The sequence below is a fragment of the Ursus arctos genome, chromosome X, assembly GCF_023065955.2.
Source record: "Ursus arctos isolate Adak ecotype North America chromosome X, UrsArc2.0, whole genome shotgun sequence".
Lineage (NCBI taxonomy): Eukaryota > Metazoa > Chordata > Mammalia > Carnivora > Ursidae > Ursus > Ursus arctos.
The window spans coordinates 12,864,435-12,999,379 of record NC_079873.1 but is presented as its reverse complement, the minus strand read 5'-3'; the positions used below and the strand labels follow the sequence as shown (position 1 = coordinate 12,999,379).

General features: G+C 41.0%; 2 protein-coding genes across 3 annotated transcripts; one reads left to right on the top strand and one right to left on the bottom strand.

The window, feature by feature from the left end:
• The first annotated feature begins 50,523 nt into the window (after positions 1 to 50,523).
• Positions 50,524 to 72,665, top strand: RBBP7 (RB binding protein 7, chromatin remodeling factor). 2 transcript variants are annotated; one of them, XM_026480264.3, is made up of 12 exons: positions 50,524 to 50,897; positions 51,732 to 51,876; positions 56,666 to 56,811; positions 60,067 to 60,240; positions 61,311 to 61,426; positions 65,189 to 65,349; positions 66,104 to 66,230; positions 66,353 to 66,430; positions 67,017 to 67,093; positions 68,826 to 68,883; positions 71,415 to 71,525; positions 72,210 to 72,665. In XM_026480264.3, the coding sequence occupies exons 1-12, from the start codon at positions 50,882 to 50,884 to the stop codon at positions 72,276 to 72,278; spliced, it is 1,278 nt and encodes a 425-aa protein (XP_026336049.1). In that variant the 5' UTR covers positions 50,524 to 50,881; the 3' UTR covers positions 72,279 to 72,665. The 2 variants fall into 2 exon arrangements, with proteins under 2 accessions (XP_026336049.1, XP_026336050.1); XM_026480265.4 differs by having other exon boundaries at positions 50,577 to 50,897; positions 60,094 to 60,240.
• Positions 72,666 to 73,455: 790 nt separating this feature from the next.
• Positions 73,456 to 126,052, bottom strand: TXLNG (taxilin gamma). The gene is made up of 10 exons (XM_026480262.4): positions 125,874 to 126,052; positions 99,107 to 99,410; positions 95,842 to 95,933; positions 90,287 to 90,457; positions 88,806 to 89,000; positions 86,064 to 86,183; positions 84,452 to 84,526; positions 79,719 to 79,811; positions 77,397 to 77,492; positions 73,456 to 76,427 (listed from the first exon to the last, which is right to left on the bottom strand). Exons 1-10 carry the CDS (start codon positions 125,973 to 125,975, stop codon positions 76,107 to 76,109), a joined length of 1,569 nt encoding a protein of 522 aa, XP_026336047.1. The 5' UTR covers positions 125,976 to 126,052; the 3' UTR covers positions 73,456 to 76,106.
• Positions 126,053 to 134,945: the final 8,893 nt, after the last annotated feature.

Sequence of the window (134,945 nt, the reverse complement as noted above, 5' to 3'; positions counted from 1 at the left end):
AAGTTTGTGCCTTCACCATAAACACTGAATCAACCAGCTAACATTCATTTGCCAGGCTGCACTTGATCTCAGCTAATGTATTTTTATGTCATTTGCATATCATTACTCACATTTGTCCAATTTGCATTTTTTGCTGTAACCGCAGTGCTTCATCATATTCCCAATTTGTAAAAATGAATCAGCGATCCATTGAAGCGTGAAAGCAGTTAAGAAAAAGTTATTGAAATGCCACAGTGCAGAATAACTTCATAAATGCAAACAGTGCCTAGAAAGTCAGTATGAATATAGAGCTGACTGCATTGCTGGGGCAAGAGAATTTGTAAGTGTGACGGGCAAACAAAGAAGAATAGGAAAAAGAAATACAATCATTATATGAAAATCAGATTTTGTCTCTAGATCCCTGTGCTTTTGCCTGTTATGAAACTGTCAAATAGTGGCAGGAAGCCACGAAAGCCTTGAATACTTTTCATAAACAAAGCACAATGACCTCTCTGGTAAACCAGCTGAGATTTTCCAGAATAAGCTAAAAATTGTGCTTTCCAGGATGCTAAAGGTTCAAGTTGTACGACTGCCAAGAAGTTTGTAAAACGACTCACAAAGTTAATGGAAATGTTATGCTGGGAAGGAAAATGGAACGGCCTGTTGGCAAAATTCTCTGATCAAATGATGCTGTTGTACAAGCCCTAATATCAATGGCATTCTGTACGAACAAGCACTTACTATGGTGTTTATGCAAGCAGACATTTCACATTACAGCTCCAGGAAATTTGCTCTTGGCATATGTAATGAGCATACATGAGTGAGAAGTGCTCAGTGTTTTTTGTGTTGTTGTTTATCTCTGAACACCCAAGCTACAAAAGTGATTTTTCATTAAGGTAAAAAACATGGTGGAAGCCAGAGCTGGGGTAGCACCAGCTAGCCAAGCAGCAATGGGGGCTTTGCTCGGTTGAGTCAGATTGGTGGTAAGTGACAGAAAAATAGTCAAAATTGCCTCAAGACATAGAGCATGTATTTGGCTCACACCACTTACTTCAGGCAATATCATCCATCACAAGCAGTTTTGCCTCCTCCCTCCTTTCGGCCTTCTGCTCTGTTAGCTTCATTTCCAGGGTCCACAGTGTCTCCCAGCTGCCCCCATTGCACATGATCTCAGGTTGAAGTTCAGCTGGACACTCTTTCAACAGCCCCAACTAACATCTGCTTGAATCTCATTGGCTAAGTCTAACCAGGTCACACACCCATTCATGAATCATTGTCTTTGGCCAAGGGAGTGAAATGCTTTGACCGGCCACACTTGAGTTACCATCCATTCCTGGAACTAGGGATAAACAACAACAACTCCTCCTCCTCCTTCCCCTCCTCCTCTTCCTCCTCCTGTCACCAAAGCACAGAGCCTGAGATGCAAGTAAGGCTGGTCTTTCAAAAGAAAATCAGGGAATTATACCAAGCAAAGGTTGAATGGAGGATGGGGGGTGATAATAGATGCCAACTATAGTATGTGAATAACATGCCAGTTTTCTTATGCTCCTTATTCATTCAGGACAGCCGAATGTCAGCAATACGTGTCTTAATTTAGGGTGGAACTAATCTAACTAAACTGTCACCCCCAGTACATGTGTTTTCAGTATGCTGGGAAACATAATAGATAGTGTGTATGAGATAGCTCTTCCATACTGGAGTGCGTTAAATTTCAAGAAAAAGATGTCCATATAAACATGACACTCATAAACCTACTAAAGACCATTTCTGCATATTCAGTGCTTGCTGCTTTCTGAGGTGCGATTCAGTGACGAATTTCACACCCTTAGTCTGAAGTTAACCCTCAAGATCCAAAATACTATGATTTCTAAGGTTTAGCATAAAGTATTGGAATTTTTTATTATTTATTTATTTATTTGAGAGATAAAGCGAGCATGCGTGAGGGGAGGAATACAGGGGGAGGGAGAGAGAGAATTCCAAGCAGACTCCGTGCCAAGCGAGGAGCCCAACATGGGGCCTGATCCCACGACCCTGAGATCACGACCTGAGCCACAACCAAGGATCAGAGGCTCAGCCAACTGAGCCACTCAGGAGCCCCTAAAATATTGGACTTTTAAAAATCAGCCTCAATCACCAAGGCTTTCACTCTCTCTCAACCTTTCATGAGTTTCTTCATTTGATGGAAAAAGAAATCACTGCTGTATTTGGGGGTACATTTTAGAATCATATGCATTTCTAGTTAAATAAGGCAGATTGACCTCATACATATATCTTGGGTCCCTCTTGAATCTCCACTAGAAAGACTGAAAGGAATTTTTTCTTAAGTAGACTCCACACCCAGGGTGGAGCCAAACGTGGGGCTTGAACTCGTGACCCTGAGATCAAGACCTGAGCTGAGATGAAGAGTCGGATGGTTAACCACCTGAACCACCCAGGTGCCCTGAAAGGAAATTTTTTAAGATACAAACTCACAAGGAAACAGAAAGCCATAGAGACGATAACAACAGAAAAGATATGACAAAAATTTTAGAACATTTATTGTTGAAGTATAGCTGATTTTTAAAAACATTTTTATTATTGAAGTATAGTTGACATGACAACAAAATTTTGAAAGCTGTAAGGTGGATGGCCAAATGGCACATGATATAATGAAGCAGAAAAGGCTAAGTGCCACAAAGTGGGAAACCAATACCAAGTAAGCTGATGCATGTCACAGAATCCACAGAAAAGCTTAGGAACTAGAAGAAGAAGAAGGCCCTGGGGCACCTGGGTGGCACAGCAGTTAAGTGTCTGCCTTCGGCTCAGGGCGTGATCCTGGTGTTATGGGATCGAGCCCCACATCAGGCTCCTCCGCTGGGAGCCTGCTTCTTCCTCTCCCACTCCCCCTGCTTGTGTTCCCTCTCTCGCTGGCTGTCTCTATCTCTGTCGAATAAATAAATAAAATTTAAAAAAGAAGAAGAAGAAGAAGAAGGCCCTGGGAGGGTGGGATGTGGGGTAAAGCCAAAAACAGAGTGAGTGAAAATTGTTTTAAAGGAACAGCTAGATCCCAGATCTTCATTCTACCCCTGCATATTCCCAAATATAGAATAAATGTGTGCATATGTGGAATTTAAGAAACAAAACAAATGAGCAAAGGGAAAAAAAGAGAGAGACAAACCAAGAAACAGTCTCTTAACTACTGAACAAACTGAGAACAAACTGCTGGTTACCAGAGGGGAGGTGGGTGGCAGATGGGTGAAATAGGTGATGGGGATTAAGGAGTGCATGTGGAGAAAGGGGACCCCTCCTACACTGTTGGTGGGAATGCAAGTTGGTGCAGCCACTTTGGAAAACAGGATGCAGGTTCCTCAAAAAGTTATAAATACAGCTACCTTATGACCCAGCAATTGCACTACTGGGTATTTACCCCAAAGATACAGATGTAGTGAAAAGAAGGGGCACAGCACCCCAATGTTTATAGCAGCAACGTCCACAATAGCCAAGCTGTGGAAGGAGCCCAGATGCCCTTCAACGGATGAATGGATAAAGAAGATGTGGTCCATATATACAACGCAGTATTACTCAGCCATCAGAAAGAATGATTACCCAACATTTGCATCGACATGGATGGAACCGGAGGGTATTATGCTAAGTGAAATAAGTCAAGCAGAGAAAGACAATTATCATACGGTTTCACTCATATGTGGAACATAAGAAATAGCACGGAGGACGTTAGGGGAAGGAAGGGAAAACTGAAGGGAGGGATGTCAGAGGGGAGATGAACCATGAGAGACTATGGACTCTGGGAAACAATATGAGGATTTCAGAGGGGAGGGGGGTTAGGGGATGGGGTAGCCTGGTGATGGGTATTAAGGAGGGCACGCATTGCATGGAGCATTGGGTGTTATGTGCAAACAATGAATCATGGAACACTACATCAAAAACTAATGATGTACTGTATGGTGACTAACAGCATAATTAAAAAAATAGGAGTGCACCTGTTGTGATGGGCACTGGGTGATGTATGGAAGTTTGGAATCACTGTATTATACACCTGAAACTATTACACTGTCTGTTAACTAACAGGAATTAAAATAAAAACTTAGAAAAAGAAAGAATGAGTGTGTGTAAATAATTTACTTAATTTATAATGAAGAAACCTATGGCATAGCAAAGTTGGTTCAAAGATCATTTGAGAAATTGAATATATATACTCAAGCAGGAAAAGCATGCTGAAATAAGTTTATTTAGCAACAAAACTGCTTATTACCTATAGGACATTAAAATCATAACGTTTGGAGTTGTCACTTCTGCTAGGATCTCTATTGAACAAAAAATCTACAAGCTTATACGTAAGTTTACAGAGTATGAACCCTAATTAATAGAAATTACTATGGCAAACAAAGGTACATACTCCTGGAGAATACAATTATCCTTGGGCAGATGGGTTGGACAGTGTTGCCATATGACATTGAAAATACATTCGAGGGCGTCTGGGTGGCTCAGTCAGTTAAGCGTCTGATTTTAGCTCAGGTCATGATCTCGGGGTCCTGGGATGGTCCCTGGTTGGGGTCTGAGCTCAGCAGGGAGTCTGCTTCTCCCTCTTCCTATCTCTCTTCCCTTCCCCCTGCTCTGGCGCTCTCTCTTGCTCTTTCTCTCTCTCAAATAAATAAATGAGATGTTAAAAAAGAAAAAAGAAAATACATTCAGTCTTCCTTTTGCCTTGTTTATATGTTTTGAAGAATCTTTCTTAAACATCATTTTTTAAAAGATTTTATTTATTTATTTGTCAGAGAGAGAGAAAGAGCACAAGCAGCAGACAGAGGGAGAGGGAGAAGCAGACTCCCCACTGAGCAGGGAGCCCGATGCGGGGTTCGATTCCAGGACCCTGAGATCATGACCTGAGCCGAAGGCAGGCGCTTAACAGACTGAGTCGCCCAGGCGTCCCTTGGATAATTCTTCTTGATAAGAGAAATAAACATCTCTTTGAAAAGCCACAATTTGAATAATTATAAGCATTCTCCATATTACAACAGTAAAAATAATAGTAAGATAATTCTCTCATGCTCTTTCTCTCTCTCTCAAATAAATAAATAAAATCTTTTTTAAAAAAACCCACAAAACCCCCAAACAAAAGCAGTAACAGTCTCCAAGTTTGAAATAGAGATCCACAATCACTGCTGCTACTCGCCTTCCTCTGTCCCTTCAATCTGTTTTCTGCCTCCTCCCCTGCACTGCTTCTGCTAAAATGAGGGATGACGTCATAACTACTAACTCAAGGGTCATTTCTTATTCCTTATCTTGTTTGCTTGATCTCCCAGTCAAGAATTGAGAAGAAGTTATCAGAGAGGATGAAAGATGACCCAGAAAGCACAGTATCGTGGAAGTCCACAGAAGAATTTTAAGGAAGAATTGATCAACATTGTCAAATACTGCAGAGAGATGGGACCAAAAACGTCATCCTGTGTTTTTTGGCAGGTAGGGAGTGATCTGTTGGGAGAGAGACTGTGGCCACTTGGGATTTAACACTTCCCCGGTGTTCTCCTTCTCCAGCAGTTTCCATGGGTCCACTGAGGTTTGTCTGCAAAGGTGAGCAGGGGCCTATTCTCCTCAAATCAAGGAAGAAGGATACTCCTGTTGATTGAGTCCTAATTCCAAGAAATCTGTACTAATAGAACCCTGCTTCAAATTGTATTTGGAGACGTTCTTGTTTTGTCCTTTTCTCCCACTCCTCATTTTTTGTACAGCAATATAAAGTGCATAGATTTTGTCAAAGCTCCCACCAAGACTGCCAGAGCCATCCCTTGATCACATAAAATGGGTTTTTTTAAACTTGTTGAGTAAGGGAGAGCCCCAAGTTCACAAAGTTTCAGTAGTGACTTAAAAGAAGGAAGTTAGAGAAGCTACTTACATATTGGGCTTTGGAGGCTGGGCTCAGGTGGTTCTAAGGCTGGTCTGGACAAGGAATGAGCTGTGCATGTGTCAAAATTTGTAAACTACACAAGTTGCAGTGCCTTGCAACACATGGGTTTGAATGGGCTCATGTTAAAACAGTTTGAGCTTAAGTAGTTTTTGTTGCAAGTTTGTGGTTTGCCTTTCTGGGACAGAAAGTTATGTTATCCATTATAGGACATGATGCTGTAACCAGTGTTCCAAAATGACGTTGAAAGGACGTGCAGCCATCATTTTGTCTATTTCTAACTTCTGCATATTGTTTTTCTTGACAAAAGTGAGAGTTACGCATCATCAGTCTGGGAGCAATGTGATAAGGTGCAGGGATGACGACATGTAGGTCCAACTCCGTGCCATTGGTGGCACAGTGCTAAGTGGAGAAGGATTTTCAAGCTGAGTCTGGGGTCTTAAGGATAGAATCCTGTGATCTATTACAACATTATATTAGGGGGCTTCCTGTTCTGTGGAAATTGCTAAGTTAAAAACCACATTTTCAAAAACAAAAAACAAAAATCCTGCATTTTCTAGATTCTCCTGAAACTATAGTTTCAGATGTGCTTTGGGTTCTGCCAATCAGATGTCCTTAGGCCAGCAGGGCGTGAGGCATCTCTGCACAGGCCTGGATCATGGCCCCAGATCCTGAGCTTCCCGGGGTGTGCCCTTCTGGACCATGGTTGAGCTTGTCTTCCTTGGACTCCATGAGTTAAACAAGACCCTGACATCAAATCCCCTTCGTTACCTAAGTGAATCTTAGTTGAGCTTCTGCCACTTGGAACCATGAGCCCTCAGTGAGATACCTATTCGCACACAAAATTTTATATTCAACTTCAGGCCCTCACAAAATCTATCCACAAATCCCAGATGAAAAAGCACGACTATAAAGACCTCATAACTTACCATTTTATTCTAAGTCCACACAACACTGAAAATCTAGTAGAAAGCTTATGAAATCCCTAGCCATACACCTATAGTCAAGTGATTATAAATAACACCTTTGGAAGTTTCGGAAAAGCATTAAGTCTTTTTCTTCTCCCTTGATTTACCATAGTACCTAAAATCCACTCTTAAAAAATGTTATTTCTCGGGGGCACCTGGGTCGTTGGGCGTCTGCCTTCGGCTCAGGGCGTGATCCCGGAGTCCTGGGATCGAGCCCCACATCAGGCTGCTGGAAGCCTGCTTCTTCCTCTCCCACTCCCCCTGCTTGTGTTCCCTCTCTCGCTGGCTGTCTCTATCTCTGTCAAATGATTAAATAAAATCTTTTTTAAAAATGTTATTTCTCATTGTTAAACTATGACACCTTATTTATTGTTGGGTTTTTTTTTCCAACCAATAGGTCCTGCATCCCTTCTATAGTGGGCCCTGCACTATATGAAGAAGATAGAAATGATTCAGGCCCCCATGGAGCCGGAAGTCAAGTGGGGGAGAAAGACAAGCAAGTAGGAGGGTCTCTTATTTAAATGTCTCGGATTACCATTTGTTATTTATTAAACTGAATAAGAAATTTATTTACAAAATGTTCAATTGGTTTGGCATTGTTCTCTAAAGCTAAGCATATACCATCCTGTGACTCAAAAATCACACTGCTGGATAAAGCCAAGAAAAATGGCGCATAGGTCTACCAAAAAGACTTCTACGAGAATGTTTAAAGCAGCTTTACTCAGAATGGCCCAAAACTGGAAACAACCCAAATGTCCAGCAACAGGAGAGTGGATGAACGAAGTATAGTATGTTCATACAGCAATAAAAAAGGGCAGATTCCTGTTACACCCAACTACATGGATGGCTCCTGCCAACATAATCATAAGTGAAAGAAGCCAGACACTAAAAAGTACACGCCGCATAATTCCATCTAAATGAAAGCCAAGAACATACAAAACTAATTGGTAGTGATAGAACTCAGTACAGTGGTATCTCTGGTTTGGGGAGTGGTATTGACTGGGAAGAGGGCACGAGGGAACCTTCTGGGTTGCTGTAAATATTCTATATATTAATCCGAGTGAGCTCTACATATGGGTTTACTTATGCCAAAATTCACGGATCTCTATACATAAGCTTAGCGCATTTTATGCACTTCACTATTGTTTTGGTTAGCTCTTGCTGCATAACAAACCACCCCAATGCTTAGTGGCTTAAAACAATGACAACCTCTTACCACTCACAATGCCGTGGATTGATTGGGAGGCTTCGCCTATGGGAGTTTCAGTCAGACGGTGGCTGAGGCTGGAGTCACGCGGAGGCTTACCTGTGATCTGGTGATCTGGTCACTGAAGTGACTGGACCTCGCTCCTTGTCCATGTGGTTTCAGGATCTCTCCTCTTCACATGGCCTCTCCACAGGGTCTCTCCAGTAGGGTAGCTACATACAGCAGCCATGGGAGCATGCCATTCAGACCTCCCTTCAAGAGAGAACCTGCTGTGAGGAGTAGAAAAGTTAGCTAACAGCCCCTAGGGGTTATACATTGAAGATCTACCGCAACCTTCACACAGAGGCCCCGTGCTCCCTGGGCCTTTCCTAGCCAATGATTGGGTGCAGCGAGTGTACTGGAGCCGGGCTCTTCCTGCCCATCGCAGAATGTCTCTAACGGGTGATCTTTTCTCTGGGGCTCCCCATCAGCTTGGGCAAGAATTTCCCAGAGCTGCACTGCTTCCTGCCCCATCTTCCTGTTTGCGTGGTTCGTTCCACAAGTGTCAGACCTGCAGCACAATCTGAAAGCTTTCCCAGCCAACTTCTGCTCTCTCCCCTTTTCTCCTTCACTAGTATTTCCTCCAGTCAGTCTCTTGCATTTCTAATTTGGTTTTGGTGTTTGCTTCTCAGAAGATCTGAAATGAGAGGGCTCCCAAAAACAAATACTCCAGGAGGAAAGAAGTAGAACCCACCAGTGTTCCTAAAGCCAGGCCTAGAGGTGGCCCAGGGCCACTCACTTCTGCTACAGTCTGTTGTTCGACTGAAGTCACAGACCAGCCAGAGTCATTGTGGGAGGGGAAGACCAGCCAGGGCTTGAATACTGGGACCATTTAGGAGGACTGGCTACCACAACTGTATATATGTTCTACTTCAATTTTAAAAACTTTAAAAAAAATCATTTGGAGAGGCTTTGAACTCTGGAGCTGGAGATGGATTGTACAGCAGGGAGATAGAGCATCAGGGAGAGAGACCTCTCAAGGACACCACCTGTGTTCCCGCCATATGGCAGTGTTGAAAGAGAGATCTGGAAGTGCTGCTGCGCATGTTTTGCTTCGGATGTAGGCTTAACCGTGACCTAGATGTATTCCATTAACAAGGGCCATTCATCTGTCCGCTCGGCCCGTGTACCTCCTGGTGACTGAGGCGGGCTACACAAAGGATAGGTTAAGACAAGCGCTGGTTGATTTTGGCTGACTTCACCTACGAGCTCTTGTCATGAAATTTTTCAGTTTAATCATTATTCGAGTTTAATATAAACAGTAATCTGATCTAATGAAGTAATTACATTGCATCAGATCTGGCAGTTAGAAAAGCAAAACACGCTATTGTGCTTCCTTTAAAAAAACAGAGAGAGAGGAGTAAGACTCAAAAGAGAAGACATTTTTTTCTCTTTTATTCATATATATCGTGCCTTACCAACAAATGCTTGTAGTCAAAGGACCAAGGAAAAGCTAAGAAAGGAAATTAAAGTGAGGCAAGAAAGGTAGCTTTTACTGAAACACCAAAGTGAGATTGAAGTTAAACCCCAAGATCATCCCGTTCAGATAAGTACTCCATTTAGAGGAACCAGTTTAGAGCTCCAGTGTGGGTTGTAAAGTACTACCAGGAGGATCCTAGCCTGAAAGAGAAACTTCTATTCTGTAGGTTGTCTGGGCGTTTTCTTGGATGGTATGGAAGTGGGAAGGGCTTTTACTGTTTATTTTATTTTATTTATTTGTTTGTTTTAAAGATTTCATTTTTAAAGGTTTGTTTATTTATTTATTTATTTATTTATTTATTTATTTATTTCAAAGAGAGAAGGAGAGAGCGAACAAGAGAGTACAAGCAGGGGGAGAGGCAGGCAGAGGGAGAGGGAGAAGCAGGCTCCCCGCTGAGCAGGGATTCCCGATGCGGGACTCCGTCCCAGGACCCCAGGACCACGAGCCAAGCCGAAAGCAGACGCCTAACCAACTGAGCCACCCAGGCGCCCCTTAAAGATTTTATTTTTAAGTAATCACTACACCCAATGTGGGGCTTGAACTCACAACCCCAAAATCAAGAGCCACACGCTCCTCCAATGGAGCCAGCCAGGTGACCCAGCTTTTATTTTTTAAACTGAAGTACATACAATTGACACAAAATAAAATGCATAGATCTTAAGTATGCAGCCCAGTGGCTTTTCACAATTATATACCCGTGTAACCACCACCCTAATACATCCCTCATCCGGAACGTTTTCTTGTGCCTCTTCCCAGCCCATCCCCATCCAATCCCCAAACCCCTGCAATCACTTTCTGTTTTTAACCACTATCAGTTTCGCTGGTTCTGGAATTGGTTTACATGGAATCTGACAGAATGACTTCTTTCATCCTGCATAATGTTTCTGAGGTTCATCTCTATTGCTGTTGCCCTATTTATTTCCTTTTCATTACTCAGTAGTATTCCATCGTACAAGAATACCATTACGTGATATGCCATTTTCCTGCTGCTGGATATCTGAGTTGTTTCCAGTTTGGAGCTCCTATGAATAAAGTTGCTACAAACACCGTTTTGTACAGCTTTTTGGGGAGTTATTGTGTGTGTGTGTGTGTGTGTGTGTGTGTGTGTGTGTGTGTACAAATGTTTTTGTGACTCATGAGAAAATACCGAGTGAGACTCTTGAATCCTAGAGTAGATGCATGTTTAACTTTATAAGAAACTGACAAAAAGTTCTCCAAAGTTGTACCATTTTACACTCCTACCAGCAGTTTGAGAAGATTTCAGTTGGTCCACATCCTTGCCAATAGTTGGTGTTACTGGTCTTTTTTATTTTACTCAGTGTGGTGATATCTCACTGAGGTTTTAATTCCATTTCTGTAATGACTACTGATTTTGAGCACCATTTGTGTGCTCTTTGGACATTTTTTTATCTTCTTTGGTGAAGTGTCTGTTTTTAACGCCTTCAGTGGGCCTTTTTTTACTGCCTGCTTCATCCCCTTTAAAGAAACCGTTATCCAAGTTGGCCGTCTGAGAGCGCTCTGTGATGAAACAGATCAATTCAAGCAGTCCATTCAGCCGCTATAGCTTTTCATACTGTCCAGTTTCGCTGTTACAAAGCAAATACCCTTGCTCAAATAAATAGGTGTGAGCTCTCCAAAGCAAAATGCTGACTTAAGTATTTTATTTCCAACTCTGGGGCTTATGTGTGTACTCTAAATAAACAGCTTCACCACAAGCAGGACAACTGGAGCGATGGTTTATTATAAATAAATTATGTTTTCAAAAACCAGTCTATTTGCTTTAAATGAACTCTGGCCTTGGGGAACATTGCAAATCTTAAGTATTTCTATTCCCACAAAATGAGGCTGAGGCAACAAGCATACACACACACACACACACACACACACAGATATATATATATGTAATCAATGGGTCTTAAAAGGTTTGGGAATGATTGGCATGAAATAAACTGTAGGGTCTCATTAAAGGATGAAGAGGAAAACTTCATTTTCACGCACAACAAAGTGTTTCAATAAAGAATCAAAATCTTACAGAAAGGAAGCCTTGGTTTTCTGAGGTAGGTTTACCCCCACTCATTTAATTTAATGTTGGCTCTCACCAGTGACACCAGATCTTTCTACTTAAGGATTAATCAGTCTGAATGCCTGATAGTCCATCCTTGTGGGTGAAGACATTATTTGGCACTTTTATGTGCTGTAAGAAACTTAATATTACTGAGTATAATCATAAATGCGATGATACAACAGTCATCAGTTATGTCTCGTTCCACTTAAAGTTGAGCTCCTCAAAATCTCTTTTTTTCCTGTGTACCTATTGCATTATGCTTATGTTACATTTCAAAGTTTTTTGGGTTTTGTCTACTAGTCTTATTATTGGACTTGGCATTTGCTGTGCTTGTGGGTAGCGATGCCAATGTGTTCCCGGTTTGCTTTATCTTGAGTAGTTTAGTCAAGTATACTGAGTCATCTAGGCCAGTACTCCTCAAACCCAGTGATTTCGTTAAAGTGCAGACTCTGACTCAGTAGGTCTGGGGTGGAGCCCAAAATTCTGCATTTCTAACGAGCTCCCGGGGGATGCCCTTTCCACTTGCCCAGTAATCGCACTTTAGGAACAAGAGGCCACAGAATAATCATCACCTTGTCAGTGTTCTGACTCACATTCAGATGTAATTTAGCATTACAAATGTTAAGCTATTCAAATACCATATTACGTCAGATGATGTACTTTGCCTATCATCTCTTGTCCCCCAGCCCCATGCACATTCTGTTTGTTAATAAACTCCCATTTTCTTTGGGGCAGTAATTCAACCTTGCTTGTTCTACTCCCTTTGCTAAATATCCACTTTCCCAGGGTCCCTTGCATCTAAGGATGGCCATGTGACCCAACACTGGCTGCTGGGATGGAAGGCAAAAGTCTTCTAGAAGGCTTCTGGGAAAGATTGTATCCACTACATCTCCTGACCTTGAAAGGAGTGAAAAACGTTTTCCCCCTCTAAAATTAAATCTCAACCACCAAGCATTTTGCTGACACAGGCTGTATTAGTTTCCTAGGGCTGCAGATAACAAATTACCACAAACTCGGTAGCTTCAAACAATAGAATTTATTCCCTCACAGCCTGGAGGCCAAAAGTCCAAAATCAATGTGTTGCCAGGGTTGGTTTCTCTCTCCTAGCTTCTAGAGGCTGCAGGCATTCCTTGGCATTCCTTGGCTTAAAGATGCATCACTGCAATCTCTGCCTCCAACTTCATATGGCCCTCTGCTCTGTATGGCTCTCTCTAGGTCTTCTCCTTTTCTGTCTTTTGTAAGGATACTTGTCATTGGGTTTAGATCCCACCCTAATCCACAATCCTCTTGAGATCATTACCTTAATTATATCTGCAAAGACCCTTACTGCAGATAATGTTACATTCTGAAGCTCCAAGCAGACATATCTTTTGGAGGGACCTCATTCAACTCACTACACAGGCCTAATCTGTCTTTTGGAGGGATACCCTCATTTAGCTTAGACGTGAACTCTGGGGCTTGGGAAATCCATAGTCATTGTCCGAGTTTTCATGACCCTACCAAAGCAGGGGATTCCTCTAGTGGATCCATTCATTCCTTGCCAAGCTCAGCTCTGGGGATCTTCACAGTGACTCTTAAGGCACACCATGGCCTGTCCTCAAATATCCCTGTGGTCTCCCTCTCAGTGGAAGAACATCTCCCCCCCCCCCACCTCACTGCCACTCTCACTCCTTGGTCTTCACAGTAGACCTGGCCATGTAATTTGTGGAACCCAGTGCAAAATGAAAATACAGGGTCCCCTGTTCAAAAAAGATGAAGAATTTCAAAAGAGTAACAACAGTAGGGCATTAAACCAAGCACAGGGCCCTGTGTGACTACATGGGTCACTCACACATGAAGCCAATCCTGTTTCCCAGTCTCCAAGAAGCCAACTATACCCCTGGGTTTGGCCAAATTCATCAAAATTCTCCCTTCTATTCTCTGTGCCTCTGGGCAGATGGATGAAATCTAGAAGCTCTCATCTCCTTTCTGAGGCCTAGAGACTGGAGCTCAGGATGCAAGTCCTGGCTCGATACAATAGACATAAGGAGAAGGTTTCTTAGCAGTCATCTTTCTGATGAGTCCACAGCGTAAAAATCAGATAAGATACAAATCAGGAGGGGCGCCTGGGTGGCACAGCGGTTAAGCGTCTGCCTTCGGCTCAGGGAGTGATCCCGGTGTTATGGGATCGAGCCCCACGTCAGGCTCCTCTGCTATGAGCCTGCTTCTTCCTCTCCCACTCCCCCTGCTTGTGTTCCCTCTCTCACTGGCTGTCTCTATCTCTGTCGAATAAATAAATAAAATCTTTAAAAAAAAAAAGATACAAATCAGGACACACATTCATATGTCAATAACTCACTCTGTTACAAAAGAACGGTTAAAAATAGCTACCTTGACATGTTCTGAGGATCCTGGAAAACATCAGCATGGGTCTAGAAGTGAAAAACAAAGAACATAACAAAATAAAACAACAAGCAACCACCTACCAAAATATCACATTACTTTACCTTCTTAGATCAACCACATGACTTTTTTTTTAAAGTTCCAAAATGTTCTATGAAATAGGGAAGTTACTGGCCAAATTCTTCTGGTTTGTTTTAAAAACTGTCACCAAAGAAAATGTTAGTCTTGCAAAGCCAACCACAAGCTGAAATGCAAAATGAAATGACAGCTAAGCAATTTAGGGTATTAAAAACAGAAATCATAATGAGTATAATAGTGTCACCCTGTTTCCTGGGTTCTCCGTTCTCATTTCTTTCAGAAACACAAGAATGAAAAATATTGAGGCTGTTAAAATTTTTCGAGATGATTGATTTTCTGGATTTAAGTGTTGTTATAACTTTTAATGGGTATCCACGCCAAAGGAAATTGACAAAGTTTTCTTTTTTCTCACCTAAGTAATTATTGCTACATTTAATATGTCATGTCAACCTGCCTTTTGTTTCTGTGAGGGCCACCGAGCTATTTCTGTTTTCAGAATGAATAATAGCAGGTTTTCCCCACATAGTTTGCTATGAAGTTTTTAGAATTTCAAGGTTGCTGTTTTACAAAATAAATAAAACAAAACATATATAATTTGAAAACATGTTTGAATTAATCTCTTAATATGCACAGTCCTGAAATTGTGTATAATTCAGCAAAATAAAAGTAAACTTTTATCCCATGAAAAAATGCAAATATAAATATTTATATGAAAAATAGTTAATTCTATTTGTGATTACACATTATCACTTGAGAAATATGTGTAGGTAATAAATAAATATATACATATGAAAAAGGCCTGATTTTACTCATGATTCTAAAATGTACATTTTTTTTGTTTTTATACCATTTACCAACCTCTCCCTATTTCCTCTCCCCTATATACCCTGGCAACACTTTTCTACGTTCTGTTTGTATGAATTTTGTTTTAAGATTCCACATATGAGTGATACCATGTGATATCACTTTCTCTGGCTTATATCACTCAGCATAATGTCCTCAAGGGGGATCATGTTGTCACAAGTGGCTGAATAATATGCCGTTGTATGTATATACACCACATCTTCTTTATCCATTCATCCACTGATGGACACTGAGGTTGTTTCCATATCTTGGCTATTGCGAATAATGCTGCAAGAACATGGGAGTGCTGATACCGCCTCAATATCTTGTTTTCACTTCCTTTGGATATGTACCCAGAAGTGGGATTGCTGGATCATATGGTAGTTCTATTTTTAATTTTAGGAGGAACCTTCATTCTGTTTTTCATTGTGGCTGCACCAATTTACATCCCTAACAGTGCATAAGGGTTCCCTTTTCTCCACACCCTCCTCAACACTTGTATTTTATTTTTAAATAAATACTTTTAAACATTTAAATATTTTATATTTAAATATTATGCTTATATATCCAAGTGTTATAGCTGTACTTTTTCATTTTTTTAAGTGATCTCTATGCCCAACATGGGGTTAAACTCATGACCCTGAGATCAAGAGGCATGCACTGTACCAACTGAGCCAGCCAGGTGCCCCCCTATCTATATATTTAAATAATACATTTAAATATTATATATAAAATATAAATATTTTTAATATTTAAATATTAAATAAATACTTTTATTTTTTCTTTTCTTTTCTTTTTTTAAGTAATCTCCACGCCCAATGTGGGCCTGAACTCATGACCCCGAGATAAAGAGTCACACGCTCCACTGACTGAGCCACCCGCGTGGCCCAAAATAAATATATTTTTCTTAATTAGAGAGAAAGAGAGAGAGAGGGAGGGAGGGAGGGGCAGAGGCAGAGGGAGAGGGAGAATCTTAAGTAGGCTTCACACCCAGTGCGGAACCTCATGCACGGGGCGGGAGGCTTGATCTCACAACCTTGAGATCATGACCTGGGCTGAAATCAAGAGTCCAACGCTTAACCGACTGAGCCACCCAGGTGCCCCCCAAAATAAACACTTTTTTTAAAGATTTTATTTATTTATTTGGCAGAGAGAGAGACAGCCAGCGAGAGAGGGAACACAAGCAGGGGGAGTGGGAGAGGAAGAAGCAGGCTCATAGCGGAGGAGCCTGATGTGGGGCTCGATCCCAGATCGCCGGGATCACGCCCTGAGCCAAAGGCAGACGCTCAACGACTGAGCCACCCAGGCGCCCCCAAAATAAACACTTTTAAATAAATATTTTAAAATAAATAATCTCTTGTCTTTTTGTGATAATCATTCTAAGAGGTGTGAGGTGATGTCTCATTGTGGTTTTAGTTTGCATTTTCCTGAAGATTAGTGATGTTGAGCACCTTTTCATGTATTTGTTGGCCATTTGTATGTGTCCTAAAAATGTACATTAAAACAATTTATCTGGGACGCCTGGGTGGCTCAGGAGGTTAAGATCTGCCTTCAGCTCAGGCCGTGATCCCAGGGTCCTGGGATCCCACCCCACATCGGGCTCCCTGCTCAGCAAGGAGTCTGCTTCTCCCTCTCCCTCTGCCCCTCCCTGCTCATGCTCTCTCTCTCACTCTTGCTCACTCTCTCTCTCTCTCTCAAATAAATAAATAAAATATTTAAAAACAAAACAAACCCAATTTATCCAAACATTTGTCAGTCAAGAAGAAGAGGCTGTAAAGCAACCAAACCACTAACTTGAGGTCTCAGGGATTGTAATCCAGAAGACACTGAGTGGCCCCGAATCATTGAACGCGTGCTCTGAATTGTGAGCAGAGAGTGCAGGTGCACAAAGCAAAAGTCACAAGGTTACATAACATGTTTTGAAAGAATTACGATCTGTGCTGCTGGAGTTTAAACTAATACATGACTGGCTATTTAGCTAACAGGTGTTACATTATCTCTATTTCAGTCCAAGGTAGGAGGATGTGTTTCAGGAGATGGTCGAGTTGCAATTGTTAAAAATCAAAAGTTTATAGTGTTCTGAGAATTGAAACAGGAGAGGTGCACAGGCCCTACTTGCTCAATGTCTTTTTGACTCTTTTTTGAATGACTCTTAGCAATGCTTACTTCATTTTGAATCTTCTTTCAACATTTATCATCCAATAATTGCCAGTTAAGAGATTCTTGAGATAGAAATACGAGAAAGGTATCATCTCTAGCTTTGAGGATCTTAGAGTCTACAAAAAAGGAGACAAGCATGTTAACAAATGAACACTAAAGTTACATAAGTGCAAAATTAGAAATCTTTATGTGGCTCTAAGGGTTCCAAAGAAAGGAATATTCAGTTCTATCTGAAGGGCAAGGTGGGCTTTGTTAAAGTGGTACACCGTGTTCTGTCTTGAAAGATGTTCAAAAATCAGTGGTAGATTAGTGTCTGAGACTCAGAGTGGGTGCCTGTATTCCAGTTGAAGCAGCAGGAGCCATGATGTAGGGTGAGGAATAGCAAGGTATGTTCAGATATAAAAATCTCAGTTGCCTGGTATCTATGGTTGTGAGTTGGGGGAAAGGAGTAGAGTGAGATAATGTGGGGCAGACAGTAATACGACAGAGGTAAGGACTTTGAACTTTATCTCACAAGGACTCATAAACCATGGCTGGTCATTTATATGTATTTCCTGGCTTAGATCATCCTTTTCTTTTAAAGATTTTTATTTATTTATATGACAGAGGGAGAGAGAGAGAGAGAAAGCACAAGCAGGGGGAGCGGGAAAGGGAGCCCCTGATGCGGGGCTCCATCCCAGGACCCTGGGATCGTGACCTGAGCCGAAGGTAGTCACTTAACCAACTGAGCCACCCAGGCGCCCCTAGCTTAGATCATCCTGATTCAGGGTAGCTATTATGATCAATGTTTACTGTTGTGAAAATTTTTTTAAAAGATTTTATTTATTTATTTTACAGAGAGAGAGAGACAGCCAGCGAGAGAGGGAACACAAGCAGGGGGAGTGGGAGAGGAAGAAGCAGGCTCCCAGCGGAGGAGCCTGATGCGGGGCTCGATCCCAGGACTCCGGGATCACGCCCTAAGCTAAAGGCAGACACTTAACAACTGAGCCACCCAGGTGCCCCTACTGTTGTGAAAATTAATAAAGGAAAACTTCACTAAGTAGGCCAGAGGAGGAGTTCTCACACTTGTCAATTGCAAACTTCAACAGGAAGAGATGTACATTGCAAGTTAATATTTCTTTAACTATTTCTTCCTCCCAGGAGGAGGAAGAAAGGTTCTCCTTTCCCAGGAACAGCCCAGCCCAATGAGAGACAGTCACAGCTCAGTCAATGAGAAGCCACTATACTTCCAGCTCCCAGTTTACTGCAATGGACTTTTTGTTTATAACAGCCTTTCCAACGTCCTCCTTTCCTGTATAATAGAACATTCTTCTCTTTTGTTCTTTGGACTTGCCTATGGTTTTGCCATAGCTTGCTTGTCCTGAATTGCAATTCTCTGCTATCCCCGACTAAACCCAGTTTTGCTGGTAAAGTAACTGACAGTTTTATTTTTAAAGTAAACACTATGACAGATTGTTTGCAGAATGGTTGCCATCATTCTCCTCTCTTTATCCATTCCTTTGGTGGTCCCCTTCCACTCTGACTCTGGGGTTGGCCATGTGACTTGCTTTGGACAATGGGACAACAATAAACATAAGATTTGGAAAGTGTTTGTGCTTGTCCTATTCCTGGGAACCATGTAGCCATCACCAGGTGAATAAGTTCAGGGTAGCCTGTTGGATATATGTGAGCTGTCACCCTCATCACCCCAGCCAACATGAGCACCCAGTCCATATATGAGAGTGATGTCATACTAGACCAGTAATCCCTATTAATATGTGCTCATTAGAGAAAATCAGAATGAAACATGTCACCCAAAGATGTACCACCTAATATAACCATTATAAGCTTTTTTAGTATCTTTATTTCCAATCTTTTTCTCTACACAAGTTTGTTTTCTATGTGGTTATAATAATTATATATGGACAATTTTGCGTCCCGCTCTTTAAATTGTATTAAACAAGCATATTTGTAAATTTTTTACTCTTCAAAAATACCATATTTAATGGCTAGATAATATTTCATCCAGTGAATGAACCCTAATTTCTTAGCTGCTTGGGGGCAATTAGGTAGATGCTGCAATGAACCTTCATAAGCATAAAGCTCTCTGAAAATTGAGGACGCTTTCCTTAGAATATTCCCATCAAGTAGAGCAATTGGATTGAAGGGTATGAATCTTTTAGAACCAACACATACTGAAAACTTTCACAAACGATCTCATACCAATTTACACACCCATCAACACTGAGTACCCACTTCACCAAAGCCTCAAAGGCCCATTGGTTTTTGTTATTGTTCGTTTTCTCTCTTTGTTAATTTGGGTGAGAAGTGAATTCTGGTTTCTGTTTTAATTATTTCTTCAATAATGAATAAAGTTGAAGAGTTGGAAAGTCTCATTTTCTCGGTGCCTATCAGAACAGCGGGATAGTTGATTTCTCAAAATGATTTCTTCAAATAATCCACACAACAGCTGCTTCAAAATTTCTTTTTTTTTTCCTGCTTCAAAATTTCTATATAGGCAATGTCCAGAAGTAGCTATCTGTGTGAATATATGTTTGCACAGCAATTTACAAATACTGAGAAGATACCAGTTGTCCATATCTAAGAATGGGGATTGTCGGTGGGAGGGCTAAACTCCCTGACCCTTGGGCATTGTTAAAGAAAAAAACAGCAGGGCAGTACGCAAAGGGGTAAAAATAGATTTTATTCAAGACTATTGCAATAGGGAAAAGATACCTAAGTATGGAACCAAGCTTAATTCCAAATACAGAATGGACTAGTGAGAATTTCTAACCAAGGGTCAGGATGGGGGCCTGGGGATGGAAAATTACAAAGAGGAAACATGAGGGGTAAGGGGAATTCTGGCTAAACTACCCTAACAGGATTCTTACTGAAGGCAGGCCAGGGTGATCAGACATCATGTGGAGGAGATGGTGGAAGATGAGGAACCTGATTAGATATTGAGGGGGTTCGCCAAAGATACAGAGGTAGTGAAAAGCAGAGGCACCTGCACCCCAAGGTTCATAATAGCAATGTCCACAATAGCCAAACTGTGGAAGGAGCTGAGATGCCCTTCATTTTCTTTTTTAAGATTTTATTTATTTATTTGACAGAGAGACAGCCAGCAAGAGAGGGAACACAAGCAGGGGGAGTGGGAGAGGAAGAAGCAGGCTCCCAGTGGAGGAGCCTGACGTGGGGCTCAATCCCAGAACGCCGGGATCACACCCTGAGTCGAAGGCAGACGCGTTACGACTGTGCCACCCAGGCGCCCCCTGAGATGCCCTTCAAAAGACGAATGGATAAAGAAGATGTGGTCCATATATACAATGGAATATTACTCAGCCATCAGAAAGGATGATTACCCAACATTTGCATCGACATGGATGGAACCGGAGGGTATTATGCTAAGTGAAGTAAGTCAAGCAGAGAAAGACAATTATCATATGGTTTCACTCATATGTGGAATATAAGGAATAGTGGGAGGACCATATGGGAAGGGAGGGAAAACTGAATGGGAAGAAATCAGAGATGGAGGCAAACGATGAGAGACTCTGGACTCTGGGAAACAAACTAAGGGTTGCAGAAGGGGAAGTGGGTAGAGGGATGGGGTAACTGGGTAATGGGCATTAAGGAGGGCACGTGATGTGATGAGCACTGGGTGTTATATGCAACTAATGAATCATTGAACACTCATCAAAAACTAATGATGTACTATATGTTGACTAATTGAATTTAAATAAATTTTTTTAAAAAGATGCTGAGGGGGTTCAGATGTGGACGATGGAGTGTCTGGCTCAACTGACTTACGATTCTTGCTAAAACTGGATTTTACAAGGAAGTCCCCAGATGGGCCTAGAAGTTTCAGGAGCCTGACCAAAGTTTGGTCTAGTGAAAAGTCTTTGTCAGCATCACCAGGGAATTTATGCCACAACGTTGTTCCAATTTACAGATGAGTACCCTAAGTCTTAGAGATTTTAGGAAACTTGCTCAAGAGTTTCATGGATATTGGGGGCCCTTGGCTGGCTCAGTTGGAAGAGCATGTGACTCTTGATCTCAGGGTCGTGAGTTCAAGCCCCACATTGGGTATAGAGATTACTTAAATAAATAAAAAAAATAAATAAACTTTTAAAAAAAGTTTCATGGATATACAAACATCAGAGAATGTAAATAGAATATCAGGGCATGGTGAATTGGGTTCATAGAACAGTTCATAGAACAAAAATGAAATGAAATAGTGAGAAGTCTAGTGAATACCTCATCACAAAATCTTTCTTGTATATTTCAAGTGCCACCACTTCTCACATGTCTACTGCTGCCACCCCAGTCCAAACCACAATTACATTCACCCGGACTGCCACAGTGTTCTGCTGACTAGTTCCCCTGATCCCACCCATGCTCCTCCACAGGCTATGTTCCACATGTCTCCTACCATCTTCATGCTCCTTTTATTCATTTGGCAGACAAGGAAACTTGCATAGATAATGCTAGTTGACCTCATCTTACAACCTTTGGTCCTCCCAAGCCCCAAACAAGGGGAAAAAAGAACCTAAAAGTGCGTAAGCTCAAGTTGACCCATTCCCCACCTGTATGACTTGGGCCTTGCCCATACCTGGATGGGAAAGTCAGCCTGACCATTGTCTCAGCCACCTTAAGGAGTCTCACCCACTTTCTTTGCTCGATTTCCAGCCTGCCAGATGGAGGGGGAAATGCTTCATTTTGATTTTTATTCCGTAAATCACGAGTGTCTTTTTTGAGACAGGTCCTATCCTACTTACTAGAGACAGCACGGTGAACAAGACACAAATGGTCCTTGTATTCTGGAGCTTACATTCTAATGAGGGATACTGACGAAACAAGTAAATAAACAAGTAAAGAGAAAGTTCACACAGTACAATAAGCACTAAGAAGAAAGCAGAGTGTCACCTTAGATTAGAAAATAATAGGGTGGGGCCAACTTAGATTGAGTGGTTGGCAAAGGTCTCCCTGGGCACATGACATAAAAGCTGCAACTCAAAGGAAGAGAAGGAGGGGTGCGGTTGGTGTGTGGAGAGGCAGAAAGAGAACAGTAAGTTCAAAACCCCTGAGGTGGAACCAAAAATTGGCAAGTTCAGTAAACTGAAAGAAGAGCAGAATGTTCTTGGTACACATTGAGCGTGAAATGTGCCTGAGAGGTAGTCAGGAGTCCAATTATGCAAGGCCTTAGTGACTATGGTAAGAAATTTGTATTTTATTCAAGGTGTGATGGGAAGGTATTGAGGAGTTAAGTAGGAAAGAGAAATAATCAAATATCTCTTGATAGTTTGTGGGAAGTGGACTAGAATGGTTAAGGATAAAAGTGGGAAGACCAGATAGGAACTCTGGTCAGGTGAGGGATAATGGTGCTTGGGAGTAGGCTGCTGGCCATGAAGATGGAAAGAACTGGAGGGATCTGAAGATATATTTTGGAGGTAGAACCAAATCAAATGAAAATGACAAAAAAAGTCCACTTTTATCAAATAGTTTCATTTGTTTCATTAATAATAAAAACCATGAAATATCCTTAGATAAAAATGGCAAACAGTATAAGTAAAAAGTTTCTACAAAGAAAAATTATATTGCTATTTGTGATTTGGTTTAGATGAAAGGGTTTAGATGAAATATGGTATAAGAAATCTATATGAAGGGGCGCCTGGGTGGCACAGCGGTTAAGCGTCTGCCTTCAGCTCAGGGTGTGATCCCGGCGTTCTGGGATCGAGCCCCACATCAGGCTCTTCCGCTATGAGCCTGCTTCTTCCTCTCCCACTCCCCCTGCTTGTGTTCCCTCTCTCGCTGGCTGTTTCTATCTCTGTCGAATAAATAAATACAATCTTTAAAAAAAAAAAAAAGAAAAAAAAGAAATCTATATGAAGGGGTGCCTGGGTGGCTCAGTCATTAAGCATCTGCCTTCAGCTTGGGTCATGGTCCCAGGGTTCTGGGATCGAGCCCCGCATCAGGCTTTCAGCAGGGAGCCTGCTTCTCCCTCTCCCGCTCCTCCTGCTTGTGTTCTCCTCTCTCACTGTCTCTCTCTCTGTCAAATAAATAAAATCTTAAAAAAAAAAAAGAAAGAAAAAAGAAATCTCCCTTAAAAAAAAAAGAAATCTGTATGAACCCTTGTATAATTGCCATCAGATTTGGAAAAACATACCATTCTAATTCATCTGAAATGAGAAAAAAAGTTATATTGAGGCACTTACAATTAGGAACCAGATAACTCAGAAAATCAGTTAAATGTTTAGTCACTTAAAACATTTTTTTCATTTAAAATATTTTGGGGGGGCTGTGGGTGGCTCAGTCAGTTAAGTTTCTGCCTTCGGTTCAGGTCATGATCCCAGGGTCCTGGGATGGAACCCCACATCGGGCTCCCTGCTCAGTGGGAAGCCTGCTTCTCTGTCTCTGTCTCCCTGCTTCTCCTCCTGCTTGTTCTCTCCCTGTCTCTCTCTCTCTCTGTCTCTCTCAAATAAATAAATAAATAATCTTAAAAAAAATTTTGTTTGTTAGTGAACTCCACCCCCCCCAACACAGGACTCAAACTCACAACCCTGAGATCAAGAGTTGCATGCTCTATTGACTGAGCCAGCCAGGTGCCCCCATTTAAATTGCTGATGGATGTAGAAAGTACAATCACGAATGACTTTAAGGTTTCTGGTTGGACAATAAATTGGTTGGTGTTGATTTTTAATGAGATCAAGACAACTGAATAGGACATGAGGTAAAGGTTGTATACAGGGATTGAAAGTTCAGTTCTGGACACATTAAGTTTCAGATGGGCTTAGTCTTCTTGACTCTGGACAGGGTAAGCCCAAGATGGTTCTTGGTGAAAATATATGTGACTTAAATTGGCACAACAACAAATTGGGAACTAATAGAGGGGGAAAAAAGAGGGAAATTTGTGAAAGATTTTCAGAAAAGAAAATCATGCAGAACTCTTGTGCTTCTTATAGAATTTATCTGAAACTTTCAAGTAATAACACTATAAGGCAGGTACAGATTTATTGCTCTCTTGTAGATGAATAAACAAAAGGAATGGAAGCTTAAGAAAACTCATCCCAACTACACAGCTAATAAGGGGAGGGGTTAGGATTGTGTAAATTGTAATAATTTATGGTGAATGTAGGAAAATATTACCTTATTTTCCTATGACCTTGTATCAAACAGTAAGTCATTGGACCCAGGTCCAAACCAGTCCTATCTGGCTCACGATGCCTGGGCTTGTGACTCTGTAACCCACATGTCTGCCAGCAGGGGGAGTGAGAGAGACAGAGAGACAAAGTTGAAAAAGGAGGAAGAGACCTGCTCCTCCCTACCTGCTCCCTACACCTTGGCCGCCGCAGTTCCTTCCCACAGAAGCATCTGAATTCAGCAGGCAGCTCTCCCGACGTTTGCGGAGCTAGTGCCATTGTTGCTGCATCTCAGCCGCAGAGATAGCAGCCCCAGTTGGCAAGCACCCCTCCCCCGAAATCTGGGTCCCAGTCCCCTCCTCTAATTTTCTGAGTTTTTTAAAAATTTTATTTACTTATTTATTTTTCTAAATATTTAATTTATTTATTTGACAGAGAGAGAGACAGCCAGCCAGAGAGGGAACACAAGCAGGGGGAGTGGGAGAGAAAGAAGCAGGCTCCCAGCGGAGGAGCCTGATGCGGGGCTCGATCCCAGGGATCCACGATCAAGCCCTGAGCAGAAGGCAGACGCTTAACGACTGAGCCACCCAGGCGCCCCCTATTTACTTATTTATTTTAAGTAAACTCTACACCCAAGGTGGAGCCCGAAATCATGACCCTGAGATCAAAAGTTGCATGCTCCACAGACTGAGCCAGCCAGGCGCCCCTCTGAGTTTTAATAATTCCAACTTCTTCCTTTTGTTCACTCATCCATGATGCCTTAGAGTTCTCTCTTTATCCGTTCATAGTTAACATTTGTTTATGTTAAATTCTCTTTTCAAATTATAACCTATTATTTATTTTAGAATGGAATACACAATTAGAGGATGTCCCTTTAACAGTGATTTTCCTGGATTCTCTCTCTTTTTAATTTAAATTCAATTAGCCAACATGTAGTCCATCTCCAGTTCTTGATGTAGTCTTCAATGATTCATCAGCTGCATACAACACCCACTGCTCATCACATCCCATGCCCTCCTTAAAGCTAAAGAGATAATTACAAGTTTTCAAGAAAATGTACTGGATAAAAGCTTTTTTTTTGCCCAACTGATAGAATACAACTCAATTTGGATTCCATACATAAGGAGAGCCCTCTTCCAGGAGACTGGTTATTTTCCTCCAGAACTTACTTATTTTGCATCATGGCTCTGTATCCTTTGACCAACACCTCCCCATTTCCCCCTCCTCCTAGCCCCTGGCAACCACCCTTTTGCTCTCTACTTCTACATGTTTGACTATTTTAGATTGCATATATAAGTGAGATCATGCCATCTTTTGTTTAAACAACTGGTGTGGTTTCTGTCTTCTAACTGACCCTGGTTGAAACAGACCTGGAAAATGAAAATTACCAGCCAATGTCCCTTATGAATACAGATGTTAAATCCTAAATAAAATTTTAGTAAACTCAGAAGCAAAACGGTTAGAAGGACAGCCTGTGGGCATGAAATGGATCATCCTGGTGGAGCAGACCTAATTAGCTAAACCATTCACTTCATATACTCTTATGGAGTACCAGCCATAGGCAAGATGCAGTCAGGAACAGGCCACGAGTCTGCGAGAAAATGCTTGCAAAACATAGATGAAGAATGTGTATCTAGAATATATAAGTAAATCTTGTAACTCAGTAATAACCCTAATAATCTAATCTTTAAAATGAGTGGGGCACCTGGGTAGCACAGTGGGTTAAGTGTCCGACTTAGTTTCTTTTCCGGTCGTGATCTCAGGCGGTTGAGCCCCATGATGGGCTCCGCACTCAGGGTGGAGTCTGCTTGAGATTCTCCCTCTGCCCCTCCCACTCGTGCTCTCTGTCTGTCTCTCTCAAATAAATAAATCTTTAAAAAAATAATAAAAAATGGGCAGAGGGTCTGAATAGACATTTCACCAAAGAAGATAAATGAATGACCAATAAGCAAAAGGAAAAGATGCTTAACAGCATTAGGGAAACAGAAATTAAAACCACAGGGATATACCACTTCACACCCATAAGAATGACTGTAATCAAAAAGACAGACAATAACAAGTGTTGGCGAGATTGTGGAGAAATTGGAACTCTCGTAGAATTCTGGTGGGAATGTAAAATGGTGCAGCTGCTTTGGAAAAGAATTTGGCAGTTTATTAAAAAGTTAAACATAAATTTACCATATGATCCAGCAGAAATTCCATTCCTAGGTGTGTATCCAAGAGAAACTAAAATGTATCTATACTAAGACTTGTATTCAACTGCTCATAGGAGCATTTTTTAAAGATTTTATTTGTAAGTAATCTCTACGCCCCACATGGGGCTTGAGCTCACAACCCCAAGATCACGAGTTGCATGCTCCACTGACTGAGTCAGCCAGGCACCCACACAGCAGCATTATAATAATAGCCCCAAACTGGAAATAACCCAAATGTCCACCAACCAGTGAATAAATAGACAAAATGCAGTACAGCTCATGCTGAGGTACAGTTCACTGAGGAAACCTGAATAAATGGTTCTTTCCCTTTATTTACCAGCTTTATTTATTTACTTATTTATTTAAGATTTTATTTTTATGTCATCTCTACACCCAAAGGGAGGGGACTCAAACTCACAACCCCGAGACCAAGAGTTGCATGTTCCACCCCCTGAGCCAGCCAGGAGCCCCTATTTACCAGCTTTAAAAATAGTCATTTGATTTTCTAACATGCACCAAAGATGACCAGTGAACTTCTCGGCATTATATTTTTTCAAGTAATTATGATGAATTTATTGATTGATGACTATTTGATGTGTTAAGTTTCTATTGATAGCTTTCAAGTTGATATGTACTCATGTAAAATACAGAAAAGAAGAAAGCCATCCATGATCATATGCACCAGAAGCAACTCCTGTGAACATTTTGATTTGTTTCCTTTCAGTCTTTTTTCTATACATGTAATTTTACTGGGTGTTAACATAGTAGATTCCAAATATTTTGGCATTTCTTCAACACAAAGATGAACACTGCCACATGCCAGTAGCAGTAAAAAAAGGGCTAAAGACTGGTTTCTGGCCCTCTAAGAGCTCAGCACAGTGGTCTTGCTGTCTTTTTTTTTAATTAATTAATTAATTTGAGAAAGAGAGAGAGCATGTGGGCAGGGGGAGGGGCAGAGGGAGACAGAATCTCAAGCAGACTCCCTGCTGAGAGCAGAGCCCCACGTGGGGCTCGATCCCAGGACCCTGAGATCACGAACTGAGCCAAAATCAAGAGTGGGACGCTTAACCAACCAAGCCACCCAGGTACCCCAATGATACTTGTCTTAACTTGACAATAGTACACAGTCATTTCTCCATGAACCCTGTGATCCAGGAGTCTGCAATGTAGCAAGGAAGAGAATATAAATACAAATAACTATAATTCAATGTAAAAATTATTAAGTGGCATGGAATGAAAATTATATGGGAGTTGAGAGGAAGGAGAGATGCCTTCAACTGATCAAGTCTCCTTCCCATGATGCTGCCTTCCCAGAGGTGACCGGCATCTCTTAAGATGTTACTATGAGGGGCTCCTGGGTGGCTCAGCTGGTTAAGTGACTGCCTTTGGCTCAGGTCATGATCCCGGGATCCTGGGATCAAGCCCCAGGTCAGGCTCCCTGCTCTGCAGGAGAGCCTGCTTCTCTGTCTCCCTCTGCCTGCCGCTCCCCCTGCTTGTGATTTCTCTCTCTGTTAAATAAACAAAATCTTTAAAAAAAAGATTTTACTATGATTATTCAAAAACTAAATGAAGGACTCTAGGTCAGTTCTTCCCCTTAGCCATACGTTAGAATCACCTGGGGTACTTCTAAAGCTCTTAGGCTGTACCACAGAACCAATCATGTCAAATTCTGGAGGGAGAGACCCAAGCATCAACATTTTAAAAAATCTCTGCAGATGATATGTGCAGCCAAGGTTGAGAACTGACAGGCTATTCTAGTATCCAAAGCCTTATGCCAAATTCTGTGCAGTGCTGTAGAAAAATATAAAATACATACCTGTATATGAAGGCACTTCACTTTTTAATAACAGGCTATTGTTACATAAAGTAAATTTTCCTTGTGCATTTCTGTCCATTCAAGCAATTAAAGAGAAACACTTCAGTCATTTGAACTCATAACTATTTGTACGTTATCAATTGCCCACTCCAACAGAACTAGTGGACTTAAGATGCAAATGGGAACTGCAAGTTCAAAGCTATCAAAAAGTTAATGATTTATCCTCCCCCATGTTGTTGCAGAAAGATGACTCTTTGATAGCATTTGTGTTTATTTTAAAAGCAAAGGATTGATACCTGCTAAAAAGAATGATTCCCATCTCCATTTCCTTCATCTAAAAGTTTCTTTTTTTTCTTTTATTTTTTTAAAGATTTTATTTATTTATTTGAGAGAGGGAGAGAGAGAGAGAGAGCACAAGGCGGGGGCGGACAGCAGAGAGGAGAAGCAGACTCCCCGCTGAGCAGGGAGCCCGATTGGGGGGGGGGGCTTGGGGCTTGATCCCAGGACCCTGGGATTATGACCTCACCTGAAGGCAGACACTTAACTTAATTAATTGGAGCCTCCTTTTAAAAATTGTTTTATTGTGAAATAATTTCAAACTTACAGAAAAGTTGTAAAAATAATACAAAGAAATCCCATATTCACCCAAATTCACCAATTGTTAACATTTGACCACATTTCCTTTATCATTCTCTCATCAATAGAAGGATAGATAGATGATAGATAGATAGATAGATAGATAGATAGATAGATAGATAGATGGTATTAGATAGATGGTAGGTTGATATAGACACAGATAGATCATTTTGATCCTTAGTAGAATAAGTTTATCATGCCCCTTTACCCCCTAAATACTTCATAGTCTATTCCTCAGTGATAAAAACATTCTCTCATATAACCACGGTTCAATCACAAGAATCAGGAAATTAAATGTTGATATACCATTATCTAAACTACAGTTCATAGTCAGATTTTCCCCACTGTCCCAAAATGTCCTTTGAAGCACTCTTTTGCGGTCCAGGACCCAACCCAGGAGTACTATGCATATCTCTCCAGTCAGTTCCTGTCAGTTCCTCTGCCTTCTTTGCCTTTCTTGACATTGGCACTTATAAAGATGATAGGCCAGTTATGTCATGGAAGTTCCCTCAATCTAGGTTTGTCTGATGTTTTCTCATGATTAGATGGACTTAATGCATTTTTGGATGGGGATGCCACATAAAAGATCTTGGGTCCTTCTTGGGGTACCACATGAGGTCAGCTTGTCCCATTGCTGGTGAGGTGTCTGCCAGGTTTCTCTACCGTAAAGTTACTAATTTTCGCTTTCTAATGTCATTTTGGGGGACTCACGGGGCCAGGACTAGGATGAGGTGAGTGAGGCATTTGGGGCATAAAATGTAAGGGGACACCCACTCTCAGGGGCACGTGAGCGCTAGCCCAGCCCTTCATGAAGAAATAGTATTCTCACTTTAGCAACTCATCTGCCATTTCTTATCAGGTTCAGAAGGAAATCTCGCAAACTCAACATGTTATCAGATTTGAAAAATAAAATTGAGATCAAATTCTGCCATTGAATTTAGTCTACCTGAGAAGAGGAAGCAGGAAGCACAATCCAGGTGGGCGGGGATAAAAACAACAAAAGCAAAGCAGGTGGGAAAGGCGATGCTGGGCAAAAGGTCACTGGCGCTCAGGGCAGTGAGCGCGGCTCAGGATTACTGTGCCGGCCTCCTAACTGGACCCCCTGAGTCCAACTTGTTCCCCTTCAGTCTGTCTCAATGCAGAAACCTGCTGTGTCAATCGTCATGCTCTCAGACTGAGGGCCTAATGGCTCACCAGGCAGCCCCCATCCACCTTTCTTTTTTCTTGAATTTTTTATTTAAATTCAATTTAGTTAACATATAGCGTATTATTAGTTTCAGGGGTAGAATTCAGTGATTCATCAGCTGCATATCACACCCAGTGCTCATTCCATCCTGTGCCCTCCTTAACGCCCATCCCCCAGTTACCCCCTCCCCTCCAGCAACCCTCAGTTTGTTTCCCCAAGTTCAGAGCCTCTCATGGTTTGTCTCCCTCTCTGTTTTTATCCCATTTTATTTTTCCTTCCCTTCCCTCTGTTCATCTGTTTTGTTTCTTAAATTCCACAGATGAGTGAGATCATATGGTATTTGTCTTTCTCTGACTGACTGATTTCGCTTAGCATAATATTGCCGTCTAGTTCCATCCACACCCCATCCACCTTTCTGACCTCTTCTCCCACCTTTGCCAGAGCTCACTGGAGCTGCTCTGCTAGAACAAAGCAAGCTCACTCCATTCGGCCTCAGGGACTTTGCATTAGTTTCCTGGCCAGGGACATTGTGTCCCAGATAGCCATGTGGCTCCGCTGTCCCCTCATTCAGATTTCTGCTTGACCTCCTCAGCGAGGCCTTCTCCGACCACCCCCAGAGCCCCTCCCTGTTCACTCCCACTCCCTATCTCCCCGGTTAGCTTTACTTTTCTCCAAAGCATTTAGAACCGTCTGATGTGCAAACGCGTTTGTTTTAGCTCGTTCAGCCCATTAGCATGTGAACTCCACCACGGTACAGATTTTTGTCAGCTTTGCTCACTTCTGGATCCACAGTGCCTAGAGCATAAGAACTCAGTGACTATGTGTGAGTGCGTGCGTGCCAGAGAGACAGAGAGACAGAGAGAGAAAAGGAAAAGAGATCCAATAAGGTTGACAGGTAGGTTGGAACTCTGCGCTACTCTAACAGGATGGATCTCTCCGGAAGCTTAGGAAGCTTAAGGTCCTAGCAACGTGTTTCCATGGCCATATGCTTACGTTTGCAAAACCAAAGTGCGTAAGCTGAGATCAATTTAAAACACTGTCTCCTTCCGTTCCAGTGTCCCCTCTCTCATACTTCCTGTGGTGGCTTTGTCCTGCATCAGCTTAGCTAAGCTGGAACTATGTTCTCTCCCCTCTGTGGTTCCAAGTTAGCACCAGCCAATAGAGCCATTTTGTGGGAGGCAGGTGTGAAGTAGCAGCCACGTTTTTGCAGCTCTGAAGGTTAGTCCAGGGTACCAGGCATCCCCCACACTTACATGGGACAGGGCAGCACTCAGGCCCACAGCCCCTTCAGCTGCTACTAGATGTCCTCCTCATTTCAGCTCTCCTTCCCAACCACTGGTCCCTATGACCTACAGCGACTTTGGGATGGACCACACAGCGGCGGCAGCCCACACAGCCTTGTCCCCTGGCTCGCACAGCTGCCAAAGATCTGACACTGTAATGAGTCTCTAACTATATATCACCCATGGCAGTTATGCTTCCTCCATGAACCCTGACTGATACACTTCCCATCATGCTCAATGGCACTGGAGTGGCCACAGGCATTTGGGGGCCCAACTAAGGGGAAGTTGAGTTGGAGACACATTTTGCTAGGATTCAGAGACGTGTACTTACATGGTTTACAATTGCTTCCATGAATGGTTAGGGCATTGACAGCCACCCCACAAGGGAATGGCTCCCAGGAATATTCCCATGGCCTTCTGTGGAGGGCCCAGCGGGCACACGGCAATATGATCATGTGCTACAGCACCAGGCACCAGAAGTACACGGTAGTGGATGAGAAACAAGATTTAAAATGTCCGGAGGGGGCGCCTGGGTGGCTCAGCCCTTAAGCGTCTGCCTTCCGCTCAGGTCATGATCCCAGGGTCCTGGGATCGAGCCCCGCATCGGGCTCCCTGCTCAGCAGGAGGCCTGCTTCTCCCTCTCACACTTCCCCTGCTTGTGTTCCCTCTCACGCTGTCTCTCTCTGTCAAATAAATAAAAATAAAATCTTTAAAAATACACAAATAAATAAATAAATTAATTAATTAAATAAAATGTCCGGAGCCTAGGGCCTCCAGCTAGCTCAGTCAATAGAGCATGTGACTCTTGATTTCAGGGTGGTGCGTTTAAGCCCCATACTGGGTGTGGAGACTACTTTAAAAAAGAAAAAAAAAGATAAAATATCCAGAGCCAGAAACATGTCTGTGGTAAGTTCTTCCAATCATATCATGTCATTCTTTTTTCAGATTTTGTGGTGTTTCTGGTATTTGTCAGCTTTTTAACCTCTGTAATTTGCTATGATTTCTTTTCTCATTCCAAATAATTATTCACTTTTGTACCTAATATTATACTATTAAGTTCGTACTATTGTTCCTTAAGAGGGCCCCCAAACTGCATAATCCTCAGGACCCATGAGATGTGGATCGTCCCCTGCTCTTAAATATCAACCGGGAGTAGTTAGCTTTCATTCTGGAGGCGATCAGGAACCATCACGGGATCATGGCAGAACGGAATAATCAGATCTGTACCAAGCAGTGGTATGCTGGAGCAGGGTCATATTGGCTCGTGAGAGCTAACTGTTAGATTTTCAGAATTTTTACGAAGTGGTTGACGTCATTTCAATAGCTTAAAATCAGCAGCAGCCACCGTGGGGGTATTTATCCACAGAAATTGGCAAATGCTACAAATCAGGCTCTCCTCCAGCCCCACCCCCAGAGAGCTGGTTGTTAAACACACACCAATACACCACTGGTACCAAGTGATTTCCTTGGTCATATATCTTCATGAGAAAACAGGCCTATAATTAATTTACCATCAAGTGTAATTGATAGAGATGGGGGTTGGAGCAGAAGAAAGGAAACGAGTCACAGAGAAGTACTTAAGAGCTTTGAGTACCTGAAGAGAAAAGAAAGGAAAAGGCTTAGAAATCCTCAAGACAAACACAACGGCACCGACTCCCAACTTTGCCTGGGATCAGTCCTGCTGACCTTCAGTTCAATGGGGTGCAGGTCATCACTGCAGTGGAGACGTTTGAGTCTGTGTGTTGCATGCCATGTCTTAGTCACTTGGGGAAGCACTGATGATGACATATGCAATTGAATATTCTAAACTGTACTTAGAATCACTATAGAATGTCATTGTCTTTGTCTCTGGGGGGATTTCAAATGTATATTAAAATAGGGGCGCCTGGGTGGCTCAGTAGTTAAGCGTCTGCCTTCAGCTCAGGTCATGATCCCAGCGTTCTGGGATCGAGCCCCACATGGGGTTCCCTGCTCAGCGGGAAGGCTGCTTCTCCCTCTCCCACTCCCCCTGCTTGTGTTCCCTCTCTTGCTGCCTCTCTCTCTGTCAAATAAATAAATAAAATCTTTTTAAAAAATGTATATTAAAATAAATTCAAAGGTAAATATTTTTACCGATATTTTAAAATCACACAAACCGTATTTCATCTAGTCTAATGTGTCATGATTATAAGATACACCACTGTTTTAGGTCTAACTAAGAAAAATTGCTGCCAACTATACTGTGAAGTTCCAATGACCATTAGATAAAATCTGATGAAAAAATGTGAGTCTCTGAATCAGTGAAATACGAAATAGCCCTTGGAGATCTCCTAGGCTAAAAGCGTTGTTCGAGAAATGAGGAAATTCTAGCCCTGGAAGGGCAAACTACCTACTTAAGGTCATAGGCCTACTTAGTGACAGAACTGAACATGGAAAACCCAGTTATCCCTTTGCCTAGTTCAGAGCTCATAGTGATAATGTCATACACCAGACAGAGTGCTTACCAAGAGACAGAGGTTAGTCTGGAGGTTTCTTCCAACTCTGAGAACATGATATGTAAAAATATACAAGTCATCCTCAGATAGATCAGAAAATATTATATGGAACAGAATGAGAGCATTTACTAAAGAGGCCCCCATATCAAGCGTTGGTTCCTATTACAGATTTCTACTGTCTATAATAGTGCCTAGCTGATATATTTATTGACACATTGTAGGCTCTTGAAAAATATTAGACGGGTATATCTGGCTCGACAACTATCTCTGACTTTGGACCATTTACTTCAACTCTCTGGAGTCTATTTCTTCGTTCATTAAATGGACATAGTAATATCCATCTCTTAGGTGCCTAGTCAGTCAAGTGAGGTGGGTGTATAAGTATGCCTGGGACAGTAGCTGACCAATGGTGAGAACATCAATGTTAGTTCCTCTACATCTTAAGCCAGTGTTGTTAGATCCAAAATTATTTAAATGTCAACACATAAAACCATTCAGAAAAACCAATATTCCTATGGAGTCTAGTGCTCTAGACTTGCGTGGTCCAATATGGTAGCCACTAGTCACATGTGGCTATTTAAATTTATAATTAAATTAAAATTAAAAATTCATTTCCTCAGTCACATCAGCCACATTTCAAGGGTTCAGTGTCCACATGTGGCTAGCGGTTGATGGACTGGACAGTACCGATGCAGAACATTTCCATCACCACAGAAAGTTCTGGCAGACTGTGCTGCTCTACACTAACAAGTGTACATTGCTGCCCATGGTTTTTTTCTCAACCCAAGTCCGATCGTCCCAAATTTTTTATACCCAACTTCACTTGATTAATGTATTTGTGCGCCCTCCTGTGGCTAGAGATGAAAACTAGGCTGTGTTTGAGGTGGAGCAGCCCATCTGTAAAAGGGATAGTTGAGAAAGCTTTAGTAATCTGACCGCTAAAAAGAAAAGTCCCTTAAAACGGTTACATGCATTTTGGAATCTTTAGAGACTACGAAAGAAAATCTGTTTGAGAAGGTCTGATAGCCTAATGATATTATTCTTAAATCTCAGTATTTTGTGAATACTTGTGAGACACTCCCTGTTTAAACAAAGGACAGTGCTCTGTAACTGTTTGAAAGTGAGGAGATGACACGCAGGATTACTGGATCAATGATCCCAAGAACTCTCTATGAGGCAGCCGGCAACAATCTGGAACCTAAGGCTCCTCCTGTGTGCGTGGGGGACTGGGGGTGCCAAACTGAGACTGTCTTCCCGCTGGATGAAGGGGACTCCTGTTTCTCCGAGTGGGGCAGGTGGTCCTTCCCCGCACTCCCTTACAGGGCTGGCACCTAGGCTCAGCCTGCTTAGTGTCTGATCCCAAAAGTTTATTCCTCACCTCCACATCTGCCATGCCAGACTGTCCTCACGCTTGCGCCATGAAAAGGGAGAACGGTGGCAGCGGGGTGGGGCCTCCCCTGGGGCAGTAGATGCCAGAGTTCAGCAGCCCCGCCCAAGCACCCTCTCCACAGGATACACACAATGGGCAGAGCCTGAGCAGCCACCGACTCTTCTGCCCAGGGTTCCAGCCTCACTAGTGAATTTCCTGATGACAAAAAGCTAAACTCTTTGTAAAGATTTCTTTTTTCTTTTTTTTTTAAAGATTTTTTTTAAGTAATCTCTAGACCCAATATGGGGCGCCAACTCACAACCCCAAGATTGAGTCGCACGCTCTAATGACTGAGCCAGCCAGGCACCCCCAAGGTTTGTTTTTCTCCGCAGACAACATTAATATGTAATTTCCACACACACACACACAAAATCAGAGAGCTTCTGGGTCGGTGAACGGGAGGAAGTGCTGTGATGGTCGTCCACTGGAAACCCCATGTCCCTTTCCCCCCATACCTTGCCCTATGCATCTCTTCCATCTGGTTGTTCCTCAGTTGTTTCCTTTTATAATAAAGCAGCAATCTATAACAGATTCTTTTTTATACTCAACTAACAGTTCCAGGTGATAGAAAAGCATGGCAAACTCTCTAATTCATTGTATGAGAACACTGCAACCCTGAAATCCGATCTTGAAGAATATAGTAGGGGAAAAAGAAAACAGAAGGGGCTAAATGAAAAAACTATAAATAAAATAATAGCAAATCGAAGTCAGTAAGACATTAATAGAATCATTCACCACGACTACATAGGATTTAGCCAAGGAATGCAAAGACTTTTGTTTTTCAAATCATTTTCTTAAAAAATAAGTAAAATCTTACAGATTTAAAAAAAATAAAAAAATACAGAGAAGTGTAAAGAAAATTAAGATCATCTGGAATTTCGACACCCGAAGTGAATAATTTACTAATACAGCTAAATAGAAGATTGTACTACACATCGTGGTTTTTCTCCCCACACACTAATTTACAGAGCTTTAACAGACACGCAGCAAGCAATGCACGTGCCAAAAAGCAGCTGCCTCCTGGCGTCGGGCCATGCAGTTAGGCGCAGCTTCCGGGTCGCTCCACCACACTGAGCATGCTCAGCTGAGAGCGTGAACCAGCGCAGATACTTCAACTGAGGGCAGCCACCCCTGCGATTCAGCAGCCACCCCTGCGATTCAGCAGCCACCCCTGCGATTCAGCAGCCACCCCTGCGATTCAGCAGCTACGTGTACACTGTGCTTGGTGCACTGTCTCTGAGACTAAGTGCCAAGTCACATCCCTCCTACTGCAGCTGCAACTCATCAATCAGGGTTTTCACAAACAATGTTTTTGAAAACCAGGTACAAGCTGACCCGCTAATGTTCCACATTTATCTTAGCTCACTGCATTCTAGGGAGCAAACACACGTTGTGTTGCTTTTGTTTTTCTTTTTCTAAAATAGCTTTATTGAGGTATAATTTACATACTATATGATTCATTTAAAATGTACAATTGACTGGCTTTTAATATATCTACAGGTTCGTGTAATTTTGGCTGCAATCTAATATTTACTTATTTACTTACTTTTAAAGACTTTATTTTTTAAGTAATCTCTACACCCAACATGGGAATTGAACTTACAACCCCGAGATCAAGAGTATATGCTCCACTGACTGAGAGAGCCAGGTGCCCTCTTCAATCTAATTTTACAACATTTTTATACTTCATAAAATCCTCCCATTTCCCCCCAAACCTTCCAAATTTAGGCAATCAATAACCTACTTTGTGTGTCTAATGGATTTGCCTAATCTAGACATTTCACATAAACAGAATCATATAATATGTGGATTTTATGCTTAGTTTCTTTCACTTAGCATAATATTTTGGGGGTTCATCCATGGTGTGAGATAAAGAGATACTTCGTTTGTTTTTATTGCCAAATAATATTCTATTGCATGGCTATACCACATTTTATATATCCATTCATCATTTGATGGACATTTGGGTTGTTTCCACTTTTTGGCTAGTATGAACAAGGCTGCTATGAATATTTGTGTACAACTCTTTGTGTGAATATATCTTTTCCTTTCTCTTTGGGGCATATCGAGGAGTGGAATTGCTGGGTCATATAGTAACTCTATGTTTAACTTTTTGAGGAACTGCCAAACTGTTTTCCAAAGCTGCTGCACCATTTTACACTCCCACCAGCAATGTTTATGGGTTCCAGTTTCTCCATGTTCTTACCAATACTTGTTATTACCTGTCTCTTTTATTACAGGCATTCTTGTGGGTGTGGAGTCACATCTCATTGTGGTTTTATTTACATTTTCCTCTTCATGTACTTGTTGGTGATGGGGTTCAGAACATGCTACCTCCATTTACTTATTCATACCCTTTTTGTCTTATCACATTTTCCCCTGTCTGTTCATTCTTCATTGAACCTAGCATAAAAGCACTTCAGTTTAACCGCTTCATCAGATCTTCATTTCTTTATGAAAGCACTTGTGTGATGTAAAACCTATATTAAATAAATTTGTATGCTTTTCTCTTGTTAACCTGTCCTTTGTTACAGGGGTCCCAGTAGAAAATCTGGAAGGGCAGAGGGAAATTTTTTTTTCTTCCCCTACATCAGCTATTTGTACATCTTTTTAAAAATTTATTTATTTATTTATTTATTTATTTATTTATTTATAGAGGGGGGAGGGGCAGAGGGGGAGGGAGAAAGAGAATCTCAAGCAGGCTCCACACCCAGAGCCAAGCCAGATGCAGGGCTTGATTCCAGGACCCTAGAATCATGACCTGAACTGAAGTCAAATCTTAACCAACTGAGCCACCCAGGGGCCCCTCTTTTGCCCATTTTTAAATTGGGTTTTCTTTTATTATTGAGTTGTAAGGGTCCTTTATATATTCTGGATACATTCCTTTATCAGATACATGATTTCCAACAATTTTTTCACATTCTGTGGGTTGTCTTTTGGCTGTCTTTATGGTATCATTAGCAGCACAGAAGTTTTGATTTTGATGAAGCCCAGTTAATCTTTCGTCGTTTGTACATTTGGTGTCATATCTAAGAAACTGCCTAGCTCAAGGTCACAAAGATTTAGTCCTATAATTTATTCTGCGAGTTCTGCAGTGTGAGTCCTTCAACTTTGTTCAAGATTGTTTTGGCTTTTGCAGGTCCCTTGACCTTCTATCTGAATTTGAGGGTCAGCTTATCAATTTCTACAAAGAAGTTAGCTGAGATTGGGATAGGATTTGCACTGAATCTGGAGATCACTCACACTGTTTCATAACCTGCTTTTTTTTCCCAGTTAAATATATTGAGAGCATCTTTCCATTTCAGTAATTACAGAATGTCATATTTTTTCTTATGTAATAAATTCAACAGATATTTATTAAACACTTACAAGACACAAAGTGGTCTGGTTGCTGCTTATCCTAAGATGAATCCCATCTGTGAAAAGGAGCTTTCTACCTAGAAAGGAAAATAAGACATGAACATAAATAACTCTATTCCAAGTATGAGTGAGAGATAAAAAGCTTCAAAAAAAAGTTATTTACAGAAATGAGGAAGGAGGTAAAGCTTGCACATAAATATAGTCATTTGGTTAGACTAGGCTCTTTCAACCTTAGCACTATTGATATTTGGGGATTTCTCTTTGTTGGGGGGGGGCTGACCTGTGCATTGTAGAATGTTCAGTAGCATCCCTGGCCTGTACCCACTAGATGTTAGTAGCACTCTTCTCCCCAAGTTGTGACAAACCAAAATGTCTCTGGACATTGGCAAATGTCCCTTGGGAGGCAAAATCGCCCCTGGTTGAGAACCACTGAGCTAGAACTTACATAATCATTTTCAATAGTGGTGTAGTATCTCCATGGACAATCTATAATTTATGCAACTAATACCCTACAATTGTACATTCTTGTGTTCAATTTCCACTACTTTTTAAAAAACATAACTTTTAGAATCTATTAAATCAGCTCCTTAAGATAAACAGGTACATCATGCTAGATTTTTTTACGATAAAAGTTATACATGTTAAAATTATTTTTTCAAACAACAGGCAGATAAAATTAAAAGGCGCTCTCTCTCTCTCTCTCTCTCTTTCTCTCAGTCCCACTCCCCAGAAATACAGTCCACGGCAAATCAATTTTAAATTTTTATATTTATTCAGAAGTGAAGTGGTAAAAGCCTCTTTCTATGCATTTTAATCATTACATACGAGATTCGGTCTATTCATTGCCCATTTCATCTGGAGCTTTCTAAGCTATGTTTTTGAAACTGTGGGTCTTGGACCATTAGTGAAATCAAATTAGAGAGTCATGATTGTAATTTTTTTAATGAAACAGAACAGAATAGATCAGATCAGAGAGTATTACCACATAGTAAGAATAGGTACTACTTTGTGAGAAATTTGTTTCGGTATCATAGAAAGATAGATAGATGATAGGTAATGCAAAATGTACATGTTACTGTGGGTTGCAGCCAAGAAAAAATTTAAAGCCACTGCTTTAAGCAGTCTAAATATATATTCAACATTCCTTTCTAACATGGGAGTGAAGTGGTGGATGTGGCAAGCCTGTTTTTTCTTGACTAAAAGAGAACAATTAATATAACATAAGCAAAAATACTTAGTATTAACAGTTACTTCCCAGAAAAGTAACAACACTAATTCCCATACTAAATACTGGTTTAATGTAAATTTAGAGTTAGGGCTCCACCAACTCAAGTTTCCTTAGGAAGTAAATGATTCAATAAGAATCATCTACAACACTTCTACTTTTTTTTTTTTAAGATTTTATTTTTAAGTAATCTCTGCATCCAACATGGGGCTCAAACTCACAACCGCGAGATCAAAAGTCACATATTCCACCAACTGAGTCAGCCAGGCGCCCCGATAATGCTTTTATATGTTTGCAATTTAAACAGCATTGTCGTATACATGAAAAGGGTTGCTGATGGGGGACCTTGGGTGGCTCAGTCGGTTAAGCGTCTGCCTTGGGCTCAGGTCATGATCCCTGGGTCCTGGGATCAGAGCCCGTGTTGTCTGTCTCCCTGATCAGCAGGGAGCCTGCTTCTCCCACACCCTCTGCCACTCCACCTGCTTGTGCTCTCTCTCTCGGATAAATAAATTAAATCTTAAAAAAAAAAAAGAGGGTTGCTGATGTTTTTCAGTCTAGTTCTCTGGTACATCTCTCCTCATTCAGTTGAATCACTAGACATCATTATCAAACATTTATGACCATCTGTACAGCACACGGGACACAGTAGGTTATACAAATGCTGTTATTCCCTTCTGCTGGGGTGGTGGTTTATATGACCAGGATGCTCGTGAATATCTTTATTTCATACCAGGATAACACAACCAGGTCCATGTCACCAATCGATTTTACATTATCATATACATTTTTATGTTCATTTAAGACTGAACTATTGTGATATTTAGCTACAAGGCAAGGTTAACAAAGGATTTCACTGAAATTTTAATATAACTAAGATTTCTCCCAAAAGTTAGAATATTTAACCTAACTTGAAATGATCCTATTTTCAAGGTCGCTGAAGCCAAAATTGTAGCTGACACACAGAATGGCTTTCAAACGAACACGGACAAGAAACATTTGGTAGACATAGAAACAAATTTTCCCTGATGTTCTGTTTAAAATATCACCAAAAAGACTTGACAAAGCAAACTTTTCTGTGTGAGTCTATTTGTTGCCAGAACACACACAGGCAGGTGAATGCCCGCTCTGCTGATCGATCGGTGCACTCACTGAAAGCCACATGGTGGGGATAGATGACAATCATAGAGTACACCCTCCGGGAAATGCGGGGGGGGGGGCGGATAATTCATCTCTACTTCTTTTTTTAAAGATTTTATTTATTCCTGACAGAGAGAGAGAGCACAAGCAGGGGGAGCAGGAGACGGAGAAGCCGACTCCCCGCTGAGCAGGAAGCCCGACGGGCGACTCGATCCCAGAACCCTGGGATCACGACCTGAGCTGAACGCAGATGCTTCACTGACTGAGCCACCCAGGCGCCCCAATTCATCTCTACTTCTAAGGACAAAATTTCATTCTGTGATCTAGTCCAATTCCTCACTTCTGAGATGAGGAAATTGAGGCTTGCAGAGGATAAGACTTCAATTAATAGACGTTATTTTTTTTGAGCCATTTTAGGCCTACAGAACAATTGAATGGAAAGTAGAGTTCCCACGTGGCTCCTACTCCCACCCATCCACAGTGTCCCCTGTTAATCCATACATGTTAATCTTTATTGATTCAATTTCACACATTAATCTTGAATTAGTGCGGTACATTTGTTATAATTGATGAGCCAACATAGGTACCTTATTGTCATTAACTAGAATCCATAGTTTACGTTAGGGTTCACTCTTTGGGTTGTACATTCTTTGGCTTTTGTCAAACACATGACAACATGTATTTACCATTATGGAATCATACAAAATACTTTTGCTGCCCTCATGCACCCCAATGTTTATAGCAGCATTATCCACAGTAGCCAAAATATGAAAAAAGCACAGATGTCCATCAACAGATGAACAGATAAAGAAAATGTTACATTATATACACACACACACACACACACACACACACAATGGAATATTACTCAGACATCAAAAAGAACGAGAGCTTGATATTTGGAATGATGTGGATGGAACTAGAGGGTATTATGCTAAGTGAAATCAGTCAGTCAGAGAAGGACAAATACCATATGATTTTACTCACATGTGGAATTTAAGAAACAAAACAGATGAACAGAGAGGAAGGGAAGGAAAAATAAAATAAAAACAAAGAGGGAGGCAAGCCATGACACTCTTACAAACTGAGGGTTGCTGGAGGGGAGGTGGGTAGGTGGATGGGATAATTAGGGGATGGGTATTAAGGAAGGCACTTGATGTAATGAACACTGGGTGTTATATGCAACTGATGAATCACTAAATTCCACCCCTGAAACTAATAATATATTGTATGTTAATTAACTTGAATTTAAATTTAAAAAATTAGTTTTGGGGCACCTGGGTGGCTCAGTCAGTTAAACGTCTGCCTTCAGCTCAGGTCATGATCCCAGGGTCCTGGCATTGAGGTCCACGTCAGCTCTCTGCTCAGCAGGGAGCCTGCTTCTGCTTCTCCCTCTCCCTCGGCCTGCTGGTCTCCCTGCTTGTGCACGTGTGCTCTCTCTCTCTCTCTGTCAAATACATAAATAAATAAATCTTTTTAAAAAAATTTTAATAGTTTTGGGGTGGCATAGACGAAACACACTTGGGAGCCTGGGTGGCTCAGTCGGTTACATGTCTGCCTTCGGCTCAGGTCATGATCCCAGGGTCCTGGGATCGAGTTCCGAATTGGGCTCTTTGCTCAGTGGGAAGCCTGCTTCTCCCTCTGCCTGCTGACCCCCTGCTTGTGCTCGCTCTCTCTCTCTGACCAAAAAAAAAAAAAAAAAAAAGTTAAAAAAAAAAAAAAAAGAAAGAAAGAAACACACTTGACCATGAGCTGATAATTATCAAAGCTGGGTGGTGTGTACATGGGGGTTCATTTCACTATTCTCTTTTGTATTTGTTTGAAATTGTCCATAATTTAAAAGTTAAAAAAAAAACCACACATGTTGAGGGGGCACCTGGGTGACACGTCAATGAAGCATCCGACTCTTGGTTTCGGCTCAGGTCACAATCTCAGGGTCCTGAGATCGAGCCCCGCCTCAAACCCCACACCAGGCTCCAAGCTCAGAGAGGAGTCCCCTTAAGTCTTTCTTTCCCTTTGTTCCTCCCCATGGCACTCTCTCTCTAAAATAAATTAAGAAGAGGAGCCTGGGTGGCTCAGATGGTTAAGCTTCTGCCTTGATCTCCAGGTCCTGGGATCAAGTCCCAAGTCGGGCTCCCAGCTCAATGGGGAGTCTGCTTCTCCCTCTGCCTGCTGCTCCCGCTCTGTCTTTCTCTCAGATGAATAAAAATATTTAAAAATAAAATAAAGAAAGAAATCTTTTTTAAAAAAATCACACATGGTGGCACCTGGGTGGCTCAGTCGGTTAAGCGTCTGCCTTAGGTTCAGGTCATGATCTCAGCATCCTGAGTTTGAGCCCTGTGTTGGGCTCCCTGCTCCGCAGGGAGTCTGCTTCCTCCTCTCCCTCTGCCCCTCCCCCCACAGATGCGCGTGCTTTCTCTCTCTAACAATAAAATCTTTTCAAAAAATCACCCATGTAGGAATTACTCTCTTTACTTCGGTTAATAAATGGACCAAGACTGAAAGCATTAAGGTTTTTTTATTGTCCCTGCACACTACTTTTAAGTTTAATTTTTGATTATAGTTTTTGAGATAATTGTTGATTCATCCTGCATACACTTTGCCCAGTTTCCCCCAAAGGTAACATCTTGCAAAACTAAAGTATAATATTACAACCAGGATACTGGCATTGATATAATGCACTCATCTTATTCAGATTTCCCCCAGTTTTACTCGTACTCATTTGTGTATGTTTGTGCATTAAGTGCCACGCAATTTTATGACCTATGTAGGTTGTATATCCACCACCACTGTCAAGATACCAGAAAGTTCCAATACCACAAGCATAAGGATTCCTCACTTTGTCCTTTTATAACCATACTCACATTTTTGAACCCCCACCCCCAATCCCTAAACCCTGGCAACTAGTAATCTCTCCTCAATTTCTAAAATTCTGTCACTTCAAAAATTCTGTATGAATGGAATCATTAAGTATGTAATCTTTTGGGATTTTTTTTCATGCAAAATAATTCCCTAGCAATTCATCCAATCTTTGTATATCAATAGTTTCTTTCCTTTCATTGCTGAGTAGAATTCTATGGTATGGATGTACCATAATTTAACTATTCACCCATTGAGGGACATCTAGGCTGATTTCACTTTTTGGCTATTACAAATAAAGCTGCCATGAACATTCACAGATGCATTTTTCATCTAACGTTTTGTTTTGCTGCTATTATAGTAATTTCCCCTTCTATTCATTAATCTTAGAAGACTAGTAATTTTTGCAAACTTTTAAAATAAAATCTGTTGGCTTAATCAGTCTATACTTTTGAAGTGTATGTAATTTCCCTTAAGTGAGATTATAAAGTATTTTCTCAATAATATAATGAATTTCACTGGCTTTTCTCCTAGCATATTTTGAAAAGCAATTCTCAGTAGGAATTTGTAAATGACCTTACAATTACAGACCTTTTGATGACTAAGATAGGTCTACATCAAAGCTGGTTTCCTCTTCGTAATAATCAAAGAGAACAATCTTCCCGTGCATCCTGCACCTCATAAATATGTATTAGGAGACAAATTTTCCAAATGATACATCCATATGCCATCACTAAGGTCCAGAGAACATGTTACAGGTTTGAAATTTGAGCCCTTAGGTTTTTCGGCATAAAGTACAATAATGACATTTAGCCACAGATATACTGAAAATTTCCAATTCGCTTGGGAATTCTATTTTCAAAAACCACCACCGATCTTTTTAAAAGCAAAGCATGCTTTTGTCATGGTTATTTACCTGCCACCATCTCTTAGCTCTAAACTAACCCTTTTTTTTACTCTGCTCTGTGATGCCAGGGCTGAGATTCTGCAAACTGCTTTTCCCAAACTCCCATGCCCATTGCCTCCCTATTAGGTTCTGTCAGTGGAGTGTTTTGATGGCAGATTGAAAGGAAGAAGGGACCTCTGGTTGCCAGCTTCTATCAACAGCTTCCCCCCCTAGTTCCAGTCTCCAGCTTCTTTCAGTCTTCCCAGCACACCACCAGATCCCCAGAGGCACCAACACTCACTGGTCACACCTTTCTTGGTGGTCTGACCTCCGGCTGAGTAGTACACCCTCAGCTACGTGAGCAGGGGCTGTGTGAAGTGCCTCCACCAAGAGGTCCAAGAGCCAGCCAGCTTGAGAACTCTCCTTCACACTCCCGGTTCTGGTAACCCCACTTCTTTCTTTTTGTTCTCCCAGCCCAGCTGTAGCAACTGCTTGCAGTTACCAATATCAAGCCCTAGGGGCACAGGAAGCAATGACAAATATCTGGGTTACCTTGTTGTCCCCTCTTTCATCTAACATCCATGTACCCAATTCTCTGTATTGAATCCGCTCTATTGGAGATACTTAGCATGGCTTTGTTTTCCTGTAGCTTTTATACAGTTGCAAACAAAATGTTGTCAACTTCCCACCCCCAACATTTTGGTATCTTTTCTATCTCCTTTCCAACTACAAGGGTCATGTTCCTTATTCAGAAGAATCAGTGGTTGAATTCAGGACTTGGAGCTGGAAGGGGGCAGGGTTAGGTACTATCAGAGATTCTGTTGTATGCAACAAATGGACTCAGGAAGGGAATCTATGGAAAGATAAGAGCAACTCACGAAATCAAAGGAACCGATTTCTAAAGGGTGGGAACCAGAGCCATTCCAGAGATCAGGAAAGTGGGAACCAATGGAAGGCACCTTGGGGTACTTTAGCAGCATGAAACCACAGAATCCACATTCCAGGAAGGGTGTGGCTGACTGGCCCCACTGGGGTTAAGTGCCTACCCTTTGGCTGGTCGAAGGTGGGGTATCTTTTGTTTGTTTGTTCGTTTAAAGATTTTTTTTTAAGTTCTCTCTACACCCAATGTCGGGCTCAAACCTAACCCTGAAGAGATAAAGAGTTGCACACTCCACGGACTGAACCAGCCCAGGCACCCCGAGGGTGAGGTACCTTGATAGACAATCCTACCAATCTATAAGAAGTTGGAAGAACAAAGAGGAATTCAACCAAAAGAAATTTAGCATGCTGTTTCCTGGAGAAGGAAGAATGGATGATAGCCAGCAATTACAACAAATTTTCACTATATTGAACTTCAGAAGCAGTCTTCCTTTGTAAATTACAGTGCATTGTATACTAAAACTTTGAATAAAAGAACAATGATCTTGGAGTAGAATGCTCAGAGGAATTTTTCTAAAAGAAGTTTCTACATGTGAAGCCTTGTTATCACTACTTATGGATTGGGACAGACCGGGAGGAGTTTCCTATTCAATATTTTTCATTTGACAAATATTTATTTACTCCGCCCCAGTGATTCTAAGTCTAAGCCCCAGGGATTCTGGTCTAGGTCATTTCCTTTATTCACTGTCAAATGCAGAGCTCATGTTGCTTAACATTAACAGCCAGCACAACGGGGAAAGTTGGCCTTTCAGAAATCCAGAGGGACACACACAAAAGTTAAATATTAACACATATATAAGTATAAAACAATGACTTCACTTTACCTAATAAAATATCACAATAGTAAATGAAAACAAAGTATAAGTTCAAACGAATACGGTGTTTTCTATTTTACAATAATTTTCCTTCAACTCCCTCTAACACAAGTGCATTAAACAATATTTTAAGAGAAATGACTTGGAATTCTATCACATCAAGACAATTCATTTGTGTGCACTACTCTTCTACCATTCTTTATATCTTTTTCAAAAACGTGTGGGTTTTTTCCCCTGCTTCTTATAAGAGTAATGTTTGTCCATTGGAGAATTTTTTTAAATAGAGCAATGTATGAATAATAAAATAACCATCATTCATAATACCAGTAACCAAGAGACAATAGTTATTAATGTTTTCTGTACCTTCTTCCACTCCTAACAATATGGACAAAAATAATTCGGTCAGAAACAAAATTAGTACTCTTTATGCTCCTTTTTGCTTGTGTAATTTTCAGATTTTTCTGTAATGAGCTTTGTTTTTGTAATAAGAAAAAAACAATAAAGGAATGTATAAAATAGAAGGAATATATGTACAAATAAAGGAATGTATAATATGTCTTGTTCATTCCAGATATCTTCAGTTCCCAGAACAATGCATGGCACACAGTAGGTACTCCAAAATTTTTTTGGTTGGCTAATATTTTCACCAAAAACTGGTGAGGGTTGCTTACGAACACAGAATGTCTGGGTATTATTTCCCTCTCTCATTTCTTTTGGTAAACAGTTCATTCTATCACATAGGATCACTTTTGCTGTCTTAATATAAGACCGATCAAATTCAAATTCCAAGTCCAACATTCACTATGTGACCTTGGCAAGCAACCACCATTCACTGCCTGAGCTTCCTCATGTGGTAAGCACTGGTCCAGGGATTGGGGATATAACAAAACAAAGATCCTGCAACTTACATTTTAGTATAGGGAGAATAACCTATGAACAAACATTTGTCAGATGGTGAAACTAAAAGCACTATGAGAAAAAAGAAAATAGGGGTGCCTGGGTGGCGCAGTCGTTAAGCGTCTGCCTTTGGCTCAGGGCGTCATCCCGGCATTCTGGGATCGAGCCCCACATCAGGCTCCTCCACTAGGAGCCTGCTTCTTCCTCTCCCACTCCCCCTGCTTGTGTTCTCTCTCTCGCTGGCTGGCTGTCTCCGTCAAATAAATAAATAAAATCTTAAAAAAGAAAAAAGAAAATAGAGTAAAGGGAATAGAATGCGATTACCTGTGTGTGAGGGGGGAGGGGGATGTGTTGCTATTTTTTAAAAAGATTTTACTTATTCATTTGAGAGAGAGAGAGAAAGAGAAAGAGAGATAGCAATAGTGAGCATGAGAGGCAGGAGGTGGGGAGGACAGAGGGATAAGCCGACTCCCCGCTGAGCAGGGAGCCCGGGGTGCGGTGCCCGCTGGCCTTGATCCCAGGACCCAGAGATCATGACTGAAGCTGAAGTCAGACACTTAACGGATTGAGCCACCTAGGCGCCCTGGTGTGTTGCTATTTTATAAAAGATGGTCAGGGACTGGCTAGAGGCTTCAAAAATATCCTAGTGTCTGTGTTTTTCAAACTTCAAGTTGTGACTAAGTGTGATCACAAAAGTGCAATGTACAGGGTGATCTGCATATTTTTTAAATGAAATAAAATACCAGATTGCGTCACACATATTGAAGGTCAGCATGGTTCAGTGTAACTTGTTTCAGTTTATTATACAAGTTAAACACAGTAGGCATGGAGAAAGTGGTGGCTAACAATATAGCAACTTTGATGCAAGCAGTCTTAGAGAAAAGTACCCAAACAAGGCCTCCCTTGGGTAAGAGAGCACATACTTTATGCATGCACCTGTTGGTGTCTTACTTATTTAGCAGACCTAGCTGAGTGCAACAGAAACAAAAACACAGGGAAAGTGGGAGAAAAGATTAGGGCCAGAGCTAGAAAGTTGGGGTGAAAAACAAAAGCAAAACCGAACAGTTTAGCAATTTGAAGGAAAACGTATTACCTTTTTGAGACATGAAATTACCTGACTGGGGAAAAAAAATAAAATAAAAGACCAAAATATTAGACCAAAAATTCTACCAAAAAAATCCAAAGCTAATAAAATATGTTGTACATGATACTTTTGGAGTAAGTATATGATAGTGCCTGAATATTTTCAGAAACTCCCAAAGTATCTGCTTCATACTTCTGTCTCTGACCCTCAGTGAGGTGGACAGTATAAAGATTTTAAAGCTACAACGTCTGGGAAGATTTCTTTCAACCCTTTACACCTATAATAGGTTTTGGAAATCATGCCTACCCACCAAATATAAGTAAAATAGATTAAAGAGAGACTGGAAATTGTCTGCCAAGCCTTGTCTTGCTGTGCACTTGAGGACATTCCCACTGAAGCAAAGCCATTAAGACAATTATTCTAGAACAAGGTGGGCAAACTAGAGTCCTCCGGCTAAATATAATCCACCACCTGTTTTTGTATGACCCACGAGCTAAGAATGATTTTTCCATTTTAAGGTAGTTGAAAAACAAATCAGAATATTTTGTGGCACGTTAAATTTATATGAAAATTCAGTGAAAAGTATTTATATGAAATTTCAGTGCCTATAAACTTTCATTGGAATACAGCCAGGTTCATTCATATTGTCTGGGGCTGCTTTCTCACTGTAAGGTGGCAGAGCTGAGTAGTTGCTCCCAATGCCTAAAATATTTACTCTCTGGCCCCTTTCAGAAAAACGTTTGCCAACCAGTGTTCTAGAAATGAGAGCTGTGCTATTTAAACACCTTCCAACTCGTCCCTCTCCAGCCGAGGCCCCCTTCTGCCCCGCCCTGCCCCGCCCCAGCTTTAGTCCCTAACAAGATTCCTGGGCCTGACAAGAAGGCAGAGTGCTATAATAATGAATTGGAAAGCAGAGACACCAGACAGTAAATTTCTATATAAGGTAATATTACTGGTTCTTCCACCGACTAGAGTAACGTCCGGATTTGTTTCCTGATCAGAAAAGTGGGCATCACAGCGGCAACTGAACAATTTCGTCTGAGGATCACCATGGTCACTCTCGTGAAAGCACTTGGAAAATATCAAGCTTGGCAGCGAATGTCTGGGGTGCTTTCGCAGGGGGAGCCTCTCTCGGAGTCTGGATGTACACTGAGGTTCTCTTTGCACGTAGGCATCTTGGCCACCTCCCCCTAGCCTGTACCCTCTGGTCCTCCTGGCCTAGCAGCCTACTTTCTCCTCACCCCCACCCACTCCTCAAGGGGCTACCAAGTTCCAAGGTAGGCTCAAGCAAGTCATCCCGGGTCAGCTTAGGGCAGCTCTTCCCAGCTTCGCCATCGTTCAGTGGGGTGGCCCTAGGACCCCTGCAGGTGACAAGAATGACTCAGCAGGGTCCGGGGCTGGGACGGAGACAAGAACGCTGGGGTAGGGACAAAATTCTCTGCAGTTCGGGAGGCCGCAAATCATTTTAAGGAGCCAAATGTGCGAACAAACGAAAATGTAATTCAAGTCAGTTTTGAGTCGGCGGCGGCCCGTGCCTGTACAGGCCGCAGGTTTAGCCTAACAGGGAGGCCCGCGGCTTCAGCGGTCAAAAAACGCCCGAGGCCTCTGTAAAAGGTTCCCTTCGCCTCCAACGAATCCCACGTCAGCTCCACCGGGCCCCAGGAAAAGCCAGTCGGCTGGAGAGAAACCTTTCAGGGTGCACAGAATTGCATGCCTGGGATTATCGGGGAGACTTTGAGAGCACAGTAATCTCTCGAGACTAGAAACCATTTTCCTCCCTCGCTCTGAGATTTTGCTTGGCTAAGCGGCTGCAGTCTCCCTGCCCCCCTCCTACCCCACCGCTAGGGCCGCTGCAAGCAGCCACGCCCCGCGGCCCCGGGGCTCGCGGCCCCCGCGCCGCCCGCACGCCGCGCCCCCATCCGCCCCACCCCCGCGCGCCCCCATCCGCCCCCGCGCTCGGCCCTGGGAGCGCTAGGCGAGTCCTCGCGCCTGCGCCTCGCCAACTTCCTGCCGCGGAACGCCCCGCCCATCCCCAGAAGCCCGCCTCCAAACGCCGCGTGAAAACTGCCTGCCGCACCTCATTGGTTGAAACGACCGAGCCGTTGGCTCCCAGGCCCGCCTCTCCGCCGCCTCTCACTTTTCCCAGGGCGGATGCGCCTGCGCTCAGCTGCCTGGGCGGGCTGGGAGGCGCGGGTTGAAAAGTCTCGTTCCAAGTTTGGAGAGAGAGAGAAGAGCGCCTCAGACCTCGGTACCCGCGAGCGGGGAGGAGGCAGGAGAGAAGGACGCAGCGTTTGGGGAGCACGCAGGCTGTAAGACGGAGCTCACGCTTCGAGAGCTAGAAGAGTGTGACGCGCCTGGGCGAGGCAGGAACGCCTGCGGTTGGGCTGCCGTTGGCTAGCGAGGGGAGTCCGAGGCGGCGGCGAGGGGCGAACGACCCGACGCAAGATGGCGAGTAAAGAGAGTAAGAGGCCCTGCGGGGCGGCGCGCGCCGGGACCGCGGGGGGCGGCGGGCGCGCGAGGCCGCGGCACGCGCCGGCGAAAGGCGCGAATTGGCGTGAGGAGCAGGGGGCGGGGCCGGGCGCGAGGCTAGGCGCGCGCCTCGAGGGGCCTACGCGGGACGGACCGCGGCGCCGAGGGCTCCGAGCACTTCCGGAGCCGGGCGCGGGGCCGCGGGTTGGGCCCCCTTCCCCCCCCGCCCCCCCCACTCCCCCTCCCCCCCTCCGGCGGCGGCGCTCCCTTCGCCGCCCTTGGCTCTCGGGCGGAGGCGGCCTCCGCCACCGGAAAGCGGACACGGCTGTTTCTTCCACGCGCGCGCGTCGACCTCTTCGGGGTCGCGGCCCTTGTCCGGGGGATTCCGCAACACGCCGGCCTATGGCTGCTGACGCGGGCTTCGTGGGAGCGGAGGCCTCTCCTGGTGGGGGATGGAGGGAGCGGGCCGAGGGGTTTCTGTTACACGTGGATTCGTCTCCCCGGGTGGGTCGTGGAGCCCCTGTACATACGGGTCGTCATCTTAGAACAGGTGCGAACAGCTGTAACTGGCGAAACAAAATCGCTGTCTGTATAATTACCCAATTCTGTATACGCAAGCGGTATTGATTTCTAAGTGCAAAAATAAGCTTCCTGGTGTTAATATTCTCTCCACGTTCTGGAAGAGCAGTTAGTTCATGTCCAAATTAGAGGTAAAGCTGAGTGGATTAGGTGTGGCCATCTCGAGGTGACCTCCAGTATCTGTGTACAGATTCTGTCTTCGATTTCTCTCAGCCACTTAATTGTATGGGCTTTCTCCAAATTTCAGTGTTTGAAGATACTGTGGAGGAGCGTGTCATCAATGAAGAATATAAAATCTGGAAGAAGAATACACCGTTTCTATATGACCTGGTTATGACCCATGCTCTTCAGTGGCCGAGTCTTACCGTTCAGTGGCTTCCTGAAGTGACTAAGTAAGGGTTTCTGGCAACTTTTACTTTGCGTAGATTTAACTGTTGTCCTGAATTTCCTAGTTTCGGCATTTCACATATAGAACATGAGCGTGTAATCAGTTTAGCCCTTGGATGAGGTGGCAGGTGATTTATATTTTCAAAACTCAAGTGATTTATGGGATGGTTTCTGATATGTAAGTGTGGGGATAAAGTGCGATTAATGATATTTGTGGGAAGCACCTAACATATTCGACATTTCCTGGGCTTAAATATAGAGCGCCATTTTGGGGGGGCAGACTAATGGATTTCTTTAAAACTTTATTGAAAAATAGGGTATGTATGGAAGAGTGCACAAATCATAAGCATATGGCTTTGATGGAGTTTTAGAAGTGAGCACATCCATGTACTCAGCTACCCCAATATGAGTAGGTTTTAATTGACAAAGGGGAAAAGAATTTAGCAACAGTTCACCAAAGAAAAGATGTTATTAGCTACTGTGGAATACACTTTGAGGTTGTTGTTGGTCCTCATAAGAGTGTTCTTTTCAGCCATTTCTAAAATTTCCCTGGTAATAATTGCTGGCGTTATTGAACACTTAAAATAGGGCCTGGCACATCTGAACAGTTTTGTGTCCCATTGTTTAATACTCAGAACTGTACGGTGATGACTTTTTATTATCCTTATGTTACTGTTGTGGAAACTGGAATGGAGATGTTAAGTAAAATTCCCAAGATCACACAGCCTGTAAGTGGTAGAATGGGATTTTGAACCCAAACTGAGTATCCCAGAGTTGAGGCAAGCCCTGTATTAGACCACCTTTCTCCTGCGCTGGCATTTTTTCTAGTAGGAACTTGGCCATGTAGTTTAAAACTATTAAATTTAGGTATTGTGAGCATATAATTTAATGAAGATTAACAAAACTAATCTAGGAAGGGGATTTTGAGACAAGTTATGACAATAAGAAATAGTTAATTTTATATAGGGTTACTCCTTTAATGGCCAGATTCTCCATATGCAAACATTGTCTTCCATACAGGTAGGGTTCCATTGGGGTTCCCAAAAATCCGTGTAGATATACGGATGTGGAAAGAGTACTCAAGAAATGAATAATGGAGGCTTCTAAGCACTGATGTAACAATTTTGACCATCAAATACTTAAGGGTATTCAGGTTCTCATTTAGAGCACCATGTACTTTTGACTCTTTGTCCATTCCTGTTAAGTAAATTAAAAGCTTTAAGAGCTTAATTTGCATTCTTTTGGATCTTTCTGACCTACCTTAACAGTAGAAAACAGCGGGATTGTGTGGGACTCTAAGGTTAGAAACCAGAGTTTGAATCCTGCCCCCTGCTTCTTAATAGCTAAATTCGGGCACATTGGTCAGTCTCTATCCCCAAGCTGTCTGATCTGTAAATTGAGGTGCTTGCGGTTCTGACTGCCTACTTTTGAGGGAATTAAATAAGATCATGCACTGTTAAAGTGCTGGCATGGAGTAAGTACGCAGTAAGTGGTGACTGATGGTAATTTTCCTACCCCTTTGTATTCAGAAATAATTTATTAGAGTGTAATAACTTTCTCCATTTGGATTCCAATGAAAACTGCTTATTCAAGTCTTTTGAAAATGTTACCTATAATATGTTTTGTGTAACAATTTTAAAGATGATAGATCTGTATCTTCTTAGCCCAGATACTGCTTTTTTTTTTTTAAAGATTTTTATTTTTAAATAATCTGTACACCCAACGTGGGGCTCAAACTTAACCCTGAGATCCAAGAGTTGCATGCTCCACCTACTGAGCCAGCCAGCCTCCCCCCACATACTGCTTTTATATTAACACTTAAGAACTTAGCAGAAAATACTTCAAATTATGTATCCATGGTGTTCTTTGCATACAAAGAAGTGGGATCTGGTTGTGGGATGTGCAGTTGCTCTGGGAATGCAAGAAAATGCCAGCCAGCCTGCATTCTTGGACGTTGAGGATGGCTGTGTGGTGCTTTTGCAGGATTCTGTTTGGAGTATGAAGGGACTGTGATTGTGTTTTGTTGCTATATGGAACACTGGAAATGTTGGCTACTCTTATTCCCTGAGTTTTTGAGGAACTAGATCCTAGTCAACCTCATAAGGCCTGCCTTCTACCTACATACTACATACAACATACTTCCTAATGATTACTTGCACTTTCTGAACTCTTGTCCTTAAACTGAGTTAGATAATTGTCCACATAGTGGATTTGCCTTGTAAAAATTTTTATTTAGGTATTTCTAAGAAGTAATTTCATTATTCCATATCTTTTATTAAATAATTTGTTATTAACGTATTGAGACTAACTCTCTACTAAAAAATGTTTGTAATCATTCAAATTCAAGTGGTACAAAGTGGATGGAGTAAAATATAAGTTCCCCTTCCATGTCCCTTATTCTTCTGATTTTATTACCCAGAGCAGAGACAGTCATTGTTGGCATTTTTTTTTTTACCCATCGTTCCAGAAATAAGTACTTACACATATCTAGCCTCCATCTTTTTTTTTTAAGAGAGAGAGAGAGCACGGGCGCACACGTGCACGTGAGCAGGGGGAGGGGCAAAGGGAGAAGGGGAGAGAGAAAGTTAAGCAGACTCCCTGGGCCTGACATGGGGCTCCATCCCAGGACCCATTGAGATCATGACCTAGTCAAAACCAAGAGTCGCTTAACCAGCTGAGCCACCCAGGCACCCTCCCCTCCATCTTTTTTTATGTTATCAAGCTATTCACTTGACTTTGTAGTTGGTAGTTTATATTGGAGACTTCTGTCAGCATGCTTAGATGTGCTCTTTCTTTTTAAGGGCTCCATAGAATTCCATTTATGAATATAATTTATGTTACCAGTTCTTTATTGATGGATATTTAGGTTGTTATCAGTCTTTTGCCACTAAGACAATGCTACTGAGAATAACCTTGTGATAATCTGATTGTTAGGTGAATTTCTTAGCAGTGGAGTCCAAGTGGTCAAAGAATGCTGGCACTGAAAATGGACAAGGTCTTTTAACATGAGTGCTTCTGCAGCTTTAGGTGCATTCAGTATTGGAGGAAAACATTGTAATATTGATTGGTTCAGGAAAATAGGTTTGTATTTTAATGATGGAGATGAAAGGATTTCCAGTAAAAAAAAAAATCATTATTGTGTCAGGGGATACGTGAATTTAATTTTAGAGTCGAAGTTTTCGGATCCACCAGTCCATGTTGGGACTGTGCTCCTTAGAAAGGTCCTGTTTTTTCTGTTTAACTCCCTAAAAATTAGTCACTTCCTTCCTTTTATGTTAGCCTTAATATTGCTCTGTGGTGCCTTTTTTCTCTCAAGCGTTCCTATTTCTTTTCAAATGGTTCTAATGAGATGTGTTTAAGTTCCCTTTCATTTTGAGCTACAAAGATTTCGTTTTGTCCTAATCCTCCTAAACTACATTGCTTAGAGCCTAATTTTCTAAGTATGTTTTTTTCTCATTTAAAAATAAGTGGGTGAAAAAAAAATAAGTGGGTGAGTGCTCCCATGCATTGCCTCTTCCCTCCCCATATAAGTTCATCTAAGATGGAATTAACTGTTTAGATAGCCATATCCTATTTTTGGCCACTGGACATACATTGACTAAGACTCATGTCTTTTTTCAAACAAGCTGCCGTTGCTTAGCCATGGCTGCCTTATTCTGTTCTTGGAGTTGTATATGTATTTATTGTTCTTTTTTACATTAAGCCAAATCTTGGTAAAATTTCATCTTTTATTTTTTTTAAAGATTTTTTATTTATTCATTTGGCAGAGAGAGAGCATAAGCAGAAGGAGCAGCGGGGAGAGGGAGAAGCAGACTCCCTGCAGAACAGGGAGCCTGAGGCGGCTCTTGATGCCAGGACCCTGGTATCATGACCTGAACCGAAGGCAGACGCTTAACTAATTGAGCCACCCAGGCACCCCTATTTTTTTAAGTTATTAGAAAATTACATTTGTAGAAGCAACCCTCAAGCCTTTTTAAAAATCCAGTGAATCCTTTGTACAACTGAACTTTATTTTTTTAATATTTTATTTATTTATTTGACAGAGTGTGAGTGTGTGCTCAGGCAGAGGGAGAAGCAGGCTCCCACTGAGCGAGGAGCCATATGTGGGCCTTGATCCCAGGACACTGGGATCATGACCTGAGCCAAAGGCAGAGGCTTAAATAACTGAGCTTTAGAAACAGATAAATAGCCTAACTTGTCTGGTGTTGGGGCCTAGAGCCTTATGTCTTGGCCCTCCTCACTGAGGTGGGACCACGGAGCACAGGTGAAAATTGCTATTCTAGGTAATATAAATGGGAAAACATCGTTAATAGATACGGATGTAAAAATCACTGTTTGGACTAGGGTGCCAAGAAGCATCAGTAGGTTCTTTAGCCTTAAAATGAGTTCCATAGAACAAGGTAAGAAAGACACCGCTCCCCCCATAAAATTGAGACTCCCCATTTCGTAAACTTTAAGCACCATGAACATTAATGAAGAGTTTTCATGCCATTCATTCATAACCTGTTTTTCAGGTGAAGAAACTGGGACCCCAGGAAGTTGTGATTTAAGGAATTGCATATAGTTTTAGTTTGAGCCAGGATTTGAACCCAGTTTTTCTGGCTCAAGGCTTAAACTTTCCATTCTATCTTGTTGCCTGTTACTGGAAAATTAGAAATGTCTAGTTTATTAAAATGGAAGATATTTTTTAGATGAGAAATCAGTGATTATGAGCATGGAGATTGGTGATGGACTGAATTTGTTAGCAACTGATTTGTTGTAGGGTTAGTGTGACTTATTTTCTTTCCTAAACAGACCGGAAGGAAAGGATTATGCCCTTCATTGGCTAGTGCTGGGGACTCACACATCTGATGAGCAGAATCATCTCGTGGTCGCTCGAGTCCATATTCCGAACGATGATGCACAGTTTGATGCTTCCCACTGTGACAGTGAGAAGGGTGGTAGGTATACCATATATTCCAGTATTGGTGTTTAAGGGCGTGTGCCTTTTTTTCTAATATGTTATTACTGTTTTCTATTACTATCTTTGGCCCAGCAGTTTAACTTTTAGGAGTTTATCTTATGGAACTATTTGCTCACATGTGCACAAGGATTTCACAATAGCGTTATTTGCAGGATTGAAAAATTAAGATCAGCCTCGCAGCCCAGATGTTAGTTCGTAGGAAATTGGTTGAACACATTATGGAATGTTTGAAATACTGTGCAGCAATTCCAAAGAATGTGATAAATCTGAAATTTTACAGACTCACAATGAGGCAAATCTGTATGCCCCAGTATGGAAAGATGTCCAAAATAAATTGAGTAACTCCTTTGTGTGATTATAGTAAAAAGTAATAATTTTGGTAAAAAGTAATAATATGTCTGGGGTGTGCATAGGAAAAAGTCAGGAGGCGTATGTACCAAGCAGTTAATAGTGGCTTTTTAATGGAAGCTATTGACTTCCTTTTTTCCCCTGTCAAACATACACTCCCCTGATGTGGTCTTTCCACCATCACCCAAGGTTGGTCATTGTGCTAGAGGGACTCACAAGACCCGATAGCAAATTATACTCATGGCTGAAGTTTGTTACAGTAAAGAATACAGAACAAAAGCAGCAAGGAAAAGATACACATCAGGGAGTCTAGGGAGGTCTGGCACAAGTAAGTCTCTTCCAGGGCCGCACACGATGTGCTTTCTCTCTGGCAGCAAACAACAGGGACATGTGCCGAATGGCTCTCTTCTGCCCAGGGAAACCCATTTGAGTGTCAGGATCTGAGGTTTTTGTGGGGGGTGGTTTTCACAGGCACATCCTGCTGGCAGCCAGTTAAGACAACTGAAACTCAGGACCCCAGTAATGAAACCAGGTGCATGTCGTCAATCTTGGTATTTGTGCAAAGCAGCCCTGACAAACTGGTACAGCATGGTCCATTGCTCCAGGTGTACACCACAAAATCATCAATCTATCAGTGACGTTAAGAACATTCTGAGGTCCATGTTCCCAGGACTTGGCCAAGGGTCATTCATGGTCTCAGTGTCCCACAGAGCTGTGAGGGCTAAGCAGCCAGACCTGTTGGGTTAATGCTGTCTGCATAGCCCTAAAACGTTTAATCTTGACATTTTAAGGAATTTGCTTTTAATTTTTTTCTAATTGAAAATAAAACATTACTTTATAGCTAAAGTCCTGCCACCCCATACCCCTTTCCTAACTTGCCTTCCTTTGAAGAAAATTTCACTGTCCTGAAATTAGTGTGCCATTTTTTACTGTATTTTTATTACTCATACAGTAGTAAATATATAGAGAGGGTTTTTTTTTTTTTCAGCTTTTTACTTTGGGTACTGTTTTTTGTATGTGCATGTACCATGTAGATGTCTGTCTCCTTTTAACTGCTGTGTAGTGTTCCATCGTGATTAAACCTTACTTTATTCATTCGTCTACCAGGGTGTGGTTGGATTGCATCTATTTGGTATTTTGCTCTTATAAACAGTGCTTCAGTGAACATCCTTGCCGTGTCTCCTTGTACACATGTGGGAAAATTTATCTAGTGGAGTGGAATTGCTGAGTCGTATGGTGTATTCATTGTCAGCTTAAAATAGTATAAAACTATTTTCCAAAATGATTTAATCCTTTTGCCACTGCCACAATTCACAGTCCTTTTCCTTACAACTTTATGCATTATTTCTGTAAATATTATAATCAGAAATTTTTAGTGGCTTTTAATCCTAAAGTATGTATTTATTGGGCTTTTGGCTTAAGAATTAGTCTCTGTGTAATTTATGGATGTATTAAGTTACTGAAGTCACTTGTTCAGTGTATTACATTCCAATAAGTGACTGAAATAATTCATGGTTAACACCTTTTTTTTATTTTCAGTTACGGTATTTTTTTAATGGATACTGTTATCATTAAAATAGTGGTTTTTATTTTCAAACTTTTGAATTTGAGAAAACAAGGCCCTGTGTTGAAAGTAAATCTTACCTGGAAATCATTTTTTTTTTTTTTTAAAGAGGAGAGCTATTCAGTTTGTCTTAAGTAAAGGAATTAGGGAACTTGAGTGTCTTTATATTAGAAATGTTAGAGCCCTTTGGGGTGGGGGGTGGGTTGAAAAGCAAGGTCAGGGCGGGTTTGGAGCAGAGTCTCAGGATGGGTGGCAATCTCAGAAAGATTGGACTACATTTCTCCCATTGACATGATGGAAAGGGAACGTGCTGAGAGGGAAAGAGGTGATTGTATATGGTTGTGTGGGAGTAGCTGTATGGAATGGTCTATGATTTTCAGCCACACAGAATAGTAAGCTGTGTTTGCCACAGAGAAGAATGGCTGAATGCCGATGTTAAACCATGGGAGCCAGTGTTCATTAAGCGTTCCCACATAGCAAGAGCTGGCTGAAACTGAGAAATGGTTTGCTGCTTTCAGTTGGTTTTCTCCAGGACCCAGCCAGGCTGTTTTACTTGTTACCTGCCTGGCTCTGTTAGGCATTTGAGTTAGTGTTCCCTAACCTGAGACACAGGGGGAACAAAAAAGGAATGTGCAGAGAAGCAGCAATATAGGTCAGGAAGAAATAACACAGTTACAATGTGAAACCTCCGAACTTTTTAAGCGGCAGCAACTATTTGAGTTCTTAATCTATAAACACAAAAAAGAAAATGTTCTTTTTGGCGTTATCTGCTTAGATGTTCTCTACTTGTATTCTTTCTGCTATTATCTTTCTGCTTCTCAGAAGTTCCTTATACTTTTTATGTGGCTTTGTTACTTTTCCAAGGCCTTTTTAATAACTATTCAACACTGTAGTCTTATTCACACAGCAGATAGAGACGTGAGCCCCCTCCTTTTAGCTGTGGCACTCCACTAGCAGTTGAATCCGGTATGCTGACGGAGCCAATATGTCTGTGTCTTAGGGTTGGGTGGGGGTTAGTTAGCATGGATTTCTGATTTTAGGGGATAATTACATCCACTTCACAACTGAAAGAGGCCAGTTTTTAATTATTCTAAATCCAAGGTGAAACAATTAACGCATAAAATAGCTATCAACATTTTCCAATTCAAATGAGATTTGAGAATAAATTAATTTCAAGTGGCAAGTGAACCCATATTTTTGTGTTCTTTAGTTAATTTGTGTTGTACTATGTCAGGTTAAAATCTGTTGGGTGGATTAAACTAAATGACTTGTGAATTTTAATCGTAAGTGTATGTGTTTATTTCTTTCTTCTCACATTAGAATTTGGTGGCTTTGGTTCTGTAACAGGAAAAATTGAATGTGAAATTAAAATTAACCATGAAGGAGAAGTAAACCGTGCTCGTTACATGCCGCAGAATCCTCACATCATTGCTACGAAAACACCATCTTCTGATGTGCTGGTTTTTGACTATACAAAGCACCCTGCTAAACCAGGTATGTAGTAATGAAATCAGGCCATTGCTTGAACATTTTTCTTGATTTGAAATAATTACTTTGAGGGAATTCAAGCTACTATAATCTATGATTTTTAAAGGTTTAAAAATTGTTTCAGGGGTCCCATCACCACCCTGAAAATTCAGTTGATGTCACAGAAGGACGTCCCAGCAGGTTATACTGCTGGCTAGGGTTTGTTACAGCAGAGGATACAGAGCAAAAGCAGGAGGAAAAGATACATATCAGGCAGAGTCCAGAGAGGTCAGGCATAGGCTTCTGAGTCCTTCCCCCACCACGGCCACGTAGAACATGCTTTTTCTCTAGCAGCAGACCAAAGGGGCATGTGATCAGTGTCTCTGCTTAGAGAAGCTGTTTGAATCTCAGGATCTGGTGTTTTTATAGAGGTCTGGTCACATAGGAACATCCTGTTCAATGACCAGCCATGGTAAAGGCAGTTCAGGACCCCAACAGTGAAGCCAGATACATCGTGAATCTTGCTAAACAGTCCTGCAAGTCCTGACGAGCTTTCTACAGCATGCCTCACTGCTCTGGGCACACACTACTTCATCAGTCGGTGACATGAAGAATTTTGTGAGGGTCACATTCCTAGGGGTTGGCTAAGGGTCAGTCATGGTTGCGAGCTACCCTGGAGACATGCAAGGGCTGAGCAACCAGACCTGTGTTAACTCTTTCCTCACAAACCTGTTTGAAAAAAATTGATTCAGGGGTGGGGTGGTTTGCCACTACTCAAATTTGAGGGGATACCTATAGTTTTTAGTATTCTGTATTGGAGTTAGTACTAGTTTTTGCAAAGAAACTAGTCACTTTATGGTCTTGAGGCTTGGTTTGCATTAAGTGTTTGAAACGAAGCACAGAGAACAGCTTTTCAGGGTGGTTGTGGGTCAGACCAAGTCCTAAGTCGTTGCTGGTGTTTGATGGTTCTTCAAACATTATAATGAATGTTATGGCCCATTCAGTGAGGAGTGAGGAGTGAGGATTGAGGATTGCTTTTACTAGTTCTGATAAAGAGAAAATCACTTAGTAGTTAATGTATTTCTTTTCTTTTTTAGACCCAAGTGGAGAATGTAATCCTGATCTTAGGTTAAGAGGCCACCAAAAGGAAGGCTATGGTCTTTCCTGGAATTCGAATTTGAGTGGACATCTCCTAAGTGCATCAGACGATCATGTGAGAGACTTATTCTTTCTAATCTTATGTACTTAAAGACTGTCGTGGAGAGCTGTGTACTGAAGGAGGGCTGTATAGTTGAAAGGTTTTCTAAGATAATACTCCTGATTATTGTGATAACATTTTCACAGGATTCAGAGCAATGGTTATCATACTGCCCTGTTGGAGCCTTAGGATTCCACAGAGCTCTTCTGAAGCAGTCTTAGAATGGAGGGAAGGTGGGCAAAAGGTGTCCCATTATTTACAAATGTATCTCCGTAATGGAAACTATGAAGTGTTTGTGAGACCTGGTAAACAAATTACATTTTATTTTTTATTTTTTACGTGTACAATTCATCGGGTTTTAGTGTATTCACAAAGCTGTGCAATCATCACTACTATCGAATCCTGAAACATTTTCATCAAATGTCAGAAAAAGAAACTCCATACCCGTCAAGCAGTCACTCCCCACATCCCCCAGCTCCTGGGAACCACTAATTTACTTTTGATCTCTCTAGATTTGGCTCTTGATAATTCATATAAATGGAATCATATGTGCTTTTTTTCTGTCTGACTTCTTTTCATTTAGCATAAGTTTTTCAAGGCTCATCCATGTTGAAGCATAGGTCAATATGTCCCTCCTTTTTATGGCTGAATAATCTATTGTATGGATATACCAGGATTGATTCATTTGTCAGTTGATGGACATTCGGGTTCTTTCTACTTGGGGCTTTTTGCTTTTCCTTTTTTTTTTTTAAACACTTTGGGGCTATTTTGAATGATGTTGCTATATGAACATTTTTGTCTAAGTTTTTGTGTGGATGTAGGTTTTCATCTCTCTTGGGTAATTACCTAGGAATGGAAATACTGGGTCATATGGTAACTCTATGTTTAACTTTTTGAAAAACTGCCAAGCTTTTCCAAGGCAGCTGCACCACTTCACGTTCCCACCAGCAATGTGTACCCCAGGCTTCCAGTTTTTCCACATCCTCGTCAACACTTGTTGTTGTCTGTCTTTTTTATTATAGCCATCCTGGTGGGGGTGAAGTGGTATCTCCTTGTGGTGATGCTGACTAATGATGTTGAGTATCTTTTTATGTGCTTATTGGCTATTTATAGATCTTCTTTGGAAAAATATGTATTCAAATCCCTTCTCCGTTTTTAAATTTTGGGGTTTTTTTTTTTATTGAGTTGTAAGAGTCTTTTTTATATTCTGGATACAAGTCCTTTATCAGATAGGATTTCAAAAGATTTTCTCCCACTCTGTGGGTTGTCTTTTCACTCTTCTGGTGATGTCCTCCAAAGCACAAAAGTCGAATTTTGAGTCCAGTTTATGTATTTTTTATTTTGTCACTTGTGCTTTTGATATCATATCTAAGAAACCATTACATAATCCAACATCACAAAGATTTTTACGTCTATGTTTTTTTCTAAGAATTGCATACCTTTAGCTCTTATTATTCGTTCTGAGTTAATTTTTGTATATGGTGTGACGTAGGGGTTCAAGTTCATTCTTCACATGTGGTTATCTAGTTTTTTCTAGCAGCATTTGTTGAGAAGACTAACCTTTCCCTATTGAGTTATCTTGGCATCCTTAATACAAGTATTTTAACAAAAGTACCACACAAATGCAAAGTGATCTTGTTAATTTATTGTAGATCAATGTTTGTGGCATTCTTGCCACCTACAGCTCCATACCTTCCTTCATGGATTCCATACTGTAAGCAAAACATGTTTGCTGTAATTCCAGCCCAGAGCTGAGAATAGACTTCTGGAGCTTTTGAAAGCTCTTGTAACTTGGCCACAGGTTCTTTACCTTCTTCCTTAGTATGTATATCCTCCTGCCTAGAACAGGGCCCATCACATCACAGACCTTTATATTTCTACTGGTCACAATTTCTGTTATGCTTTTTTAAAATTTTGAAAGTAGATAATTGGCCCAGTTTAGAATCTTCAGCTGCGAGCAACCAAAACCAGCTCTGGCTGATGCAAACAGAAAAGGAATTTATCAGAAGGGCATTGGGCAGAGTAGCTCACAGAATTGCTGTGCTGGCTAGAAAATGGCCTAGAACAGAGAGGAGAGGCCAGTGGTTGTTACTGTCCACTGTGCACCCCCCCACTCCACATTTGCAGTCATGAGAACAGATTTCCCTATTGATGTTCACAATTCAGAATCGTGGTCAGACTGATGGAGCCAAAATTGTGTCCCCACCACAAGAGAGTCTGGGAAGCAAGGGTATCCCTTAGTTCTCCAAAAGGAGGCTTTCCTCCACTTCCCTCATAGTGGGTGTGGTGTGGTTGAGTCCCTGGAACAGGGAGGATGGGTTATGCTCAGTAACTTAATTACTAGTGCATTTTGAAGACACCAGGCTGGGAGTTGCTAGTTATAATAATAGCTGATGTTTTTCAAGGTCTCTGCCTGTGCCAGGCATCTTGCTAATCTTCCCAGGATCCTTCTGAAGTGAGCAGGGGAGGTCAGCTCTACATGTTCCTTTCTCTTCAGTGCTTGTCAGTTGTGCGTCTGAGTGTGTATCAGCAAAGACTAAGGGTGTGTGTATTATGTAAAACTATTTTTTTTGTTACTGGGTAAATAGCTATTACTGGGAAATAGCTTTGTTACAGAAACTCAGATAAGAAAGTGATTTTCTGGGGCACCTGGGTGGCGCAGTCGTTAAGCGTCTGCCTTTGGCTCAGGGCGTGATCCCGGCGTTCTGGGATCGAGCCCCACATCAGGCTCCTCCACTAGGAGCCTGCTTCTCCCTCTCCCACTCCCCCTGCTTGTGTTCCCTCTCTCGCTGGCTGTCTCTCTGTCAAATAAATAAATAAAATCTTTAAAAAAAAAAAGAAAGAAAGAAAGTGATTTTCTAAGAGATGAACCCCATACCAGTGTCAGTGGAATTATTGCAGCAAATATACTTTAATGGAATTATCTTTTATTTTAAACCATTTGGATGACAATCATTGCCTTATAGCTTGCAATGTTTTTTCATAAAAACTTTCCTCTTAACTTTGTGATGGTTGTCACTTGAAGACTCCGGTCCCAGAGCCTGCTAATCTGTGATCTTTGAGGCCTGGGGAAGGCCCATGGCCTCTGCTTGGATTCTGCTGATGTTTTGAGGAGCATGCTGTGGGGATCTGTCCGCAGGCCCTAAGCTTTGGCCTCTCAGAGTAGCCTTGTTGGGGTTTCTGGGTTATTCACTGGGTTATCCCACTTCCTAATGTTTGTAGTGGTTTCTGCTATGAAGTGAGAGACTTATCCAAAGATTTTTGCTGTTTAGGAAGCATGTTTTAGTTTTAATTTCCAGTCTCCCAACCCTGTGTGAATTTTTAGGACACAAATATCTGTTCAGTAGATATCGAATGTTGGGCTCTCAGTGTTGCGTTGTGTAATCTAGATGCATTGTAGATATTTGACTGAAGGTATGTCAGTAGAAACTCGAACCTGATTGTCTCTTGCCTGCTATCGTGCTTGGTTTCCCCGTCCCCATTATCGTATCGTTTTCTTGCCCTCTGCATCTCAGATGATGAACGCTACAAGCACACACTCTTCTGTTTCAGAAGCTTCACTTTTGTTTATGTGTCTTCTCTCTTGTGTTTGTTCCTACCTTTTATATAGTTAGATCATCTTTTAAGTTTGTTTATTTTAAGTAATCTACACCCAGCACAGGGCTCGAACTCAATGACCCCGGGATCAAGAGTCACACACTCTTCTGACTGAGCCAGCCAGGAGCCCCTAGTTAAGTAATTTTTTAATGAAGGTTGTTTGTTTTTTTCCTTCTTTAGACTGTCTGTCTGTGGGATATAAATGCAGGACCAAAGGAAGGCAAGATTGTGGATGCTAAAGCCATCTTCACTGGCCACTCAGCTGTTGTAGAGGATGTGGCCTGGCATCTGCTACATGAGTCCTTATTTGGATCTGTTGCTGATGATCAGAAACTTATGATGTAAGGTGGAGGGTTCAGTGGGGTCTGGCTATATGGGTATCCTGAATGACCATCAGTGATTGTGGTGGCCTATGGTTTGATATTTTTTTTAAGTTACATACTGGCCTTAAACACTTTAGTGAGATATAATTGACATACAAGAAACCATACATGTGTAATGGTTTTTTTTGTATAAAAGTTACTATGCTGTATGAATGAACACCATTTTTTACTTGAAAAAAGAAAACAGATAAGTAAATATGAAGAAACATGCTTTTGGTAGTATTAAATGTCAAAATCGGGGTCACAGTGACTTTGAAGATGGGGGCTAAGAATGATTATATCAGGTCATGGCCACAGGGCTGCATTCAGCCACCTATAGTGTGTTTTATTTCATAAAGAAACTACTATCTGAGGCAAATGTGGCCAAATAGTAAAATTTGACAAGGCTAGGTTGTAGGTATCAAATTGTTACATTATTCTCTATGTAGTAGTTGGTGTATGCTCGAAATAGGTGGTAGTAAGACAGGAATCTAACAAACAAGAAACCGGAAATGATAGCTCTAATTTATTTTCTGTAGGTTTAGAATATGTCACTCAGTGGTTGGAAATCTGAATTGGCAGCTTTGTATGTGGTTGGGGTGTTCGTGAAGGAGCGAGCATGGCAGAGATAAGGGGGGTATGGAGTGGTGTGGACCTGGAAACAGGTGTGAGAAGCTGGGGAGGGTTGGGTGGCTTCGTCTTGTGCTGTGTGCCTTGTGCCTTTGTATTTTAGATGGGACACCAGGTCCAATACCACTTCCAAGCCAAGCCACCTGGTGGATGCGCACACCGCCGAGGTCAACTGCCTGTCGTTCAACCCCTACAGCGAGTTCATTCTCGCCACTGGCTCTGCAGATAAGGTTTCTAAGTTTTTGTGTATTTGGTGTTTATGAATCCAGTTGTCTTGTGCTACAGTTGGATATTCTAAAATTCTTATGTAAAGCGCAGAAATGAACCCTTTTCATTTGTTGTTTCTCTTCAGACTGTAGCTTTATGGGATCTGCGTAATTTAAAGTTAAAACTCCATACCTTTGAATCTCATAAAGATGAAATTTTCCAGGTATGTGGCAGTTTTCTGGTGTCTCTGTCAGGTTTTTAGTAACTTTTTGATGGGGGAAATTTAAAATCTTTCTGCTTTTATAGCAGGCATGCTATGTATTTTTTTTTTAAATTCCTCTTCTGTATAAGTTAACTAGTGGGAAGTAACTTGGAGTTCTGTGAGATTATGACTTTAGAAGTAGAAAAAGTCTTGCAAAACAGAATCGATATGAAAAGTGAAATTCAAGGGTTCTTTAGTTAAGGTATCCAGCGTGGTGGGTCCTTCTAGTGGGAAAAAAAATACCTTGTATGTGGTTTCAGATGGTTTCAGTTGCATAGGTTTAAGATACATTTCATTGAAAAGTTGAAAAGCTTCTAGGATAGTTATGGGGCTGAATAACTTTATGGGGATTCCTAGCCGAGCTCCCCTGTATTAGAGCGTGACCTTCCTGGAGAGTGGGCTGAGGAGATGGGCCCTTTAAGAGCACTTGAAAGGATGGGACAAAGAGAGGATACAGAACGGAAGATGGGAAAATCTCAAGGATTAGAATAATACCCACAAACCTAGGAACAGATGATACTTCACACTTTAAAATCTGTGTTGCTAGGTCCACTGGTCTCCACATAACGAAACTATTCTGGCTTCAAGTGGTACTGATCGCCGCCTGAATGTGTGGGATTTAAGGTAACTCCGAATCCGGTGACAAGAAACTGCTTAAGTATGCTAATCTGACGGGTGATGTAGTTCATAAAGTAGAGAGTAGTCTGCTGTAAACTGGTGACCCCAGTTTAATAGGTCAAATGTTAAAGCAACTTTCAAGTACCTTCCTGAAGAGTCTTTGTTCTGTAAAATAGAAGTGAATCAGCAAATGGAGTGCAAAGTAAATTTATATGGAAGAGAGTTTTTATTGTTGATATTCAGGAATGAAGTTGGGGGCGTGTGTATGTCTTAACGATACAAATGATTGTATTGAAAAGACTTGGTATAGAAAGGGGTATAGATGTTAGCCGTTCATGTCTCATTGGAGCTCACATGATACCTGCACTCTTAGAGTGTTTCTATCATTTGCTCTTCTGTGCTTTCATTGGTTTGTTTTGAGGAGGTGAGCTGCTGTGGGCTATGTAACTGCCGGGGATACACCTGGGAATGGGATAAGCACAGGCCATGCTGTAAGAGAGCTCACGTTCTTGGGCTCATTATATAGAGTTCCTTCCAATTTTGCAAAAGTTCCTTGATTTCAGAGTTGCCATTCTAAGAATTTCAGATTCCTTTACTTTTTTTTGTCTGAGCCTTTAGAGCCATTAATAAAGATGTTCAGTTATATATACTTCCCTTGAAGATGTCATTATCTTAAGTTTAAATCATTACCAAGAAATAACTTATTTAAAATACTTATATGTATTGCTTTGAAGTAGACTTAAGTTTTTAGTTTATTAAAACCAAGGCCACCGTAATCACAGAGACCGTAGGCCGGCCCTTCAGTGTCTAGAACATAAAACACTGGAATAAAATGCTTGTATTGTAAAACTTCTGAACATCTGATGTTCCGTGTTCATATAGAACGAACTCCTCTGGCCATGATAGAATCTTAGAAATGCAGACAATCTTTAAAAGTGGATATTTGAGCGTACATTATTTTATTTGAAAACAATTTTAGTAGTAAAATTAGAAACTGAAAACTATAGTGGTTTATGAAGTGAAGCAGCAAGCTTTGAAAGTCTGATGCCCTGGCAGCTGAATTGTCCCTAATGGTGCTAATAATAAATTTGTAGGCATTGTAAAGTTTCTTAATTATTTTATGACTGCGTACTATTAAAATTACATTACATTGGATAAAATCACGGATTAAAAGGGTCCTGACAGGAGGGTATACATCACCGTCTAGCAGTCCCATGTGTTTGGTTTGAGTTTAATGGGAAGAAAAAGAAAGTATCACTTGGAAGGTTTTGTGTTTTGGTTGCTTTTCAGCAGTTATTACTAGCAAAGTCCACCTTGGGGCTATCAAGGCTGATATTTGGTGTGTAACTTAAGAGTGATTTCACTGTTGGGACTGTTGGCAGATTCTACAAACCTTGGCTTGTATGTTATGTTTCACCATTTAAATCCAGTGCAGTAAACAGCCACAGTTAAAACTAATGTATTTTATTTTTTTAAATAATGAATTTAATATTTATTATTATCAATTTCTGTGCTGCATCCTCAGTTATGAACAGCTCTTATCATTTCCAGAAAGTGAACATCCCACCCTCCAACCAGTAATTAATATAGAAGTTATCATTGACAGTAGTATAGAAATAAGTTGTTGCTAGAGTGTGTATGTTTTCAGATGCCCTTTGTCGGCTGATGCTGGTTTTGTGAATGTTCATGCCATCTACAAGAATTTCAGTAATGACAGCATTGTGTTCTTTCTTGATAGCAAAATTGGAGAAGAACAATCAGCAGAAGACGCAGAAGATGGGCCTCCAGAACTCCTGGTATATATTGGCTTTCTTATGCAAGATGAAATGTCATATGCAGATTGGACTACTTGTCATTGATCCATGAATCTGGAAAATGAGTCAGAACTTCAAATGCTAGCTCTTGGAGATGATTTCAAATTGGAGGTCTTGAAGATTATTCTGACTGGGTTTTGACATTTATTGAAAATAGTAAATAGAGCACAGGTTTTTATGAATATTTCACTAAGAATTTGGGCTCCTGGAAAATAGTGTAATTTCTTACTGATTCCCACTTGTAATATTTCTGAGGGTTTTTGTGTGGGGGGGGGTGGAGGCTAGGTATTGATATTCAGTTAGCAATACTTAACATTATCTAACAGTACAGACATGTTTTAGTGACCGGATTCTTAAGTTCCCTGCCTAGAAAATGAAAGCATTCTCAATCTTGTTGGTGCCAAATGTCTACCATCTCCCTCCTGCTCCTAATTGAATCACTCGGCATCTCCTCGGGCCTTTGAAGGTTTTTGTGCTGTGTCTGTCCTGTCAGTCCTCATCCTTTCTGTCTGAGCTCTTCAGTACACGCCTCAGGTCCCTTTCCTGTTGAGCATGGTCAGACTTAGCAGTGGTTCTTCCTCGCTCAGAATCCACATTCGTCTCCACCAATTATTTGGCAGATGGTCATTCATTCCTCTGTAACATATTTTTGGTTCTTAGGCCAGTACTAATTTTTGGTACACTTGGGCTTTGCCCACCACTTTTAAAAAGGTAAAGGCGGCCGTTGAAGGAGAGCCCTACATACAGGAGATGCTCACTAGACCCCATGTGGCACAGACATCCAAGATCCCCTTACTCCTTGTCCAGTGTGTTACCATGCCCAACAGCAATGGCCAGAAAGTGACACGGGTGTGATGACACGCAGACGTGCCAGCATGTTCTGTGCACTGCTAATTAAAGAAGAGCATTTCTCAATAAACTATCCTAGACAGATGACAGCACCTAAATGGTTTATTCTCTATTGAGTGACTTAATCTGAAAAGTCTGTTTTGTGATGCATGGCTTCATAGTTTTAAAGTTGAAGTTTTGCAATCAGCTGTTTTCATCCAGCTATTTGTACTTATTTTACTTTGGTAAGAACTTAGAGATATAACTCACATATCATATACCTATTTAAAGGATATAATTCAATGGTTTTTAGTTTATTCACAGAAATGTACAATTGTCGCCACAAGTCGGTTTTAGAACATTTCGTTCCCGTCAAAAAGGAACTCTACTCTTTATCACCTCCCAATCTGCTCCTTTCCACAGCCCCTGGCAACCAGTGATCTACTTTGTATCTCTAGATTTGCCTATTCTAGATAGTTCATAGAAATGTAATATAAGGTGGTCTTTTGTGACTGATTCTTGTACTTGGCATGTTTTCAAGGTTTCCAGCTATTTTGGGGTACCCTGTATTTTATGGTTCTTTAACAATTTTGTGGTCCTTGAGGAAATCCACTAGGATTTTGCTCCTTTCACAGGAGAGTCTGAAATCAAGGGACACTTAACTTGTGGTAAACTGGATGCTAACTGTAATTTTAGTATAACAGTGTCTTGATATGAGGACTCCTTATATATTCCAAGCCTGTGGTCTTAACATATTTTTTCTTATGTCCCCCTTAACGTGATTCTGAAAAGCTGTTTTTCTCCTATCATTTTTAAACTGAAAAAATTATTAGGTAAAATAGTTACCTTGTATGTAACCTAATTGTCAACCTGAGTCAAATCAGACTTTGTCAGGAAGTGTGACATCTCAGTCCAAAACCGTGTATTCATATTGTCCCTGTGAGAACGGTTTCTTCTGATTCTTAATTCTGAGGTAAGGAAAGTTGTCAAGTGCCTTCCCATGAGGCTGTGTCTTATAGGGAGGGAGTCTCTGCCCCCTTCGTCATTTCATAGCAAAACCCTCTGCATGGTCTTCGTGGGGCTTTTGCTTTTGGAGCCCGGGGTTGGTTTGGTTTTTTGAATCCACACCTTGAGTGATGCTCCTTGGAAGAATGGAGGGTGGCTGGGAGGTGTGCCTGCCTTTTAGCAAGAGGGAGAAGGGGGAACAGGCGGAAGCTACAGAAGAACCAGGAGACTCCTCAGGTGAGCCGGTTTTGAGAGTCTGTAACAGAACTTTAAGGAAATTTATTGCCTTAACTATTTGTACCGAACTACATATATTTAATAATAAGGCCAAATGTTAAATATAATAGGTATGGAAATGGCATTGTGGTTGTGTAGGAAAAGGTCGTTACTTTTGGGTGATGTGGGGTGGAGTACTTAGGGGTGGTTTAGCAGGTATGTCTGTGTAAGAAAACACACCTGTGAACATATTTGTATCTAGGGAATATAGGCCAAGGGTATCCAGGCATTCACTGTACTGTTCTATCACCTTTTTTGAGGGTTTGGAAATGTGCAAAATTAGAAGCAAGGGGTAGATTACTAAGCCTGTAACCCCCTCCCTTTAAACCTCAGTTGCAAGACTGATGCCCTAAAAACTTCTAACAAGATATGAAACAAAAGCTTTTTAAAATTCTTATTAACAGTTTATTCATGGAGGACACACTGCCAAGATATCAGATTTTAGTTGGAACCCCAATGAGCCTTGGGTCATCTGCTCGGTGTCTGAAGATAACATCATGCAAATATGGCAAATGGTGAGCTAAAGTATTTATTTTTCCCAAATGAATGGACAAACTCTTCATTTGAAATTTTTGTTATAGATTGTTGCCTTTCTAAATTTGATGTAATATCTTGAAGACCTTTCTCCATTTTAACAAGTCTTTAGTTCAGTATGCACCTGTCAGGTCAGGAGAAATCTGTGTCTACACACAGATGGGGACACGGCCTCTGTTCCGCTTTGCATGACTGTTGTACGCTTCATCAGCTGGGCTCTTGGCGTCACTGCTGTAGGTCCAGCATCTGCTAGGTCATGGGCATGAAGGCTATACGGGAGCAAAGTGTCCATGAGTTCTCAGATGCTGAATACTAGGTACCTTGTTTCTGAGGTGGTGTTAACCCTCTCATTAACTCGAGGGCCAATGCTTCCTCTCAGGGATGCTGGAAACGCATTTGGGAAACGCTTTTTACAATAGAAAGTAGTAGAGCTTGGGCAGCTCAGTATCCAGGTGGGCTACCCTGCCAAATGAGAACACTGGCCCTAGGTTTTCCTCATTCAAGTCTGGGGGGAAAACTAAGCAAATTACTCTAAAAATGTCCAATACAGAAACATGCTGACCAGTGAATCCTAGAATCTGAACGGAATTAAATGCGGTTTTTAGGAAATTTTGTAAAAACCTTGGGGAGTTTTACCTATGCATTTATTTGGTTGTCCTCTCCAGGCTGAAAATATTTACAATGATGAAGAGTCAGATGTCACAACATCGGAACTGGAGGGGCAAGGATCTTAAAACCCAAAGTACAAGAAATGTTTCTATTGAATGTAATGCTACACGAATGCTTGGTTTATCAAGCGCCGAGAAGGCACTGTATAGTAGGAGATGTAAGTGGGATGGCATATGGCGTTCTTTACCTTCTGATTCTAGCACTTTCAAGTGAGCTATTGCGTACTGTATCATATTGTAGCTTTTAGGGAAGAAAGGAATGTTGTTTAAGAAAAGAACATCACTGTTGTTTTAAAATACAAGTAGCAGGGTACTGCCTTTGATTCAACTATTTTAAGTCCTTGTTTTCTCAAACTAAGTGCTTGCTGTTCCCAAATATGCAAGAATAACTTTTACACTTTTTCCCTCCAACACTTGTTGATTGGCTTTGCAGAAATAAAGTTTTAAAATAAATTCGGTTTTATTCTTTTAGAACCCGGGTAGGAGAGTATGAATGTGTGCTGTCCACGTGCGTCCCTTCTTGTGAGAAAGCTGGTACACGTGTATGTGGAACTGACTTTCCAGGGTACATGAGCATGTCCTAATCCAAAGATGGGGAGAAGGTCAACCTGGAACTATCGTAACTTACACACCCCCCACCCCCATATACACTGAAGGCTTGTTTGCTTATACAGCAGGGGTCAGCCAAGGGGATCAACCAGGTTGGCCCCTCAACCTATTTATTTTGTAGGAGCTGCCAGATAGGAATGCCTTTTCATTTTAGATGATCAAAAATTGACAACAAAGACCGTGTAGCCCATTAAGTATAAAATAAAGTTGGCTGGCCCCTCTTATATTTGATGTTATGTACTTAAATACGTTTTGCTCAACTTCAAATTAGATCATTCCCTATATGCCTCTACAATATACCTAATTCTCTTGCTATTCAAATAGGTACACCCTGGAATGTGCTAGGAGCAGTACGACTCGTGGAAATGCATGGTTTTTTGTTTTTTTTTTTGTTTTTTTAAAGGTTTGACAGCAGATAAACTACAGGATTTTTTTTTAGTCTTTTTTTCTAAAGGAAAAAAAAGGTACGCACAGAGGTCTGGCTACATAAAATGAGTCTTCTGCCACCCAGTCCCAGGGGTGAGCTGGTGCTCCATCCTTTCTAAGGCCTGAGAAACCAACCATCTACAGCGGTCCTTGCGGTTATTATACAGGTAAGGTCACATGGGCAACAAAATACACAGAAACTGTTAAATTTATCATACATATTTACTTAATCTATACAGAATTGAGTAGATAAAATCAGATTCACATTAGTGAAAAATCTCTACAAAATGTCTTTGAAAAGCAAAACAAGACTGCCTCTGAACAATTCGTATCCTCATGAAAGACGTGGGCTGTAAAAATAAAGCCGTGTGTTTAGCACAAACTAGAAGATCTCTGCATCATTTGTTTTTCACAGTTATTTCCATCTACAGTCTGAAAGAGGTAGATTTTTCTGCAACACCTGAGAATTGAATTGTGATAACCAGGTGTAATAAAGGCAGTTGCATACATAACTAAAAAACACTGGTCTCAAGACCAAGAAATGTACTCCTAACAAGTCTGAGGATGAAATGGTCCATGATCCAAGACCCAAGTATTCTCTACTCCTCGGAGTCTACCGCCACTATAAATAATACACAGCAAGATTCCATGGTGGTGCAACAAATGCAATCGAAGTGAATGCAACATTTAAACCTTTTCTGGACCCCCTAACAGCATTACAGTGTTCTAGAATACGGTGGATACAGGGCGTGCTACAAAGCCACAACACTGGGCTGGTGAGGTGATTGCTTTAGGAGGGTGTCTGCAGAGGGGCCCGTTTGTTTTTTATTCACAGGGTAATGGGAGGAAGGATTCTGAAAGGACCCCTCATGCATCCCAAACAGAATCGAGCTCCTTTAAATACCATGATCGCATCTAGCTACAAATACATAGTAAAAGCCGAAAGCAGCAGGCCAAGGACTGTTAATCACATTGCTTTAGAAAGCCCTTGAAAATATGCAACGCGTCCAAGATTTACATCTTCCACACAGGACAAGCACCACAAAGAAACGTGGTGGGCTACACGAATGGCTTCAACAGTAAGAGCTGTACATCCAGCAAAATTCTTGTGAAATATGATCATTAGTACTAATTTTAAAGTAGATTATATTTCTGATATATACCTTCATTTCCTCTAGGGGAAATGAGTCCAACATTTCATCTAGTAGCAGAAAGGAGTATTTATACGAGGCCGTTGGAGGAGGGGATATTTGTTTTTGCTTCCGACTCATTTTTGACAGAGTAATGAGAGAACCTGCTCTGTGGTCGTCTTTTCCTCCACTGTCTGGCCCCTTGATTCCTATGACCAATGGCGGAAGCTTCTATGAGACAACTTTCAATTCTTTCAACCCACTTTAGACTATGAATAGGACAGGACTTTACAAAGACAATTTTAAAGAGAAAACCCTTTTAACTGGACAGAACAGACTTGATTCAGTCCCGTAAGCAACTTCAGTGTCAGTTTGATAGTTTTGCTCCATGGAATGTGCTAATATTTCAATGCAAATTTTATCAGGGACAAAGTCCAAACTTGCATGGTGCAACCTGACTTATTTGCAAAACTCAGCCATAGTCAACATCGTTAAGAACAAAGGAAAATTAAAGAACTAAATCAGAAGTGACGTGCTTCATATGGAAAGTTCCCCCAGTCCAAGTATGGAGACCTTGATAATACTACTGGCTTTTTTCTTAAGACAGTCACTAAGGAAAGGTGAGAACCAGACCAAAAGCATCATAGATCCTGACTACTTAAAACTCTCTGCCAAGTCTCCCTACAGTTAAATTAAAAGTGTGGGTTCCAGTCTTTCTGTTTTGGAAATAAAACCCGTTTCAGTTAGCATGATCCACAATTAAAATTCCCTTCTTAAAAACCTGGAGAACTTTGCTGGCGGGATTTGCGAAACAGTTGAACACCAAATTTCAAGTAGCCAGAAGGCAGCGCAGTAGTGGAGGGACTTCTGCTTAATGTAGGCTACACGTGCAATTAACCCTCGTTGTCTTAAAATGACAACCACCGATGGCTGCCTTCTGTGGGAAGGGGAGGATGCGAACCCAAATCCCAAACTGAAAGCAAACAAACCACCATAATCCAGAGTGCACATCTCGGTGGTCCAAGGTCAAACATGGGTTCTAGTTCTAATCTGCAACCAAAGCAGGATTGTTTTCAGTCACAAACATTAAGCCTGTTTTGTTTGTCCAATGATTTGCCTGTATATACTACTTTAAAAGTGACACATTTATGTATATAATCTGCCAAAACTTTGAGTATTTGAGGCTTGCAGCCATGTCAATTTGTTAAGTGATATAAATATTATCGAAAAGCTAATTTGAATCAAAGATGCTATGCTTATTTCTGACCCAATCCTAGATTTTTACTTGGCATTTAAGTGGGCTATGAGACATAACTAATCTTTTTTTTTTTTTTAATATTAATGGGGGTGGGGGCAGGATGTTTGAATCAATATTGTTTTCACATCAAGGAACCATTATCAGAACACAGTTCCCTTGTGATGATCGGCCCGGTCTTGAGTGGAATCTGAGTAATTCTGTGTAGGAACGGGAAAGATAGGACAAGGCGATGGTCACGTGCATTCCAATGAAGGGAAATGAGGCAGATGTGCAACACGGCTGAGGAAAATGTATAAGGGAAAACTATTCAAAACTGCTAAGCAGCCTCCTGTACCACATAAGTCCAGTAGTTCTAAGAAAATACAGATATGGTAGAAAAAGTAAGAAAATTTTCACCACAAAACCAATAGTTACTACTAACAGAAAGTTATACACAAAATAGAGCTCTCGATACAGTGATCACGCTTCCTTTCAGTCAACGGACTCGATACCTGGCACGGCGCCTGTGGACACGGCTGGTTTCTCCTTCGTGGCCCTGGGAGCAGCCTCTAGGGGGCCTCCCAGGGCGCCTTTAGAAGCAGTGTTCAGCTCCTTGGGGGCCGCCAGGCCAGCGCAGGGCTGTGTCCCAGGCAGCGCTAGATCCTCGCCTGCAGCTCTCCCCGAGACCTGCTCCTTCAAGACTTCCACCCTCTCGTTGAGCTCATTCCTCTCTGTTTGAAGAGCCCGGCACAGCTTCTCTAACCGGTCCAGTTTGATTTGAAAGGCCTTGTACTCTTTATCACGGACAGTTTTCTGGAAGGAAAAAAGATGATTTATATCATCTCACGGAATACAAATAAGTTTACAGGACACAAAAAAATTAACAAACCTGAGCCATATTAGAAACTATTCATTTAATCACCTCTTGAACACGTTCAGCTTCCCCACACACCACCTAACCATGTAGCTAGCTTCGCTGCACACCCATCTACGTGTGCCACATGATCCTTAACAGTCCATACTGTTCTGGGGTGACAAAAGAAATAACCAAAATCCACTTTTAAAAGCATTTTGTATTGGTTAACTCAAGGAAATTTTAAGATACTTATCACAAAGCTAAAGATCAAAAAATTAAGGGTCTGATTAAACAGAAAAGGGTTCTTTTCTACATAAATTTCTCTTGTTCTACCAATTTTTAGGGGAGAACAAGATTCAAGGTGAGAAATTTAGTGTTTACAGACGATACATTTAAGCTGGCAAAAAAAAAATCCTTTTGCTGCCTTTTTTGAAGACTCAGTCAAAGCAGAAAGAAAGGCACCAGAGTTGTTCTCTGCACTCCTGCCCTGCGCAATCTCAGCATTTCTGGAGGTGGCCCCCTTGGCAGTGACATCAGCTCCACCTGGATACTTGGCAGAAAGATTCTGTGACCCCACCCCAGAACCAATCAAACTTTGGGTGGAACCTAGCCATCTTGGTCATAACAAGCTGGAGTTCAATGCAAGCTCCAGTCTGAGAAATCAGCTGTAAAGCATCAATATTTTGCTTTCTTCTACAGCCTGGGCTAGTCAGCCGCGCGGTAGGAAACCTGATACCTCACTCAGGGCCCCCCCTGCAGGCCCGAGAGACATTTGCAGGTTCTACACCGCCATCCCTCCACCCCCGGCTCTGGCCAGAGCCCTCAGCTACGCCAGTGGTGTCACCACATGCCCCCTGCCCTGTTAGGCACAGCTTCAGGAGTCCCCATGATGACAAACACACCTTAATCATGGGAAACCACCTCACCTCTTCAGCCATTTGCAGAAGTGCTTTGTTATTGTTTTCCCACTTGGTACGCCATATTATTGTTTCTTTTTCCAGTTTTTTAATTTTCTTTGTCATCTGTCAATCAACACAGTTGCAAATGTAAATTCTAAGTTCCATTTCTTATCTCTACACCCTGTCCCACCACAAAAAAGTTTGTTCCACCCCACCCCCATCATTGCACCTGCCTCGCCCAGCTGACAGCTGTGCCTGTCTGTCGGCCGCAGAGCTGATATCAGGGGCTCCTACAGTGGCAGCAGCCGGAACCAAAGTAGGGGTTTCAAATTATGAGAAAAACAAATCTCATCTCCTCAATTTCAGAGGCAGCAGCACGCTGTGAACTCTAACTTAGGCTGGAGTGCGTCTTTCATTCCAGATGGGGTTAAGACACCTCTTCCCCGGGCTGTACAAAAACATGTCCAAGTTAGGGGTTTTCTAGTCATTAAACTAATTCGTCTGGTTCTTGGAAGGATAGGGGTTTCCAGCTCCCCCCAAAGATTCAGAATTGGTGATCTACCACAACCTCCAAGACCACATCAGTTTCAGAACTATAGGCAGTGTCACTTTGGGAACATTCTAGTGACCAAGAAAAAGATAGAAGTAGTTTTATCCTTAGCTTTGGGCATCCTCACAACTCACAAGACTGACTTCAGGAGAAAATGTGCCCCCAAATAAGGGGAACAGTCTTAAACCTGTACTACAAGAACCCAGTTTTTAGAAATTCACAATGAGACTTATCTGTGCCTGTCATTGAGCCCCATTTTCAAGATTCCTTCATATACTGTTGACTGTGCCCCAACTCTGATCCCAGGTGGGGCACTGAGCCAGGTGCTGTTAAGGGAAACAAGGGTACGACAGAGCCGCTGCCCTGTGATGTGCGTAGTCACCCACAAAACTAACACAAGGCAGAGTGGGGCAAAGGCCATGGGAAGAGCTCATGGAAGATCTGAGTTGAGTGCTGACTGACCGTGATCTCTGAGCCACCAGCAGCGAGGATAGCGACTGGAGAGTCCATCTTAAACACTGTTCAACGTCAACAGTGTACGCGTGCCGCAACCCTGCTAAGGCGCTCACTGTACAAGAGCGCCCCTCGACAGGAGCCTCAGCTGAAAGGACTGGCAGGCAGAACTAATCCGCTACTCACCAAATTCTCCAGATTACTGGGTCTAAAAATACCTGAAGGTGGTAATTTGAGCACTTAACATGGCCAAGCACTGTCTGAAATACTCCACTTTATGGAGGGTAGGTATTTTTGTTATTTTTAAAGAGGAAGACCCAGAAAGGTTAAACAACTTGTCCCCGGTCACACATATGATGCAATTGGGACATTACCCAGAGCACAAACTCCCAGCCATTATATAAGATCTAGTTATAGTCGTGACTAACATCTACTGAATGCTTAAAAAGTGCCAGGCACTGCTGTACTTCTCCCCAACCCACCACCACTTTATAAAGCCCTATTTTAAGGGTTCCGGAATATGCCTCATAAAATAAGGACAGATGGACGGACAGATAGATGAATATATATGTATATATTCTGGTTCTTAGCTTGGTATCAAGGGTATCGCTTTCCTTAACATAGGCAGGAAAATTAAAAAGAAGCCAAAGAAAGAATGGGTTTGGTTGAAGGAGAAAGAATTCAGTGGGAGCATAGTTAAAAGAAAAAAAAAAGCTAAAAAGGCAGAAACACTGGGGTGCCTGGCTGGCTCAGTCAGTGGAGCACGTGACTCTTGATCTCAGGGTTGTGAGTTCGAGCCCCATGTTGGGTATGGAGATTACTTAAAAAAAAAAAAAGTGGAAACACTGACAGATTTTGATTACATATAAATAAAAATACATAAGTATAAATATACATAAGTTGTGTGTGTGTGCGTGCACACGCATGCATGTCTGTATGTATATATAAAATCAACCAACCAAAATGTGTAATTACTGTTCTGGTCTTGGATGTCTTTAAATAATCTCCAAAAACACAGAGCTTTGTGAAGGAGGGGTGGGGTGTCACCTGAGTGAATAAAAGAAAAGACACAACAAAAAAGAAACCACTTTATGTGTAACAACAAATTGTATTTAATAGAGGAGTTCACTTTAATAAAGCTAGTATTTAAAATAAGCAGAGATCACTAGCTACATGGGACACACCAAGGGCAAAATCTCTAAATGGGATGCCACTGGAGGATCAGAAAAGAGGAAATGAAGACTGTACCGTAACAACATCAACTCATCCAAGTAGTGATCGTGCTTAAAACAGCTTCTTATATAAATTCCCTTTTAGGTAATATTCTACTAAAAATATGCAAATACCTTTTCCATTTCCTGCCGGAAGGTTGTAAACAGTTCATTGCTTTTTGCCATGGTTGTCTGGAATTCTTCAAACTTATCCATATAAAGAGAAAGCTACAGGAAAAAAGTATGCAATATCCTGAGTTCCAAGTAAACCATTTAAAACAATTCCAAAAGGCTTTCTAAAAGGACACAATATGGTTACACATTAATTGTTATAAGTGACAGAAATAAGAACAAATGCACACCTAGCCCTTGGTTACCAGAGAGACAGCTGAAATTCTATAACCCACTGAAATTTAGGAAATGTTGACTTAAACATCTTTAGACGTAAATGTTTAAAATGTACAAGTATTTACTAGCTCCAATCCACCAATTACCTCTCCTTATATTTGGAACACCACCTGCACAGTTCTTAGCTGGGTGTCAAGGACAGTGCTCTCCTTAACATATGCAGGAAAACGAAACCGAAGCCGAAGCACTGGCTGGGTGTGGGGAGAAAGAATTCAATGGGATGGGGTCTTTTGACTTATTTGATTTTGATTGATTTGGGTGTTGGGGACCATGGCTCTAAAGTACATTTCAAACAAATGATCCTGCTTATAATAACCATAATAATATCCCTGGTGCGTTACAGAATATCAGAAGTTTTAAATGCATGTTCATAGCTGTTTTTCTTGAAGGTGGACTATCCAGGTAGACTGTCCCATCTGAGAGCTCAATGCTGGCCCACACTGGGTAGTTAGTAAGTGGCAACTACCATCACACCTGGACTTATAAGCCTGCATTACAGAACAACGGGTCAACAAACACCAATTTGACTCTATCCTCAACAAATGCTGGAAACTAACATGGTAAGAGCATAGAATGAGACTGACTCTTGGCAAGGACAGCCACGTTTAGGGACTAGGAAAAGGAAGATGTGACAGCAAAGGAAACAAACTAATGATCAGATAACACGACCCAGGGTGACACAGATCACTAACAGAAGTTTCAACGGTAACAGTCCAACAGAATCAGAGCTGCCTGGGAGCTTCATAGAAGGGTCCTCTGGTGCTCTGCACTGGAGACTTAGCAATGTCTACCACACTGAAGTCTATCTTCCAAAGCCATATATAAATGGACTTTATATACCTTTTCCATATCAATACTCTTCTCCATTTGTATGGACAACTGAGTTTACAGAGCTAATAAGGGGTTCAAATTTCCTAAAAGCAATCTAGCACAATCCTAAGAAAGTTCAAAAAAACTTCTTGAATTTTCAAAGTTAGGCTACCTTTACAGGACATGAACATCACCATATCACAAAACACGCTCAAAGACAAAACAGCATTCAAAAGAGGTGCTCATAAAGATTCAGACCAGTCTCAATGTATCAGTGCATTTCAGAACTAATTTAAAGACCTTACATTAAATATAAATGTATTACATAATAAACTTTTAAAAGGAATAATACTTTTTTCAACAGAATGTAATCTAGTTACCTGGAAAAGGGCGGACTATAGATAAATGCCTAATTTCACCTGTCCATAAAGTCATGGGAAGTCCTTTCTGTGCCTTTTCTTTGAGCGGGGAGGCACCATCTACTACCCTTACTCCACATTAAGACAAACACAGAGAAAGACTGCATTAGGACAAACTTAAGGGGTTTGGGTTGAAAAGTAGGGAAGCAACAAAGAAAAGCCTAAGCCCAGATGGTCTCCTGGGTGAATGCCACCAAACATCTAAAGAGGAATGAATGCCAATTCTTCTTAAACTCTTCCAAAAAATTGAAGAGAAGGGACACTCTCCAAGTCATTTTATATACGGTCAGCTTTTACCCTGATATCAAAGCCAGATAAGGATACTATTAGAAAACTACAGGCCAACATCCCTGATGAATATAGCTGCAAAAATTCTCAACTAAATACTAGCAAACCAAATTCAATAGCACATTAAAAAGATCACAGACCATGACCAAATGGGATTCATCCCTGTGATGCAAGGATGGTTCAACATACACAAATCAATAAATGTCATTCCACATTGGTAATAGAGAAAAATCATGATCATCTCAATAGGTGCAGAAAAAGCATTTGATGAAATACAACATCCATTCATGATGTAAACACTCAACAAATTGAGTATAGAAGCAACACACTTCAATGTAATAAAGACCATACATGACAGAACCACAGCCAACATCGTACTCAACCGTAAAAGGTTTAAAGCTTTCCGTCTACGATCAGAACCAGACAAGGATGCCCGCCCTCACCACTTCTATTTAACCCAGTACTAGAATTCCTAGCCAGAGCAAGTAGGCAAGAAAAATAAAAGGCATCCAAATCAGAAAGGAAAAAGTAAAACTGTATCTGTTTGCTGATGACATGATCTTATATATAGAAAATCCTGAAGACTCCACCAAAAAACTGTTAAAACAAATTCAGTAAAGTTTCAGAATGTGAAACCAACCTACAGAAATCAGTTGCATTTCTATATACTAACAATAAAATATCTGGAAAAGAAATTTTAAAAATCCAATCCTATTATTTATAATAGCATCAAAATCAATAAAATACTTAGAAATAAATTTAACCAAGGATATAAATAATCTACTCACTGAAAACTAAGATACTGATGAAAAAACTTGAAGAACACAAAGTGGAAAGATATCCTGTGTTCAAGGATCAGAAGTTACTATTATTAAAACGTCCATACTACCCAAAGCCATCTATATTTAATCCCTATCAAAACCCCAATGCTATTTTTACAGAAATAGAAAAAACATCCTAAAATTTGAATGGAACCACGAAAGAGCTGGAATAGCCAAAGCAATCTTGGGAAAGAACAAAGCTGGATGGAGGCACCATACTCCCTGATTTCAAACTATACTACAAAGCTAAAGCAATTAGAACAGTATGCTACTGGCATAAAATCAGAGACATAAACAGAGTTGAGAGCCCAGAAATAAACCCGTACAATACGATCAACTAATATTTGACAAGGGAGTCAAGAATACTCAATGGGGAAAGGACAATCTCTTCAATAAATGGTGTTGGGAAAATTGGACCCCTCTCTTACCACTATTCACAAAAATTAAAGACTTAGACATAAGACCTAAAACCATAAAACTCCTGGAAGAAAACATAGATAAAAAAAACTCCCTGAAAGAGGTCTTGGAAATTTTGGTTATGATACCAAAAGCACCAGCAACACAAGCAAAAATCAACAAGTGGGACTACACTGAACTAAAAACCTTCTACACAGCAAAAGAAACCAAATGAAAAGGCAACTATGGAATGGGTAAAAGTACCTGCAAACCATACACCTGATAAGCAGTTAATATACAACATATATAAGGAATTCATAAAATTCAAGAGCAAAAAACCAAATACAATCCAATTTAAAAATGGACAGAAGACTTGATTTCCAACAAAGACATACAAATGGCCAATAGGAACAACAGAAGGTGCTTGACACCACTACTCCTCAGGGACAATGCAAATCAAAACCACAATGAGATGTCATCTCACACCTGTTAGGATGGCTGTTATAAAAGACAAGAGATGACAAATGTTGGCAAGGGTGTGGAGAAAAGGGAATTCTTGTGCACTGTTGGTGGGAAGGTAAACCGGCAGTTACTATGAAAACCAATATGGAGGTTTCTCAAAATTAATAACAGAACTAGCATATGATCTAGGAATCCTACTTCTGGGTATATACCTGAAGAAGATGAAATCACTATCTAAAAGAGATATATATGCACTCCTGTGTTCACTGCAGCATTATTCAAAATAGCCAAGATATGGAAACAGCCTAAGTGCCTACTAACAAACAAATGGATAAAACAAATGTGGTATAAACACACAATGCAGTATTATTCAGCCATTAAAAAAAAATCTTGCCATTTGTGATAATATGGATGGACCTTTAGGGCATTATGCTAAGTGAAATAAGCCAGACAGAGAAAAGACACTGTATGATCTCACTTACATACAGAATCTAAAAAAGCCAAACTCCTAGAAATAGAAAGTGGAATGGTGGTTGTCAGGGGCAGACGGGAGGGGGAAATCCAAAGACGATGGTCAAAGGGTACAAATTTTCAGTTATAAGATGAATACGTTTGGAGGATCTAATGTACAGCATGGTGACTACACGTAACAATAATGTATCATATACTTAACAAGAGAATAAAAAGTAGGGAAGGGCGGCCCCCATTAAAATCACCATCTCCACGGCTCTGGGAGTGGAGTGGTTAATAGGCAATTTTTAAAATAGGTTATGGGCTCACAGCACAAAATTCTGAAGATTTTAGATTCAACTATACGAACCTGCCATTTTTGTAGGTCAAAGAAGTATCAGCAATTTCATATAATTCAACTTAATACAACAGAGCTCCAATCTGAAGGCTTCTCAGTTTTTCTTTAGTTGGAAATCAGCAGACACATGTGGAAACAGACTGAGAAAGGGAGGAAATACCTGGGATATTGGAAAGGGGACACTGCAGACAGCATCACCAACCGTCCCAGTCTGCCTGAGACCTAACTGTTTCCTGGGACATGTGACTCTGAGTACTAACACCAGGAAAGTCCTGGGCAAATCAGGATGAGCTGATCACCCTAAATGAAGAGGAAAACTCCAAGAGGGACACGTGATCTACTCTCAGTTCTGGCTGGGAACAAGCATAAGCATCTTAGAGAACATTCAAGGTATGTATCAAATGAACCACAGATTTTTTTTAAAACAAATGCTACTATCCCCTGCTGTCGAGTTACCTGCTGTTTTAGTTGTACTTCTTGCTGTTTCATTTGTTCATATTTGTGCCTCGATTCTGTTGCTTCTTTTAACAACTAGAAAACAGAAACATTCTGGCAAAATACTAATAGTAATTACAAATATGACTATAATGTCAAATGACCAGAGAGAATTAGGCTTAATCCTTCCACTCATTATTTTAGCAAGAACTAGAAGTCTATAGATAAAATTTTCGGTTACATCAATTGCTCATTACCTATTATCTTCAATCTGTTCTACTTGTTAACACACTCAGGAATGTTGGAACAATCTTCTACTGCTCAGAAAGAGTACCCTGGAGGCCTAATAACAGGTTTTAAAAACTCAGGGTTAAATTATGTTTCAGGTGAAAATAATTAGAAGTTTGGTATTAGCAGAAAACATGACTAGGAATCTTGACATTATCTAGGAGACTTAGAAAGCCACTTTACTCCTTGAGAGTCAAGATGAGGCAGAGTGAAAGGCTATGGAGCAAAGCAATGAAATCAGAGACCAGTTTCCAATCACTTCTTAAAAAGCAGGGGAGAAGTGGATGAGAGCTTTAATTTATATACTTGGATTTTCAAGAAAATTATATAGTGAAATTGCATAGTAAGTAACTGTTGAAATTCAGCCCCTGAAGTTAAAGGTCACACGTAGTCCAAATAAGCCCTAAAAAGTCATTAAACCAACTACGAAGTATATACATGCAATGTATGTATGTGTGCGTGAATGTATGAAATTTATACCCCAACTTTGGAAAGAACAAGTGTTTCTTCACTTACACACAGGATAGCATTATCAGTTCACAGAGAAGATGGTGCTGTATGAAAAACAGGTCTCTCTTAAGCCTAGACTCACACTCACATGGTAAGTTCACATCATGAGGACCACTCACAAACAGTCTTCATACCAGGCTCGCCTCAAGGCCTGTGCTACTTGAGTGAAAGCTGAATGAACAGTCCTCATTGCCATAATCATTTCTCACATTTGGGGGGGTGGGTTTAAGCACATAAAGTTGAATTTGCATATGTTAAATATACATACCCAATGAGATTCCACTGTATTCACAATTACTGACAGGCAATATAGTCTGAACATATACTCTGGGAACGATGCTGAGTGATTAGGTATAGAGAATTCTGTTAAAATTTTATCAGAAAATTATACCAGAGTAAGTAGACAAATAGTTTCCCTAGTTTCAAGTTACTTGTTTGAAAACAAAATATCACAGTATATAGGAGACCAGTGTTTGGTAAGCTTGGTATTAAACTGAACTGCCACATTTAATGTGCGAAATACTGGTATAATTCTTGAACTTGGTGACCATTACCAAAGAAGTGAAGTAATTATAAGCATGAAAAAGTCAAATGAGTGCAGGTCTTTCCACTAACTTGGTCTAATCTCTCCAGTGTGTCTTCTGTATAAGAAAAAGTTAAACAGAAATGAAAAGCCAAATACTTTCTAACACACACATGACCTTCTCAATCTAGAAAAAAAAACAACCAATTAGCATGACCCAGGTGCTCTACTAACATAGAGTAAGTTTAAATATTTTAAATGGCTTTGATTACAATTTTGACAATAAATTTCTTTTTTTAAGAAAGAACTTACAAACTCTCTCTCTCTTTGATGTTTTTCATCAGCTTCTTTTATTAGCTGTGTCGTCTGCTGAAGCTTGGCATCCACAAGCTGTTGTTGTAATTCCTTATGTTTGAACACTTTATCAATATGCTATGGGAGAAGTAAAATTTCTTACATCACTTAATGAAAAAGGAACACAATGATGAGGAAACAATACAAGTTACAATACCTTGCTTATTCTTTCCCTGCTTTTCCTCCTAATACCACCATAGCTGAGGACATCGGGTCCATGACTTTGTAGAAGCATGAGCTTTACGTCACGCTGCAAGCCCTCCTGCACTTGCGGGAAAGGAGCCTTCTCACTACTACCCTGTACCCCCTTCCCTTTTGGAGGTGGGCTGTCAAGGAGGCTCATTAACCACACACTTAGACTTCCTATTTCTGCCCTACGACGAAAAGGAGACTCAAAGTGTATCAAGAAAAAAGATGGATAAGGAGATCAACTGTTAAACCCATATGTCAGATACATTTCCTCCTGGATACTTTTCTACCCTTTAAGTTTCCCCAAATTTCTCAGTTGGAGGCAGCATGCCGTGACAATTGGAGTGGCCCCAGGTCAAATCCTGGCTGGTGTGTGGCCCGGGGCAGACTTCCCCCTTGCTGACTCACTTCCCTCCTCCAAGCGGAGATAACCACACCGCGGCAGAGCTCTAAAAGCCAATGTGGTGGCTCTGCTCTGGAAGGTGCCTGGTGCCCAGCACATATCAGACCTTTGCTAAAACATCATTACGATTTCCAAACGAAATTGTTAAGTGGTTATTTATGTACAACCAAGTCATCAGAAATACAAAGAGTAACTCTTCATGACCAAAGAACATCTAATAACATTCAAAATAAGTAAGACTAACATGTAACGTGATTTAAACATATGTAATTCTCAAGTCTTCTCCAACTATCATGTGGCAGACTGTCATATTAAAACTAAAGAACAATTTTAAGAAAATCGAGGGCTTTGTAATCTAATACAAAATTTATTCTCTAGGACAAAAAAGTTCCTTCAATAAACACTCTAAGAAAAAAAAAAATGTAAAGAGAAGATCTTTATGTTACAGACTTGAGACCGATCAACCAGTGAAACAGATGGACTTTATTTACAGCTTGATTCAAATAGCTTAAAAAAAAAAAAAAGGCAGAGAGCAGAGAGAATGATTAAGGGGCGCCTGGGTGGCTCAGCGTTCGACTCGTGATTTTTGGCTCAGGTCATGATCTCAGGGTCCTGAGATCAAGTCCCACGTTGGGCGCCGTGCTCAGCAGTGAGTCTGCTTGGGATTCTCTCTCCCTCTCCTTCTGCCCCTCACCCCACGCCCGCACGCACTCGTCTCTCCAATAATAAAGAAACAATCTTTAAAAAAAAAAAAAAAAAACAGTTTTTGAAGGGCTGAATGTAAGACTCTAAGTTACTATGATCTAAAGTTTGCCTTCAAAACTGGATATAGTAACCCACGGAGATGCCACTTTAATCAGCTATTTTAATCTACTTATGTAGGGTTACAACACACATCAAAGCACATTTCCCTAACTTCAAAGGCAGGGATGCACTATATAAAAAGCCTGATGCCATCAGAAAGGATGACTACCTACCATTTGCATCGACATGGATGGAACTTCAGGGTATTATGCTAAGTGAAATAAGTCAAGCAGAGAAAGACATTTATCATATGGTCTCACTCATACGTGGAATATAAGGAATAGTACAGAGGACCATAGGGGAAGGGAGAGAAAACTGGGAAGAAATCAGAGAGGGAGACAAACCATGAGAGACCCTGGACTCTGGGAATCAAACTGAGGGTTACACAGAAGGGAGGGGGGGTAGGGGGATGGGGTAAATGGGTGATGGGTAGGTATTAACGAGGGCACGTGTTGTGATGAGCACTGGGTGTTATACGCAACTAATGAATCATTGAACACTACATCAAAAATCAATGACGGCTAATGGAAAATTAAAAAACTTTTTAGCATATAAACATTTGAAAGATACAAATTAATGTCATTTTGAAATAAAAAAATAAAAAGCCTGATGCCTCTAATCCTGCCCATTTGGCCTCTAAAAATGAGGAAACTTAAAAAAAAAAAACAAAAACCCACCACCACCACGACCAGGCCATCACCTATTTGGTTTTAATTGACACCTATGAATTTCCTGACTAGCCTGAAAAAGTCTTAGCTGGAGGCCAATGACCAAGATCAGCAGGCATGGATCCTTCCAATGAACTTTTTAACTTCAATGGGTATGAAAGTTTAGAAATAGGTTCTATTTTTCCTCTCGAATAGTATAAAACCCCCATTAAAAGAAAAAATCTAAAACACAGGTATAATACAATGGGAATGTAGACTGTACAGGTTATCACAGATGTCTGAGTTACAGCATATTTGGAGGCCAAATATTTATTCATTATTAATCTAGATAAGAGGAAAAATTTGTATGCTAAAAACGCAATCTTGTAGTATCACATGGAATGCAAGTAGTACTTAACACGTGTCTAAGAAACTGCCTCACCTATCCAACTCCATGGACTCCTCAACTATCTCAGTGATGATCCCTAAGACTCCTGTTCCCACGGGGGCTGAGGTTTTCCTAAGAAAAGCCCAACGTCCACTATGCAGATAGAAAAGTTCCACAACCTGCTGTGGTGGTACTTTTACTCTGGCAGTGAACGGTGAAAAACTGTCGCTGATAATGAGCAGCTGTCTAAACCAATAAAACGGCTTTACCTCCTCTCTCAGTGCATACTGTTCAATGAGCTTCTTCAGCTTCTCGCCCAGTTCAATGTTTTCCTGGCGGAGTTTGGCGTTGTGTATGTCATGTTGTTCCAGCTGTGCTTGGATTTCATTTAAAGTGATTTGGAAGTGTGCAGTGGCTTCTTTACGTCTTTCTTCCTCCTCTCGTGCCTGCTGCATATTTTCTTCCTTATTATCCAAAATAATTTCTGTTAATGGTATAGACCTATACAGAAGATGCTCATAAAAGCTGCTGCTGCTCCGGGGGTTTATGTATTGTGACCCTGAAGTGTTGCTTCTCAACTATGATTCCCCTTCCCTTTATTTGTGACCAGAACGTGCTCATTTAATAAGCAAGCAGCTTTTCCTGAGTAAATAATCAGAGATACAAACTGCCCTGCTGTAAAATCAGTGCGACGTGCCGATCTAAAATTCACCATACTGAAAATAAATAAATTTAATTCACTATACTGAAAGACAAGTAAGGAGCTTCTCCACCCGGCCAGCTCCCTCCACTGTATGTTCCCACTCTCCCCTCCAGCTACACAGCAGCATCTTAATCAGCCTGACGAGAGAGACCCTTCTCGCAGCTTACTTTCTGGGTACACCTAACCACCTAGAAGGCAAGGGACTATTTCCATTACTCGCCAAAGATACAAGTGTTAAAAGATTTTTACATGTTTAAATGGCTATCAATCAAAATGTTGATTTCTAGAGGAAAAAAATACCACCTACTTTAGTGAATAATTAAACCCAAGCGTTCAAAAGCAAAGTAAAAACTAACAGCTCCCAGAGTAGGCGAAGATCCACTTCCTGAGCGTTCCTGTACTCTAGCACCTCGGGCATCTGCTGGGCTAGGGCACTCTGAGGAGAGCTACTGCTCAAACTCACACCAAGCCTGTACATGAGGACAGGCCCACCTCCATGTCTCTGGCTCTTTTTCCTTCTCCCCCTGTTGGCACCAATCATCTTTGGGTACCTGCTCCGTCTTCCTTCATTCAGCCATGGTTTAAGTGCTATTCTAAAAGTACTTAGCCACTGGGTACTGGGGGGTAGGCAAGGGTGGTCTGGCAATGCAGCTGATGAACAGTCCCTAAGGAGCTCAGCCGAGGTCTTCCCTCCCCAGACTCGGTCTCTGCCTCAAGTCTGTTTCTACTCGGCTTCTCATCAAGTCAGCTTCTCCTACATGCTAATTAACCACTTCAGTGCTCAGCAGAAAATTGGCAACTCTGAGCTTCCTAAGCCAGGGCTCCAGGCAGGTAAGCTGTGGTCTAAATATCAATCTCAATTAGATTCCCCATGACCAGGTAGGAGGTTCATTATGAAGCATCAGGCCAAGCAAAATAGTAGAAAAGTGGTTGCTATCTGTCTCCACGTAGAGACAAAGATTTACTTCAAATAGGTACACAGTGATTATAAAACAAGCTAAGGCAGTGTCAGTCCCTCCTAAAAAACAGAAAACTGAACCAACTAACCTTTAACGTCTTATTGTGACGCTGAAGTTCCCTGCAAAGAGACTCTAGTTTGCTTCTTGCCAAGATAGCCTTGCTGTGTTCACTCTGCAAGTGAACTTTCTCTTTCACAATTTGGGCTTGTTTCTTCTGCAGAATCTTCATTTGCTTCTGAACATTCCTGCTTTCCTCCAGCTAAAATTAATAAGCACTTTACAATCAGGAAGTACAATGAACACCTTTGAGTTATGGCTGGAGGAATTATACTAAGAACTATGGAACATGTTTTCAAAAACCAAATATTAGACTATATATATTTTTAATTATTTCGTGCCATATTACTCTGCTAACCTTCTCTCTCTTCCAGTTGTGACAGGAAAGTAAGCAAATAATTTAGGGTAGGGAAAAAAACAATCTGAATCCATTTTTTTTTAAAGTAAACTCTACCCCAAAAGTGGGACTCAAAACTCATAGCCCTGAGATCAAGAGTCACATGCCCTACCGACTGAGCCAGCCAAGTACCCCTTAATCTTTTCTTATTACAAATTTTGAAATGATGTTTTTGGAAAAACTTTAGAAATCAACACCATCGAGTTTTACTTTTCTGAAAAACACACACAGGCTACTCTACTGAAATGGTCCTCTAAATTAGAATAAGCAGCACTGGGGTGCCTGGCTGGCTTAGTCAGTTAAGTGTCCAACTCCAGATTTCAGCTCAGGTCATGATCTCTGGGCTATGACATCGAGCCCCACAACGGGCTCCACGCTGAGTGTAACACCTGCTTAACATTCTCTCCCTCTCCCTCTGCCCACACTCCCCTCCTCAGCTCGGGCACATGTGCACACACTCTCTTAAAAAAAAAAAAAAAAAGAATAAGCAGCACTCAGTGTTCTTTTGAGCAAGAGGAAAATTGCTGCAATTTTAGGTTTGGAGCAAATAAGTATATTTCAAGGTTAAATCAACACTAACAGATTTAAGACTGTAGCCTTACGGACGTTACACAGAGAGAATGCAGAGTCAATTTCAAGAGCAAGAGTGACACCTTGTGGCCTATCAAAACACACCAAGCACCCTTACATGCCATATGCTTACAGCTATTAAAAACATCCTTACAGAAATTCCTACAGGAAAAATAATTTTGTTTCTGTATAATACTTCTGCAAAATAGCCTTATGATGACTGTGGGTGTAGCACAGTTGCAAGAGGCTTCCAGTCCGTACGCACTATCTGTAACTCCATGAGAGTTGCAACCCCCTGCCCTCACAATCCTGAATCCCAGGCTCACAATTCCTTGCTCTTCTCTTTTATCTCATTTTGTGTGTCGTCCTAAAAGAATCATTTTGGTTTCAGTTATTTTGACTTTGTTGTGGCTAGTCCAACTGAAGAACTGGATCTTTTCTTCAATTTAAATTGAGCTTAAATAGCCGCATGTAGCTAATGGCCACCACTTTGGACAGCACAGCTGTAGATTATATTGCTAGAACTCATCCAAATTGCACAGATCAGGGAACAGCAAACCTTTTCTGTAAACGGCCAAAAAGTAAGTGTTCCAGGCTTTGTGGGCCACATACTCAGTCTGTTGCATCACTGTATTCTTTTTTTTTTTTTTAAACACTTTAAAAATGTAAAACCATTCTTAGCTTGTGGGCAGCACAAAAACAGGCCTTGCCAGATTTGGCCCACTGGTTATATAATATCTCACTTAAAAAAAAAAAGACCACACACAACATACTTTACTGATCAATTCTCAAGTCAATGGGCATTTGGGTTTTCCGGATTTGATTACTTACAACGATATGAACACTGTCCTATGTGTTTCCTGGTACACACAATGCAAGAATTTCTCTGGGGGCAAACCTAGGAGTGGGACTGCGAGGCAGTGATTAATGGTCTATTTCACATGACAATGCCAAATTGCTTTCCAGAGTGGCTGGCAAATGTATTCTTGCATCAGCGACTTATAAAGAGATCATGTAGATAGATGCATATCCTCTCCAAACTACATACAATCAGAATTCTTAATTTATGCCACTACAATGGACATAAAACCGCATCTCCTTCTGGTCCAGATTTGCATTTCCCTGATCATTAATAAAGTCGAACATCTCTTGATATGTTTATGTACGTTTATGTTAAGGTGTCTTTGTATCTTCATGTTTTTCCACTTCTATAAAATGCCTCTTACAGGTCTCTTGCTCAGTTTTCCATTGAGTTATTTGTTCTTTTTGTATGTATTTGTAGGTGTTCTTTAAATATTCTTGAAACTAAATATTCTGTTGGTTGTATTTGTTGGAATATGTTCTTCCCAGTTTTTAATGTGACTTCTCACTGTCTTTTGAAGCGTCTTTTGGTGAACAGAAACTTAATTTCAACACAGCCAATTTTTGCAATCCTTTCTCTGATAAGTGCTTTTTGTGTTGTAAGAAATCGTTCCCTTGGGGCACCTGGGTGGCTTAGTCGGTTAAGCGTCTGACTCTTGATAACGGCTCAGGTCACAGTCTCAGGTTCATGATATGGAGCCCCGCATCACGCTTTGCCATCACGCTTTGCGCTTGGCGGGGAGTCTGCTTCTGGTTCTCTCTCCCTCTTCCTTCCCGCCCCCTCTCTAAAATAAATAGGAGCACCTGGGTGGCTCAGTCGTTAAGCGTCTGCCTTCGACTCAAGTCATGATCCCAGGCGCCTGGGATCGAGCTCTGTACTGGGCTCCCTGCTCAGCGGGAAGCCTGCTTCTCCCTCTCCCACTCCCCCTCTGCTTGTGTTCCCTTCTCTCGCTGTGTGTCTCTGTCAAATAAATAAATAAATAAATAAACAAATAAATAAATAAAATCTTAAAAAAGTAAATATTTTTTAAAAATTCCTTAACCCAAGCTTAGACAAATATCATTTATATCTAAATAAATTTAAATATCTGAAATTTTTAAAGCTTAATATTTGACATTTAAATCCTTAATCCATTTGGAATTAATCATTGTGTATGGTATATAAAACTCTAATTTCTTTCCCATAAGGATACATACTTTTTTGAAAAGATTTATTTATTTATTTAAGTAATCTCTACACCCAACATGGGGCTTGAACTCACGACCCCGAGACCAAGAGTTGCATGCTCCACCAATTTAAACAGCCAGGTGCCCCAGGATATATACTTTTTAAGTTCCATTAACTTCATGAGGATGGCAAGTCTCCCTCAAATGCACCAATAGAATCCATGAAATCTTTAAAAAATCCCCAACTGGTGTTTCTTTCCCCCAATTTTTCCAAGTAAGTTGAATCTAAAATTTTATAAAGAGCCAAGAATAGCCAAGACATACTTCTAACAAAGAGTAATAAGAAGAATATATACACCTACCCCAGCAGATATCAAGATTTATTATTACACTATAATAATCTACACATGGGATGCCTGGGTGGCTCAGTCAGTTAAGTGTCTGCCTTTGGCTCAGGTCATGATCCCAGGACCCTGGGATCAATTACCACATCAGGATCCTTGCTCAGCAGGGAGCCTGCTTCTCCCTCTACCTGCCACTCTCCCTGCTTGTGCTCGCTCTCTCTCTCTGACAAATAAATAAAATCTTTAAAAATAATAATAAAAATAATAATCTACACAAATGCAGTCAGGAATGGGAAAGAATAGCGCTATAACAAGTACTTAAGAATCGTGTTATAAACCTAAAGATATCCACACTTGGCAAGTGACACGTGAGGAGTTCTGGTAAACATGGAGGCCACAAGGTCTCCCTGTGGACAATCCCAGTTACAGGGCAACACGCCGTACCACCTGCTCTATAGGACTTTTCTACTTATCCATGCCACAAGCACCAATGATGTCAGATGATGCTATCACAAAAAAGGCGGAGGGCAGTGATGGCTAAAGGCAAGTTTTCTAAATAACCCTTAGAAAGAGGCTACTCCACTGATGGTCTCACTGCTACATAACCTATACACTCTACCTTTTAAAAGAAATGAGTGTTGTTTCAAGAAATAAAGCTTTAGAACATTTTCTGAAAATGGTACACATTTCATCCTTCATACATTCAGCACAAATCTAAATCAAAAAGAGAGGTTACTACTAGAGAAGTCTTCAATGTGTCACACACCCTAAAATGAATGTAGCAATTATTACTGGGACTTAAAAATAACCATACCCACCTACACACACTCACACATGCAATAAAAGCCACAAACAAAAACAGCCTAGACCCCTGCTACTTAAAGTGTGCTCTAAGAGCTAACAGCATCAACATCATCACCTGGGAGCTTGTTAAAAAAAAAACAGACACTCAGGCCCCAACCTAGACCCAGCTAATCAGAATGTGCCTTTTAACAGAAGTCCCAACGATATGGGCGAATCTCAGGACTACCCTAGGCAACTATTTGCCCTTTCTTCTTATCTATTCATGGCTGTCTGCCTCGCCACAGAACAGAGTCAAGTAGCTAGCTAACCCTCTACGCTGCTTTCAGTCTTTCATTCTTCTCTTTTTTCTTTTCCCTTTATTGTTCTTGTCTTCTTCTACCACTTCTTGCCCAGGACTCATGTGGATGGCACCAATAGGGACTGTATTCCACAGTAAGTGGAAGAGTTCCTTTCCTGAAGCCAGTAATCTGACCACAGTGTTTTCTTCCATCTTTGTATCTGTGACTGTTCTAGGCCATTTATACTGACGCACAGGGCTTCCTGCTGCTCTGAATAGAAGGTACTAGGCTGCCGAATGCCAGCTATATGGGCATATGCACACATCTCTTTATAAACCAAGGGAGAGTAATAGTTCTTTCAATAATAAACAGAATTAATTTTTAGAGCTGGCCAATGACAAAAAGTAGTATTTGTGATATGGAATAACCGCTTCAACAACAGACGAAAATGCATTAAAATCGTCAATAATTCACATAAGCTTTTCACAAAAGGCATTACTTTTAGCATTTATATTACACTTACTCATTCTAAGTTTCCCACAACCCTTACACTTCAAAGGGTTCTAGGACTTCCCCATTCTTTAACCTAAACAGGATGGCAGGTTTCCATGTTGAGACTTCTTTCATAATTTTAAAAAGAGAATTAATGTTACTTGAAATAACATAGGCCCAGAACAAATGAGGTCAGTTTCTTTAGAAGATGGAAAAAGAAACGCCTGGCACATAGATGTGAAATAAATACTTCCTGAGACACAGTATTGTTTTAGTAAACTATTTCATCAAACTCACAATTTCAATCACAATGGGTAGAACCTTTATCTCTAGAATTCCCTTGGGAAAAGTTCAATACAGGAACCACTACACCCAGACTAGCATCTACAGCATCACAACAGAGTATTTCTAAGTCACCCTTTTCATTTCTAAAACCGAGTTTTAGAAAATCTATGCTGTATCTTACCATTTATAATGTCCTATAGGTATCACTTATAAAATGAAGTCATACAAGCAACAAAAAGCCCCAAGAAAGGACATTCTCCTCTTCAATTTTGGAATACAAGATAATTTTACACCTAAAGCTATATCAAAATATTTTTTAAAGCTTATCAAGTACATACACATTGTGTGTATTTCATATGAACCTTAACTCCCTTGATTTAATACTCACAAGATCAGCGTATTTCTTACAGAGAGCTGCCAGCTTCTCTTCTGGAGTTGAAAGGGTGTTTAGGGCTTGCATCAGTAATAAAACTTCTTTTCCTGATGATTAACAAGATAAGAATGAGATCAAGTCTAACCTGTAAATTCTATATAACACTTCCTATGTTCTGACATCCAGAGTAAAATAATGTGTGCCTGTATCTAGACATAAGAAATTTACCAGCTAAATTAAGAAAGTTATTTTTAAATTCTGGATTAGCAGGCACCCTTCCCTGCCCATCCCCACCCCAAATTTCTTCACTCACTAATACTGCTAGCTATTTGTAAGAACTCTTGCTGAAGGCTTAAAAATTCCCTTGCTTAACCACTGATGTCCAAGTTAAGACAAAGGGCAAGTTACAAAGGGCAGAATATTTTTAAAAGCTTCCTACCCAAGTACAAATATAGAAACAAGTTCAAAGGGAATTTCAGTTGGTACTAAGATGCAGATAATCACTCATGACATGTTATCATTTCTATAAGCAATTTTAATAACTTCTGATGATTCAGAAAGCACATTCTGTGTGTTAACCAAGTTTAGTGTAAATAAAAGGATGTCAACCAAGTTCTTTTCGCCACAGGAGGAGCTAGCAACAGTATTTAAAAATTTTTTTGGCAGGGAGAAGCAGGTGGCTGAGATAGAGGACAAATGGTCTTTCAAAATAAGTGATAATATTTTACTTTTTAAGGAATAATTTTTATTTTTAAAAATGTTTACTCTTTGTTGTTGTTGTTAAAGATTTTATTTATTTGACAGAGAGAGACAGTGAGAGAAGGAACACAAGCAAGGGGAGTGTGAGAGGGAGAAGCAGGCTTCCTGCCGAGCAGGGAGCCCGATGCGGGGCTTGATCCTAGGACCCTGGGATCATGCCCTGAGCCAAAGGCAGACACTTAATGGCTGAGCCACCCAGACGCCCCTAAAAATGTTTACTCTTATATGTAGGACATTTCATTTAAAAATATACATTAAAAGGACTTTGGTATATGGTATACAGACTGCTATGAAGAAAAAATGCAGGCCGACTTAAAAATAGAGCACCTTCCTATCCATACAAAATTTCAGTAACAAAACCTCTCAAAGCCCAAGGCCAGTAAGAATTTTAAAAGAGATGACTAAACATGATTATTAAATATGATTAGAAGTAACCATTATGTAACCTGCAATTTTTAATCAAGATTTTAAAACCTACATTCCATCTGTTTTTTTTTTTTAAGATTTTATTTATTTATTTGACAGAGAGAGACAGCCAGCGAGAGAGGGAACACAAGCAGGGAGAGTGGGAGAGGAAGAAGCAGGCTCCCAGCGGAGGAGCCTGATGTGGGGCTCAATCCCAGAACGCTGGGATCACGCCCTGAGCCGAAGGCAGACACTTATGACTGCGCCACCCAGGCGCCCCTCCATCTGGATTTTTTTGAGACACAATTCACATACCACAAAATTTACCCTTTTAATTTAGAAGTGTACAACTGAGTACATTCACAAAGTTTTGCAATAATCACTACTGCCTAATTCCAGAACATTTTCATCACCCCAAAAAGAAACCCCATATCCTTTAGCAGTCCCTCCCTCTTGCTCCCCCACTGGGACCCTGCCAACCACTATGCCACTGTCTCCATGGACTTGCCAATTCTGAACATTTCATAAAAAATATATTCCCATTATGTGGCCTTGTGTGTCTGGTTCCTTTCATTTAGCATGTTTTCAAGGTTCACCCATGTAGGATGTTATTACTACTTCATTCTTTTTTATAGCTGAATAATATTCCATTGTACAGATATAATACCACACTTTTTTAATCATTCATCAGTTGATGGATAACTGTGTTGTTTCAACTTTTTGGCTATTATGAAAGAGGCTGCCATGAATACTCATGTACACATTTTTGCACAGACATGTGCTTTCAACCCTCCTGATTACACACCTAGAGGTAGAGTTGCTGGGTCACATGGTATCATTATGGGCAACCTTTTTTTTAAATATTAAGTAATCTCTATGCCTAATGTGGGGCTCAAACACAACCCCGAGATCAAGAGTCACATGCTCCTCCAACTGAGACAGCCAGGTGCCCCATTCTGTGTAACTTCTTAAAGCTCCATACCTGCTTTTACAAATATAATAGGTGCTGCTGATTTTGAAGAAATTTGTCTGTAAGAAATTGAAATTATTTCTTGTATTTCTATAAGAATCTTCAGGTTTTCCAAGTTAGCGAAAAATATATTTAGTAAGGATAATTGTGTAGAGAAAACCATACAAATCAAACACCATTAATCTTAGGTATACTAAATATAAAAAACTTGGGGGGGTGCCTGGGTGGCTCAGTCGTTAAGCGTCTGCTTTCGGCCCAGGGCGTGATCCCAGAGTCCTGGGATCGAGCCCCGCATCGGGCTCCCTGCTCCACTGGGAGCCTGCTTCTTCCTCTCCCACTCCCCCTGCTTGTGTTCCCTCTCTCGCTGGCTGTGTCTCTGTCAAATAAATAAAATCTTTAAACACACACACACACACACACACACACACACACACACAAACAAACTTAGGGGCAGGGCGTCTGGGTGGCTCAGTCAGTTAAGCGTGTGCCCATGGCTTGGGTCATGATCCCAGGGTCCTGGGACTGAGTCCCGCATCGGGCTCCCTGCTCAGCGGGGAGCCTGCTTGTCCCTCTCCCTCTTTCCCCGTGCTTGTGCTCGCTCTGTCAAATAATTAAATACAAATTTAAAAAAAAATTTAGAGGCAATGAGTAAGGCTAAAATAGAAGGGGATTTCAGATTTCATAACAAGATTTAACATATTACTCTCTTAGTTCTAAATCTCAAACACAGCAGGAGAAAGAAAACACACCCTTGAAAGCCAGTCTTAACCCACTTTCTGAATGAACTACAGGTAACATTATGTTGTCTCTATAGTGTTGTGACTAGATTTTAAATAAAACAAGCAAATAAATACATGGTTTTCACAGTAAATTTCAGTCAGACTACATTAAAGATGCAAACAAGGCAAGTCAAATACTACTTTGTCAAGAAAGCCTATTCCTGCTTACAGAGAACGTCCTCCTCTGCTATGTCTGACTCCTGCACAAAGTGCAGCAGATGCGCACACTGACCCCACTGAAGACGAGAGAGTATTAGCTCAGCATCCACCTCCACACTGGCCACGCTCATAACCACCTGTGCTGCAGAAAACAGAAGTAAAAAGAGCAGCACGTGAAAACGTCCAAGCACGGAGCACAGATCATTACCTAACGTTTTCTCTTTGCTCCTGTTGCATTCTGAGTCCTGCTGACCGTCAGGCGGATCTATTCGAGCTTCTCGCCTAGGAATCTCCTCTCTTGACTCTTGGGCGCAGTATGCTGGGCTCATCAAACTCCTGCTCTTTGTAATAAAATCACTGCCTTCATCCTCTTCCAATGAATGCTTGTTACTCGTGCCACCACAATTTGAGTCTTGATGTTGAAGAATATCATTTGATTGAGAGTTGCGCAACATATCTGCCTTCACCCCTAAGCCACACATTCCAGCTTCTTCCATTGTGCCAATCACAAGCTAGAGAGAAACAGGAAAAGAAAAAATATGGAAAGAAGGGTTATATCAAATGTAATCAACGTTTACAACCAATGATACACCCATAGGCTGACAGCTTTTTTTTTCTTAGTGATTTGTAAAATTGATGTAAATATGGTAATTTCTAAGTTTCACAGAGAGGGGGACATAAATGTAAAGTATAAGAAAATTAAAACAAATCACACAACTAAGTGGTACCAAAGGAAGTGAGAAATGCCATTTAGCTGTAAATCTAAACTTATTTCCCTAGTGGTGCCTGGGTGGCTGAGTCAGTTAAATGTCTGCCTTTGGCTCGGGTCGTGATCTCGGGGTTCTGGGATCGAGCGCCATGTCTGGCTCCTTGCTCCTTGCTCAACGGACAGTCTGCTTCTCCCCTTCCCTCTGCGACTCCCTACCACTCCTGCTCTCTCCCTGTTTCAAATAAATAAAATCTTTAAAAAAATTTTTAAAAAGGGGGCACCTGGGTGGCTCGGTCAGTTAAGCATCTGCCTTTGGCTCAGGTCATGATCCCCACGTCGGGCTCCCAGCTCAGCGGGGAGCCTGCTTCTCTCTCTCTCTCTGCCTCTCCCCCAGCTTATGCTCTCTCTCTCGCTCTCTCGCTCACTCTCTCTCTCTCTCTCAAATAAAATCTTTTTAAAAAGTACTCTAACTTCCTTTAAAAAAAAATAAATAAAACTTTTTCCCTATAAAATTCACCATTAAAATAATCAACATCTTAGAAATGAAATTATCCCAAATTAGTGAACATTAATTATCCTGTTCTTATCCTTGATGAGATGGTACAGCAGAGATGGCTCACTAGCTACCCAGCAAAAACCCTTGCTCCTGCAATATTCTCTAGGGCGGGCACTGCTGGACAAATGCTCAGCCTAGGACTCCATTTCTCAGCCCCCTGTATCTAAGCGGAACTCCCATGTAAAGTTCCCACCAATGGAATATAAGATGAAATAACGACTGTCCCTTCTTCAATAAGACTTTCATTCTTAGAAGCACACATTCTTTCCCCACCATCTCTTCCCCACTCTGGCTGAATGCAGAGGTCTCCTAGACCCTGAGAGACAGCACAGCTACAGGATGAAATAAGTAACAGTCTAGGCCCCTAAATCCCATGTACATACAAAGGAAAGCTGCCCTTCTTACAAAGAACACCCATACTGGAGTATTAGATGAGCACAAAAATAAATTTCTCTCACATTAAGCCACAGAGACTTTGGGAATAACGTTTTAAGCAACTATCCCTGCCCGAACAAATGTAGATAGTAGCCATGGGAGTGTAGGCATTATTCTCATGTTTTATTCTCAAATCAGTAAAATTTACCCCTTACTCTTTCTTCTATCATATTGTTAACCCCATTTATTTATGGGTTTTCCCCTCCCTTAACATATGATGTGGCACAAATTTGAATTCTATACATTCTATACATTTCCTCTCTGTATGAAAGAGGGCCTCATCCCTTTTTGAATAATACAATTGGGGGGAAGGTGTCTAGTATCTTTCTCTTATCACAAGTGGACAAAAGCTACTGTCCAAAGTTAATAGGAGAGCAGAGATTCATTATTTCAAGTTACAAGAGTAATTCCAACTGAAGAACTAAAACTGATTTAAAGTATCAAAGCAGCAGGAGAGAAGGAGAGTATGGGAAGTAAGTCCTTATCTTTTATAGTCTAATGTTGATAAATCAGGTACTATGCTTCTGGAAGAACAAATTGGTATAGCCACTTTGAAAAACTCTTTGCCAATACAGATACATTTCAACCCAGTTAATTCTACTCCTAGGATTTTACCCAAGTGTGTACGTATGTGCAGCCAAAGGCCAAGAATGTTTAAAGCAGGGCTATCTGTAATTGCCCCAAAATGGAATCAACCCAAATTTGTAACAATAGAAGAAGGGATACATTGTACTATGCTCATACCACCCAGCAACAAGAACTAACTACTGCTAGATGCAGGGACACAGATGAGTCTCACAGACCAAACACTGAGAGGAAGGTGCCAGAGAATCCATACTGTCGGAAACCATATATATATATATAAAGTTCAAAAACAGGCAAGGCTAATCAATTGTACTGGAAAGCAACAAAGTGGTTACCTTCTGGGGTAGGGTCTTCTGGAGTGCTTGGTAATATTCTATTTCTTTTCTTTTTTTTTTTTTTAGATTTCTTTTATTTATTTGACAGAGAGAGACAGCCAGCGAGAGAGGGAACACAAGCAGGGGGAATGGGAGAGGAAGAAGCGGGCTCCCAGCGGAAGAGCCTGACGTGGGGCTCGATCCCAGAACGCCGGGATCACACCCTGAGCTGAAGGCAGACGCCTAACGACTAGGACACCCAGGCGCCCCAAGTAATATTCTATTTCTTGATCCAGATGGGGTAACATAGATGTTCACTTTATGAAAATTCATTAAGCCTAAACATTTACGATTCATGTACTTTACTGAAGTAAAAGCATTTCAGAAAAGTTTATTTTAAAACTTGCAATTTATACATTATTCAAGAGTTATGAAGAACCAAAACGAATTATTTTCCTCTGGACAGAAAGATTAGCAATGTGTTGCTTTTCATGACACTTTTAAAATAATGTGCATGCAATACTTTTGTTTCTTAAAAAAATTAACGCATTAAGGGGAAATCAGTTGTCTATTTTCAGAGTTGTTTGATGCCATACTCTAAGCCTAAAAATTAGAAATATTGAAAAGACTCTTAAATTCTTTCAAAAACTTTAAAAACTCACTTCCACATGTAATGCATTCTGTGGAATGAGATTTCTCAAGTGTAATCCATAGGTATTAAATTTATAAAACATTCATGATGAAGTTTCAAGAACTTCAAAACAAACATCTTTCATTAAATTCCATTCCTGCAGAAACTTCTTAAAGCCATGAATATGCCCAAATAACATACTACGTAAGTATTAATCTCAAACTAAATGCAAAGTGATCATTTATCGCTACACTTATATACAGCTACTAGTCCCACCTCTACTCTATATCAAATACTGAGCTGCCATATACTATTGGGCACATGGATAATGTTAACAGACACCTTCTATAAAGAAGCTGTACAGAGGAAAAATAATAAGTGCTATTAATATCTTTCCCAATTTTTATTTATTATTTTTTAAAGATTTTATTTTTATTTATTTGAGGGGGGGTTGAGCAGGGGGAAAGCAGAGGGAGAGGGAGAAGCAGGCTCTCCCACTGAGCAGGGAGCCTGATGTGGGGCTCGATTCCAGGACCCCAAGATCCTGACCTCAGCCAAAGGCAGAGGTTTAATCGACTGAGCTACCCAGGTGTCCCTTCCCCAATTCTTAAAAAATAATTTTTAAACCTATCCCCTGAAAACCATTAGTATAAGAATGGGTTCACAAAACCACAACATTGGTTTTAAACACTGATGAAAATCTGTTAAAAGATAATTAAAATGGAAGATTGCTATCTCTAATACATGACAGAATTTCTCAGAAGTGTAATGATGATAAAATTCACATCGTACCAGAAAATGTTTTGCCAAGCCACACCAAAAATATAATGAACAAGCAATTTTTTGGAAGAAGGGGGAGCCCTCATTTACTTCATGAGTAATTTTCACCAAGGAAAACCTGAGGCCTCTCCTAGGGTCAATTTTAATAAGAAAGGCACCTGAGGAATGGAATTTGTTAATCTCTCATTTTTCAGTTCTATTAGTGTTTTTCATAACCTTTATTGAGATATAATTCACATGTAATTCACCAATTTAAAGTGTACAATAGACTGGTTTTTAGTACATCCAGAGTTGTGCAACCTTCACCACAATCAATCTTGGAATACTATGGGGCACCCCAGAAAGAAACCCTCCATTACCCCCAGCCCTAGGCAACTAATGTATTATGTCTCTACAGATGTGGTTGTTCTGAACAGTTCACATAAGTAGAATCAGATAATATGTGACCTTTTGTGTTTGGCTTCTTTCACACAGCATGATTTCAAGGTTCATCCATGTTGTAGTTGTATCATTACTTCATTTCTCTTTATTGCCAAATAATATTCCATGGTTTGGATATACCATATTTTACTTATCCATTCATCAGTTGGGACATCTGGATTATTTCCAACTATTGGCTACTATGAATAATTCTGTTATGAACATTAATGTACAAGCCTTTATGTAGACTTATGTTTACATTGCTACAAGGTATATACCTAGGAGTGGAACTGCTGGGTCATATGGTCACTGTTTAACCTTTTGAGGAACTGTGACACTATTTTTCTAACTGCACCATTTTATATTCCCATCAGCAGTGTGTTAGGGTTCCATTATTTATACATTCTCACCAAGACTTGTTATTGTCTGTCCTTTTGATAATAGCCACTGCACCGTGAAGAGATCTCATCTAATAACTAATAATGTTGAGAATCTTTTCATGTGCTTATTATTGGCCATTTGTATACCTCTTTTGGAGAAAAGTTTATTCAGATCCTTTGCCCCTTTTTTAACTGGGTTATTTGAAATTTTCTTATTGAGTTGTACAAGTTCTTTATATATGCCAGATCCAAGTCCCTTATCAGATGTATGATTTCCGAGTATCTTCTATTACTGTTCTCTCAATTTTGGAGAAAACGCACAATATGGTCACCTATTTCAAAATGTCATAAATTTAATTAAAAGTTACTCTGCCTTTCAGATTAAAGGCATATAGGTCAATTTCAACTATCATAGACAGAAAAAGTTGAAGGACTAGAAAGGTCAAAATGTTTACCTAACTCAAAATAGTAGCTGGTGGCACTGAGCATAAATAAGGACACTGAATTAATGTGTAGAGTGAATAACCATCACATCTCATGCTGTCCTTCTATTTCATCATTCTCTATTTTTAGTTAATACTACTTTTTGTCTTTCCAGACACACCCCTTTTGCCTCTCAGCTCCTGTCACACACATTACATTATCACTTATTTGGTACGCGTATCCTATTAGACAGCAAAAGCTTATGCATAAAAGGTACTCAATTGCCAATTGATGGAGCACACAAGGGGCCAAAATGGTTGCTGAAAACAAGCCATGGAAAGTACCTAAACATTACTATAGAAGTTCAAGGAAAATACCACTACTACTACTTTATCTTTAGAAGCGATACAGTATTACATTTCCTTTCTTTCCTGTACAACTAATTTTTATGTATTTTTCACACTTGCTAATGACAGACTAACTTTGGCGCTACAAAATCTTTGTTTATGAATAAGCCCAGGTCCAGCTGGACTCTTGAAATAGCAGGCCCCAATTTTTCTACTGTAAGGACTATCTGTTCAAGAACCTACTTGAGTCTCTGCACTGGGCCATGATATGAAGCAAATTCTTAGGCCAACAACTTTAAATGGTAAATTATTTCTCAGCCCTCATCTCCTTAAGCAGAGACCTCTACATCACATGGCCAATACAACTTCCTACTCTGCTCTGATACCCATTCTGGATGCCTTTCTTGCTATAATCTCCTGTATAAACAGCAGCAGTATTTATATAGCAAATACTACATCCTGGCACAACTGTAAGCACTTTCCTGTACTAACTAACTTAATCCTCACAATGTCACAAGATAGGTATTATTCATTATCTCCATTTTACAGATGAGCAAACTGACAGGGTAAAGTCAAGTATCGTGCCAAAGCTCACTATTAGTAAATAGCAGAGCAAAGATTTGAACCCTGGCAGTCTGTTTCTGGGTCCACACTTTTTTTTTTTTTAGATTTTTTATTTATTTATGTGACAGAGAGACAGCCAGCGAGAGAGGGAACACAAGCAGGGGGAGTGGGAGACGAAGAAGCAGGCTCCCAGCCGAGGAGCCCGATGTGGGACTCGATCCCGGAACGCCGGGATCACGCCCTGAGCCGAAGGCAGACGCCTAACGACTGAGACACCCAGGCGCTCCCTGAGTCCACACTTTTAACCACAATGACATACTACTTCATGACTACCCTTTGTCTACTATACAAACACCCTTGTCCTGGCCCAGCCACCTAACAGACACCTATTTAATAATGGGTAGAGATGCTCCCCATATACTATGTATAAAAACAAATTGCAAAACAGTATGCACCACGTATTTTATATACACACATGTATATTTATGCATGTATATACACACACATATAAAGCATTGGGAGAAGGTGAACCTGGCTGGCTCGGTCGGTAGAGCATGCGACTCTTGATCTCAGGGTTGTGTGTGTGAGCCCCCCGTTGAGTGTAGAGATTACTTAAAAATCTTAAAAAAAAAAAAAGTTGAGAGCAAATACATCTACATATTAACAAAGGTTTTTACTTTACTATTTTTTTAGAGGGGGGAGGGATAGAGGGAAAATTTTTTTTTTTTTTGAGAGAGAGAGTAAGAAAGAGCACAAAGTGGGGAGGGCAAGAGGGAGAGAGAGAATCTTAAGTAGGCTTCATGCCCAGCGTGGAACCTAATGCAAGGCTCAATCTCACAACCCTGAGATCATAACCGGAGCGGAAATCAAGAGTCACTTAACCAACTGAGCACACCAATAATGTTTATTTTTAAATAGTATAATTATGGGTGGTATTTCTTTTTCCTTCCCTGTATCTTCTAGTTTAACTACAGTGAATTTTTATTACTCTTGGAATTGAAAAAAATTCAAAAACTACTCATACTAATAACAGAACATCATAGAACATCTGTATGGAAGCATCATATAACATATGTAAATTTTATTAAGATTTCTACACACAGTCATTTAAGATAAAAAAATTTTTTAATTTTATTTTTAGTTTTTTTTTTTAGAGAGGGAGAGTGAACACCCAGCGGGTGGGCAGACAGAGAGGAAGAGAGAGAATCCCAAGCAAGCTCCATGCCCCGAGCAGAGCCAGACATGGCGCTCCATCCCACAATGCCAAGATCACGATCCAAGCTGAAATCAAGAGTAGGATGCTCAATCGACTGAGCCACTCAGGAGGCCCAAAATTAATTTATTTTAACACAAATGGATACTCAAATGAAATAAAGAATGTTAAGACCCACAACGCAACAAAAATTGGCAAATAGGAAGCAAGAAATCACAGAAAAGTAAAGACAAGTGGCTAGTAAACATATGCTTAACTTTACTCACAATAAGAGAAGTGCAACTTAAAACTATCAGATACCATCGTTCACATCAAAAACTTCGACCACACAGTGTGGGAAAGGGTGTGAGGTACTCTCAAGCATTCCTGGTTGAGGAACAAATTGCTTTAACCACTAAGGAGTCTAATTCAGGGCAGGGATTGTGTGGAAAGGGGCACAAAGGAACTTTCCAGGGTGATGGGAGTGCTCTATAACTTGATTAGGGTTTGGGTTACAGAGCTGCATCCATTTGTTAAAACTCAGCATGTACATACTTAACATGGCTTCATGGGCGAAAGGACCAACAGATGGATAGATAAATGAAAAGGTATAGTAAACTATCAATGGCAGAATCTAGGTGGTGGCAATATGGATGTTAGTATAAATTCTTTCAATTTTACTTTATGTTTAAAAATTTCCAAAATAAAATGTTGGGGAAAAAAGTCCTGCCACATAGCTTCAACCGACCAAACTCCTTTCTTATCAATTTCTTCTATGGACAAGCCAGTATGTCTATGAAATTATACACATAATGACATTTATGTATCAGTACATATAGTAACAAAAAAAATCAGAAATACCCTAAATGTCCATTAATAATGAACTGGATGGTAATAACTTTGTATGGTGAGAGATGACAAACTGTGGTGAGCATTTTGTAATGAACATAAATGTTGAATCACTATGTAGTACAGCTGACACTAATGTAATATTGTATATGAACCATACTTCAATTAAAATAAATAATAAAAAGTACATACCCCCGACGAAAATAATGGACTGGATAGATCAATTGTGGTACATCCATACAATGGAGTACTATAGCACCTATTAAAAAATAAGGTAGTTGTAGAATTACTGATCTGTAAGGGTAAGTTGAAAGGGGATAAAGAAAAATGCCCAATACTATGTATGTATTATATGCCATGATTTGGGTGTGTGTGTGTGTGTGTGTGTGTGTGTGTGAGGAGGGTGGTTATATAAGTTTATGAGTGGGAATCATAATACAATCTCTGGAAGGATACAAAGAAACACAGTAATGGAGAGAAACTGGAGGTGGCGGGGGAGGTGGGGGACACCACGCTTTAACAGCATGCCTGTTTTTATCTTTTAAGTTATGGACCATGAGTTACCTTCATAACAGTTTTTTTCTTTTAAATACCAAGATGAATAGAGTAATATAGTACTTATCATTAGGAAAAATGAGGAGGAAATGTTTACTGAAATTCCAATCTCAAATGAAAATGAAACCAACAATAAGTGGTTTCAAGATAAATTTCTATTCGAACTTTTTCCTGAAAATCGTAAAATAAACTATCATATTTTCATTTTGTTTATGAGTCTATCGTCATGAGCAGCACACACAGCCCTTATAGCTTGAAAGACACTAGAGAGAGCAAGTCATTAGGCCACAGCAGTGTTTACTAGAGCCCTAAACCCCAACAATCCTCCACCCCAGCCATTCCCCTCCTGTCAAAGGATGCATTTCTCAACCTTACTCCCATTGTCTAAATACTTGCAGCTAAGATGATTCCTTAAGTGAAGGAGAGAGGCCTTCAAAATGGATAGCCACCAGGTCACCAACCATTAATTGTAAGAGCAAATGACTATTATAGAAACTTTGGCAAACATGAATACACTGTATTCATCTACTACTTGTAATAGCTTTTCCATCAATACATTTGAAACTGAGATCACACAGGAATTAAAAACCTAAAGAAAAAAGTATTTAAATAAGTTTCTTTCCCTTCTACTCTGTAGATAAAGAGAAAGATGAACAATTTTAAAGTTAAAACTTTCAGTTATGCTCTTTCAAATATTATTGAAGCTAAAGAACCATATCTCTTTGGCTTATTTTGTTTAAAGGGCTTAAATGTTTTTAGTAATGACTGTTCTTTTACTAACACTCTAAATAATAAACAAAAAAGCCAACACCACATTCACTTCCTAATTATTTCAACTACCATCTGCTTAAATGAGATTGAAAGTCTTCAACCAGTGCTAAGCACGTGTTAAAAGCAGAAATCACTCAATGGTGGCTCAGTCGGTTAAGTGGCTGCCTTTGGCTCAGGTCATGATCCCAGCGTCCTGGGATCAAGCCCCGCATGGGGCTCCCTGCTCAGCAAGGAGCCTGCTTCTCCCTCTCCTTCTGCTGCTCCTTCTGCTTCTGCTCTCTCGCTTGTGCTCTTTCTCTTAAATAAATAAATAAAATCTTAAGAATAAAAGTCACTCAATCCTTGCCACTGAAGGCTAGGGCAGCCCTTCAGAGGAAGCAGGTAGGTAAGACTGTGCACATTTATGCATTTTCCTGAGGAGAGAGCCATAGCTTGCCTTGGGTTCCCAAAATATCTTGGAAAAGTTTACCAAGTAGGTAGAGAAAACCTTCAGAACCTGCAGGTCCCTTTATTACCGCATTTAACCTTCCCCTCTGCGAGGTGGGTCTCACTGTTCCCAGCTAAAGATAATGAAACTTAGTGAGTTGAAGTAACTTGCCCACGATCATATTAAAGTCAACAAAAGGAACTTGCAAAATTCAAAACCAGGTCTGTCAAACTCCAGAGTCTAGGTTTTTTTCATTATACAACTCCCTTCACACTTCATACATTAGCCTTGAAAAATAAAAGTTCAAACAGATCTCTCATGCAGTTACAAAATAAACCTCAGAAATTAAATGATGTCTGAAAATATATAGCATGCTAGATATACAAGGATGAAATTAGGAAAACATCAGGAAAGAGCTTTAAATTTTTAGCAGTGATTAACTCTGGAATTTAGGGAGGGGAGAAAGGACGAATTTGGCGGTAGGGATATCTTTAAATAATTTAAGTGATTTTTTTTTAAGGTACTGAGGTTGTTGTTGTTTTACTTTTTTGGCCCAACTTGGGGCTTGAACTCACAACCCTGAGATCAAGACCTGAGCAGAGATCAAGAGTCTGATGCTTAACTGACTGAGCCACCCAGGCATCCCTACTTTTTTGTGTCTTAGGATAAACTGAATTAGCTCTAAAAATCCCTTCAATCCTAGGTTTCTAAATAACTTGCCCTAAGAGTTGTCAACTACTAAACAGGAATATGAGGACAAGCATGCATGCTGGCCAGGCCCGGGGGGGGGGGGGGGCAGTGAAGGAAGAACCGCCTGAGGAAATACTGAAGATACCAAAAATACTCTGTATCTCTCAAGACATCAGCTATCAGCCTTAGTTGATTTTCAAAATATGAACCTCCCTCCTAAACGTATCCAGTATTTTGAGAAGCTTTTACATTTCCAAATATGAACTGTACAAACTTATTATAACATTTACATTTTCACATGCTTTTTAATTTTTTTAAATAGGAGTTGGTGGGGGTTTTATGTACTTTTTAAATCAGAAAAGTGACTTTAGCTTTATATAAATCATTTAAAATAGTTTATATACTAAAGCTATTTTAGTCTTTCAAATAATTATTCTGGATAGCAAACTTTTCCACACAGTTAACACTGCATCAATCATTCATCTCAAAATTCTGTTTTAACCATTCTGGACCAAAGCCTTTAAAATATATATTACATAACTTGATGCCTCCTTAAATAGTAGTCTGTTTCACTGTGTTAGAACAAAAGAATGAAATGAAATTAAAGGGTTTTAATTTTTAACAGACAAAATGATAATATTACTGAGCACTAGAATATAATTAGATTCTGGAGTACATCTCTACAATATGCCTATATTCTTTTCTGGGGGCTGGGGAGGGGTAGAAGGAGAGAGAGTCTTAAGCAGCCTCCGTGCTTATCTCATGACCCTGAGATCACGACCTGAGCTGAAACCAAGAGTCGATGCTTAACTGACTGCGCCACCCAGGTGACCTCCCCCAATATTCTTTACTACAATAAACTCTTAATATCACAAAATATAAACTCCCACAGATGAAACCTTATTTTTATTTCAAGCATGAAATACTTGTCAGAGACTTCTTAATTATATAGCACTGTCTTCCAAAACAGACCATGTAAACCCATATAGGGGAATTCACGATATTAAAAATGGTGTCATTTCAAATTGGTAAAGGAAATAAGTGATTTCAGGTATCTCCCAAACCATATGGGAGAAAAAGAGGGAAACCCTGTAGCATCCCTCCAGCTGTACCGAGACTGAAAAACAGAAAATGAAAACCACAAAGAACTAGAAGTCCTAAGTAAAATTTTCTTCATAACCTTAGCATGGGAAAGATCTGAGTAAACCAAGAAGCACAGAAGCTATTTTTTAAAGGAGAAGATGATCAATTTGGACCAGCTTCAAAAGGCCACATTTGTACGGGCTTCAAATGAGTCAGAGACCCATTTGCGAGGGTTTGTGAACAAGCAGATCACAGTTATAGAGAATGTTTAACCTCATTCACAATTAAAGAAATACAAATAAAAATGTAAATCATCTTTAACCTACCAGATGTAAAAAGGTTGATTTAAAAAGAACAAAACAAACCTTACTATGAGCAAACAGGTCCCTCAGTACAGTCCTGGGGAGTCTGAGTATTAGTTTTGTAGGGGTATTTAGCAGTATCTATCAATGTCTGAACACACATTCACTTTCATCCAGCAATTCCACTGCTAGTTTATTCTGAAGATATTCTCACTCAAGGGCAAAGGCTATTCACCAAACTACTGATTGTTACAACCTAAAACCACCTAAATATTTATGAATAAGGAACTGTTTAAATAAATAATGCTCATCCATACAAGGTAAAATTGCAGCTATTCAAAAGAATAATGTAGATCCACGTCAATATGGACAGATCTCCAAGGTATAATTAAGTAGGGAAAAATACAAACATCTGGTGCAGGATGAACGTCTCAGTATAAATTAAAAATGTATTCATAGGGGCGCCTGGGTGGCTCAGTTAAGCGTCTGCCTTCAGCTTGCGTCATGATCCCAGGGTCCTGGGATGGAGCCCCAGATAGGGCTCCTTGCTCAGCAGGGAGCCTGCTTTTCCCTCTCCCTTCCACTCCCCCTACTTACGCTCTCTAACAAATAAATAAATAAATAAAATCTTTTTAAAAAATGTATTCATATAGGCTCAGTCATATAAGCGTCTGCCTTTGGCTCAGGTCATGATCTCAGGGTCCTGGGATTGAGCCCTGCATTGGGCTCCCCGCTCAATGGGGAATCTGCTTGTCCCTCTCCCCCTGCTCGTGCTTGCTCTCTCTCTCTCAAGTAAATAAAATCTTTAAAAAAAAGAGACAAGAAATAACAAGTGTCGGAGAGGTTACAGAAAAAAGGGAACCCTTGTGTACAGTGGGAATGTAAAACGGTGCAGCTACTATGAAAAATAGTATGGAGGTTCCTCAAAAAATTAAAAATAGAACTAGCACATGATCCAGCTATTTCACTTCTGGGTATTTATCTGAAGAAAATGAAAATACAAATTTGAAAAGATATCTGCATCCCTATGTTCACTGCAGCATTATTTACAACAGCCAAGATATGGAAACAATCTAAGTATCATCAGTGGATGCATGGATAAGGAAGATGTGGTATACATACACAATGGAGTATTACTCAGCCATAAAAAAGAACACAATCTTGCCATTTCCAACAACAGGGATGGACCTAGAGGGTATCATGCTAAACAAAATAAGTCAGAGAAAGACAAATATTGTATGATTTCAATTGTATGTGGAATCTAAAAAACAAAACTCACAGATACAGGGAATAGATAGGTGGTTATTAGAGAGGAAGGGGATTGGAGGTGGGCTAAAGGGTAAAGGAGGTCAATCATATAGGTGATGGATGGTAAATAGACTTACTGTAGCGATCACTTCGTAGTGTATGCAAATACTGAATTCTTATATTGTACATCAGAAACTAATATAATGTGATATTACCATTTTACCTCAATTAAAATAAACTGAAAAAAAAAAAGCCTACTGTTTGAGACACATGGGATTTACAAAAGAGGGTTAACACAATATACATAAGGCTAACTCCTTAGTAAAGGGAGGAAGGAAAACACCTAACATCTACTAATTGCTATGTGCTAGACATTTTAAATACATTACTTACTTTAGCCTTACAATTCTAAGATAGTAAAAATGTCACTACATCATATAAACTAAGGAGCAAAGTAGGAAGTAAGAGGGGGAAAAGTCCATTATTTGAGACATACATTTATTGAGCATGGTATGGAGGTAATGCTTTTATGGGGGATGTACTAAAGAATCGCACTGGAAGTTAAGAATTATGATGAATACCCAAGTGTTCACTGACAGATAAACAAAATGTGGTATATAATACATACATTAGAATACTTATTCATCCTTAAAAAGGAAAATCTTGACACATGCTAAAACATGGAGGAACCCTGAAAATATCATGTTTAAGTGGGGGCTCCTGGCTAGCTCAGTCAGAACAGCATGTGACTCTTGATCTCCAGATCATGAGTTCGAGCCCCACACTGGGTATAGAGATTACTTAAATAAACTTTAAAAAGGGGCACCTGGGTGGCTCAGTCAGTTGGACGTCTGCCTTTGGCTCAGGTCATCATCCCAGCATTCTGGGATCGAGCCCCATGTCGGGCTCCCTGCTCTGCAGGAAGCCTGCTTCTCCCTCTCCCACTCCCCCTGCTTGTGTTCCCTCTCTCGCTGCCTCTTTCTCTGTCAAATAAATAAATAAAATCTTTAAAAATAAATAAATAAATAAAAAGGGACGTCTGAATGGCTCAGTTGAATGCCCAGCTCTTGATTTTGGCTCAAGCCATGATTTCAGGGCTTGAGCCCTACACTGGGCGGGGGGGCGGCCCCCCCACAAGGATCTGCTCAGTGGGAAGTCTGCTTGCTTGTCCCTCCCCCTCTGCTCCTCCCTGCCCCTAGCCCTGCTCATGCTCTAAAATAAATAAATCTTCAAAAAATAAATAAAAATCTTCAAAAGTCTTTAAAAAAATAAACCTAAAAAATATATATATCATGTTAAATGAAAAAAGCCAGACACAAAAGAACAAACACTGTATGATTCCATTTATAGGAAATACCAATAACAGTCAAATACACAGACAAAGAAAATAGAATAATAGTTGCGAGGGGCTCAGGGCAAGGGGGAATGGAGTACAGAGTTTCAGTTTGGGAAGATGAAAAAGTTCTGGAAACAGATGATTGTGTTGTTTGCACAACACTGTTAACGTAATTGATGTAATTAATACCACTAAACCATATGCCTGAAAAGGGTTAAAATGGTAAATTTTATGTTATGCATATCTTACCCCCCCCCCCACACACACACGAAAGAATCATGATGAATGTATTTTGGTTTAGAATGTTCTTCAAGCCTTTAGCAAATAAAACCTAACTTTATACTGGCCATTAGAAATTAAATGTAAAAATATTGTGGTTGCTAGGATTACTGAATTGCTCCATTAGCAAGAGAAAGCAGTTCAGTCAGTAATAACTGGGATTCCACATTCCTAGAACAAGGTTTAGGAATAGGGCCAGGAAAAATAAGCCTATTCTCTTCTGACAGAATGGTCTTGGGAAACATGAAACAAGGAAAAGCAGAGCCCACTTCTGAGAAAACTCAGGGGCAGTGGTTCTCAAAATATGGTCCCTGTGGACATTTCCAGGTAGTCTGCAAGCTCAAACATTATTTTCATAATAATACAGAGATATTATTTGTGTTTTGGTGTTAACGTTTGCACTAATGGTACAAAAGTAGTAAAGAGTAACAGTGCTGACTACTTAGAACAAAATTAAGGCAGGGGCACCAAACTCTAAGTCATGGTTTTCTTCACCACCATGTACTCTAATGGAGGGGGAGGCGGCATTTTTACTTACAAATGCCCTTGAGGAAGCAATACAATTATGAATTATTATTAAATCTCAACCAATGAGTACACATCTTTTTAACTGTGTGAAGACATAGAAAAGTACACATAAAGCACTTCCACTGCACACCAAAGTGTGATGGGCATCTTAAAGAAAACCACTAATGCAGCTGTTTGAACTACAAGCCCAACCAGCAGCTTTTCTCATGGATCACCTTCTTTTTTTTTTTTTTTTTTTTTTTAAGATAAACTGTGCTTGTTATTCAGACTTGGGTATTTGACAAACGTATTTTCCAAAATATATATAGTGAGCCTGTTACTTCAAGGCAAACGACAGATAGTATTTGTTGCCAATGACAAAATTCGAATTTTTAAGCAAAATTTAGAATTTTTTAAAACTATCTGCTACCTGGGGCACCTGGGTGGCTCAGTCGTTAAGTGTCCGCCTTCGGCTCAGGGCATGATCCCGGAGTCCTGGGATCAAGCCCCACATCAGGCTCCTCTGCTGGGAGCCTGCTTCTTCCTCTCCCACTCCTCCTGCCTGTGTTCCCTCTCTCACTGGCTGTCTGTCAAATAAATAAATAAAATCTTTAAAAAATAAAAAAACTATCTACTACCATGAGTTTGACAGCTTCCCAATACTTAAGACTTTTCTGTATAATACAGGGACTACAGTCAATACTAATATAACAACACTGTATGGTGACATATGGAGACTACACTTAAGGTAGTGAGCACTGAGTAATGTAAAGAGAATTGTTAAAACACTATGCTATACACCTGAATAACATTGTTTAAAAAAAAAAAAACTCTCCTGATGACATCAGTGGTGATACTAACATGATTTTGATATTATATAACAAAATGTGTCAACGTTTGGAAGATTGACACAATTTGGTAAACCCATACTTTTCAAATGACTAACAGATGATATTACAAAATGATGCATGGGAGAAAAAACATCCATTCAAAGTGCAAAACAAAGCATTATATTTTAATATAACAGTACTAAAAGTTCAGTAGAGTTTCAGATCCCACATTGGCAACTAACCTTCAAGAACTACTACTTGCCAAGTTTTGGTGTAATATCAAAGAATTTCCACAACTGCCTAAAAAAGCTATTAAAACACTCTTCCCTGCTCCAACTACATACATGTGTAAGGCCAGACTGTCTTCCTACACTTCAACTACAACAGCATATTGCCACCGACTGAATCCAGAGGCAGATACGAGAATTCAGCTCTCTATTAAGCCATTCATTAAAGAAATCTACAACAACATAAAACAATGCCACTCTTCTCACTTAAAATATAAATAAATAAAGACATCTTGATTTTTGTTTAAATTCCCTTCATCTATTTCACCCATTCACCCACCCACCTCCCCTCCGGCAACCACCAGTTTGTTCTCTGTTACTTAGGAGTCTGTTATTTTGGAAAATCAGTATCTAATTTTCAAAAACCATTATGTTGATATGTGGCAGACGGCTTCTGACATGGTCCCCAATGATCCCAGTGATCCTCCTGGTATTCACAACCTTGTATAATCCCCTCCCCTTGAAAGCAGGCTAGACCTAGTGACTGACTTCTAATGAGAGAATCTGGCAAAAGTGAGGGCCTGTTACCTCTATGGTTGTGACAAAAAAACTGCAACTTCCTTCTCTCTTCTGCTGACAGTCTTGCTCATTCTGATGAAGCCAGCAGCCATGTTGTGAGATGCCTATGGAAAGGCCCATGTGGCAAGGAACCAAGGGAACCCTGGAGCCAACAGCTCATAAAGAACTGAATCCTTCCAATAACTACATGAGTGAGCTAGGAAGTGGATCCATCCCCATCAAGCCTTCAGATGACTAGTCCATGAGACCCTGAAAAGCAGAGGACCCAACTAAGCCACACCCAGATTCCTGACCTACAGAAAGAGATCATAAATGTTGTTTCAAGCACTAAGTTTTGGGGTGATTTGTTACACAGCAATAGATAATTAGTACAATATGAGTTCATTTTAAATGAATAATAATTTACTATATGTTTTAATTTCTAATAAAATATTAGATATAACCCACAAAAACAAAAGCATACTTAAAAATTATGCAAAAAGATCCTGAAACCAAAAAGTTTGAGAACTGCTGTCCTGGTTGTGATGGAACAGGAATAGAGAGACTAGAAGGCCAACTCACTCAAACCATGGCCTGAGAGGGGTCCTTACCTCGGCACCCTTAACCAAGCAGATCCATCTCTAGGGAATATGGCCCTGGGACCAAGTTCAAAGACAGCGAGCCAGGAGTGCCATTTCCTGTGGTTCATTCAGAAGCCTCTCCAACAGTAGCTGATATACTTCCTCATTTAATCCTCAGAACTATTTTATAGGCAGGTATGATGAACAAACAGGCTCACTGATATCATTTAAAGTAGTTTGTCCTCGGTCATGAACCTAAGGGCTTGGAAAGCAGAGACTGAATTCTTAGCTTTCTCTGTATCATTCCAGAGAATACGTTCTTCCAAGGTTATGTTAAAAATAAATATGGTGGGGTGCCTGGGTGGCTCGGTTGGTTAAGCTGTGGCCTTCAGCTCAGGTCATGATCCTGGAGTCCAGGATCAAGGCCCTCATCAGCTCCCTGCTCAGCAGGGAGTCTGCCTCTCCCTCTGACCCACCCTGCTCTTGTGCTCTCTTTCTCTCTCAAATAAATAAATAAATCTTTTTAAAAAATAAATGTGGTGATGGTCACAAAACTCTGTGAATACACTGAGAACCACTTGAGCTGTACACTTTAAGTGGGTGAATTGTATGGTATGTGAATTATACCTCAATAAAGCTGTTAACCAAAAAAATGAATTAATACCTGAGTAAAACCAGAGCAGGGACAGAGTTCTGAGGAGGGATATAAACTGGAAGCAATAAGTTCTAGGAGCTGTCCCAACTCCTAACTCTTGGCAGCAAAAGGCTGCCAATAAGCTGTCGCAATATGTTATGAGCACGGGGAGCACACAGAGGCATTAATAGGTAAATGAGGAAAAAAGAGAGAAACCAGCGCTGAAGTTAGGATGAGGGTGAAGAAGCCAAGAAATGAGCAAAGAGGTCCAGAAAAGGTCTAGTTGGGACACAGCTTCTTTAGCCTTATAACTTCTCTTATAGTACTAAGTATTACTACACTTACTACTAATATCTGTGGTAGGTGCTAACATCTGCATTAGACCATGCACATCATTTGCCTTTTATTTTTTTATTTTTATTTTTTTTATTTATGTGACAGAGAGACAGCCAGCGAGAGAGGGAACACAAGCAGGGGGAGTGGGAGAGGAAGAAGCAGGCTCCTAGCCGAGGTGCCCGATGTGGGACTCGATCCCGGAACGCCGGGATCACGCCCTGAGCCGAAGGCAGACGCTTAACGCCTGCGCTACCCAGGTGCCCCCATTTGCCTTTTAAAACAAGGATGATGGCACTAGATTTCACATTTAATTTCTATGACTATTTTATAAAAATAAAGGGTGCTGGACTCCATGATTTGCAAAATCATTTCTAGCTCTAAAACTGTAATTCAATGATAATCTGCAAACTGAAAGATACCTGCATTAGCCTAAACACCCATCTAGGCAGCAAAAATATCAGGAAACCCCAAAATTTTAATGCTCAAAGCTACTAAAATATGCTTGGGCCTGACCTATTTTGCAGAGGGGCAGGGGCTGGGTCACACAATTAGTATCTTCAAGCCACAGACTCCTAAGATGTAAAATGGTCTTCTACTTTTATGGGTTACCTAAATGGAACACCCCGTCCCAATTTTATGAAGTCACACTTCGCCAGCTCCACGTGGACCAACCATGATGTACGTCTGAACATCAAGCTTTCTCTTTTCTCTTGTCCTACTTACCCAGACCACTTTAGCTCTTTGTTAACACTGTGTTGTGTGGACTTTGAGACAGGTTTTTACAAAAAGGTCTCTCTAAACCCTCAATCTTTCAATTTATCCAAATTATACTTGGAAGTGCTTTTGCAGAGAATTAAAGCACAGCACACCTCCTAACTCATTTATCTCAAGGTTGACCCAAGGCCTCAGTGAAACAAAAGGTATGAAACCTGTAAGGCTCAAAATTCCCCTCAAAACTTCCCAGATCATAATAGTTTTTCTATACCCCCAATGATCCAACCCACACTTCACAATTTCTTTTCATTTAACAAAAACGATTACTCTTTTGACCTACCACTGAGTTTTGCTTACATTCAACAAGGAGCATGTTTTTATTCACTATTCTCAAGAAAAATGTTAAGAGAGCACAAGACACATGGCATACAAGTAACAACTTTGGAGCCCCAAAAGTCTGACCTTCAAGCATACCACTTACTGCCTCCTATGCAGCCAGGAGGGAGATCAACCTCTCAGTTTCCTGCTATCTATAAACCAGGGATGTACATTATCTACCTTCTAGAGTTGTAAGATTAGATGTGATCAATATCAACTGTAGCATGCAGAACGGTTATAATAATACCTGAATTAGGATGCATTTGCAAATTATGCAAAATGCCTACATTCTCACTTTTAATATGGCCCACATGCCAACTCATAAAATACTTAGCAAAATGTGCTTCTAAGCCACTGGCACATCTTCCTTGCCAAACCATTCTACACTGACCTTTCTGAAAGTAGGGAGTGGAGAAGTGCTGGTTTAGCAACATTACTTACGGCAACTACAGAGTGGGAAGTTGGGGATAATGGGGGGTCGTTCTGGGGGACATTTTCGAAATGTAACACAGAATGCAAATCAACACCCTAAGCAATAAATGCTAAGGAAAATTATTTTGATAGCGCGGGAGGATAACACTGGTTATTTTATATATCTTTTCCATCCAGTAATAAAATTTAAGTAGTTATAAGTACCAAGAGAGTTTCAACTAAGAAATGAATTGAATCATAAAAATATACTCTCAGGGTTCAAATCCTTAAAGGGTCACCTGAACTATTTTTATTTTCTTCTGGAAATGCTCCACTTGGGAAAAATTTAAACACAGCTAATTCTCAGTGTTAACAAATACTACATTAAATTTGTACATTACTTTATACATTTAAAATACTGTCACATCTGTTACATTAACTAGGGGTGCCTGGGTGGCTCAGTCAGTTAAACGTCTGCCTTCGGCTCAGGTCATGATCCCAGGGTCCTGGGATTGAGCCCCGCATCAGGCTTCCTGCTTAGCAGGAAGCCTGCTTCTCCTCTCCCACTCCCCCTGCTTGTGTTCCCTCTCTCGCGCGGGTCTCTCTCTCTCTCTGTCAAATAAATAAATAAAATCTTCTAAAAAAAAAATAAAAAATAGGGGCGTCTGGGTGGCTCAGTCGTTAAGCGTCTGCCTTCAGCTCAGGGCGTGATCCCGGAATTCTGGGATCGAGCCCCACATCGGGCTCCTCCGCGGGAAGCCTGCTTCTTCCTCTCCCACTCCCCTTGATTGTGTTCCCTCTCTTGCTGGCTGTCAAATAAATAAATAAAATGTTAAAAAAAAAAATAAAAAATAAAAATAAAAAATTAAATAAAATACTGTCACATCTGTTATATTAACTAAAAGTTACTGATAATCAGTCTAGAACCAAACAAAAAGTAATTGAGGGAGGGGGAAGGGGTGAGTAGGGGAGGAAAAGGCCAAGGAACTTCTTTGGGATATTAAATTCTGCTAGGTAAGCAGAAACGGTCCATGCAGTAGGTACATCGGTTGCACAATTATATACCAACTCTAGGCCAACTTCATCAACTCTGAGCTATCTTATTTAAGCAAGTTTTCTGTTACTTGACTGAGCCTCAGATGTTGTATCTATCCACCTGGGGATATCACCTACTCTGTGAAGGTAAGCAGATATTAGAATGGAAGCACATTTTAAGTGCCTAGCACATTGCAGGAGACAGGGAGGACTCAAATTTCTTTCCTTTGAAACACAGCTCTCTGTAAAGTATAAAATCTGAACAGCATATCTATGGAAAAATCTATTATAGTGAATCCTTCTGTAAAGAATCCCATACACAAGCAAATCACACACAGCCTACTTTATGGCCTCTAGATTTGACACATACATTTCTACATAAAACTTCTCTAGTCAATTGAATGGACCTAGAGGGCATTACGGTAAGAGAAGTCAGAGAAAGACAAATACGATACTTCATTTGTATGTGGAATCTTAAAAAACCGAAACAAATGAACAAACAAAAAGAACAAACAGACCCATAAATACGGAGAACTGATGGTTGTCAGAGGGGAAGGTGGTGGGAGGATGGGCAAAATGGGTGAAGGGGAGTGAAAGGTACAGGATTCCACTTATAGAATGAATAAGTCACAGGAATAAAAGGTACAGCACAGGGAATATAGTCAAAGGTATTGTAACAGCACTATATGGTGACAGATGGTAGCTACACTTGCAGTAAATGTATAATTCACCGTAATGTATAGACTTGTTGAATCACTATGCTGTATACCTGAAACTAATGTAACCTTATGTGTCAACTATACTTCAATTTAAACAACAACAACAACAACAACTTCTTGGGGCACCTGGGTGGCTCAGTTAAGCGTCCAACTCTTGATATCAGGTCAGGTCTTGATCTCAGGGTCATGAGTTCAAGTCCCGGATTGGGCTCCATGCTGGACATGGAGCCTACTTAAAAACAAAACAAAAACAACACAACACAAAGACAAACCAAAAAATGAAAGAAAAAAAAAACCCAACACTTCTCTAGTCAAAAACAACATAAATGACGCACATAACATACAAACCACCTTCCAGTAACATAGTATATAAATGTGGCATATTAAAAAATAAATTAGAAAAAAATAAATGGGGCATATCATGATCTAAAAACATGGAATTACTAAAGGACTGTGCTATATCTGGTCTACTCTCATTACTGCTTTGCCTCTTTGGTTCCCCTTGAAAATGAAATTGACCAAAGTTTGAAAATAGACAACAATGTTGTAAAGAGAAGGTCACTTTATTATTTAATCTCTGTGTCAGAAGAGTGGAAATTCAAATCCACAAATGGGGAGAAAAACAAGATAATGAAACGGTTTCTTCCTACCCCATACTCTTGCCACACCCTGACTGGACTTCTCCTCATTTTATCTATCACAGAGAGATTCTGGGAAGAGAGAAAACTACAAAACTACAAAGATAGGTTTACAATATTAATAGCATCCTAAAAGCAAGAGAAATGGATCTTTCATATATTCTCCCTACCAGATCAAGTAAAATTCTACATGCCTGGCACTGTGCTGAACGCTTCTCATCAACATTTACTCTTCACAACAATCCTATGTGGTAGGTGTTAGCATCATTGCCACTCTACAGATGATGCAACTGAGGCTCAGAAAGATTGAGAAACTCATCCAAGGTTGCACAGCTAGTAAAGTAAGTGGCAGAGAGCCAAGAGTCTTGACTCCAAAATCCATACTATTCACCCACCGGTACACTACTTATTATTGTAGTCTAGATGAAAGGGTATTGGTTTCTAGACTTGGCTTCACCCCTTAGGCAAATCACTTGACCTTGCTGAGCAGTTTGTCATCTGTAAATGAGGGCAATGACAATTCCTCCAGCCTTCTCCATGGCATCCAGTGATGCTGCTCTTAAAGAGTTAACAAAGTGCAAATATGCTGTAAAACTTATGGCGTACTATGCAGATGCAAGATTTTGTTAATTTGAGCCTTGGTTACATATCTTTATCCTTCCAAATGGTTTACTCACCTAAAAATAAGTTGTTGTTGTTGTTGTTTTTTAAAGATTTTATTTGAGAGAGAAAGATAGCAAGAGAAAGCACAAGCAGGGAGAGGAGGAGAGAGAGAGGGATCCCAGAACCCTGGGATCATTACCTGAGCCGAAGGCAGACGCCCAACCAACTGAGCCACCCAGGCGCCCCTAAAAATAAGTTTAACAGTAGTTCAATCATTTTTAACATTCCCCATCAAAAATCTAGTATAAAAAACCAAAACAAACCTACCTTAGACATTCTGGAAAAGGCAAAACTATACAGATAGTAAAAAGATCAGTGGCTACCAATGGTTCGGGGGAACAGAAGGAGGGATAAATAGGGGATTTTCAGAGCAGTGAAAACTATTCCATAGGATATTGTAATGGTGGATGCAGGTCATTATACATTTGTCAAAACTCTTAAACGTACAACACCAAGAATGAACCCCAATGCAAATTATCGACTTTTGTTAATGGCAATGTATCAATACTGGCTCATCAATTCTAACAAATGCAACACACTAATACGAGATATAAATAATAGGGGAAACGATGTGTCTGAGGGAATATATGGGAACTCTGTAATTGATACTCAATTTTTCTGTAACCTAAAACTGCTCAAAAAACAGTGCCTATTAATTTTTTAATTCAATATCCTGAAACAAATTCTACATAGAAATTTACAGAGTAATGAATGACCTTGGTATTCTAAAAAATGCCTCGAATACCTGACAGTGTACATCCCATCTTTTTAGACCAATGTTGTCCAACAGAATTTTTTTTTTAAAGATTTTTATTTATTCGACAGAGAGAGAGACAGCCAGCAAAAGAGGGTACACTAGCAGGGGGAGTGGGAGAGGAAGAAGCAGGCTCCCAGCGGAGGAGCCTGATGCAGGGCTCGATCCCAGAACGCCGGGATCACACCCTGAACCAAAGGCAGACGCTTAACGACTGAGCCACCCAGGCACTCCTTGTCCAACAGAATTTTATGCAATATGGATCTGCTCTAACACAGTAGCCATTAGTCACACTGGCTACTGAACACGTGAAATGCGGCTAGTATGAGAGAAGAATGGAATGTTTAATTTTACTTAATTTCTTTTTTTTAAGATTTTATTTGAGAGAGAGAGAGAGGGAGAAGGAGAATCCCCACTGAGCAGGGAACTTGATGTGGGGCCCGAACCCAGGACTCTGGGATCCTGGGATCACGACAGGGGCCGAAGGCAGACGCTTAACTGCTTAACCGACTGAGCCACTCAGGCGCCCCTTATTTAATTTCAATTAACATTTAAACAGCCACATGCAGCTAGTGGCTATCATATCAGATAGCACAGTTTTAGACAATTCAAGAGACCCTTAGAAATGTACTATAATATTAACTTTAGAAGAAAAGAGTTACTTCAAGAGACCATTCAAATGGATATAGTTATGAAACAATGCCACAATTAACTGAGCTGGCAAAGAATGACTAAGTAGATGGTTCAAACAACTAGGAGCCAATAAAGCCCATCTCCAGTTGCTTTTCACTTTAAGTCAGTGACTAAACAGTCACTTTAATTCCCTCAGTATTTTCAAAACATTCCAATTAGCTAAACATTATTTCTGCTTCCTGAAAAAAATACAGTACAAGTCAAGTTAGAATTAGGAATATTCTTTCAAGTTGGTAACCCAGAGGAAATAAAAAATTAGGGGTCATAAAGAAATAAGTGAATTTTGCAGACACAAGATAGTCACCCAATTTTTTTTTAAACAAAAATTCAAAAACTAGGGGCGCCTGGGTGGCACAGCGGTTAAGCGCCTGCCTTCGGCTCAGGGCGTGATCCTGGCGTTGTGGGATCGAGCCCCACATCAGGCTCTTCCACTATGGGCCTGCTTCTTCCTCTCCCACTCCCCCTGCTTGTGTTCCCTCTGTCGCTGGCTGTCTCTATCTCTGTCGAATAAATAAATAAAATCTTTAAAAAAAAAAATTCAAAAACTAATATTTAACCATGTATTTCGATTCCAGGTCATAGTCAATTGGAAATCAAAAGGAAAAAAGATGCCCAGAAAAACATGAGCAAAGAAAAAAGGTACATGAGATAAGAAAAAAATGAGACAGTACAGAAACACATGGCTATTCATATCCAGCTGTTACCCAGAGTGCTGCCTCAAAGGGTCATTACCTCTTATCTCAGTCGTTTAAAATGCTAGTTGATTAAACCTCAGTTCCTAATTCAGACTTTTGGTCCTTATCCTAGTGGCATAAACAGGAACTTACGTCCTCAACTGCAGCGACTTTTTATCAGAGTCCTCCCCTGGGGGACCTATGAAATCAAACACTGAGATTGGCTCCCCACCCTCAGGGAATAAATGAAGTGTCCAAAGTGACAGTTTTGAAACCCTAGAGTACATTAGGTCCACAGCTTCTTTTTCAGTCCTTCAAGTACTGGATCTTTATTTTAGAGTACAAAGAGAGAAAGAGAGGTAACTGAGAAGTATTAACACCCTTATGCAAGGAGATATGAAAATACCTGACCTTAGAAACAGGCCCCAAAAACCAATTCTGGACACTTTTCTCAGATGTAAACCAAACCTTTGTTCTCCTTTTTCAAGCTCATAAATCTCATAAGAAAATTATTTCGTAATTTCACACAGGAGTGATTTTTGAGAGTATTCAAATGCATAATTAAGTAATATTAAATAGCTGAGTGATCAAGCAGGACGTCCAACAAGTTGAATGTTTCAATACGTTCCACTGTAAGGAAAAAGAGACGGGGTGTCCACCTTTCCAGCGCCTTTCCCTGCGGATTTCCATTCCTGGGCCCTGAAAGCCCTGTACCCCATTTGTTGTGCAATCTTTTTCGAACTCCACCCACTGACTCCAGAACAAGTGGAATTCTCCCATTCTGAAGGTCTCGATTTTCCCGTATCCAGGGAGACATTGAAAACTCCTTGACGTGAGTCAAGTAAGGCAAGGGGAACGGTCCAGCCTGTCTCCCAGATTAAGAAAGACCAAAGGCCATGGTGGGGGAGGCGCTCAAGTTTCCGCTCACCGCCCCCCCCAAAAAAGGAAAGGAGGGTAAATAAAGAAAGAGCAAGAAAGGGGAGGGAGGACTAAATGGGAAGACCGGCTATCAAGCGATGCTGCCCCCAACTCTGTGGGACCCAGGTCCAACAGCATCATCTTCCCATCGCCGGCCCCACGTGTAGCCAGGCCCGTAGTGCCCAGAGACGAGCCCTGGGACCCGGGAGCCAAGTGGCCCCTCCAGCCCCGCGGCGCTCGCCCGCCCGCGCAGTGGCGGGGAGCGCAGGGGGGCGGGGGAAGGGGGGCGCAGTGCAACCCCGGCTCCCGCGCGGTTATCTTGCTGCGCAACAGCCTCGCCCGCGCCGCCCGGGCTCACCCGCAGCGCGCCCTGCGCACCTGCCCTGCAAGAACAGGGCCAGCCCCTGACCCAGGCAGCCCTCCGACCGTGGCGCCCCGCGCTGGAAGCACGAAGAGCACGCCGAGGGCGGGGGCTGGGAGAAGGAACACCTTGCGCCCGGGGTTCCCCGGCGCCGGCCACACGTGGCTGTCACACCTGGCGCGCCCCCGCCTCGCTCCCCTTCCCCCTCACACCGGGCTGCGCCCCCTGCCCTCTCCCCACCTCTGCCGCGCGCCCCAAAACCCCAACCTTCGCTCCCTCCTACCCCATCCATCCCAGTCCCAAATCCTCCTCCACCTGCTCCCACTGTCGTCACCCCCGGGAAGGAAAAAGGCCGGATGTTCGTCCCGTGGCTAAAGGTAACCGGAGAGAGTGAAGATGTGGACCCCGAAAAATCTAGCCCGGGCATTCCCCCGGCCGGGCAACAACGCGGACGCCTCCCAGACTGACCTTCTGCCGCGGGCTGCGTCGCCGTCCGCCCCGTCCGGCCTCAATAGCCTCTTCGGCGCCTCCGCCTCTTCCCCGCGCTGCCTCCTCTACCCGCGTCGCCATGAGGTGACGGCAGCAACCAAACAAGCGGCCCAACAAGGGGGCACGGAACCTTTCAGGGCCCCCGCGCCCCGCCCCTGAACCCCCACGGCCAATCGCCGCATGAACTGCTTCCCACGTGACCGGAGGAGGTTGGCCCGCAACGGGATGGAGCGGGATGGGGGTGGGGAGCATTGAAGTCTGGGCTGGGCTTCTGCAGGGCCGAAGGGCGAACACAGGCCGCGCGAGTCTGCGCAGAGAGGGAAAAAGAATCTGAGGTGGACTACAAGTCCCAGCAGGCTGCGCGGGCACGGCTCACAGGCCCAGCTCAGGATTGGAGCGCGTATGGCGGCGTTCTGAAACGCGAAGAGTGTCCGCTGGGTTGCCCGTGCAGCCTACGGGGACTTGTAGTTTTCTGTAAGCGATGTACCGGTACCGAAAGGTACTCTCGATTATCCTGAGGGAAAAGTTTAGAAATAGTCCAGTGTTTGGGAGGGAGCAGGAGTGGGGACGTGTTGTTGTGTTTTTGTTTCTGTTGCTCCTCTTCGGAACTGAGCCCAAATGATTAGGGATAAGGGGAAATCGTGACTTTCAAGGCGGGAGAGATGTAATGGCTTTCAGAATTTGAGGTTTCTGGCTGGGACACCTGCCCCGAGTCCCCCGAGTCCTAACCATCCATCAGAGCTCTCAGCACCGTTTACCTGTCCTGAGCTCCTGCAGGGTCGGGGCTGCGTCCTATTCACCTTGGCTGAACTGCCCGGTGTTCTACCACAGCTCTCCACACTTAGTCGGCGCTTAATACATGTCGAATTATCCTGTTTTCTCCGCTAGTTGTTTCGTTACTGAAATTTTTAAACAAATTAGGTTTGCTGAATCGATTTTTTTTTCTTGACAGGATTGGGGCGGGGGATGCAGTTTTGCTCAGGAATATTCCCTTTCCATCTGATGGAACCAGATCTCTAATGACCGAGCCTCTGAAAGTCACGGACCCTCATGAAATTCTGATATATTAAATAACTCATTATGAAATTTACGTAAATGCTTTACCATTTTTTTTTATTAAAGTTAAATACAAGACAGTGGTAGCAGATGCTAAAAATGTAATAATATACATGAGAGTAAATTTCAAGATTGTGGAAATTCCATCTATCAATTTTAATTATTTCTGTAAATTTGGGGAAAGTACCAGTATTTTATCTCATGGGCAGAACACCTCAGTCCAGCTTTGAGATTTCAAAACTAGAGCAGTAGATAATGAACCCATAGCCAGATTCTATATAAAGTTGATGGTCTCAGCCACCATGCCTCACCTTCTTAAAGGTAAAATTCCCAGCAAGATGCATAATAAATGTAGGGGTAATGCTTTTTCTATCCTCTTCAGAGAGTTGAATGTCAAAATACACAGTAGTTAAATAATGGCACAATGCAACCCCATGCAGCTACTAAGAATGATAAACATTTTTTTAATTTGACCTAGAAAACATACATACAGCATAGTGAACTTTAAAAGAAAAAAATCCCGGGGGCGCCTGGCTGGCTCAGTGGGTAGAGGATGTGACTCTTGGTCTCTGGGTTGTGGGTTCAAGCCCCATGTTGGGTGTAGAGCTTACTTTAAAAAAAATTTTTTTTTTAAATTCCATTTGGGAAGTTGGTAGGGAATGGACAAAAAGGGTGAAGGGGAATGGGAAATAAAGGCTTCCAGTCATGGAATGAATAAGTCACAGGGATAAAAGGTACAGCATAGGGAATATAGTCAATAGTATTGTAATAGCACTATATGGTGACAGATGGTAGCTACATTTGTGGTGAGCATAGCATAATGTATAGTGTTGTTGTCAAACCACTATGTTGTACACCCGAATCTAATGTAACATTGTGTGTCAATGATACTTCAATAAAAAATCCATTTATATAGAATTGCCTGTATGTTTGTAAAGAGATATTTAGAAGAATTTTAATAAAATGTTAATAATGTGTTTCCCTGGGTAGTGAGATTTGGGAGTATTTTTACTTCATGGTTTTCTGTATTATTTAAGTATGTATGGAAAAAAATCAGTAGTTATCTTTATTATGAAAACAAAAGAACTATGTGACATCAAGTATTAAAAGATGAAAATATTTAATTGTATTTATTTTTATACATGGTCTTATTTCAAAAGGGATTTGGGTATATGTGTGTATGTAGAGATAAAGATCTATATCATGCTATTCATTCATTCCTGTGTGTATATGGGGGGAGGGAAATGAGTAGAAAGTGAATGTGAGGGGCGCCTGGGTGGCACAGTGGTTAAGCGTCTGCCTTCAGCTCAGGGCGTGATCCCGGCGTTATGGGATCGAGCCCCACATCAGGCTCCTCCGCTATGAGCCTGCTTCTTCCTCTCCCACTCCCCCTGCTTGTGTTCCCCCTCTCGCTGGCTGTCTCTATCCTGTCGAATAAATAAATAAAATCTTTTAAAAAAAAATGAATGTGAAAGAAGGATGGGAAAAATAAGATGAAGTCATGGGTGAGTTGAATCCATAAAACACATGACTTGAGGTCTTGTACACAAGCTGGAGGTGAGCCAAATTTTTATTTTGCGCTTCTTGACAGCTGAGAAAAGAGGAAAACACAATTTACAGAGTGATTCACAACACTAGAATAAAACCAAAGTGGTTGCTCGAGAGAAGTATAACTATTACTGATCCTGAGAGAAATATGAATTTTGGAGGTCCCGTAACATCTTTACCATAGGCAATTGGTGATTTTAAAATCTGACCACAAGTTCATTGATGCTCCTTCCTCCACCAGGTGGAGTCTGATTCCCCTCGTCTAGGGTGTGGGCCAGGCTTAGTGGTCTGCTTCTAAGGAATATAGCATAACAGAAGTGATGCACCGCTTCCGACACTGGGCAGAGAAAGAAGAGCTTCTGCCTGGTCCTTTAGGTCTCGGATCATTCCCTTATTCCTTGGGTGAGACTAACCTGATGTTTTTATATACCCATTCTTTGTTTAGATTTTTATCGTAAATGTCTTCAAAGAGGTCACTCTCAAGACTTAATCCAAAGCTCTATAAAGCACTTTGCTTATCTCTGCTGGAATCCATTGTTAGGGTTGCATTTTAGGTTTGCAAGGGTTATCATTTTTTTATTTCTGAGTCTTTAAAAGGCACCCCATGTTCTGTCTTCCTTAATTATTCTCACATTTGCTCAAGGAATTGTCATTTGTTAAGAACTGTGCCTGCCAGGAAGGTGAAGGTCCCGAGATAAACAGTTCCTCCTCATTGGGTAGGGAGTATTCTCTCCAGGCTCCCTAAGTACCCTGCACATAACCTGAATGTAGGCCCGTTTATTCAGATGTTTATTAAGCAGCCGTGTATCTGAGGCACAAAATAGTTTTTATGAATAGTAAGTTAAGTGATGTCCCAGCTCTCTGTTGTTTCACGTGTTCTGACAATCATTTTGCAGGAAATGCAAGGCACTCAAAGTAGACTCACCACAGGGGCGCCTGGGTGGCTCGGTAGGTGACTGCCTTCAGCTCAGGTCACGATCCTGGAGTCCCAGGATCCCCACATGGGGCTTCCCGCTCAGTGGGGAGTCTGCGTCTCCCTCGGACCCTCACCCAGCTCGTGCTCTCTCTCTCTCTCTCATTCTCTTTCAAATAAATAAATAAAATCTTAAAAAAAAAAGTAGACTCACCATGATTACAGAGAGAGGATTTTGTTGGTCTCATAACCATTATCAGGGAACTGGAACCGTCAAAGTTCATACCTGGACACAGGGCCATTTGGAGGGTTAGCCTACGGCATTATCCCTAAGGGAACAGGCTTCCAACTTGCTAGGTTCTTATGCCCTGTCAATGCAATGGTGAGAAGAATCTCACATATTCTATAACGACGCATGTCTTGAGTATCACTGATTTTACCAATTCAAGCCTATTTCTCTCACCTGTTATACTAGCTAACAAACTTCTAATTCCACCAACGAAAACCAATTTCCAACCTTCCTTTTGCTACTTAGCAAAGCTGCTGGTTTGATTGAGCTATGGTTGACAGAAGCATTTGTAGCTGTAATATGGAATATGGACTCCCCGATTAATATAGCTGACCACCCCTGGTGTGTAAAGTCCTGAGGAGAGTCATTGCCAACCCTTAATTTAATGCAACACACACAGAGGCTACTACTACTACTAGTACACTTTTCGCCGACAGTAAATTACAGACCTCAACAAACTGCAAGGGCCAAGGGCAGGCCCCTCCAAAATGTGCCATTTTAGTATGCAGATTACTTCAAACTGAAAATACGCAATGCCCAAAAACACTCAGCAAGAAACCTGGAACTTCCCCCTAACTGCCTAAAAGAATATGGAGGACCTGCTCCAGAGAGCTAGCACCGTAAGTAACTAGACTAGACTATGAACTAGGTATGGTGGACAAGAATGACCACAGCAAGCCAATTTGATCAAATTCCTCTTTGTGTCCCATTGTTTGAGTGGCCCAGCAAACATCTGTTTACCAAACATTTACTTTTTCATCTTCATGAAAGTTGCTTTCCTTCCCTTTGAAGTCCCAGACCCCTACCCTCTTCTTAGTTCGGGAGGTCCTTTATACTTCATTTTGCCTGTCTTTGGACTCTCATGTCTGTGTGGATTCGTCATATGTATGTAATTAAATTTTATTTTCTCCCGTTAATCTGTCCTTTGTCAATTTGATTCTCAGACTAGCTAGAAGAATGAAGGATAGAGGGAAATTTTTCTTCCCCAACAATACCCTATAATACGATCGAAGGTATTGACAAATCTAAAGAAGCAGTCTTTCTGGGGCGCCTGGGTGGCGCAGTCGTTAAGCGTCTGCCTTCGGCTCAGGGTGTGATCCCGGCGTTATGGGATCGAGCCCCACATCAGGCTCCTCTGCTATGAGCCTGCTTCTTCCTCTCCCACTCCCCCTGCTTGTGATCCCTCTCTCACTGGCTGTCTCTGTCAAATAAGCAAATAAAATCTTTTTTAAAAAATGAAGAAGCAGTGTTTCTGTTAGAAGATTAGAAACCTAGAAAAGGGAGAGTCAGGGAAGCCTGGCTGACAGAGCCATCCATGCAATGTTTGGGGGAGAGAGACTCTCAGTCAGAAAAAGAAAACTTCAAAAATAATGGCCCTATTCACCAGCCTAATTCCTAGTGTGGCAGTGGAGGCCCCATCATCCTAATGCCTTTGAGCAGGGAAAATTGTTTTAATTTCTTACCAAACAAAATTGCCATTATAATCTGCCTCCCTATGTGAATCTGACTAGAGAGAGAGAGAGAGAGAATGTAGATATGTGTACCTTTCACTCCAGTGAAGCTCTTCCATTGCTTATTGTTAATAAAAGGACATTTTGACTTTGTAAATCAGGCCCGAGGGCTGTGTTCTGGAGAGCACATATCCTGAGTGGTCCCGCCAGGAAGTCCCTCTGATGTCCAGAGTGTCTTAGGTGTACCATGTTATCCATCCGTAGCATGTTGTACTTCTCATCCCAAGCCAGTCCCCCTCTTCAGTGTAAAGGCTTGTTGAATTGACTCTTTCGCCCAACCAGGTAGTAAATGAAGCGAGGGCAAGAACAGTCCCCACTGAACTCCTGTATTACCACTGCCCCGCAGAATGTAACACTCAGAAAGCTTCCAATACTTATTAAGAGCCTCTGATTAGATAAAAGGTTCTCATCGTTTTTCTGAACCTGTACAGGTAAAAGCCAAACCTTGAATTCCCCAAGGTGATATTTCTCTGTGCAACCTCTTGGAGCGTTTCCTGGTAGCAACAGCCCCCAGCTACACTGAGAAGACCTCAGCCAGCCACAGGACAAAGATCACCCCAGGATAAACTTGGTGGCAATAGAAGGTTTTCACTCATCAGTTAAACATTTGAGCGCCTACTATATTCTGAGCATTTTTAGACACGGGGCAGACCACGATTTAGAATAAGGGCTCCCAGGCCAGTCATGGACACAGTGACACGCACAAACAATTCGTAAGTATAGGTATTGCAAAGTAACTTCTTGAGGGCTAGTTTCTTCTGGTAGTAGAGAGATTTAAAGAAGGGTTAAGGCAACATCTGAGCTGTGTCTTGAAGGGGCAATGGGAGTTAAGTTAACCATGCTAGTTTGACTAGCCCACCGCAGTATTTTCAAAGAAAGAAAAGCTCCTACTAACCTTTAAAGCAGCCAAGAGTATTATTTCATCAAGAGTTAAATTTCATGTTTGTTGGATACTACTGTGGTTGTAGGTAGTGGAAGGAGTATTTGCCTTTTCATAGAACAGAGAGCTCATTGTTCAATCTGATTACCCAATACCATCCTTCTGAGCTAAGCCTGATTTTAGTCCTTATAGGAATGTGGCCAATTCTAGTATTTGCTATACACTTCCACATTTCTGGCAGACACTTAAAGATTTAGAAAACGATTTTACTTCATACCCAGATTGCTCAGGCATATTGACGGCAGGCCATGGAGGGTACTGTTAGACTGGCACACTGGGGAGCCAGCTCCAGCAGGAAGGGGATACATCCAAAGCTCTTGTCAAGTATGGAATAGTGGGAAAGTACATGCATTTCAAAAACCTCAAATCTCAAATACATATATTGTATATTTGAGTATAGGCATTCATGAGTTTTGTTCTGTTTCCCCAAGTCTCAGCTTTAATTATATACTTTCAAGGTAATAGAAACTATGTATGTAAAGACAATGGTAAAGAACACAAAATAGTCATGGGTTAGGATCTATTCACACACACACACACACACACACACACACACACACACACACAGGCACCAGGGTGGCTCAGCTGGTTAAGCAGCTGACTCGATCTTAGCTCAGGTCTTGATCTCAGGGTCATGAGTTCGAATCCCATGTCAGGCATAGAACTTACTCAAATAAAAAAACAAGAACAAAAATGAAACAAAGAAGGGGCGCCTGGGTGGCACAGCAGTTAAGCGTCTGCCTTCGGCTCAGGGCATGATCCCGGCGTTATGGGATCGAGCCCCACATCAGGCTCCTCTGCTGTGAGCCTGCTTCTTCCTCTCCCACTCCCCCTGCTTGTGTTCCCTCTCTCGCTGGCTGTCTCTGTCTCTGTCAAATAAATAAATAAATAAATAAAATCTTTAAAAAAAAAAACCGTTTAATAAAAAAAATGAAACAAAGAAAAACCAACCTGGTTTTGGCATCATGGTCTAGTCTACCTGCCAGTCTTCTTTAGGTTTTGTGCCTTTAAGTTACAGACCTTTTAGAACTGATAGGGTCCCAGTCTTAGGATTATTTTTAGCACAAATGTATTATTATTACTACTACAACCGTCTTATTTTTGAATAGTTATCTGAGGATTGGGCCCCACCAAATACTTCTGGATCCATTGAAGAATAGTATCTCACCCATGATGGGTGCTTTGGTGAATATAGTTAACCAACAATTTCTTCCATAAGATGTTCCAGGATAAAGATTCATTATATTTCCAGCTGGCTTCAGCGCCAGCAGGTTATCCAAATCCCATTCTTTAGTTCTTCTGAGGCTCTCCCAGGAATATTGGGGCTGGTATTTAAGTCTACATCTAGTACCGAAGCCATTATAAAGAGTTTTGCAGTCTTCATAAGGGTTGCCAGCTTAGCAGCTTGGTCTGCCTGATTATTCCTGTGAGCAATCAAACAATTTGGGGTGTCCTCAGCATTGGACAATAGCTGATGAGTCACCATTGCTTCTAGCTCTTTGTTGTCCTTAATCCATAAAACTGTTCCCATCCGTGGTTATCTCAAGGTCTGCAATTTCCAATGGCAGATCCAACAAATTAGTATGGCTGGAATAAACTTGTCCTGGTGATCTTTGACCCATATAGCAACAGAAAAACATGGGCCAGTGTGGCAATTTTCTCTAAGTTTCCTTCAAGTTGTCTAGCTTCAGTTTGCAGGGCTTCTGGAAAAAAGGACAGGTTTACTTCTCAATAGTTTCAAGTCAGGAAAATGGGAGAAAATTGGAAACCTTAGCTTAATCAAAGACCTAATAAAGACAAAATATACAAACTTCGTTGTTCTAGAGAGATTAAAGATAAAAACCTTCGCTTACCATTTAGACCCATCATCTCAAAGAATGGTCATTTTAACAGAGGAAAAACAAATCCCAAGCTCATACCATGTACTTGATATTAAAACTCTTACTCCAACAAGACGAATATATTTTTGTTTTATTATTAATTTTTAAGAGAGACAGAGAGAGAACACATGCAAGAGCAAGGAGGAGGGTCAGTGGAAGGGAGCGAGCGAGGAAGAGCGAGCGAGGAAGAGCGAGCGAGGAAGAGCGAGCGAGGAAGAGCGAGCGAGGAAGAGCGAGCGAGGAAGAGCGAGCCTATCTTAAGATGTGGGACTCCATCTCATGACTCTAAGATCATGACCTGAGCCGAAATCAAGAGTTGGATGCTTAACCAACTGAGCCACCCAGGTGCCCTGCAACAAGAAGAATTTTTAAAGACTTTATGCAGTCGCTTTTTTCCTGTCATCTCCCATGTTGATATAAACTTATTTTGACAAGAACATCCAGGGCACTGCTTGGATCAGAGTTGCTGTGGATGCTGTGATATACCAACTACAATCTCCACCAGGAATGAAGGACTCTCAGCTGCGGGGAGCCTGCCAACCATTCCCAACTCTGAGGCCATCAGGGATGGCCTTGACCGAAGACAGCTGCCTTGGGAAGGCCATGCCTCCTTCCCAGGTGGTCACATCCAATGGCTGTTATGGAAGTCCAACCCTTCTGCCCCAATTTAGGATGGTTCTGAAGGGTAATCCATCTTCGGAACTCCTCAGAATCAGCTAAGGCTTCTGTTAATATTTTATCACTGTTCAACTTCAGCCTCATTTTGCTCTTTTACTCTCCCTTCTCTTCTGCAGGTGTTGATTACTCCCTAATAAAGCTTTTTCCATGTTCATTCTGTATAATCTTAGTCCTGACCATGTACAAAATTCCTTACCAAAGATTTTCCTTCTAACAAGCCTTCTACAACTGTCCTT

Excerpts from the sequence above, each read along its gene's own strand:
- RBBP7 (XM_026480264.3), top strand. Across the intron at positions 66,231-66,352 it reads CCACTGGCTCTGCAGATAAG|ACTGTAGCTTTATGGGATCT; the intron begins GTTTCTAAGTTT and ends GTTTCTCTTCAG. Across the intron at positions 68,884-71,414 it reads ATGGGCCTCCAGAACTCCTG|TTTATTCATGGAGGACACAC; the intron begins GTATATATTGGC and ends TCTTATTAACAG.
- TXLNG (XM_026480262.4), bottom strand. The coding sequence starts at position 125,975 with ATGGCGACGCGGGTAGAGGAGGCAGCGCGGGGAAGAGGCGGAGGCGCC. Across the intron at positions 99,411-125,873 it reads GACGCAGCCCGCGGCAGAAG|CTTGTGATTGGCACAATGGA; the intron begins GTCAGTCTGGGA and ends GTTTCTCTCTAG. Across the intron at positions 89,001-90,286 it reads GTCACAATAAGACGTTAAAG|GAAGAAAATATGCAGCAGGC; the intron begins GTTAGTTGGTTC and ends TTGGATAATAAG.